This window comes from Rattus norvegicus, chromosome 17 (assembly GCF_036323735.1).
Source record: "Rattus norvegicus strain BN/NHsdMcwi chromosome 17, GRCr8, whole genome shotgun sequence".
NCBI lineage: Eukaryota > Metazoa > Chordata > Mammalia > Rodentia > Muridae > Rattus > Rattus norvegicus.
This window is the reverse complement of record NC_086035.1, coordinates 9,797,938-9,919,833: the sequence shown is the minus strand read 5'-3', so window position 1 is coordinate 9,919,833 and position 121,896 is coordinate 9,797,938. Positions and strand designations below refer to the sequence as shown.

Sequence of the window (121,896 nt, the reverse complement as noted above, 5' to 3'; positions counted from 1 at the left end):
TATAAGCACGGGCCAACATGGCTGGCTTCTCATTCTTTTTTTTTTTTTTTTTTTTTTTTTATTAACTTGAGTATTTCTTATATACATTTCGAGTGTTATTCCCTTTCCCGGTATCCGGGCAAACATCCCCCCTGGCTTCTCATTCTTACAACCAAACCTGTCCATTTTCTGTGACTCTAACTCTGACAGGCTAGGCCTCAGCCACATGTCCAGCATGGAGTGGAGGAGCCGCGTTTCTGGGTTTCCTAGAAGAAACTAGAGGACCGTTCCCTGGGTAAGGGCTCCTAGGCTATTTGGACACTGGTACCCATGATGGGGGTCAGGGTCGGGGAATGCTTTGTGGGCAGGGAGAGCATAGAGAATACCCCCAGGGGAAGTAATGGGGAGGAACAGGGCACCCTTTTCTGTCTGAGAGTGGGCTCCTCTCAGCCAGTGACTGAGAAACAAACATGAATTTAAGCTCCGTTCCTGGTGGGGGGATTGACCCCACAAGCATAGTCCTTAATTCTGGTGGTATCCAGCATCCATGAGACACAATGTAAAGCACACAGTAGGTTGAAGTGGAAACTTCCGGTTTCTTTGGAAAGTCGGTGATCTCAGGTGATGTTTTGCTGGGGCACACAGGCAAAAGGATGCTCTGCTAAAGCGGACACGTGAAAGGACGTGTGGTGTTTAGAAAGATTTTAAATATGACCCCACAGACAGTGGGAGCCCCAGCGTTGATTGGTTCCATTCACTCCACCTCACTCACTAGTCTTCGCTGTCGACCTCCATGTATTGGTTGGCATTACATTGTGTACTCACTCCGGCCAGTTGGCGAGACTCAAGGTTTCTTCTGATTCCCGTGCGGTGTCTGCTGAGAAGACTGGGCTGCTGGTGTTGATTCGTGTTTGGTGTTTGCTTGTGGATTGAACTAAGGAGATTAGAAGATTCCCAAAGAACTGTCTCTAAACAGGTCCACTTCCCTAGTATCCTAATAACCTTTCTTTTCTACTACCCCTGGAGGGTGGCGGGCTCGAGGGGAGGTTGAACCCTTATTAAAGCAGGTTGAGAAAAATTTATGCCTACACTAGGTGCTCAATAAATACGGATTCTAGCCCCTCCCCCAGCGACTTGAGGCCAGTCTTCGCCAGGACCTTGAAGAACCATGAGTTCTTTTGGTGGATTTGGTGCTCCCTGAGAACTTGTGTCAGCACACCAAAACCTCAAAGGGATGCCTCAGTATCAAGAGGGAGCAGCAGCTTCCTCAGGCCACTCAGGTAGGAAGAGGCACACGGCTGTGCTATGCGGTTGGATGAAATGAACTTGGGAATTGTTCCCCCATGGGAGGCAACCACTGGGAGTGTGTGACCCTGCCCTTATGAGTGTGAGGAGACCCTGGGGCAGTGTGTGAACCTGCCCTTTGATTTTGATTTTGATTTTGTTGGTTTTTATTTTTGGTTTGTTTCTCTGCATAACTCTGGTTGCCCTGGAACTCGCTGGCCTCAAACTCTGAGATCTATGGGCATCTGCTTCCCAAATCCCGGGATCGAAGGCGCCACTTCCCCAGCTCACCTTTGTTTCTGAGAGATAACATCTCGCTGTGTCTGGTCTAAAACTTGTTCTATAGACCAGCTGGTCCTGGAACTCATAGGGATCCACTTGCCTCAGTCTTCTGAGGGCTGGGATTAAGGGCATGTGCCACTATGCCCTGCATTGACCCTGACCTTTGATGTCCTGCTTGGAGGGGACAGATATGGGGCTGAAAAGGCTTCAGGGTGCCCTTTCACACCAGCCTCAGGCCTTGGCTTGAAGGCTCAGTGCTTGATAACTGTCAAGTCTCCTCACCCCAACAGATCTCCCCACCCCACTTTCTCCACAGGTCCCCTCTCCAGAAGATGAACCAGGAGAGGAGAGATGGCCCTGACATGTCCCCTGACTGTCACCATCTCCAGTTTGCAGCAGAACCCTGGGCTGGACATCTGCCCCTTCTCTGGCAGTGGGACTGCCTACTCCTCTAGTACCTCAGCCCTAGGGCCTTGCCCGCCCTAGCTGCAGCCAGTGCCTTCTGAGGAGGTGTGGTCTCTGTATGGTTAATGATTGCTCCGGGGAGGTGGAGATGGTGCCAAAGTCTGCAGCTGTGTTCTGCCGGGCCCAGACAGTGCTCACCTGTGACTGGGTGCACATCACCACCTCTGGGCCCCTTCCAGGGGTTGTCCAGCTCAGCTGCTTCGGGGGCTCTTAGCCCAGGGGTAAGCCGGGGTCCTTGGGATTGAGGCAAACTTTGAGGTCTTTCCGACTTGGCATCTGGAGCGTGGCGGGGACACCAGGGGGAAGAGCTAGCTGTGTCATTAGCCACTGGGATGGGCAGAGCCAGGCTTGAGTTGGTGAGGCCACCAGTGAAGCCTGTTTCTTCTGGAATGCAGGGCTAAGACCTCCTTCCTCTCCAGGCAGTGACCACCTCCTGCTGTCCCTGGGGTATTTCTAGCCTGAGGAGAAGGGTTCCCCTAGGAAACTAATCGACAACCTCATCTGTTATCTGAAAGGGGAAGATGAGGAAGATGGCTGAATCTGGCCATGGGCCCGAGGGGGAAAGGCTGGCTCCACTCCGCCTGGCTCAGATCTTCATTCAGCTCCTTGCAGACTCTGAGTGAGCTGCTGACTGCTTTTGGTCCTTGGTCTCTGCATCGGTGGGGTGGCATGATACTAGTAACCTGGGGAGGGCTTGTGAAGTAGACATGGCAGGGGTTGGAGGCTGTCCCTCACAGACTCAGAGATCAAATGCTAGGTCACCTCAGGGAGGACTAACTATGCTGGTCCCAACCCTAACTTAATCCTCATCCTGGTCACAGGGTAAAGACTCAGCTGGGCCAGCTCGTCTTTAGACAGGACTTACTTGCTGGTTGCTCCCAGGCAGCATTTCAGAGCATAATGCCGATCTCCTGATCGGCACAGGACGTAGCCTGCCCTCACCTTACTCCTCAGAGGAAAACTGTAGCTGAGGGTAGGGCAGGCTTGTATGTGAAATGCTGAAATCCAAACCTGGGGCCTGATCCATATCTGTCCCCTCAGAAGAAGCAGCCAAGAGGGCGGGCACCATCTCTGGCTATAAGAAGCCTAGTATACCTGGGGCATGGACACTTAAAGGTCCCTGGGTCCCTATCTTTGCAGCTGCATCACTTGGCTGGGCTGGTGGGATCAGAAGAGACCCCTGTAGGGTCAGCAGAGTGGTACCTGGGTCCAGCCTTGCCCGCTGCTGGTGTTTAACCCTTTGTGGTTGGCCGTCCGAAAAGGTTGATGAACAGTAACGGTAGGATAGCTGCTCCCAGAGATCAGCTGTGCGAAGGAGTAAAAGAAAGCAGAAGTGAAAGGAAGGGCTCAGGGAACTTCTGAGGCTGCGGCAGGGCGGGGTGGCTGTGGGGTGAGGAAGCCTGTAGCTGGGTCATTAGTGGAGGAGGGCTCCCTTCCTCTGTGGCCTTCCAAGAGGTCTGGGATCCTCACATCCAGTGGACTGAACTGTAGAGCCTTTGGTTTCCTGGAGTCTTGTGAGCTGCGGCCAGCGTGTCCTCTGAGATAAGAGGGAGGAGCCCCCTTGCTGTGGATGGCCTGGGTCTGGGAGCCTGGGGGTCCATCGAGTGATCTGGAGCCCCTGGTGTTCCCGACTTTTCCTCAGACACGTTATAGCATGAGTAGCTGAGTATTTTTGCTTTTAGGGGACACTAAATAATTGAACACACTGATGGAACACACCAGAACATCTCCTCATTCCATGGCTTGCCCGGCACAGCTAGCCTGCTTCAGTAGAGAGCCTCCTGCCCAGCCTCAAATAAGGCGGCAGGAGCTTGGGAGCAAGCACCTTGGATTTCTAGGGTCTAGATCTGTTCTTTCTTCCTCTCCTCTTCTTCATCTTCCCCATCTTCTTCTTCCTCCCTCCCTGCTTCTCTCTCCTTTTACAGGTCTCTCCATACAGCTGAGGCTAGTCTAGAACTAGAGAGCCTCCTCTCTCCTGAGTAATAGGATACTGGTGGCACTCCAGGCCCAGCTTCCGATCTCTTAAAGATACAAACTATATCAGGCGCAAAGTGGACGGGGGCTGGCATCAGTGGTGTCTCACGTGAGCCTACGTTTGACTTTTGGTCCCTCCGAGGAGGAAAGGGCACCTGGGGGAAGTTTCCCCAGCTCCAGTACCTGGGCACATCCCCTCTCTTCTCCTGTATGTCCTGTAGCATATGACCCCTGACTGGAGCTCAGAGACTCTAGCTGTGACCTGAGCCTTGAAGGACAGAGAGAATTTGCACAAGGGCAAGGGACACAAGAGGGCCTTTGGCGCAGAAGAGACACATGCAAATCAAGGGGAAAGATGATGCAGTGTGTGTGTGTGTGTGTGTGTGTGTGTGTGTGTGTGTGTGTGGGTGCGGACTGTGGACAGGATACGGCAAGAGGGAAAGGGAACCACTCTTGGAAGGTGAGACCCAGGTCCCCTAAGGATTTGGCTTGCCAAAGGTGGGAAGTGTGTCCAACAGCTGGTCTGAGCCTTTGCACAGGTCAGGTCTTGGGAGTGCCTGTGCCATCGAGGTGAGGCAGGTCACCAGGTGCTTCCAATCTCACAACACATTTTTCTTAAGTGATGGAGTCTGGGAGATGCTGCTGTCAAGTGCAGAACTTTGGCCTTATTATTGTTAGTGAGTATGCTTGTGAAAAGTCACTGTGACAAAGGGGACAAGGCTGAGAAACTTAGGGTCAACTCATCCAGTATAGGAAGGAGAATCCAAAGGAGTTCTAGGAGTGAGTCAGACATGACTCTGTGACTGCTGGACAGGAAACCTAGCTTCCTGGAGACTTGAGAATCCCCATAGGCAAAACAGAGTATCTAAGCCATCTCTCCAGGAGTGACTCAACAGGGATGGCGCGTGAGCTTTCAGGTGTGGGGCACTATCACCTGAGTTACACCATGAGGACAGGAGGGAAAGTAGGAGGAAACAGAGAAGGGGGCTTGAGTGGAGCCTGCAAGGGGCCATGGGGAACAAAGGTCCCAGTTTGGTTTCTTTGTCCTCAGCTGCACCTTTCTAGGGGTTCTGAGTAACCTGGGAGAGAGAAATGTGTATATGAGTGTGTGTGTGTGTGTGTGTGTGTGTGTGTGTGTGTCTGTGTGTGTATGTGTGTGTCAGTGTGTGTCAGTATGTGCATGTGAGTGTGTGTGTGTATGTGTGTGTCAGTGTGTGCATGTGAGTGTGTGTGTGTGTGTTTGTGTATGGATGTGTGAGCAAGTATGTGAGCCTGTGTGTGTGTGTATGTGTGTGTGTGTATGTGTTTTGTGTGTGTTTGTGTGTGTATGTGGTATGTGTGTGTATGTCTGAGAGAGAGAGACAGAGAGAGAGAGAGAGAGAGAGAGAGAGAAAGAGAAAGAAAGGGAGAGAGGGAGGGAGAGAGAAAGAAAGGGAGAGAGGGAGGGAGAGGAAGAAGAGGGGGAGGGAGAAGAGGGGAAGGAAGAACAAGGAAGGGAAGGAGGAAGAGAGAAGGCCCTGAAAAGGGAGAACAAGGTTTGTCCATCGATGAGTATGGAACCCAGGGCCCTGAATACATCGGGCCAGTGTTCTAGCACTGACACATATCTCTAAGCCTTTAAAGGTTTACTTTCAGTTGGGTACTGGTGGTACACATCTTTAATACCATCCCTCACTCAGGAGCCAGAGGCAGGTGGCTTGGTCTCTGAGTTCAAGGTCAGGCTGGTTCATAGAGTGAGTTCCAGGACAGTCAGGACTACACAGAGAAACCCCATCTCAAAAAACATTTTTTTTTCTTGAGATACAATCTTTCCAAGTTCTCAGGCTAGCTTTGAACTCTCAGCCTTCCTCCCTCCCTTCCCAAATAGCTGGGATTACAGGCATACCCAGCTGCCTGCCTTCGGATTGGTGTCCTGCTATCGGCTGTGGTGGGTTCCTTCCAAGCTTCTTTGCTAACAACTGATAACAGGTGCAAAGGGTCAGCCCAGCACTGCCCAGCATCATTAACTCCCTCCCCGGGGTGAACTGGGTAGAGAGACTTCCTTCCTGGAGATGGGCTGAGGTGAACTTTGTGACATGACTGGATGAATTGTGCATGCATCAGCGATTGATCAGCCTGTGGCTGTTGCTTTACACCCAATAGAAGGAAGGCGATCAAAAGAAAGAGATAAAGGAGTCAGGCTCAAAGCCAGAGTCCCGAGAAGGAGACGTCAGGTGTTCATGTGACAGCCCAGCTGGCAAGGAAGCCCCAGGACCTTCTGCACACACGTGGCATATACATCAGCACTCCGCTCCCCCCCTGATTCTCACCTTGCCACCCCCACCCCCACCAGCTCCCCCTAGACCCCAGTCTCATTCACTCACCACCATCCCCACCCTGAACTCTTTCCCCAGACGCACACCTTGGCTTCATTTGTGGCAAGCCTTGCCCTCCCTGGTTGGTATCCTATGACCTCTCTCTACATTCAATCTCAGAGCATGGGGGATGGAGTCTCGGGAAAGAGCAGGCTCCATTGTGACTCCAGTGAGATCGCAGAGGCAAGGTGAGGTGTAAGCTCTTGCACAAAAGGGAGGGGTTCAAGTCCATGGAGCCCCTGAGAGCTATAGGTATATGGGTACGCAGCACACCACCCACAGAACAGGGCAGGGCAGGGCAGGGAGAGGAGAGCCCAAGCTCACTGAGAGTCGCCCCCGGACTGACTTCCACTGGCTGTCACTGGTGTTGTTCGCTCTGTTTTTCTGCTTATTTTATCACAAGTCTATCCGTTTACTCTGCCAGAGACGCAAACCTCCCATGGGATGTGGGAGCCCCTAGGCTTCAGGGTCCTCTACCTCCCTTCTGTGCCAGTATACAGTCTTGTGTCTTGGGCTTTTTCCTATACTGGCTTCCTGAGGAAAGACTCTTAAGAGCTAACAATGTAGGCTCGGTCTGTCTAAGACTGTGTGACCAATAGCTTTAGTGGTTATGGACAGAATCCGAGGCTGGAAAAACAGTTATTTTCAGCATTTTGCAGAAAGTCTCCTGGCCACTCGCTGCCTGCTGCACAGAGCATCAGATACATCCCAGAGCACGGTGGCTTGACCGGCCATCTGTTACTAATATTCCTGTAGGAGTTTAGATTAGGTATAGCAAGAGTTGCTCAGCTCTGTTCACGGTATTTGGGGCTTCAGCTAGGATTGAGTAGTGGATGGAGTGGGCATCTCACAGCTTAGCAGCCACAGGGGTTCAACGTCCCCCGCCCCAGCACCGCTGAATCTCTGTGGGAGCAGGCATGTACGGCAGTCTCTAGTGTGTACCTACTGTTTGCTGGCAGCCACCCGCACATTTTGAGACATTTCTGCTCTTGAATGTTGGCATTCGTAGAAGCCTCTTGTCCTGCTCTGGGGGTATCTGTGATTATAACAGATACACAAGTCTCTTGTGTTTTGTGTTTCTCCAGAGTTGGTCAGCTTGAGTTTAAATGTCCTGCTTAGTTTGTCCACTTCCCTACCATGGCTGCATCTCGATGACTCTGGTTGGTGGCCCCCAGGCGGTGGATAGCACCTGGAGGCCACACGACAGGGTGACCCTATGGAGAGCCTCCCTCACACATTTCAGAGTTTTCCCCTTTAGGCGGGTCATTTACATTTTTTTACATTATTATTTTGTTTGCTATGTTGGAGATGAAACCCAGCTCCTCACACAAGCTAGGCGAGGAGCTGTCACTGGGCTGGAGCTCCCCCCTCCACTTCCCCCATGTTGTCAGCTGTCTGTCTCTGGTCATTGGTGGGGGTGTCATTTCATCACCGTTAAGGGTTCAGCCTTTCACATCACTCCATCCCATGGATCTTTCTCCTCTGTGGTGTCCCCAGATTCAGCTGTGTCTGATCCAGACTCTCTGGAAGTGACCCACATTCCTTGGGGCAGAAAGAAGGTGGGACAGTGCTTGCCCATATGGCTCGGGCAATGGAGTCTAGAAGTGCAGTCGCTTCTCTCAGAAGTTTCTCTTCTTTCGGCCCACCCCATGCCGCTGCTTTCAGGGAATTATAGAACTTTCAGCCTTGGTGGGATTTAAGTCTTCTTCCTGGGGTGTATCCCCCATCACCCCTACTCTGTTTTAAGTGTCATCTGCTTGATGAGGTGGCAGACACCAAGACAACAAGTCACTAGCTTCCAGCGTTCCTACTGCCATTCTGGTGGGGTTCTAAGAGGGGGGCAGAGGAGTAGCAGCCAATGCAGGGCCACCCCACGAAGCTCTCCTGCTCCCCACAGAGGCCCCCTCACCCTTCAGATCTTCACCTGCTTGGAGATCTCCCCTTCCAGTTCTTGATATTCATGACTGTAAGACATCGCCACAGGGGTTGGGGATTTAGCTCAGTGGTAGAGCGCTTGCCTAGGAAGCGCAAGGCCCTGGGTCGGTCCCCAGCTCCGAAAAAAAGAACCAAAAAAAAAAAAAAAAAAAAAAAAAGACATCGCCACAAAGGCTACTGCCAAAGGACAATAGCAAGGCCACGCACTACTACACGCGCTTGGAAGACTGGGGGACCAAAGCTTAGGAGTATAGTGAGACATTAAACACACGCACACGTGCGCGCACACACACACACACACACACACACACACACACACACACAGACACGCACATGCACACAGGAGCCAGCTAGGCATCATGGCACACACTTTTAAATCCCAGAATTTGGCATGTAGACAAATCTCTGTGAGCTTGAGGCTACCCTGGACTACCTAGAGAGTTCTGGAACAGCCAAAACTACACAGAGAGCCCCTGTGTGAAAACAGCAACAACCAAAACAAACAAACAAACAAACAAACAAACAATCCCTGTCTTCCCCCCCCCCCCCCCCCAGAAAAACAACCTTCAGTTCCAGCACTTGGTCAAAGGAAAGTAGATCTAAATTTGAGGCTAGCCTGGTCTACATAGACATCCAGAGCTAGAGACAAATACACAAATACACACAAACAACAAAACCCCATCCACCACCATCCTGTCTGGAAAGGGCAGGGCTCTGCGTGGACAGGCATCTCCCCGCATAGGCTTAGGTTCAATATGGTTTCCTCAGGCCTGTGGCCACTGCGTGTTGGTTATCAAGCAGGAGCCCCCCTCTTCTCCACAGGAGCTCCACAGAGGTTCCCCGCTATAGACGACAACCCATTTAAGGGCAGCTCAGGCTTCCTTTCAGCCCTGAGTTCCTGGCTCGAAAGACAAGAAGTCTTGGAGCCTTGACAGAGGGCATCTCTGATGCCACCACTCCTGTCCGATGTCGTCATTGTCCTTAATGGGATGTGTCCCGGTCAGGGTTGCCGTGATGAAACATCATGACCAAAATCAAATTGGGAAGGAAAGGGTTTGTTTATTTATTTATTTTTTCGGAGCTGGGGACCGAACCCAGGGCCTTGCGCTTGCTAGGCAAGCGCTCTACCACTGAGCTAAATCCCCAGCCCAGGAAAGGGTTTATTATTGGGCTGTGACATTTCCTCATCACTGTTCATCACTGAAGGAAGTCAGGACAGGAATCAAAAAGGGCAGGAGGTCCTGGAGCGGTGCTGCTTACTGGCCTGCTCCCCGTGCCTCACTCAGCCTGCTTTCTTATAGAACCCAGGGCCACCAGCCCAGGAGTGGCCCCACCCACAGTGGGTTGGGCCCTTCCCTATCAATTTCTAATTAAGAAAATGCCCTACAGGCTTGCCCACAGCCCGATCTTAAACGGAAGCATTTTCTCAGTTGAGGCTCCCTCCTCTCAGATGGCTTTAGTCTGTGTCAAGTTGACATAAAACTATGCAGCACTGGATGTTACTGGCTCAGTAAAGAGGTGACCAAATGGTGACAAAGACACTAGGAGCATTGGAAGCAAGGATGACTGTTCACTGCTTCAAGAGGAAGGAGCCTGCCACCTAAGGAAGCCCAGATGGGTCAGAAAAGGGAAGGGAGAAGCCAAAGGCCCGGGGCTTTCAAGGGAAGAAAGGTGGACAAGAAGCCAGAGCAGAACCGGTCAGGACTGGGTGTGCGGATAATCTCTGGGTGTTGTGGGCAGCAGTGGTAATCATTCACGCATTTAGTATTTGTCCCAGGATTTGGAGTGAGAGACACTGAAGGGTGGTAGGCGTCTGGCTCTGAATTGTCCTTTTGTCCAAGAGAGGCGTTGTCCGCAGGCTTTGTTTACTGTCTCTGGAATTAGCTCCATTAACTCTCCAGCTGGCCACACCCAAAACAGAGCATCATAAAACACGGGAAATAAAAAGCCACAACTAGCACGCCTGGTTCAGCCAGGCAGAGGCAGGAGGATCGCTTCAAGTTCACAGCCAGCCTGCTCTACAGGTCAAGTTCCAGGCCTGCTAGGGCGATAGGGAAACACGAACAGTTTGCATTGATTGCAGAGAGAAATGTCAAACAATGGAAGTACTTATCTGCCATGATGCCTAAAATAATTTCTGTCCTTATGTTCTTTAAAAAAAAAAAAGAGAGTTGGGGATTTAGCTCAGTGGTAGAGCGCTTGCCTAGCAAGCATAAAGCCCTGGGTTCGGTCCTCAGCTCTGGAAAAAAAAAAAAGATTTATTTATTTTATTTATATGAGTACACTGTCACTGTCTTCAGACACACCAGAAGAGGGCACCAGATTCCATTACAGAGGGTTGTGAGCCACCATTTGGTTGCCAGGGATTTGAACTCAGGACCTCTGGAAGAGCAGTCAGTGCTCTTAACCGCTGAGCCAACTCTCTAGCCCCTCTCCTTATGTTCTACACACACACACACACACACACACACACACACACGTTCTGTTTCTTCATGATGGATGGTTTGGGCTGAGCAAGGTCAGTCTGTTGCTTGTCTGCTCACTGTGTATTGCCAGGGCAGGAATAGGTCTGGCAGATGGTTGATGGTAGGTGGCAGCCAGTATCTATTGAAGGCATAAGTCGGGACACTCATCATGCACCAGGCACTCAGAACATGTCAGCAGACATTTAAAATGACCATTCCCCCAACCCCTGACACCCCAGTGTCCTCTATCAGGTTGGGGAAAACTGAATGTCTTCATCAGTGTTCTGTAGCTATGAAGAGACACCATGACTGCCCTGAATCTTATAAAGAAGAATTTAATTGGGGTTGGCTTACAGTTTCAGAGGTCTAGTCCATTATCATCATGGTGGGGAGCATGGGGACACACAGGGAGACATAGAGCTGCTGGAGAAGCAGCTAAGAAGTTCTACATTCTGATCTGAAGTCAGCAGAAGAAGACACTGGGCCTGGCTTGGGCTTTTGAAACCACAAAGCCCACTCCCAAAGACACACTTCCTCCCACAAGGCCACACCTCCCAATCCTTCTAATCCTTTCAAATAGTTCCACTCCCATTCAAGTATTTGAGCCTATGGCGGCCATTCTCACTCAAACTGCCATACTGAGGCAAGATGGATCTGATCTGTATCAAAACTGGAGGGTTATTCTGGGGCCTCAGAGCTGTTGAACAACAAAGGGGTAGGGGCCAGACTTGATTGGTTGAAGGGATGTTGGGTGCAAGGGAGCCAGCCTTGGCAGGGATTGGGGTCGAGAGGGACCAGGAGTGGGGATACCCATAGTGAAGGGGCAAGAGAGGAATTCCTTTTCACGGTAGCAATCATTAACCTTTGTTGTATGCTCACTGGGAACTGGCACTGCAGTGTAGAGGCCAGAGTGCCTTCCTCACAGGGAAGCCAGGTCCAGAGGGGTTGTCCACAGGTTCTGGGCTGCACAGACCACCCTGCTGAGTCTCTAGGTGTCCCACGTTAGCCTTGGGCAGCTTGGGATGCGTGGTATCACTCACTTCAGTAAGAGTGGGGGAGGAGTCTGTTCCTTCTGGAAAACTGAGGTGCATGGACAAGAAGTGGCCCTGGAGGTAAACCAGGAGAGCAGGAGGGACAGAGATCTTGCTGGAAAGGGACGGTAGACTGGAGTGACACGTGGGAGTGTTAGCGACTGAGGAGGTCACTGGTGGCAATCTTGGGAAGCTCTGTTTAGGAGCTGTCCCAGGACTTTAAGCAGGGGACAAGGAGTTATGATGAGATTTCCTGAGAGCAGGGAGTGGGCTTGAGTTGGAGAAGAGTCCTTGAGGCGACCAGTGATATTAAGCATGGGGGCACGGGGAAGGTGGCTGATATGGCACAGTGGAGTGGAACGGAGGGGGAACAAATTGGATGTGATACTTTTAGAGAGGAACAAATTGGATACGACACTTCTAGAGCAGAGATGTGAAGGGGTGAGCCTCTGAGTGTGTGACAGAGACCATGAACTGCCTGCTTCCCAGTTTCTCTCTCCCCCTTCCCCGCCTCCCCTCTACCCTCTCACCCCTTATCCTCCCACCCTCACTCCCATATCCCCCCACTCCCCCTCCCACTCTCCTTCCTGCCTCCCCACCCCTGCCCCCCCCATTTCCCTCTCTTCCCATTCACCTGGTCCTCTGAACCCTTGATTCTGAATGGTGTAGCCTGGTTGTGTGTGAGTGGGACAGGGGAGGTGGAGTGGCCGAGTGGCAGCTGAGGGTGTGAATGCTGGAGCCAAAAGACCTGCTCTCAAAACCAGTCCTGTCACTGTTTTCTGTGTGGCCTGAGGCACAGCACTGGCTCAGCCCCAGCACTGCTCTGCCACACCCCCAAGGTACTTAGAACAGCACCCAGGGCTCGCTCAGTGGGTGCTGCCTTCTGGAGTTCAGTGTAGATCCTTCCTACCCTCTGACTTTGCCGTGGAACATAGACAGAGGGTGGCGGAGACCCTGACAAAACTACCAAGTAAAGGACATTGTTAGCTTGGGGCCAGACCTAGGCAAGTGGGCTTTGCCAGGAGGGAGGACTGTGCCCAAGTGCCTTTTGGGAAACACCTTTTCTTCTTCTTCTTTTTTTTTTTTTTTTTTTTTTTTTTTTTTTTGGAGCTGGGAACCGAACCCAGGGCCTTGTGCTTGCTAGGCAAGTGCTCTACCACTGAGCCAAATCCCCAACCCCAACACCTTTTCTTTTAGGTCCCTTCAAGATGGCCTGGCTGTGGCTGCTCTGTGTACTGCTTCCTACCTTCATGGTGTCTGGTGAGAGCCTCCCTCCCCTACAAGAGCAATATTAAACTGGGGACCCCCAGGAAGACATTGTGGGACTTGGGCTTCACTAGCAAATGCCCAGATGGAATGACCCACACTGGGTAGGCCCTGGGAGAACTATAGAAGAGTCTCGGTTTAGTTGGGTGGTCTGGGCTGAAGGTTGGTGGTAAGGGGAAGACATCCAAAGGATCAATGGGTGGTGAGGGGTGCAGGGTGTAACTTCCTCTGCTGTGTTTCCCTATAGTGACAGCCAACTCATTACCAGTGTTCGAGAGCAATATGACACTAGTGCTCCTGCCGGAGGACTTACCAGTGGGTGAGTACTGGTTCTTATGCTGTGACAGAGCCCAGTGTTTATCCTGAGATGCTCACCTACTCCCTGCCCATGTCTGAGGAGCAGCGAATGATCCACACTGAATGATCATGTGTGCATGTACGGTTTTACATCGAAGGTTCAGCTTCCAGGGGCGAAAATACTTGCTGGAGGGGAGTTGTAGTGACTTTTATTCTTGTCCTTACTTCATAAACCAACTATTTCCACCATCTTCAGTGTTAACAGTCATCTAGAGGGGATTTGAAACCAGGGAAGAGAGGCTTGGGTTCTACACAAAAGCTCCATCACTTTCCAGGAGGGTTCCGGGTACCCACTGATTTCAGCATCTCAGGAGTGTCCCGGAACCAGCCCCTCTGGATGCCCAATCTTCTTGCTAATCCACTTGAGATTGGTTGATTCTGATTGGTTGTGTAGGAGAGAGGACCTCAGTCAGGACTCGCTCATCAGCTTGAGGACAGAACCCCTCAGATGAGACGCCCACTCACCAGCTTCCCTCCCGTGTTTCCTGAGGCATCAAAATCATGCCTTCCATGTCTTCCTAGTCAGAAAGGGTCTCTCTTGTCATGACATGGTCATTTAACACAGTTCTTTTTTTTTTTCTTTAACCACAGAAAGAAATAAAATTTAAAAAGCAGCCATTAAATGGCCAGTGCACCTTCCAGCCAAGAGTGTTTCTTCCACAGAACCCTGTACAGCCATTTCTAGTCTTAATGAAACACAGTGCCCAGAGGCAGGAAGAGAGGCTGGGTGGTGGTTGGTGGGGATCAGAATCCCAGATCTCACGTCGCATCTGCATGTCTGCCCTGTGGGCAGCTGGATCAGACCACCCTAAAAGAGGTGGCCATGGACCTGGGTCAGCCCTGTTCGTCTGTAGGTGCTGTGGTCTTCTGGTTGGTGGCTACTGATCCCGATGGTGATCAACTGACCTATGGAATTAGTGGCCTACATGCCAACTACTTCTCTGTCACTTCAAACACTGGGGAAGTGAAGCTGGTCAGCTCTTTGGACTTTGAGGTAAAGGATGGTGGGGCGGAGAAAGCCTAGAGAGAGGAAACAGGCAGGGGGTGGCCCTTGGAGTCAGAGTTCTGGGAGCATGGTTGGGATTCCACACTGAACAGGGCTTCTTCTCCCTGCTGTTACAGACACTTCCTTCCTTCAGGATCACCATCTCTGTAAATGACGGTCACAACGTCCAAGTGAGTGAAAGAAGAGAGGGGACGGTGATCAGGAGCGGGACAAACAGGGTGCCAAGTGTCTGCTTCTGATTATGGGTCTGTTTTGGGCAAGCAGGGAGTACCCCAGTTGATAGTGCTTCCACATTGATTATTTTCAAAGTCATGTGTTTGCCTTGTCATACAATATGACCAAGAGCCTGATATTTTTTAACTACTAAGTATTTGGTTTATAAAATTACAGTGTTGGTTTGTACTAATATAAATACTAATTTTAAAAACGATTCACTTTTTACTTATTTATTTATTTTAGGTATATTAAGAACACTATAGCTATCCTCAGACACACCAGAAGAGGGCATCGGATCCCATTACAGATGGTTGTGAGCCACCATGTGGTTGCTGGGAATTGAACTCAGGACCTCTGGAAGAGCAGAGTGCTCTTAACCATTGAGCCATCTCTCCAGCCCATGATTCATTTTTTATCTTATGTGTGTGAATGCTTGGCCTGCATGTATGCCCATGCATCCTGTGCACTGATGCCTACAGAGGCCAGAAGAGGGTGCCGGGTCCTCTGGAACTGGAGCCATGTCAGTCATTAGTCACCATGTGGGTGTTGGGAACTAACCCTTGGTCCTTCAGAAGAGCAACAAAGTGGTCTTAACTGTGTCACAGAGTTACTATATCAATTCCATGACTGACTTAATGTTGTTTCCAAGTCTCCGTATGCACTGCAATTTTCTTTCACTGAGGAGGGCTCCCCCAGCGGTGTGTTTCAGGCCAGCCTAGGATAGGTGAAGCTCTGTCTAAGTAATAGGAGGGCAGATTTACTGTGGCTCACAGTTCTGGGTCAGTGCCAAGGGGCTGCATCTGGTGAAGGACTTCCTGCTGGCAGTCACAAGGTTGCACAGAACATCGTGTGCACAGGACAGGGACCTCTGTTCATTGTTGTAACATCTGTTTCACTGCATGGGAACCCCTCAGAGCTCTTTAGTTGATCCCCTTCGTTGGGTACTCACGTTGATCACAGATTATGCTATGGGGGGAAAGGGGGGCTAAACTGTGTCCCTGTTATAAAGTAAACACACGTTAAATTTTAAGTACTGAATGCTTGCAACACACACACACACACACACACAGACACACAGAGAGAGACAGACAGACACACAGAGAGATAGACAGACAGACACAGAGAGACACACAGACACAGAGAGACACACAGAGACACAGACAGACACACACACACAGACAGAGAGAGACAGACAGACAGACACAGAGAGACAGACAGAGACAGACAGACAGACAGACACACACACACACACACACAGGTGTACATTTATGCATATCCATGAAGGATGGAGAGGGAGAATGGAGGAAGGGGAAGGTGCATACATCTAGAAGAAAGGTACCAGCATTTTGTGTAGTGTCCCTGAAGCTCTTCTGGCATCTTAAGTCACATTTTCTGGCCTCACCTGGGCTTTTTCATCTGCAGGTGACGAAGGAGATGCAGGTGATTGTGGAGGACAGAAATGATAATGCACCTGTTTTCCTGAACACTGAATTCTCCACCAGCATCAAGGAGGTATGCCCAGGTCTTTGTGGGAGCAGGGGATGGGGAGGGGATCTAAGAGCACCACTCAGCAGAGCGTGACCAGGAAGCCTTGGTCTGGGAGGGGCAGGGTCCTAATGACAGGGCCACTTTTACAGGCAAGCGCCTCAGATTAGAAACCTAGCAGTTGTAGGAAGTGTACCCAGAGAAAGGTGATTAGCTCGTGTTTCTGAAGAGAGGAGGGAGGTACGCTGATTTAGACAGAGTCAGTGATGACAAGGCTACCCTGTACCTGTCATCTCTCGTCACTGCCATCTCTGTGTCACTGCCATCTCTGTGTTTCCACCGTCTCTGTGACACTGACATCTCTCTGTGTCACTGCCATCTCTTGGTCACTGTCATCTCTGTGTTACTTGCTGCCTCTGTCCTGAGGTGCGGAGCCCAGGGGTGCTGGTTCTGAGCTGCCTCACTGTCTCTACATCTTCAACAGAAAGACTGGCCGCTTCTCTGTGGTTTCAGCCACACAGGCCTCACTTCCATTTAGTCCCTTTGGCCTGTGCGTCCTGCCTAGAGGTCTGGAGTGGCTGGTTTGGGCCATGGCCCTTTCCTCAGCTGGATGGCACCTCTGCTTTAACTGTGTAGGAAGAGGTTCTTCAGTGCTGTGTAACAAATAGAGAAACATTGTCCCCAAATCTCCAGACCTTATGCTTGTGAACACCTTTGAAGTGGGTCCAGGTGTAAAATCCACCTGACAGGCCCCACCCAGCACCCATGTTTTGGGCATTGTCCTGGTTCCTCATACCATCTGGTGGGCAAGATTCCCTTGGGTATGAAACTCCAGGTCTCACAGTCTGCAGCACAAGTGGTAGCCAGAAAAAGATGCTGTGAGGGATTCCTCAGAGATGTGAAGATGACAAGATAGGGAAGAGAGGAAGAGAGTCCCTGTGGATGGGCTGCTTCTGCCTTCTCGGAGTAGGTGAGATCTGAATAGCAAGGAGCCTGCTAGGGGATCTCCAGGGAAGGGATGGTCCTCCGGCAGTGAAGAGGCTGGCCTCAGAGGCTAGAGCGTGAGGAGGGTAGAGACAGGCAGTAGCCTGACTTCTGAAGGTCATCGAAACTGTTTGGACCATGTTCTGGACAGAACAGGAAACTTTCAGAAGCCTAAAGTGAGGAAGTCCAACTGTGGGCTATAGGGCTACAGGGAGACTTCAGGAATATCTGAGCAGTGGAGAGGCATAGCCAGGCTGGGCTCCAGAATGCCCTCACACTTGTGGTCTTGACTGTACATCTCGGGGAGTAAGTTGTGTGGGGAAAGGAGTTTCCAGAGCTGGTTCACTGGGGTGGACGGGTGGGGTGTCCTGCTGGGAGCCCCCATCTTAAGCATCTGGTGCTTCCCCTGAAGGCCCAGCCAAAGGTTGGGGTGGGAAGAACACACAGGTGATTAGTCCTTTCTTACAGACCCTTCCAGTCGGCTCCGTGGTGTTCTCTGTGCTGGCTGAGGACAAGGACACGGGGTCATCCGGTTTAGTGGAGTATTTCATAGAGAAGGTGAGTGTGAGGCGTCCCTGCCGTGGGAACCGGCTTCACTGTGTCTTAGGTCCACCAGGGGGCAGCATCTTCACAGACAATCACAACCCTGATTCCCCAGCCTTTCACACCGCCCCCGCCCCGCCCCCGGCCCGGCCCGCCCCCGGCCCCGCCCCGCCCCGGCCCCGCCCCAACTACCACCCACCACCTCCAGGCCAACACACGGAAGTCTCACTTTGCCCGGTTACTGAAGGAGGATCTAATCCTTGCTCCCACCCCCTTCACCAGCACTGTTAACACCTCCCATAAGCTAAAACACTCATAGCTCCCAGGAGAACTCAAGGCTCAGAGAGGACCTGGTTCGTGCCCAACTGAGGCATGAGTGTGTGTGTGTGTGTGTGTGTGTGTGTGTGTGTGTGTGTGTGTGTGTGTTTAACTGTTTTGAACCAAGTGAAAACTTAGTTTCAACCCACTGAAGCATTTGTACCAGCCAGGGGGAGAAATGGAGGTTCCAAGAGCTTACACTGCTTGGGGATATTTGCACTTCTGGCCAACGGTAGAGCCAGGATTTGACCCTTGTCTCTCAGAGTGGGGGGAGCAGTGGTGTTGCTGGGACCTCACTCAAGTGTCCTCTGTCTCAGGTCATCCCCAGCACGGACAACAGCAAAGATCTCTTCCGCATCCTGGTAAACGGCTCCATTGTGCTGAATGACACTCTCAGCTACAACAACAAAAGCGCCTTCTACCAGCTGGAGCTGAAGGCCTGTGTGAGTGGGGTGTGGGCAGAGCTGGGGGCGGGGCGGGGGTGGGGCTCGAGTTGTGGCACTGGCTCGCTGAAGGCCTTCTCTCTCCACAGGACTCCGGAGGATTGTTGAATAACACCCTAGTCACCCAGTGCTCCCAGCCCGTCTTTGTTTCCATCTCAGTGATCGATGAGCCAGACCTGGACCCTCAGTTTGTCAGGGAGTTTTACTCAGCCTCTGTGTCTGAGGACGCCACCTTGGTATGTGCTGGGGATGTGAGGGTTGCTGGGCAGTGATGGCTGCCTGAGAAGAAGGTCAGATGCACTCACCCAGCCTCCTCCCAGGGGACATCTGTGCTGGCGGTGGAAGCCGTGGACAGTGACAAAGGCGTCAATTACAATGTGACCTACAATATCACCAGTGAGAACCTGGTTGTCCCCTGGAGAGGGCTCGGGTAAGGCTGGGGTGGGGTGGGGTGGTGAGAGCCCTTGCAAACAGCTGCTGCAAGTGCCCCTCTCTCTCTCTCTCTTTCAGACTCCACAAGGCCTGGGTGGTTCTGCATCGAGAAGGATGGGGTCATCACAGTCTGTGGCCCCCTGGACAGAGAGCAGCTGCTTTTGGATAATGAAGAAGTGCAGATACAGGTCACGGTGAGTGAGAGTCCCCTTCTCTAACCCTTGACTTTAGCTCTCTCACTCTCTCTCTTTCTGAGCACTGCTCTCTGCTTCTGCTCTGTACCTCAGGCCACTGAGGAGAAACCCAACATCTACCAGCAAGAGGCCAAGGTGAGCACCTGGGTCACAATAAAGGTGACCGATGTCAACGACCACAAGCCGGAATTTTACAACTGCAGCCTCCAAAACTGCACCTTCAGCCCCCAGGAGGCCCAGGACAACTTCACAGGCTATGTGGATGAGCATGCCTCTGCCAGAATCTCCATCGATGGTCTGACCATGGTGGCCTACGACCCAGATCAGGCAGGTGCAGGGGAGACGGGATGGGTCCTGATGGAGGAGGGCTGGGGTTAGGGGGGGGTCACAGATATGGGGGGAGCAGCAAAGGGGGAGGGAAAGTGGGGGAAGGGAGTGATGGTGTTGGAGGCTGACATTGGCAGCAGATTACAAAGCACAGGGCAGGACAATGCGTGGTGGGGGTCCGTGGGGAAGGAAGGTGGTGATCTGATGGGATCAACGGTGGCGACAGCACCAATCGGCAAAGAGGAGGTTGTTGCCTGCTGTTTGGTGATGTTCAGGGGGAATACTGGGTGGTGTTGAGCAGAGACCACTGGGAGTCGGGGTTGACATTAGACGCTAGGCAACAGTGAGCAGTTGTGATTCTGGCGCTGTTGGCTCTGGGTAGCCTGTGGTTTGGGGAAGTGAGGAACCTCAGAGAAAGGTGGCCGGTGGTAAAGTGATCTGAGTCAACTGGGGATGACGGTAGGGAAGGAACCGTCATGGCGATGGTAGTAAGCGATGGGTAAGGCCACGGTTTATTGAGGTGATGTGGGGTTGAGTGGAGGCTGCTCGGGGTGACCGTAGGCTGGCAGGCGTGCTGGTAGGGGTTGAAGGGCAGCTTTGAGGAAACAGAATGGGATGGCGTGAGTGCTGAGTGGTGGCGAGGAAGGAGGAATAATGGAAAGGTTGTGTGGGAGTGAGTGTGGCTCTGTCTCTCCAGACCCAGAGACCCACAGGGCGGAGAGCAGTCCTCAACAGACCAGGCTGTGTTGGTAGAGTTGAGTAGTCAGACCAACTTCCTAGGCTTGGACTCTTTTTTTTTTTTTTTTTTCCGGAGCTGGGGACCGAACCCAGGGCCTCGCGCTTGCTAGGCAAGCGCTCTACCACTGAGCTAAATCCCCAACCCCCCCTTTTTTTTTTTAAAGATTTATTTATTATATATAAGTACACTGTTGCTGTCTTCAGACATACCAGAAGAGGACATCGGATCTCTTTATAGATGGTTGTGAGCCACCCTGTGGTTGCTGGGAATTGAACTCAGGACCTCTGGAAGAGCAGTCTATGCTCTTAACCACTGAGCTATCTCTCCAGCCCTAGGCTTGGACTCTTGTCTTCGTCTTTTCAGACTCCCTTCGTGCGTCTCACTGGGCAGGGCTTCTGCAGAAGGCCTGAGCATGGAGGTGGCGGGAAAGACTCAGGGAGGCAGAAATTGCATCGGGTTAACCCCTACAATGTCACCCTCCTTTACAGGGTGCCAATGGCACGTTCCTGCTTTCCCTGAATGGCACAGATGCTGAAGCCTTCAACGTGTCCCCAGAGCGAGCGGCCGTGTCTGTCAGTGTGCAGGTGGTGGTGAAAAATTCAGAGATGGTGGACTACGAAAAGAAGACGGAGATGCAAGTGCAGGTACGGTGTGCCGAGATGCTAAGGGATACAGACGCCATGGGCAGCTGGGCCCCTGTACTGCCCAGTGCTCTTCTGTCCTCAGGTTGTGGCCACTGACTCAGTCAGCGGCAACTACTCAGTTGCCACGGTGACCATCCACCTTCGAAACATCAATGACCACCGGCCCGTGTTCTCTAAGAGTTTGTATGAACTCACTGTGCCAGAGAACAGTCCAACAGGTTTTCTGGTCACCGACAGCATCGAGGTGAGTGATGTTGGCTGGGTCCCTCTGGGAGAAAAGCTGCTGGGCAGGGCGGATCGATCTCAGACCGTCCCAGACCTTGTTTCATTCAGTATCACTGGGTCTCTGCGAGTGTGCATAGAAATGTATCTGGATGTGGTGTGGGGTGTCTGGGTGTGAATGTAGATGGGGCTTCAGAGTCGGGGTGCACAGCAGCTGTGTGACACAGATGGCCCCCATATCCAGTGTTCCGCCACCTTTCCCTCACAGGCTACAGACCTAGATGGGGACGAATGGGGTCCTATCACCTACAGTCTGCTTCCAGGAGCTGGGTAAGATCTTAAGGTGGGGGCGGGGGATACAGCAGAGTACCCTGCAAAGGTACAAAGTGCTCACTCGTGCGTCCGTTCCAGAAAAATAATCTAAACAAAAAAAAAAAAGATTGGTTTTCTGTGACTATAATAAAATACTCGGGGCAGGGTATTCTCTAAAGAGAAAGGTTTATTTAGTCCTGGAGGCTCAGAGACATGGGGTGCCATGCACTGTGCCCTGTGAGGACTTGATAGTATATTAAATCACATGATGGGGCCGTGTATGAGATGAGAGATCACATGGCAAGATAGGAAACCAGAGGAAGAGAAGGGGTGAGGGACAGTTTCCCAAAAGGCCCTACCTCTCAGAGGCTCCTGCAACTCCTGACATCATCATACACTGTGGGCCAAGGGTCCAACACCTGGGGGCTTGAGGGCACTCACAGCTTGACCACTCCACCGTCAGAAGCATGTTGCAAATACTGCACAAGGTTCCTTTAGGTCTGCCTTATTACCATTTGTCTGAAATTCAAACCTAAGTGCACACGCACCCTGTCGTTTTATTGGCTAAATCTGGCCACCCTGAGCAGAGAAGACCTGTTTGAGGTGGAGCCAAAGTCAGGGAATGTGACGGTGAAGAATGGCACGCTGCTGGACCGGGAGAAGCAGGCCATGTACTACCTCACGATGCAGGCCACCGACGGTGGGAACCAGTCTACTACCACCATGCTGCAGATCACTCTGTTGGATGTCAATGACAACCCACCCGTGGTCCGAGGCTCCTACAACATCTTTGTGCCAGAGGAGGATGGCGATGTCTCTGTGACCATCCAGGTGAGACCCGCACTGGACCTGGTCAGGGAGGTTGAGGAGGGGACTGTGCTGCCCCTTCGTGAAGTCTCAGCTCTACATTACGGCTCTGAGGAAATTGCTCAGTTTCTCTGGGCATCTATTTCCTTTTAGAAAACAAAGGGTCCTTATTCACAGGGGCAGCAGGGTATCATGCGATAAAGGATTTGTTTGTACCCTGCACAGGTCTGGTGTGGAACAGACCTTCACAAACAAACCGCTCTTTAATACACACATTCCCAACTCATTCCAAAAAGATTCGATGTGGCTCACTTAAAAAGTGAAGATCCAAGGAAGGCATGGCGGTGCACACCTTTAAATCCAGCACTCTGTGAGGCACAAGCAGAGGGATCTCTGAGGTTAAGGCCAGCCTCTACAGAGCGAGTTCCAAGACTGCCAGGGTTATGCAGAGAAAACCTGTTTTGAGAAAAACAAAGCGGGGGGGGGGGGTGAAGAAAGAAAGAAAAAAAAAGGGCTGGGGATTTAGCTCAGTGGTAGAGCGCTTACCTAGGAAGCGCAAGGCCCTGGGTTCGGTCCCCAGCTCCGGGGGAAAAAAAAGAGAGAGAGAGAGAGAGAGAGAGAGAGAGAGAGAGAGAGAGAGAGAGAGAGAAACAAAGCAAAAGTCAAAATCCAGGGAACGAATAACAAGAAATGGGTGGCAAAGAATACAGTTAGAGAGAGCATGAGGCTGAGAATTTCTCCTTTAGGCTGACCTGGAGGGACAGCTTGTGAGAAGGGGCTGGCAGGTCCTCACAGGCTGTCACCCTATCTCTCAGGGGCTAAGGCTCCTTGCGGATGTTCCAAGGCTTTTCTGAGAGTGGCAGGACTGTAGTCCAGATCTCCCTGGTAGGCAGGTGTGTGTGTGTGTGTGTGTGTCCGTGCACACGTGCACATTGGTGTTTTTGCCTGCATTTGTCTGTGTAAGGGTTCCAGATCCTCTGGAACTAGAGTTATAGACAGTTGTGAGCTGCAGTGTAGGAGCTGGGAATCGAACCCAGGTCCCATGGCAGAGCAGCCGGGGCTCTTAACCTCTGAACCATCTCTCCAGCCCCCTGGGCTTGGACTTTAGGAGCCTGGTGGAAGAAACATTCTGATCTGCCAGAGAAGTGCTCGGTGAACTGGCTTGCCTTTGAGGGGGTGGATTGGTCTCCCCTTTGGAAGAGCCCTCTCTGGTTGCTTATGAAGGGGACGTTTCCTGATCGAGACCCAACAGAACTGAAGAGAAGGCAGTGATGGTGGGGTGAGAAGGGAGGAAAAGCTTCTAGATCAGCACCTGGCAGACCACTGGTTTCCTACCAGGTCCTCTGATGAACCCCGGTGCTCAGAGGTGAAGCCACTCTGACTCCTGTTCCTGGGGCTCCCACTAAAGCAAGACGAAGACCTTTACTGATGGGGTCATCTGTGCTGTCAAAGGTGGCAGGGAGCTGCAGAGATGACAGTGTGGTTGGAAGGCAGGCGGAAGGGCCCAGGCTGAAGCTAGGGGGACAGAAGAACATGTACTCTTTGTGTTGGCTCACTCCAGTACAATCCAGCATGTTTGGGCCCTGACAAGACAAGAATGTATTTGTTTACACGCTCACACCCTTTATGTGAAGAATGAGCAGTTTAAAAAGTGTGGACATCATGACAGCCAGATCTGGTGGTGCATACCTTTGATTTCACCTTTGAAAGGCAGACACAGGCAGATCTCTTGGAGTCCAGGCCAGCCAGGGCTACATAGTGAGACTCTGCTTCAAAGTAAGTTGGGCAGGGAGCTCCAGGGAGTGCAGTTTAGAGCACTGTCTGCTCTTGTAGAGAGGACCCAGATTTGATTCCCAGCTCCCACATAGTGGCTCACAACCCTCTATAACTCCGGTTCCAGGGGATCTGGTGCCCTCTTCTGGCTCCCGTGGGCACTGCACACCGAGGGAATGCTTACATTCATGCAGACAAAACACTTAAACATATAAAATAGAAAATCGTTCACATTTTAAACATGGAAAAACTGGATTAGGGGTGTCATTTGGTTAGTAGAGGGCTTGCCTGGCATGTGAAAAAAGCACCGGGTTCCGTTCCCAACACCATATAGACAGGGTGTGTCTGTGCATGCCTGTGATCTCAGCCCTCTGGAGGTGGAGGATCAGAAGTTTAAAGTCATCACGAGGCTATGTAGTGAGTTTGAGGCCAGCTTGGGCTCCATAAGACTATGTCTCTAAATAAATAAATACATACATAAATAGCTTTCCAGGGTTGGGGATTTAGCTCAGTGGTAGAGCGCTTGCCTAGCAAACGCAAGGCCCTGGGTTCGGTCCCCAGCTCTGAAAAAAAGAAAAAAAAATAGCTTTCCGTGTGTGTGTGTGTGTGTGTGTGTGTGTGTGTGTATAGTAGTAGTAATAGTAGTAGTAGTAGTAGTAGCAGTAGTAGTAGCAGTACTAGTAGTAGTACTACTAGTAGTACTAGTAGCAGCAGCAGCAGCAGTAGTACTAGTACTAGTAGTAGTAGCAGTTGCAGCAGCAGTAGTAGTAGTAGTAGCAGTAATAGTAGTAGTAGTAGTAGCAGCAGCAGCAGCAGTAGTAGTAGTAGTAGCAGCAGTAATAGTAGTAGCAGCAGCAGCAGTAGTAGTAGTAGTAGCAGCAGTAATAGTAGTAGTAGTAGTAGCAGCAGTAATAGTAGTAGTAGTAGTAGTAGCAGCAGTAGCAGCAGCAGTAGTAGTAGTAGCAGCAGTAATAGTAGTAGCAGCAGCAGCAGTAGTAGTAGTAGTAGCAGCAGTAATAGTAGTAGTAGTAGTAGCAGCAGTAATAGTAGTAGTAGTAGTAGCAGCAGCAGCAGCAGCAGTAGTAGTACTAGTAATAACAGAGACAGAGTCAGAGAAACAAAAAACCAACCCTGTTGAGTCTCTGTACATACTCCCCCACTCCCATCTCTGCATCAGCACCATGGGAGCCCCCACTTCAGGTCTCCTCTGAAGAACTAGCTCAGGCTCAGATTTGTACGATCCATTCAGCACTTCTCTGGGAGACCGACAAGCTCAGGGTTGAGACTGAGAGCTTCTGCTGGCTGTGCCTTGAATCTCAACGCAGAGTCATGGCCTGTGTCCTCTGGCTCCAGCCAATGGCCACTTAGGCCAGCGCTGGAGGGAGGGGTTAGGCCTGAAACCCATATACCTGATTGGAGGCCAACTATGTCCGCAGGCCTATGATGATGACCAGCCAGGCACCAACAACAGCCGCCTGCTCTTCAGCCTGCTTCCTGGGTCCTATAGCCAGAACTTCTCCATAGACCCGGACACAGGGCTCCTCAGGAATCTTGAGCCTCTGGACCGAGAGGCCATTGACCCTGCCCTGGAGGGCCGCATCGTGCTAACGGTGCATGTGGCTGACTGTGGCGAGCCTTCCCTCAGCACTGATGTCAATGTCACCATCACTGTGGAGGTAAGCAGGGTACTTTCACACAGCCTGGCTCCCTGGTTCTGGCACAAAGCTATACTTCCTGCCTCGGTACAGCATGGCAGATAAGAGGTTGGGAACTGGGCTGCAGAGCCTTTGGCCATCCTTGTCCTTAAGTCAGGAAGACTGGGTGCGAAATCAGCCTGTGTGAATGGAGATGTTCTTAAGAGGGGGGTCACCCAGGCAGGGCTCTCAGTGCCTTAGCTCTGATTGCCGTGCAGGGAGTCTTGTCCGGGTCCATTTTGGCTGCCAGAAAGCAGAGGCCAGAGTCAGGTGAACCTGGCTCCAATTGTGTTTCCCGAACACCAAGAGGTGGAGATCAGGGCCAAGCTGGTGCACACCTCTAATCTCAATACTTGGGAGATGGTGGTTGAGAGTTCTAGCCCGTCCTGGGCTATACAGCAGAGCTTGTGACCCCGGGGGATGGCAGATTTAGGACTTGTTGGCTTCCTGGGACCAAGGTAGAATACTAAAGGAAAAGGGAAGAATTACGCTTACTGAATTAGAATGGTCCTTCTGCCCTATGAGTTTCACACTCTTGCTTTAAGTATCAGAAGCTGCCCTATTTTTAAATAAGGACACTGAAGCCCTAAGAGGCCAGAGCCATGGGAGAGGCAGAGCGGGTGTCTTAGTCACTGTGGTGTGAGGTAGGATGACCCAGCCTTGTGCAGGGATCCAGGAGTGCCTGTCTAAGGAGTCACTGTCAGGAGCTCAGGAGATGAGTTACACGATGTGACCTCTATCCTCAGAAAAAGACAAAGGAGGAGGGAAGGAGGAGAGAGCGGGGAGAGGAAAGAAAGACAAAGGGAAGGAGGGAGAGGAAGGGAAGGAAGGAGGAGGAGAAGGGAAGGTACTCCCCTAAGGTCTCTGTTCTATGGTCATGTAGACAAAACCGACCACCAAAGCACGAGTGTATGCTCACAGATAAGGAAGGGCTGGGTGCATCCCCCAGGCACATGACCGGACTGAGGAGAACGTGGAAGACAGGGTTCCAGCTGTGCAGGGACAGAGAGCATCAGGGTCTAGCTCAGAGTGGGCACAGAGCTGGTGTCACCGGACCTCAGGCTAAGCCAGATGGGGACAGAGATAGGGACCCAGAACAGTTTTGGAAAGTGGAACTAGGATGGTTCTAGGCCGAGGTCAGACAAACAGAAGGACCACTTCCTGGCTTTCTTTTTTTTCTTTCTTTTTTTCAGAGCTGGTGGGGACCGAACCCAGGGCCTTGCGCTTGCTAGGCAAGCACTCTACCACTGACCTAATCCCCAACCCCCTTCCTGGCTTTCTTTGGAGGGTTTACACCTGGAAACTGGGCGGTGCAGTTGGAGGGATACAGAGTTGATGGCTCTGTCTGTAGAGATATTTCCGGGTTCTTAGATGGCTCTGGAGAGGGTGAACCTGGGGCTGCTAGTGTCTTTAGGACTCAGACGTGCCTCTCCCTTTAGGACATCAATGACAACCTGCCTATATTCAACCAATCCTCTTACGAATTCTTTGTGATGGAGAGAGTTCCGGGTATGTGTCCTCTAGGCTGGTTGGGGGGGGGGGGGCATACCAGGGCTAGCTGTGCTGAGGGAGGGGAATATGTATCCTAGCAACATGGCTACATGCAGGATGCTCCTGTGGGCATCATCCTTTGGTGAGGCCGAACTTAGGGGAAGGGTACTCTGGAGGAGGGTCATGTTTATGTCCCATCTCTGACACCCATCAGTAAGGCCCATGCTAAGGGCTCCGTTATAGGACCAGTCTGGAGTCCCGAGGCCTGCACTGGCACCCCTCCACGCTCTGTCTTTTGTCCACAGGAGCACTGGTGGGCACAGTCAAGGCCTGGGATGCTGACCAGACAGCAGCCAACAACCGGATCAGCTTCAGCCTGTCTGGGACTGGCGCCAACAACTTTATTCTCCAAAGCATTGTGTTGGCACTAGGGTGGGCAGAGGGTCACCTCTGGTTGCTCCCCGATGTGAGCCTGGATTATGAGACGCAGAAGCTCTTCAACCTGACAGTGAGTGCAGAGAACCCAGGCCCCCAGGGCCTAGAATCTACGGCAAACATCACCGTGGTTGTGGTGGATGTGAATGATGAGCCACCTACCCTGGATGCAGTCTCACTCCAGAGCATCTCTGTGGCTGAGAATGGCTCTGAGCATGGCCAGGTGGCTCAGGTGATAGCCCAGGACGTGGACACTAACGCCTTGCTAAGGATAGAGCTAGTGGACGTCCTCTGCACTAAGGCTGGCGTTGATGTGGGCAGCGTCTGCCACGGCTGGTTCTCCGTGGACACCAATGGCTCTGTGTACATCAATCAGAGTGAGGCCATTGACTATGAGGTTTGCCACCTGGTCACGTTGGTTGTGCGGGCACAGGACCTCGCCACAGACCTCGGCTTTGACGCTTACAGCAGCAATGGTGAGTAGGCCTGCAGGGAGGCGGCTCAAGGTCCAATGACCCACATCAGCCCTCGCCAACCATGTCTCTAGCCACGCCCTCCTGAGGCAGCCGCTTCCTCTTGAGGCAGCCACGCCCTCTTGAGGCTTCTGTTCTCCATCTGTCCAGTGTGGGTGGGCCAGGGGGTGGGCTATGGAGAAGGAAAACAGCGAACGGTGGTGTTTAGTGGATTGCCTGGAAGCCCCACTCCCACCCACTCCCGCTGAAGGCTGCCATTTTGTGAGGAGCAGTCTGCATCCTCATTCCAATCCACACAGGCACAAGGGCTACGTTAACAGTGAGCACAGCACAGGACCGTGCCAGGCACCTTAAAGCTCATTTTATTCCTGCACCACTCATGAGCTAGCCATACCCATCCAACCTAGAGATGAGGAGGCCAAGGCACAGACTGGGCACGAGTTTTTTATTTTGTTTTATTGAGACAGGGTCTCGCTCTGTGGCCCAAGCTGGCTTCAGATTTATAATCCTCCTGCCTCGGCCTCCCACGTGGTGCAATTTACAGTTGTGTGTCAGTACTCGTGGCTCAGAGTGAGTGTTCAAATGACCAGCTGACATAAAATGTATACGTCATACTTATACATTAATACAGACAGACATACATATTTATATACATACATACGTACATACGTGCATACATATTCACACACACATACACACTTTTAGGTGTGTTAAGAATGGAGCCCTGGATCTTGCTTGCACCAACCAAGAGTGATGCCCATCTAAGTATAGTAAGCCTGGTCAGCTGGGGCAGAGCCAGGCCCCCTTCTGAACTGCCTCTCTCGCGTGGATCTGACTAGCTGTTTGCCCTTTGCGAGAGTAGGAACAATACTAAGATCCGGAACCTCCAGAGGAGACTGCGAGGACACCTGGGCGAGGAGCAGGGGCCTCTGGGCGAGGAGCAGGGGCGCATGGGGCAGGCAGAGCAGGGGACAGACGGGGGTGGTGGGGGTGGGGTTGGGGGAGCAGATAGCGGGAAGCCTGCTGAGGCTCAGGCTCAGGCTCAGACTTAGGCTCTCCTCGGGAGAACTTTGCTCAGAGCTTTCACCCACGGGACCTTATTTACCCAGGAAGCCTTCTCATCAACATCAAGGACAAGAATGACAATACCCCCTACTTTCTGCCCAACAACCAGACCTTCGGTGAGTGTGACAACCCATCTTCAGCTTGTATCCACACACACCTTGTATCATGGGATTGCCCTCAGACACCTCCCTCCCCACCTCCCACCTCCATAAAGCCTCCCTAGGCCTCAGAAGGATCCAGCCCACCTCTGCCCCTGCGGGGGTTGTAGCTCAAAGGGACATCTGAGTTTTTATTCCAGCTCTGTCTCAACTGATGGCTGGCTCTAAAGCAAGTCTTTCCACTTTGGGCCTTGATTTCCCTATCTGTACAATGAGAGATGGGTGCCTCGCCAACGGCAGTCTCCCACCCCACCTCCCTGGGGAACAGCTGAGATGGAGTTGCTTCTGCAGAGGGATTGGGGATAGGCTTGTGGAGTGGACTTGGATTATAGTCAATGCTGGGCACTGTTCTAGCTGTACTTATAGCCAGGTGGGCACTGCCTCACAGCTGTACTTATAGCCAGGTGGGCACTGTCTCACAGCTGTACTTATAGCCAGGTGGGCACTGCCTCACAGCTGTACTTATAGCCAGGTGGGCACTGCCTCACAGCTGTACTTATAGCCAGGTGGGCACTGTCTCACAGCTGTACTTATAGCCAGGTGGGCACTGCCTCACAGCTGTACTTATAGCCAGGTGGGCACTGCCTCACAGCTGTACTTATAGCCAGGTGGGCACTGCCTCACAGCTGTACTTATAGCCAGGTGGGCACTGTCCCAGCTGTACTGACCTCTCCCTGCTCACATTCCTAGTGATCATCCCAGAGCTTGTGTTGCCCAACCAGCAGGTGGCTTCTGTCCAGGTGAGTCCTCAGCCCTTATCTGTCACAGTAACCCCAGGGGACAGAACTAAAGGCTTTGTGCACCTTTCAACTGTCCTAAAGATGTTTTAACCCTAGGTCCAATGGGCTGAGCGTGGGCTCACACAAGCCTGGGTTGTGGTGGCGCTTGCCCAATCGATGAGTTCCCGTTCTGCTAATTGTTCAATTTAGCATTCATAAAGATTTTATGACCAGAAGTACTACTTGTAGGCTACGTTTTCCTGACCATGCCAGAATTCTTGAGTGTGATGAGGAGCCCATAGCCAATTGTAAATTAATAGGCTTTCTTCCACATAAATAGCTCTCTGAGCACAGTTCTAGCAATGCTTTTGATTTATGGTGATGGATGTGGGTGTGTGCCTAGAAGGTGGCCAGGCCATGGAGGGTGAGCCCCGAGGCTGGAGCTGCCTTGCCTCTGCGGGATTATGCTTCCCTTCCTTTTTGTGTGTGTTTTGAGACAGGTTCTGACTATGTAGCCTTGGCTGTTTTGGAACTCACCATGCAGAACAGTTTTGCCTGGAATCCACCTGCCTCTACTTCTGCTATGCTGAGAGTAAAGGCACGGGTCACTGTGCCCAGCTCAGTCTGCCTCTTTGACAAGAGACTGGTGGCTCCTGTACTAGGCTTGGAAAGGCCTGGCCGACCCCATAAAGAGTTGAGGGTGTCCTTAGGAATTCTCCTGGGGACCTCAATTCTCCCTTTCTAGATTGTTTTAAGAGTTAATCCAGTTAATTGCCAATCCTCAGCCAACCATATGGCAATGTTCCAATTTAATCATGGCTTTGAGTCGTTTTCTTTTCCTTTTTCTATTTTTCGGAGCTGGGGACCGAACCCAGGGCCTTGCGCTTGCTAGGCAAGCGCTCTACCACTGAGCTAAATCCCCAACCCTGTTGCCTTCCTTTTGAAGACACTGGAGTGAGTTCAGATGTTCGTCCCTCCTTCTTATCCATTTCTGGGCCACTAGGGACTGTGGACTCACTTTAGTCAGCCCTGAAGTGAGGGCTTTAAGGAGAGGGTGCACACTGTTGATGCTGTTCAGCTGAGCAAGGCTGTGACTGGGAGTGGGTGTGTATGTGCTTGGCAGTTGAGAAGAGAGCAAGGCAGGTTTTAGTACAGGAGGGCTTTGGGTGTTGACCTGTTATTTTGGGGTACATGAGAAAGGACTGAGGCAAATGTGGATGTATAGTGATCTCGATCTTTAAAAAGTCCGAGCCAGGGGGTTGGGGATTTAGCTCAGTGGTAGAGCGCTTGCCTAGCAAGCGCAAGGCCCTGGGTTCGGTCCCCAGCTCCGAAAAAAAAAAAAAAAAAAAAGCCCGAGCCAGGTCTGGTGTACATTTCTGTAGATTTCTGAGGGAGAGGCAGAAGGATCACAGAAAGTTCAAGGCCATTCTGCTCTAATAGTGAGTTTCAGACCAGCCAGGACTATATAGTGAGACCTATAAGGAAGGTATATTTGCAGTGGCCACTGTAGCTTCTGATCGTGGTGGGAGAGAGAAAAGGCCTCTCTCCAGACATCCTCTCTTGCTCTAGGCCAGAGATGAGGACTCGGAAGACAACGGGATCATCAAGTTCTCCATCCTGAAAGCAGATTTCGTCCCCAAGGACGGGGCTACCAACCCTGTCCAGGTCTTCCGGATTTCCCAATCAGTGGAAGCTGGCCTGTACACTGGCAGCATCGAGTAATGTGACGATGGGTGCCTGGGTGGGGTGGGGTGGGGAGCCCAAGCCTGAGGCAGGGTCTCCGTCCCGGAAGGTGTACAGGTGGTTTCTCAGTAGCACTGTAAGAACCCAGGCTAGCTTACAGAATAAAGCTATGTCATTACTTCTCTCATAGGCTGGTGACCAACCTTGATTCCACTCTCCAAGGTACATACCAGGTGACAGTCCAGGCCCAGGACCAGCCCGCTATGGATCCTGCCCTCGAAACACAGACCACTCTGAATGTGAGTGCCGTTCCCTGCCTCTGGTGCCTGCTGTTCTTGGCTAGCCCGTGTTTCTGGTTTTTGTTTGTTTTTGTATTTTGTAGTTTTAAGACAGGTTCTCACTATGTAGCTTTGGCTAGCCTGGAGCCCCTATGTAGAAAAGGCTGGCCTTGAACTCACAGAGATCCACTTGTCTCTGTCTACCAAGTGCTGGGATTAAAGGCCTGTTCTACTGAAGTTTTATCCAGGATAATTGTTACAGTCAGATGAACCTGTAACCCTGTTGTTTGGGAACAAAAGCAGAAGGAGCTTGAATTTGAGGCCAGCCTTGGCTCTATAGCAAGATCTGGCCTTAAAACAAATCATAAATCACACACACACATGCACACACACAGAGACACATACAGACACACATGTACATACATACAGACACAGACACACACAGAGACACACATGTACCTACACACAGACACATCCAGATGTACAGACACTCAGAGATATACACAAACACAGATACACATACAGACACACACAGAGATACACACATACACAGACACACACACAGATATACAAACACACACAGACACATACAGAGAGACAAACTCAGACATACAGACACACACAGACACACATAGACATATACACAGACACAGGGACACAGACACACACAGACACATACAGACGTACCGGCAGACACACAGATATACACAAACACAGATACACATACAGACGCACACACAGGGATACACAGAGATACACACAGACACACACAGAGATACACACTCAGAGATATACAAACACATACAGACACACACAGAGAAACAAACTCAGACACAGACTCACACACACATACACAGATACACATAAACACACACATAGACACATGCACAGATACACACATACATACACATACACACACTGATACACATAAACACACACATAGACACATACACAGATACACACATACATACACATACACACACAGATACACATAAACACACACATAGACACATACACAGATACACACATACATATACATACACACACATGCTTCTAACGTGTGTGTACAGTGTACATCACATGGTGCGTGTGCTATAACAGTGCCTGCGTGTTCTGGGAAACATGTGCTGTTGGTGATCTTGTGGTTGCCCCATGTTTCTGATGTCTCCTCTGCCCACCCCTTCTGCCCTAGCTCTTCACTGTGGACCAGAGCTACCGAGTGAGGCTGCAGTTCTCCACCAGCAGGGAGGATGTTGGTGCCAATATGGAGGAGATTAAGGCGTAGGTCTGGGGAGTACAAGGCTGGGCCGTTGGAAGAATGGGGTCTAAGGGGCTGGTCTCAAAGAACTAGATGAAATTCCTCTCTACCCTGTCCCTGACCCATACTTGACCTTGTCCCCACCTTTGATCCTGTGCCTGTATCCCAAACCAGGGCCGGGAGAAAGAATGCCATTTCTGATGTGTGTAGAGGTGTCAGCAAGGCACACCCTTCCCATCCACACAACTCCTGATTCCGCTGCACAGCCCTGGCTACAATCCGGGTGATTGTGACCCATGTGATCTGTGATACCTGCATTCTCTCTAGGGCCCTTATCCAGGCGACCAGGACCTCTGTGTACGTTGTGACAATCCAGAACATAGACTCTATGGCTCGGTGAGTGTCCTCAGGCCCAGTGGCCGGGCTGAGGGAAGCAACAGTACTTAGAGAGGCTTGCGGTGTTCATGGGCTGCTGTTTGTCTATTCCAGGGCCCGAGTCAACTCCTACATGGACGCTTACTTTGTCTTCTCCAATGGGTCAGCCCTGACTCTTACCGAGCTGAATGTGTGAGTTGGGGTGGTCTGGGAGGGTGGGCAGGGGAAATCAGGACAAGAGGCTTCCGGGGGAGGTCAGTGACTCTTGGGTCTAAGCAGGGTTCTGTGGCAGGATGATCCGGAAAGACCAGGATGCATTGAGGCAGCTGCTGCAACTGGGACTGGTGGTGGTGGTGAGTGTACCCTCCCCCTGCCCCCAGAGGTCACAGGTGGGGGAGGGGTGCGGCTCCCACAGCGTCCTCTCCTTCCCTCTTCTCCAGAGCTCCCAGGAGACCCAGGAATTTAATCAGACACAACTGCTCACCAACGTCATCATAGGACTGGTGGTGTCTTTGGTGCTGGTCCTTGTGATCATGATCACGGCCCTCGTGTGTTTTCGGAAGAGGTACAGCTTGCATTTCTCCCTGTTCCTCTAGCTCTTTCTTGGCCCCAGTGCCCAGTGTGTGTGGGCTGGATAGAAAGAACTTAGGGTCAAACCTCTAGACCCCTAACCTGCAGAATGGGCTTTGTGCTAGATTCCTCCATGGATTTGGGGTAGAAATGCTGGGCCCCCCAAACTGTTACCATTTCCTCATGCCAGAACACAGTTGGTAGCTTCCCGAGTTTTACTCTGGCTATGACTTCTGGCGGCCCTCGTGTCTTTTGGCAACACATTCCCTTGGCTTTCGGTTTCCACTCCCTACAAAATGCAACTAAAATTATCACCAGCCAGGATCCTTGTGAAGCCACCATTGAGGGGGCCCCCACTAGGCACTGGGCCAGTATGTTGCAAATGTGACTTCCTCCCTGCTCAACAGCTACCACCGGAAGCTTCGAGCTATGAAGGCTGGCAAAGAGGCCCGGAAGACACCAATAGAGACGATGACCCCAGCTGCTGCTATCCCAGGGACTAACGTGTACAACACTGATCGGTGAGCAGGGGTCAAAGGGGAACAAGAAACCTTGTAAGATGGCTGAGGGTCATGGTTGCTTGACCAAACTTTCTCCCTAGGGCCAACCCCATGCTGGACCTCCCCACCAAGGACCTGGGATTGGAGTGCCACTCCTCCAGTGACTTGGACTATCACAGGTGAGTTGTATCTCTCACTACCAGATTAGAGGTTTGTGGAGGAGACAGAGGTGGTGAGGAGGAGGATGGTGGTGATGGTGCTGATGCTGCTGATGGTGATAAGGTTGATGGTGATGGTGGTGATGGTGGTGGCAAGGCCACAGACTGGGAGGGCTGGATCAGCTTGCTAACAATCTAAATCCAACCATTCTTTCTATAGCCTCAATTCCCTAGACGAGAACTCTGTGGACTTGGACACGGACAGTAAGGAATTCAAGGCAAGATGTGGGATGGGTTGGTACCTGGGGCTTCTGAGCTGAGACTCTTCTCAGGAGATGTGGGATTCAGGGTGAGTGAGGCCCAACACTGTCCCACTGTAATGTGTCCCACCTTAGTGGGTTGCTTGCTTTTCGCTCTCAGTTCTCTTCATCTGGAAATGATCATCAAAACACAGGCTCTGGGGTTGGGGATTTAGCTCAGTGGTAGCCTAGCAAGCGCAAGGCCCTGGGTTTGGTCCCCAGCTCCGAAAAAAAGAAAAGAAAAGAAAAAACAAAAACAAAAAAACAAAAAACAAAAACAAAAAAAACAAAACAAAAACCACAGGCTCTGCAAGGCTGGCATGGGGATTAAGCCACAGCGCGCGTGTAGTGTCATGATAGAGCACTTGCTGAGCCTCTGGGGGTCAGGCAGCAGCAACAGAACAAGGGAAGGAAAAGCCCTGGCCCAACACATGTAGCCAGGACCTCTGTACAAACGCTGGTAGATTAGGTGGGAAAGAAGTCTGGACGCAAGCAAAGGTAGCCAAGGAGAGGAAGGAAGCTCGATAAATAACCAAACGACAGCGCCACTATTCATTAACTAGGTTAGTTGGTTAGATGGTTGGTAGATGGGTCACACGCACACAACTTGAGCCCTTTTTTAGAAATGCCTGAGGAGTCGTAAAAGATGGCCTAGGGTAGATCAGGCAAGGGCATGCTCTCAAAGCTCTCCAGGGGACTCCAGCTTCTTGATGGGGCTTTTGCTTTGTTTTGGGGGGTTCTGTTTTGTGATGGGGCCTTACTCTGTAGCCTAGCCCAATCTCAAAGTTTCAAGTCTCCTGTCTCGGCCTCTTGAGGTGTGTTGGCTTGCCTGACTCTCCAGGCAACCTCAATGTATAGGAGGAATGGAGACTCACGGACTCAGTGAGGGTCTCTCTAGAGCGCTCCCCCTCCTCTCACAGGAAGTGATGGCTTTGGGCTCCATCAGCTGCAATAATTCCCTTCTTGGAAAGAAGTGGTGTTTGTACTGTCACAGCACCCTATTCTTTGGGCCCTTCACCCCACAGGACCCGCCAACTCTCAGGTCACCATCTTTATTTTTTCTTGAGGCCTCTCCTTCCTTCCTTCCTTCCTTCCTTCCTTCCTTCCTTCCTTCCTTCCTTCCTTCTTTCTTTCTTTTTTTCTTTTAAATTTTTTTTGAGACAGTTTCTCTGTGTGGCTCTGGCTGTCCTGGAATTCTCTCTGTAGACCAGGCTGGCCTGAAATTCCAAGGTCTGCCTGCCTTTGCCTCCCGAATACTGGGATTAAAGGTGTGCACCACCACTGCCTGCTTAGAGGACTCATCTCTTGGATGGATCAGGCTAATGGAAGCTTCTTTTGGGCTCATACAAGAGCCCAGATGTATCATAATACAAAGACTGACATAGAGACCTCCTCTAGATTGGCTCTCAGGAATGGGGATCATGGGCAGCCAGTCAGGCCCTGTGTGGCTCATCTCCGTGTGAAGATGGTTAGAGGCAAAATAAAACAAAACCCCCCAAACCCTAGTGAATCTCTTTGACACAACTGAGGCAAAAAATGTCAGGGCCCAGAGAAGGGCAATGTGGGCCTCCTATCCCCAAGAGTAGAGTTAGAGGTTCCTGACTGCCCTTTGAGCTGGGAAAGAACAGGGCTTCTGAGAGAGGAGTTAGAGGAGTGTGACAGACTGGCTGGGGGACAGAGAGAGGTTCTTCTAGCAATCCCTGAGTGGCACGACCTATAAGGGCTCTGTTAACGTTGTGAGCAACCCAGAGACCACCCAAGCCCCCTTGCCGACCAAGTAGCATGGGTGCAGATGCTCAGAGGCTGAAGGCTTGAGGCAACCTGCAGGGCAAAAGTGGAGTCAGGTCTCTGGGCTTTGGTAGAGATTACACTATTTAGTGCTATACCAGCTGCTTTGGGTTCAGGGTCTGTACCAACGGAACGACTAACCCCTCAGGGCTTGCGGGTACTCCACTGTTTACCAGGGATAGCGACATTTCCGGGTTGGAAAAAGCCCTTATAGTATCTGGGGAAAGGTAGGGGTGGCTCAGGACTCTGACCCTGTGGAGAAGGGGCACAGTCACTGCTGTGGACTCACCTAGCTCTCTCACAGGAAGGTGCATCTGTGAGGAGGAATGTGGGGATGGTGGGCTGTGTGTCTAATGTCACAAGGGAAGGGCAAGAGGACGGACAGCAGAGATGTGTGAGTGCCGTGATCAGGTGCAGGTGTAACCGTGGGTGACATTTCTAGAATAGATGGAAGATGCCAGATTCAAGCAGGATCCGTATTGTACCATGGACATCCACAAGAACGGCTGAGCAGTCTCCACCTCTCTCAGCAGGGGCTCCACGGCTATGCCAGGGAATGGAGGGACCTTGCCCAACACCTGGCCTACTTTAGGGTACAGGCGGCTGGAACTGTGACAAAGTTGCTTTTTGGCCTATGACTGGGCAGAATGCCAAAACACTGTGTTGTTGGGGTTAGGCAAAGGCCACAGATGACCCCCTAGGGCCACGCCACCTGTATACCACCCTTGGCCACTTCTGCCTCTGGGACACAGCAGAGTGAGCCTCAGAGAAACCCCAGCTGAGGAGCCATCAGCTGTCCTAGGGTCTGGGGCAAGAGCCCCATCTTTACCCTTCCCTCCTTGTCTCTGCAGAGGAAGGATCTTCCACACAACCCTCCTGAGTCTGACTCAGAGCCCCTGACTGCAGCGCTCTCAGGAAGGTCAGCAGGCACAAGTGGACAGCAGCAGAGGGAGCTGTCCTTCACCAACCCTGGCCTGGACACCACAGATCTGTGATGGAGACCCTCATTCTTCAAGCTCAAACCGTACCGTCTGCCCTCCCCTAAATATAATATATGCCTTGCTTTGCTTCCTACTTTCGATCATAGACGAGAGTTGGGGAAAGGTTTTATTACCAATGTATACTGTGACAGTTAGTAGCCAAAAACTGAGGCTAGAGGCTTACGGACCAGGACACTCAGTGGTTACAAGGAATGTGGGTCTCACAGCATTGTGGGTGGTGTGGGGAGAGGGATAAGAGAGGAACCTTTAAAAGACAGCTGTGAATGTCAAATGGGCCCTCCATCTTGTTCCCAATACCCAAGACCAGCTGTCACCCAGGTGATCGATGGCCTGAGACCTTCTATGAGCCTTACAATGACCTTCAGTCCTGTCTAAGACCCTCTGGCCTTTCCATGACTATCCTCTGTTGAGTCCCAGGGCACTCCTAGCCTTTGGCCTCTATGGGAACTGTGCATAGTGACTGGGTAGGGGGAGGAAATAGGGCTAGGGCACTGGGCTAGGTAGGGAGAGACAGGGATGGGGGTAAGATTACCAACAGCATGCAACAGATGCCCTGGCCATGGGGCCAGCACCATGTGGAGACCCCTCACTGCTCAGAGACTCACTGCCCCCCTCCCTCCCCCGAGACTCCTATTCAGAGCCTGCCTTTCTGGTGGCCTTATATCAATTCTGGCACACGTGAAAGAACACTTAAAGATCTGCATGCAGTCTTTCCCCATTCTGGGGACATGGCCCACTGGAAGCCTCAAAGCACCAGTCTGGCCGTCTCAGGAGCCTGCCTCAACTCTAGGGTGGAAGGGTGGGAGCAGGTCCCTGTGCTCTCCCAGTAGTTCCCGCGAGAGTGGAGCGAAAGGCTGTGAGGGCACCAGGGTGGAGTTGTCAGGGCTGGGTGTGTGGGCTCGTGGCCACAAAGGGACTGGATAAGGGTGGTTTTGTCAGTGTTTGGGAAAGAAAGGAGGGATTGGAAAGAAGTCCCTAAAGGCTGCTCACTCCTCGGAGGCGTGACGCACTTAGGGGTGGGACATAGCTTTCAAGGGCCAGACATCAAGAATGGGAGCCTGAGAAGGTTGGAAACCCGGGCCTACAAAAACGGGAACAGATCACTCGGCTGTGGGTCCCGCCCGCGAGCAGCACCGCGGCCGGCGCACACTCTGCAGCAGCGCGCGGAAGAGGCCTGGCGGGCGCTTAGCGGCGCCCTCGGCTGGCGCGGTGCGCACAGAGCCTGCACGGCCTGGGCCCGCACGGACGGCGGGCGGCGGCGCCGGCGCCCCTTGGCGGCCGTGCTCCTCGATCTGACGCTCCAAATGCTTCTGGATGGCCATGCCCAGCACCTCCACCTCCATGGAGGCACCGTACACTTCCCACGTCATGCCCTTCTCGTCCCAGCTCACGTCGCGCACCGGTTCGGCAGCCTCCTGGGGCGCCATGGCGGCGGCCAACACCGAGCCTGGCCGCACCCGCACCTCGGGGAAGACGGGAGGCGCGGCGGGCGGCGCTGCGGCCTGCGGAGTCATGGGCCCCGTGGCCACCGAGCGCGTCTCGGCGGCTCCCAGCGACACTTGCAGGCCCGCGTCCCGGCGCGATGGCGGCCTGGGCGCGGGGCTGGGCGCGCGCGTCGCCGCCTGGAAGCTGAAGGCCGGGCCGACCGCGCCGTCCTGCGGAGACATGGGGCTCACCGCCACCGAGACGCAGGCCTGCGCGCCAGCCTGCGTGCCCGCGTCCTCGCGCGGCGGTGGCGCTCCCGCGTCCCACGACGGCGCCTTGGTGAAGTTGTCGCGAGTCCGTGGCCCTGGCGGGGGCGCTGCACCCTCCGCGCTGGGGCTCTTCTGAGCTGCCACTGCGGCTAGGTCTTTCTGGCTGGTGCTGGCAGAGGGTTCCGGCTCTGGCAGGGCCCCGATGCTCCTGGTATCTCTCCGGGGCTGGGCTGAGCTGTAGGGTGTACCATCTGATTGCCTGAAAGCGGACGTGGCCTTGTCTGGAGCCTGAGGGACAGTCTTTGCTGAAGTCTGAGACTCTGCTTTTCTAGGAGATGGAGATGTAGATGCAGAGTCAGCCTTCCCCAGGGACACAGGCTCCACAGACGCCGTGGGGTCGACTTTTCCGGAGGGATCAGTCTTCTCAGACGGTTGTGGCTGCTCTTTTTGCAAAGACGGAGCTTCCACCTTTCCTGGGGATGTGGCACCTGGAAGCTGGGTCACCACTTTGACCCCAGATTTTGGCTCTGTGGTGTCTACCCGTGTGGAGTTCCCAGGATTCCCTTTCTCTGGGGCTCTCAGCTCTGGAACGCCTTCGGCTCTTTCTGAGGCGGTGAGATCCACCTTCCCTGGGGACACCAAAGCCGTTTTTCCTGAACTCGTTGAGGCCGTTTTCCCTAAAGTCGTGGAGCCCACTTCTCCAGAGGGAACAGTTTCTGCCTTTCCCTGGCTTGCAGAGCTCTCCTTGCATAAAGCCAGGGGATCAGCCTTTTCTGAGGCTGTGGGACTTGCCTTCTCCAAGGACTGTGGGTCTCCTTTTCCCTCAGTCACTGTTTCAGTTTTTGCAGCAGACAGGGACCCCAATGTCCCCAGAGACCCGGCATCTCCTGAACTAAAAGAAGACACAGGATCTGTTTTTCCTGAAGACTCAGGATTGCCCTTTTGAAATGTTTTTATGTTTCCTGTGACAGTCGTTTCCACCCTTCCAGAAGACCTTGGATCTTCTTTTCCTGAGAATAAGGTCTCTGTTTTTACCAAGGACACACGTTCTGCCTGCCCAGAAGACAAGTGTTCTGGTTTCACTGGGGACACAAGTTCCGAATTTCTTAAGGAAACAGAGTCCACTCTGCCTGAAGGTCCTGTGCTGTTAGCAGATGTAGGATCTTTCTTTGCTGGAACCATACCTTCCGGCTGTCCCGCAGACACTGGTTCTGCCATTCTCACAGACACAGGCCCACTCTCTCCTGTGGAGACAGGCTCTTTCTTCCCAAGAAACCGGGGGTCCCCTTTGCCTGAGGACAACGTTTCTGTATCCCCCGAAGCTACAGGATCTGTTATCCCCGAGGATGCAGGGTTCACATTTTCAGAGGTCACGGGAGCAACGGCGACTGAGGATACGTGTTTTGTCTTGCCTGATGATCCTGGGGGTAGCTCTCCAGAGAACCCAGGGTCTGCCTTATCTGGGGGTTTCATGTCGTTTCCCCTCGGAGACACAAGATCTCCCTCTCCTGTGGATTCAGGGTACTCTCTTCTGGAATACATGAGGTTCTCCTTTCTTGGATCCATTTTGCCTGAGGCTATAGTCTCTACCTTTCTTAAAGACCCAGCATTTTCCCCTCCTGGGGGCACTATATCCACTTTGCTGGAACATGCCGTGTCTACTGTTCCCAAGGACCCAGACTCCTCCTTCTTTGGAGCTGAGCATTCCACCCTTACCCCGGTCTCAGATGCCCCTTTTCCACAGATCAGAGGCTCTGTCTTTCCCACCAGCATGGACTCCTCCTTTCTCAAGGACCCAGCCCCTTCTTTTCTTGAGGAAGTAGAATCTTCCTGCTTCAAGGAGTTGGAATCCATTTTCTCCGAGGACGAAGGATTTCTGACCTCTGCGGCTGAGGGAGCTTCTACTGAGGACATGGGCTCCGGTTTCCCAAACAAAGTTGTTTCAGAGGCTTCTGAGGTCAAGGCTCCATGTGCCCTCACTGTCTCTGGGAGAGGGCTGCAGGCTAAGCTCCCAACAGGCTTCTCAGCACAGGAGGCCCCTTCCCCAGCCCCACTCGAGCTGCTGTGTCTGGAGTCCATGCCTAGGCTTTGGTCCAGGATATGCCTTGGGGGTGCAGGAATGGCCTTTGGAGAGGAGCATCGGTCCCTCATGACCGGGCCTCCAGTGCCCAGGCTCCCATCCTGTGGGGAGCAGAGGGATCACAGGGGGCTGGAGTCCCTCTGAAGCAGGTGAGGCCAGGCTGGGTCTTTAGGACTGACCATCTACCCTCACAGCCATGTTTGAGTTCAAGACAGTTGTCTGGTTCTGAAACAGAGAGAACAGACTCAGGCTTAGGAGACACTCCACGGGGGACAACTCAGTCTGTCCAGGTTCCTCACTGGATTCTTTGTCCACATCTGGTCCCCTTGTCGAGAAGGTCTCAGCTAAAAATATAAACCCAATCCTATCCCTCCCCTGCTTCATCACACCTAATAGCTTTCTAAGAAGCCAATACTCGGGGTTGGGGATTTAGCTCAGTGGTAGAGCGCTTGCCTAGGAAGCTCAAGGCCCTGGGTTCGGTCCCCAGCTCCGAAAAAAAGAACCAAAAAAAAAAAAAAAAAAAAAAAAAAGAAGCCAATACTCCCAGCACTTGGAATACAGAGGCAGGAGATATTCTCGTTTGAAGTCAAGCTTCAGTAAGACCAAACCCTGACAGACAGACTGACAGATGGACAGACACACAGTGGCTATGATCTGACTTTTAAACTTCACTGTCATTTCCTTACTCCGTCAGCCTCAGCTCATGCTTCTAAATGTGATGTATTTGTCTTCAAACCCAGTGGCTGAGGGTTGGGGATTTAGCTCAGTGGTAGAGCACTTGCCTAGCAAACGCAAGGCCCTGGGTTCAGTCCCCAGCTCCAAAAAAAAAAACAAAAAACAAAAAACAAAAAACAAAAAACCCAAAAAACAAAACAAAACAAAAAAAAAAACCCCAGTGGCTGAAAACTTTTAGTGTCACTGGGCCAGATGGGTCATTTGTGTGAGGGACACAGAGGGAGTAGTGTGACCATGGCAAATGACAGAGGACACAGCTTTTCCAAGAGGGGCCGAGTGCCGCCCCAGAGAAATGAAACCTGGGAACTGTAGGAGCTTTCCTAGTGTCTTTGGAAGAGTGAGAAAGCTGGACTTTGATGTAAAATATGCTAACTAATTCAAGATTTAAATAAAAACCCCAAACACGATGTGAGCCAAAGAAAACATGTCTGTAGGCCACTGGTTTATGTCTGTGTAGGCCCTGGGGAGCTGTGAATGGTCTGTCAGGGAAAGGACATGGTTGTGTGCTTTCAAAGACTGCTCTGAGATAGTGTGGCAATGGGGCTGAAAGGAGAGAGAAGTTGGCCAAGACCCAGCAGGAGGCCAGTCAGTCAGACTCTCATGAGCGATGCCTCACTCCTTCTCAGAGCCCCTTCTATACAATGGGCCCTGGCCAGCTACCCTGAGTGATCTAGGTGGGATACCACCCTGAAGGCAGAAATGAGAGCTGAAGAACCGTTAACTGGCTGTAGTGATGGTGTGTGTGTGTGTGTGTGTGTGCATGTGCGTGTGTGTGTGTGCATGTTGCATGTTGCATGGTCTGCAGAATACTGGGTAGGTAGGGATTACAGCGTAACAGTGCTGGGCTGGAGATCTGGGAGGGGAGGGAACTCTGTTTAGGGTGAGCTGAATTCGTGATACCTGGGGAGCATTTGAGAAGAGGGTCCTGCAGGCAGCCGGGCCTAGGAAAAACTAATTATTCACGAAGCAGCCAGAATGGGCATAGCTGGCGATTGCCTCTTACCTGTGTCCAGACCATCTCACCCATGCTCAGGCCAGAATCTCTAGAGCAGCGGTGTTCAATCTGTGGGTTGTGACTCTCTTAATGTTACATATCGAGTATCCTGCATTTCAGATATTTACACTGCGATTCATAACGGTAGCAAAATTACAGTTATGAGGTAGCAGTGAAAATAGTTTCATGGTTGGCAGGTCACCCCAGCATGAGGAACTGTATTAAAAGATCAGAGCACCAAGAAGGCTGAGAACTACTGCTCTTGAGTCTCTTTTGGCTTTCACACACCCTGAACCACCCATCAGCAAAATAAAATGAATCTGCCTTCAAAACCTATCTAGGACCTGGCTATAAGACCCCCCATTTGCTGGTTCTCTTGCCTCCTCTCACCCTCCTACTATCCTCCCTTCTCTGTATGTTATTTTAGCTCAGTGGGCTACCTCGTGGCTCCTTGACCATTTCCCTGCAGGTATCCGCATGGTCTACTCTCTGAGATCTTTCCTGGCCTATCCTGTATAAAATAGCCATCTCCAATCCTGGCTGTCCCTCTACATCCACTTTGGGTGTTGCTGCTGTTGTTGTTGTCATTTTGAGATAGGGACTCATGTGTAGACTGTGTGCTTCACTTGGAATTTGATATGTAGACCACGCTGGCCTCAAATTCTCAGAGATCAGCCTGCCTCTCTCTCCTCAGTGCTGGGACTAAGGACACCACACCCAGTTTTGTTTTACTGAATTTAAATCCAGAATGCTGTGGCTGCTAGATTCGTCGTAGATATATATTCGCTGAATGCTAGCTCCACGGTGGGGCACGCCTCTAATCCTAGTGTTTGGCAACAAAAGCAGGAGCTTGAGTTTGAGGCCAGCCTGGGCTCTATAGCAAGACCTGGCCTCAAAACAAATCATAAACCACACACACAGACACACAGATGCACACAGACACACACATTCACATACACTACACAGATGCATACACACAGGCATGCACACAGAGACATATACACACAGACTCACAGACACAAGAGAGATACACACCCACACAGACACACCCACACATACTGACACAGGCACATACGGACACACAGAGGTACTCATAAACACATACATAGACACACACACAGAGACACACCCACACCCACATGCACAGACACACACAGAGATACACACCCACATGCACACACACACACACACACACACACACACACACACACGCTTCTAAAGCAATGGGGACTTTGTTATTTTCATCCACGCATCAGAGTCAAGAAAGACCAGCACACACATGGAAAGTCAATTCCTGGTCCACATCAGCTCTGTGAAGGACTGAACCACCCTTCGAACACCTAGAGATATTACTCCTCGACCCAGACCCTTCTCACTCTTGTTGTTCTTTTTTTTTTTTTTCCCCCGGAGCTGGGGACAGAACCCAGGGCCTTGCGCTTCCTAGGCAAGCGCTCTACCACTGAGCTAAATCCCCAACCCCGACCCTTCTCACTCTTGTTGGGAAATTAAATCAGTTGTGATCTTTTAGGGAGGGCATTTATACATCTCCACACACATCCACAAGACGCATCGTGTTTTAGCCAGCTCGCTCCCTTCCTTCACACACACACTGCTGGCACACAGGGCACAGGAGAGCACCTGGTGGTGGGAAAATCAGGAAGAGGTGAGGGTGTGTGAGACACTCGCATGGACCGCCACGGACGCTGGAACATGTAGAGTGATGAGGAGAGATGCCCACGATCAGGTGAGCAAGCAAAGACACGTAAGGAATAACCAGGGATTCTAAGCGTGTGGCCAAGGAAAACCACGCACGAGTTCGTGGGATTATTTACAGCCAGACAATTCCAAGATAAAAAATCTCATGAAACTGTCATTGTGACGGCCTCTTTAAAGTGAGACCAGGGATCAGAGTGTGGAACAGCCTCCTCTTCACGTGCCCTTGGTGGTGTGTGAATCCGGGTTGCAGGTGAACACGGTACATGTGCTGTAACAATGGCTATGTGTCCTGAGAAGCATGGGCTGTTAGTGGTCTTGTGGTGGCTTGAATATCATGAGGTGTATTTAGTACAGTCCCAAACCATATGGGACAGCAGCTTCCTGTGGTTTTTTGAGGCAATCAGGAGTCTCAGGACACTTGAAATGCTATTGGTAGTATAGCATCCTGTCTGAGTCCATTTTAAAAAAGCTTACTTTAGGGGCTGGAGAGATGGCTCAGCGGTTAAGAACACTGACTGCTCTTCCAGAGGTCTTGAGTTCAATTCCCAGTAGCCACATGGTGGCTCACAACCATCTGTAGTGGGATCTGGAGCCCTCTTGTGGTGTGTCTGAAGACAGTGATAGTGTACTCGTATACATAAAATAAATAAGTCTTTAAAGAATGCTTATTTTAAATTACATGTAGGTGTTTGTCTCCATAAAGGCATGTGCGCATTCATACAGAGGAGGCCAGAGGCGTCAGATCCCCTTGCAGCTGGAATTGCAGGTGTTGTAACAATGGGTGCCGGGAACCGAACAGGGGTCTCTTGCAAGAGCAGTCAGTGTTCTTTTTTTTCGGAGCTGGGGACCGAACCCAGGGCCTTGCGCTTCCTAGGCAAGCGCTCTACCACTGAGCTAAATCCCCAACCCCGCAGTCAGTGTTCTTAACTGATAAGCCATCCCTACAGCACTACATCACCTTTTAAGAAGCAAACAGAAGGTGAGGTGTTCACTCTAAAATAACTGACAAAGAGCCATGCTCTCATGGCTCGGTGGTAGAGTGATTGCCGGCGTGTGCGGGGTCCTGGGTTCCATCTCAGCACTCTAAGAAAGCAGCAAGACAACAGCATCATCCTGTGGATCCCTAGACAAGGAACCCTGCCATTTATGGTCACTGTCAGGGGACATCCGGTGTGTCACACACTTTCAGCACAGCAGATTGCTAAGTACTAGTCTGACAAACGGGTGATGGAGACTTGGACTTTAGGAGGGGGAGGCTGGGGCTCTCACTACGTTTTGCATGGCTGCACTTTTTTGAAAAAATAGGGAAGTGAAATGGTTCTCTGGGAGGGCCAGTCCATCTCCTTAACGTGCTTCTAAGTCCCAAATATCACTTCCTTCCTTTGTAGGTATTTATCTTTTATTATCCCCTTTATACCCAAGTGCATGTGTGTGCACACACGCATGCGCTCACTTGCACACACACCATGTGACTGCTTTGTGCACAGCCATGGCTTGGAGTTCCCTCCCGTCTCGGCCCTCACACAACCTCTGCGGTTGGCATCTTATCAAATTTTAGTGCTCAGTTTATATATTCCTTCCTCCAGGAAGTCTTCCGGGCCTACTAGTTTCCATGCCCCCTTCCTACCACCCCTAGCCAGATTTCTTTTGCCCATGGATGGAACTATTGGAATAGCACAAGGGAAAGACTAAAGACCCAGAAGCAAGAGAGATCCCAGTACCCCCAAGTGCAGGAGACTGGGAGGAGTTGCTGAGGCAAAGGAGGGTGCACCTGCTAACATAGCACGTGCTGGACACCCATGCAAGCTCCTCGTGTTGGGGATAAGTGCTGTAGAATGGGTGGTCCCTGAACTCCGATACAGACAAGAGTGAGGAGAGGGCACTATGCTAGCGGTAAAGAAATGATCTCATTTCTGATATGAGATGCTGTGAGGACAAAGGACTGGGAAGCTGGTCTGGACGTGTGGCCAAGGAAGGCCCCTAACTTCTGAGCCACCCATGAGAAGGCCGGAGTAGAGCTGGAATCAGAGAGAGAAGACATGGGAGGAAGAGGTAGTAGCAGCCAAACATGAAAGGCCTTGGGAAAGGAGAGGTTGGGGGCTCATCCTGAGGTACTGAGTAAACACCACTGTGTTTAAAGCAGGAAGTGTGTGTGGAAGTTCTGCGGCCAGGTCCCTTAATTCACTGAGTAAAGTCACAAATATGGATTTCTTAAAATATATTTTAAGTATTGGCTCTCCCCCCCACCCCCACATACAATGAAGGCCAAACAAAAGAATTGTCCAGGTCGATTTTGTGACCTATCTTGTCCTTGGGACTGTGGAAAAGGATGTTATGAGACAGAGCGACTGGGAGGATGGGGAAGAGAAAGTGCCCAAGATCTGTTTGCCATGTTCCTTGTTTCCTCCTCTGGAACTTGACAACTGCCAGCCGGGAAGGGTCAGCAAACGCTGAAGGAGGGTGCCTTGGGTCGCCACTCCTCCTGCTTTCACACTGGTAACCCAGCCAGCCTTAGCTGTCTCCCCACACCAGCTCCTGCTTCTCGTGTGTGGCCTGGACGGAGGGTGCAAACAGTTCACTGTTCAGGAACTCTGAGGTTTCAAGCAGGGCCCTTCTCACTGACCCCCCCACCCCCACCCCGACTCACTCAACACCTCCTTCCCCACGGGGCCTGTTGTGAGAATTAGAGACGATGAGGGGTGTGCATGGTTCTGCTCACGTTAGGGCCAGGCTGTGTACATGGAAAGCCTGTTTTTATCTACTCAGCCTGTCAGAGCCCAGCTGTGCTCCCAGGAGGGGTTGGGGGTGGGGGGCTGAGTCTGAAATGGCTGCAAGCAGAGACAAAATTCAGCAAAAATCTGCCTTTAGGACGTGCTTGTTGGCCCTACGATGCTAACGAATTATTTTTAAAATCTGGTGTGTGTGTGTGTGTGTGTGTGTGTGTGTGTGTGTGTGTGTGTGTTTGCACAAAGTAAAGGTCAACCTTGGGTGTTGTTCCTCAGTAGCTGTCCACCTTGTTTTTTGGGACAGGATCTCTCACTGGGACCTGGGACTCACTCATTAGGCTAGGCTGGCCCACCAGTGAGGCTCAGGGACCTTCAAGTCTCTAGCTCCATGCAAATCTTTTTTAGGTGGGTGATGGACATCAACTCTCTCTAGTCCTTTTAAGTCAATTTTAAATAAAGGAGCAAACTCATCATCATCTGAACACTCGTAGTGTTCATGTGGAAATCTGATGTCCAGGCTGTTCTGGCAAACTAAGATTTGGGAAGCTGAGCGAGCTCCCTGCAGAGCAGCAGCCAGCTGGAGAGGAATAGAACGGCCTGAGGAGGCAAAGCAGCCACAGTCACCACCCGCCCTCTGGTGTCCTGGACACTGACCCTAACTGCACATCGACACCCGTCTCTGAGGCTGGGTGGGTTTAATCTTATCACCAGCCTGCCATGCAAGTTCCGTAGCCCCCAAGTTCTGACACTTCTCACATGCCAATAAAAGCAGGAAGTGACTTTGCCCAAGAGCTTACTCCATACAGAGCCCATACACCTATCATGCAGGCGACGGGCTCCTATTTCCCAAGAAGAAGGCAGAATGTTTGACGGGCAGGCATGGCCACATGTTAGCATGCCCCGTTTGGCAAAACCTCCCAAGAAGAGCTGGGTGTCCCAGTTCCTATTCCAAGTTCTCAGCTTCCGAGATGAATTGGGTCCCGTACAGGGGACGGACGGCTTGGCTGGATGTGGGTAAAGCTCCAATTTAGTCACTCACTAACCCGCTCTGTGACTTTGTGTGGGCTTTCCACTCTGGGAGCCTCCGTCTGCCACTCCAATAGCCCAGAGACAGATTCCAAAGGGTCTAGTGCTCACAGGTCTGCTGGATCCTTCCTGGTTTGGGAAGAGCTCTCAGTAGCCTCCGGACACTAGGAACCCCACACCCTCTCCCTCCACATTACCTCTGGAACACAGCTCCCTTAGCCCTGTGTGCCTAGCCCCGGATCTGGCACACCCAGACTCATCTTATCTTCTGGACTCTATGCACAGCACTTTCACAACGGGAACCCTCGCCATCTTCTACCACAGATGAGGACACAGAAGTAAGGGGGAAAGACCACCGAGGGCGTGAAGACAAAGGGAAGAAGACTGGGGTTCAAAATTAATTGAGTCTGAGCTCAAAGCCTGGATGCTTCCCAGTCTATGAATCAATGTCCACGCTCTGACGCTGACTCTTTTCTTTCGTCTCCGTGCGTGTGCGTGAATGTGGGCATCCTCACGCACACGTGGAAGCCAGCAAACAACCTCAGGTGTCAGCCCTCATCTCCCAAGGTCTTCTTGCTGTACACACAGTCCCTGGCCCTTCGGTTCCTAAGGATTCTCCTCTCTCCCCTCTCACAGTTGGAGAGCGTGATCCAGTATAGGTGGCAGGCTGAAATAACCCTGTAGGTGAATGGGCCAGCTTACCTGGTATGCAAATGAGTGAGTAGACTGTTGGTGGGAAGACACCAGCTGAGACCAGTCTGGGCCCAGGACCTGTGTCCTAATCAAGAAGACCTTGGTGTGCTCTGGTATACCCCATGTGTATAGAATGGCCTGTGCCTTGTCGGGGGTCACTGGGTCCCTGTGTGCCTCTGTCACCACATGCCTTACAGTCTCACCTTGGGGGAGCTAGCCTGTGTGTATAAGTCCTTGTGTTTGGCTCACACGTAGGGCAACCCTGTGAATGGAGAGATATAAGGCTAGCCTGGCTTTGCCTTTCCCTCTAGGATTTCTTCCCAGTCTACACCCCCAGCCAGGGCCAGAGCTGCCAGGCACCTGCAAACATCTCCTGCTATGGTAACAAGACTGACAAAAGCTTGTGCATGCTTGTGAGTGTGACTGAAAAATCCCAGTCTTCTGCCACCTGTCCCCTCATCTCCCAGTGCCCCCACAGCAACAATCCCCCTGGCAGCTGCCGCAGGTGAAGGAGTCTATAACAAAAGGCCTTCCTTGAGAAACATTCCCCAGGCCATCGGTCTGTCCATCCACCAATCCACCAAAGGGCAAGGATGGGTCTTCAAGGGTGTGCAGACTTGTGCTAGTGTGGGTTGAAGAAGAGCAGCAAGCTAAGAGACAAAGCAAGGGTGTGCACAGGGTCACAGCCTGCTCCAGGGTGTAGGGTACAGGAGGGCATAAGCACAAGTCAGAACAGGATGGTGATTAGATGTCGATTAGAGTATTGCTGACTTGGATCCAGATTGATGCTATGAGTTCGTAGCCCCAACTGGGTGCACTAGGTGGGTTGCACAGGTGGCCGGATGTGTGAATCTGATGGAATGACCAAAGCCCATGGTTGTGTGTGTGTGTGTGTGTGTGTGTGTGTGTGTGTGTGTACCTGTGGCCTCATCCAAAAATAAGATTCCCAGGCATGAATGCCGTGTGTGGCCACGTCCAGGACTGTGTGCCACACTGGGTGTGTGACGGGTGGGATGAATCAATGAAAACGGCCCCTCCCCCCGGTGGCGGGAATCGCCCCCTCCCGCACCCGCGGTGCGGAACAAAGCGGCGGGCAGCGGGGCTGGACGCGGGGCGGCCTGCCCACACCACAGGCCGGGACCGTTCACCGGGGCCCCGCCCCACCGCGCCCCGCCCCGCCGCCCCCGCCCCGCAACCCGAGCCCCGCGCGGCCCAGGACCCTGGACAGCGGCCCCGGTCCGCGCGCCCTGCGGCCCCACGCGCGCCCGCCGCTTACCCGCGCCGGCTCCTCGTAGCTCCGGCTCGCGCCGCGCAGACCACCCCGGTGCTCCCGGCCGCGCTGGCGGGCGGACCCGACTCCGCGCCGTCCCTGGTCCGCTGGGCGCCCCGCCCCGGGCATGCGCGCTGGGCGCACTCGGGGAGCCGGGAGGGGGCGCCGCGGGGGCGCGCGAGGGACGGCAGACGCCGCCCGGCCCCGGGGGCCGCGCGCCCGCCTGGTGCTCGGCTCGGAGCACCGGGGCTCACGGGCGGCAGCCTCACCGGAACCCGGGTCGTCCGGATCTGCTCGCTGCCTCGGCGAGGAAAGTTCCCGCGTCCCTCTCGGCCGCACTTCCGGCCTCTGCCCCCTCCGCCCCGCCCCCAGCCCTTTGTCTCGCTGCTGCCCACGCTCCTGCGAGTGGCGGCCCTGGGCTGGGAGGCGCTCTGTGTCCTCCCTGCAGCAGCCTCCCCGACGGGGAGTCCGCCCACCCTCTGGATCAGGGTATGCCCGGTCCTCCTCCTTCTAGATACTCTCCAACAAGTTCTCTTGCCGCTTTGAGCCTCAGTTTTTAGGTCTGTGACTAGTATTAAATCGCCTCATAGCCGTCTTAAAAAAGTAGGAGCTTGAAGCAGATGTTCAGGGAGTCCACTCGAGTGAACTGCTGAAGGCATGAGGACTCACTGCCCATTTCTCTCTACATTTGAGCAGAGGAGTGGGATCCCTCCCTTTGGACTTCTCAGATGACTTGTGATGTCTTGGGAGTGATAAAAGATCCTTGTGCCTGAACTGTGAAGTCCTATGCTAGATTACTAAGGCAAATGAGTCTTAGGCAGGGACGCAGAGCTGAAATTTGATTTATAGGTGTCATTGGCTCCCATGTCCAATCAGGTCAAGTGAATAGTCTATGCACATTTTTTCAAATATGGGTAAGTTTCTTGTTTGCAGTCACACCGTTCCTTAGCAGGTCGGATTGGGGTTGCAGATTTATACAGGTCACTTCCTGCAGCCAACACCTGGGCTTAGGAACCATTGCTTATCTGATCACCTTACCTTAGTAATAATAAGAAAACCTAGATGGCAAGTGTATATTTAAAATGCACAGGAAAAGCCAGGAGTAGGGATACTGCCTGTAATCCCAACACTCAGGGGTCTAGAGCAGGTAGGTAACCCTGAATTCTGAGCCAGCCTTAGCTACATAGTGAGAACTAGATCAGCCTGGACAAGACTGATACAGTAAAACAAGCAAGACAAAAATCTTAAAACCGTGGAATTTATGACAGAGATCGCGGGCCCGTTTTCAGGACCACGGACAGCGCACAACAAGCGTCGCTCTCTTACATTATTGGTGCTGAAAATGGTTCTTGGACTGCCCAAGAGGGCACTTAGCTAGCTCCAGAGTTTACAAACCCTGGTTCCAAATGCATCATTTCGCCTCTCGCCAGCTGCCCCCTCAAGGTGAGTATTATTGGTTCTCAGACATACAGGAAGCAACCGAGGCTTAGGAGGTCCATGAAACACACGGAAGTGGCAAGAACCAGCTTTGATTTACAGCAATCTCCCCAGAGGCGGAATGGCTCTGGAGCAGAACCAAGGATATCGCAAAGTCTGTGGCAGTCGTTCAGGTGAGGACTAGTTATCAGTGAAGCCGGAAGCCTCTGACAGGATGGAGCGGAGGCATCTCTTGCTTATTGGGGGGAAATCAAGTGGTCTTGGATGTTGAGAGAGGCTCCTGTTGGTCCTCTGAGGTTCTACCTTGTGGATGAAGGACACATTGGATGTTGGGGAAAGGAGGTGCCTGTGGGATGATTACCCTAACATGTGAGTTCACAGTTGAGCTCTATTCTTGGCAGCTGGAGGCACACCAGGAAACCCATCGACTGAGAACTGATGGTGGAGGTCACAGGTGGTAGGGAGGGAGTTGGCACATGGAGGGGAGGTATTAAACCAATAGGCAAGAGAGGGAGGAACCCTAGCACCACCCAAGGACCATGAGGCTGCTGTGAAAACAGGGAGAAGGAAGGACAGTGAGAAAGGAGACACCTTTCTCAAGACGTTTGAACCCTCAGAAAGAAAAAAAGGTGGTGGTGTTAATGCATCTGTAATTCCATCACTCAGGGGAGGTTATGGTCTGACTGGGCTACATAAGACCTTGTCATAAAAAGGGAAAAAAGAGGAGGGAAGGACAAAAATGAATGTGACAGCTTCCACAGAGGCAGAGGAGACTGAGACCGGAGGGGTGGGAGCAGAAGGGAGCGACAGAATGCCGGCAAGGGAGAGCAGCAGTCTGGAGGAAAGAGTGAGCCGCAGACCCTTGGGATGCCTCTGAGAGCCTGAGATGACTATGAAGGGCATACAGATCACTTGTGAGGTGCTAGGACACTGGCTGGGGAGTGAGAGGGGACCTGAGAAGGGAATGCAGCCAATGCAAGGTTACTAAGCCAGCTGCCACAGTGGCTGAATGGAGCTTGGTTCTGCTGGGAAGTCTTAGAAAATGGAATATCTACTCCAGAATCCTTCTGCTTGGAGGTGCTTGTTCATAGGGCTGTGGATTCTTCCCAGGCACCCCAGGCAAAATAATTCCACAGAATGAAGACTTCTCTTTGATAACGTCTTAGGTGGTTGAGAGTCCTCTTGGTGGGTGTGTCTGAATAAGGTCGACTATGAGGTCATGGTCCAGGCCATTTTCTGTCTGTGTTCTCTGCTGGGTCCTCTGACTGCTTCTGTTCCAAAGAGATTTGTTAATATGATCATAATTTGAAATTTCTGGACAACCGGCACTTGCTGGAGCAGGTAAGGAACTGAAAACAGGCAAGAAAGTAGTGGCAGTGCCCTCCTCCCAATCCCTGTGCAAGGTCACTGAATTTCAAGTCACCATTTATAACACTAAGCTTCCAGGGGTCTGCAAATACCCAGCATAGGATAGCTCTCATGGAGAGTACCTCTGTTAATAGCAAGCCTGACATGGATGTCCTTTGTCATGTGACAACCCCATTTTCCTTCAGGGGCTACTTCTGCACCCATCTATGGAGCAGGGAGTGATCCAGATCTGGCCAACAACTATCCAGTAATTCATTCTTGGAATGGGGGAAAAGCAGGGTACCAAACCCAGAACAAGCGACTCTCATAGTTTCTGTAATTTTAGGTGTTGATTGATGACCTGCCTATCTGGAGCTCCCTGGAAAGTTATTTGTGCCCCTTTATGGAGGGTCTACTGAGACCTGGGACTTAGGCTCCTTGTATTAAACCTACATGGCCCCCCACACCCCCTATGGGGTGCATGTGCACTCTTGAATGTGCTTGTATTTCAGGTTGGACTGCCGCTGGGGAGCCATACACATTCGTATGCACCAGAAGATAAACAAGTGCCTGCAGCTCCTTGGCGGGTGCCCAGGCCGGGGGTGGAATAAACAGTCCCAGTGACTTTCTGAGAAGAGAGCGTGTGTGGCAACCGGCGCCATGGAGACAAGCAGACTGTATCCGAGCAGAGGCAGCAGCCGGCCCCCAATGCCATCCTGAGTGCCTGTATGCACAGGCTTACACGCGACTCAGTGTGCATCTCATATTCTCCCTTCCTCTCTGTCATGCCCACATCACGTTCATGTCTACTTCAAACACAGTCATGTTTCACACCCAAAGCCACCCACCCACTCCTGGGCTGTAGCCAGATAACCTCATTCCAGTTTGGTTTGAAGCTAAGGGGTTTGGAAAAGCTTTGAGGTGGGCAGTTAGTAATACCTGTAGTTCCCGTCCCCTTCTTCTGTGCACTGGCTGTCACCCAGGCTGAACTTCATCTTTTAGCATATCAAAACCTCAAGGGATTGTGTGTGTGTGTGTGTATGTGTGTGCATTTGTGTAGTGCGTATATGTGTGGTGTATGTATGTGTTACGTGTGCACGTGTGTGTTGTGTGTGCACGTGTGTATGCACATGTGTGCGTGGTGTGTGTGTACATTTGTGTGGTGTAAATGTGTGTGCACGTGTGTGGTGTGTGTATATGTGTTACATGTGCATGTATATGATGTATGTGCTGTGCATGTGTGTGTTGTGTATGCATGTGTGTATGCACATGTGTGTATGTGGTGTGTATACATTTGTGTGGTGTGTATGTGTGTGCATTATGTCTGTGTTATATGTGCATGTTGTGTGTGCATGTGGGTATGCACATATGTGTGTGATGCGGGTGTACATGTGTGTGTACATGATGTGTGTTATGTGTTGGAGTTAGATTTACGGTTCGTAGTAGCTTGCAGACCCATCTTTGGGCACCATCCTTGCACACAGTTCAGTGCTCCAGGGAGACATGCACAGTTCCTTTCCACAAGCTCATCAAGAGTCGCACAGACCACAGATTCCTTCAGGCTCCATGCCTCTCCTGCTGCACACTGCACTCTGTGCTCCCCACTCTCACAATGGTGGTGCTAAGGGCTCCATAGTTGTCCCCTCATATTTGATTCTTAAGGAAAGCCAACTGAGATGGAGAATTATTACACCCACTAGACAGATGAGAAAAGAAACTCACCAGGGTCACACAGTTAGCAAGGGACAGAGCTGGGAGTTATAGTGTGGCTTTACATATACACATGCAGCACCCCATGTTTGTGCAGCCCCTGACTTAGCCCAGATAACTCACACCTGACAAGACCCCTGACCCCTGACATGGATTGCTCCTGGGCCCTCATTATGTTGTCTCAAGAGTCATGAGTGCTTTGGCCTGAACACGACAAGCTGGGCATGGTGGCACAGGCATGCAATCCCGGCTATTCAGGAGGCAGGAGGATTGAGAGCTCCTGAACTATGGGATTGAGGAGGATTGAGGCCTAGACTAGGATATCGGCAATTGACCACGATCCTGGTTGTCTAAAGTAAACATAAAACTGAGCTGAGGTTGTAATGCAGCTGAAGAACACTTGGCTAGCATTTGCAAGGTCCTGGGTTGGATCTCCAGTACTGGAAAGGAGAGAGATCACCATCTGATGCCCACCCAGACCCCTTCTCTACTTTTCTGCAACTCTCCACCCCCAGCAGCTGAAGGCTGGGGTGGCCCAGGGTTTGGATGGGTGACTCAGGCTGAATCATGGCCCAGCTGCTCCTTGATAACCCCTCCCACTCCTGCCCAGAGAGTCTATTTGGAAGGCAGGGGTGGGCCTTGGTGTTGTGGGGAACAGGGAGCAGGTTGGGGGATGGTAGAGGACTGAGTACTTAAGTAGACACAGTGTGAAAGGGCTTCTCTGGAAGCTACCATACTCCTTATCCAGGAACGTGGCTCCTTTTGCTTGGAGGCCAGGAGCTCACTGGCTAATCCCAGGACTCATTTTGGCTCCCTTCCCCCATCCCATAGCCCTAATAAAATAACACCGACATTAACTATTCTAATTGATCACTTAGCAGTTAACTGCTCTTGCTCTGCAGTTTATAAAACACCTTTTAATCTGGGGGTGGGAATGAACACCCTCTCATTGACACAGAGGAAACCGAAGTTCTGAGAGCTTGTATGGTTGGCCAATGTCACACTGTTGGTGATATGACAGACATAGGCTAGAAGCCCAGGCCTGTGGAAGGTGAGCACTGAGCAGCTGAGCCAAGGGCCTGGTAGAAATGCAGTGGGTGGTGTTAGCTGTGGGGAAGGTGTGGGGCATGGCACTGGATGGCACAATGAGGTATTAAAGGCATAGCATGGTGTGGCATAGTTGGACCAGGGCCAGGGTCCTGAGAGGCAAGGCTGGTGGAGAATGGTGCATGCAAGATTGTTAAATTTTAATTTCCTTGTAATTAATGGATTATAGAATTATCTGTGCCTTCCAATCTTACACTGTCCAAGACCAATATTCTAAGGCAAAATTCCAGGGCGTCGTCGAGTTTCCCTGGAAAACGCTTGGAGGCTTTGCTTCCGGAAACCTCAGGGGTTTTTTTTATATCGAAAAAAGAATGACCTCAGGCCTCTGTAAAAGTGAGCTATGGGGAGGCTTGAGTGAAATCACCATCCTGCCCTTTTAAGCTGTGAGGGACTCGGCAAAGGCTCGCTACTGGTTTTCACACGTTGCTTTGCCATTTAGCAAACATCTATGGGTGCTGGGCAGAGGGCAGAGTGGGCTTCTGGAAGCCCCGGGGGCAGCGCTGAAGAGGGAGTGGGTGACATCGCTTCCTTTCCCCCTGCCTGGGCTGTGTCTGGCCTTCCCCCACCCTCAGCCCAGGAGCCTGTTTCTAGGCAACCAGATGGATGCAGAGATGGTTCGGAGGGGAGAGAGCTAAAAATAGGGAAGGGAGAAAACAAAAATAAAGTTCCAGAGAAATCCCTGAAGCCACATCACTGGGGCTGGGGGATGGGGAGACAGACGAATGGCATGGTAAGGACATGGGGACAGCCCCTAGCCCTTCATGAGGGGAAGGAGGCAGTCTCCCAGTTAGCTGCTCAGCGGGAGTCTGCAGAGTGCTGATGTGGACGAGCTGGGTGAGGCAGTGAGGAGAATGGCTTCAGAGTGATGGGAAATCTCAAAAGAGAGAGAGGGTTTCATTTCCATGCAGTGGAGTTGAGAGCAGGTGCTTAGGGGGAAGAGAATGGAGGTAAACAGAGAGCCAGGGTCAGCAGGGGGGAGGCTGGATATTTCAGGGGAGCTTGAGAGGCCCGGCAGGTCTCAGCCCCGACTGCACAGCCTGCCTGTAATACCCATTCTCTCCAGATAACCTCCCGGCATACCCTTTCATTTGGGTTTCAGCTCTGCCTCAGACACTTGACCTGGTCAACTTTTTTCTTTTTTGATTGTATGACTTTTTTTTTTTTACATTCATTAATTTGTAGATAAGGAGTCACATTCATAGAAGCCAGAAAACAGCTTTCTGAAGTTGGTTTTTCTCTTGCTGTGTGAGTTCCAGGGATCAAACTCAGGTCACCAGTCTTGGCAGTAAGCAACTGTCCTGGTGATGCTCTCATTCCTCGGTGACTACCTTCTAATGTCGCTCATCGCCTGCAGACTACCACCACATCCTTTGGTATTTCTCCATACCACTGGGGTAGTCATCACATGTGGGGCAACAGGCAAGCAGTGTCACTACCGTCTCTGTGACACTGAACAAGTCTGTCATGTCCACAGTTCTGTTCCCACCTTTCCCCGTTATTCATATTTTTCCATTTGTCTCCTTTTGAGAAAACAGGTTTTGGTCATTCCAAAGGTCTTGGCCTTTGGAGTCAGGCATGGGGCTCAAGGTGGCTTTTGACATTTCTCAGCAATCAGGCTTGGCCAGGTAGCACGCCTCTCTAACTCCTATTCTCCCACCGGAGTAGGGGTTGTCGCAATGAAGCATTGAGGGTGGCTTCAGGTGAAATTGGTGAAGTACCACATGCTTGGGCTAACCTGGGAGCATGGTAAATGGCTCAGACCCCATGAACTGGACACAGACACACACACACACACACACTCTTTAGACATCGGCTGGCATCTTCTGCTGACACTTCTGGACGTGTGCCTGGAATGCATTTAAAGTGACTCCGGCAGGTGAGAATGTTGGTCTCTAAGCAGAATCTTTCTCAGTGGGGCCAGGTGTAGGATTTGGCACTTAGGAAGGAGGAAGTAAATCTTTTCACAGGCCAGATGGTAAACCTAGTTTTGACATCTAAAAATGGGGATCAGGGGTTGGAGATAACAGTAGAACCAATAAATAAGGGGTTCAATGTTGGTTTACAGATAACAGCGCTCTCTCTCTCTCTCTCTCTCTCTCTCTCTCACACACACACACACACACACACACACACACACACACACACACACACACACTGGGTGTAATAAAACCAGGACAGACAGGGCTGGTGACCAAATGGGAAAGGTCTGCATAAACCAAGGGTATTCAAACTTAGAAAATTATATCGTGCTGGTAAGTTAACCGTATCTAAGCCAAAATTCAGCCGGAGGGCCATGCACCTGTAATCCAGAAGACAGCGGGTTGTAGGTAGTGTGGTAATTGGGCTTCTATCACTCCCACTCATCTAAGCCCACCGGTTTGTTTCACAGGGTCATCTGTTAGCTACTTTCTGCTTCCAGATATGAAGGCCCAGGTGACCAGAACACACTGGTCTCCCGTTGGGTTAATGGCTTCCCCAGATTTGCCATCTTCCCTCCATCGGTGACTGAATAGAGTGAGCAGATTCAACACGACGTTGAGGGGACTTCTCTGCAGGAAACCAGACTATAGTTCTTGCGCAGCGAACGCAGACCTGACTGGGTTTCTACTGCAATTGGAAACGCCGCACAGACTAGGGCGGAGCCTGTCCGAATAAAAGCGTTTTCCTACTCGCAGAGGCGGAGCCTCCACGCGTTGCAGATTTTATCAAGGTTTCCTTCTTACTCTGAGTCGGCGGGGGCCCCCTAGTGCTGATCGTGGTGTGGTCCCGGCGTCTGGCGCGCTTCCCAGTATTCTGCAGACCCTCTCCTACTCCAGCTGAAATCTCAAACTTTCAGTGAGTGGAGAGTACCGCCTGGCGGGAGCTCTGCCCTCTCCTGGGCCAATGCTTCATTCTGTTTTGTTTGCGTTGGGCGGGTGTGCCTAAATGTGTGTGGACAGGACTGGAGTGGGAGGGGTCTGCCAACGGTTAACGACGTCTTTCCGCCGCTCGTCTACAACCGGGCCAAAGAGCGCGGGTCTGCATGTGAGCTCTGGCCTTGGTGCTGAAACCCGGGCTCGCGCGTAGAGACTGGCGCACGTTCACGCGCGTGCATGCGCATTCACGATGCTGGTGCGGCCCTTGCTTCTTTTGGTCTTGTACTCCTCCCTTTCCTGCCAGGAGGTGGCGCCTGATGCTAACTTCCCGCCTCCCAGTCAACTTCAATCTCAGTGTGAGTGACGGTAGGGGCAATCACCCTCCGGGTCGTGGGCCAGCGTGGAGATGGATAAGCTGAGGTAGCCAGCGATGTACCTGGGTTTAGTGTGTTAAGAGTTCAAGGAGCGAAGGAGCAGTCTGGGGCCCAGAAGCCCAGTCCTGCCTAGGCGGCGCCAGCTACAGACAGATTGGCTTTATTCATGGACACACTGGGGAGCGGCTTGGCCGCCCACCCGGGACACGCTCACACAGTGGGTGGGGGACTCTCCATGCCACAATCACAACGTACGACGCCCGCGCTTGGACTGAGCGGGCTGAGGGAGGGAGCATGGCACGACCTGGCTCCTGGTTTGGGTTAAAAAAAAACAAACATTTTAGGGGTCGAAGTGGGGCTGCCCGGGGGCCCCTTGGAGAACCTCTGTTAGGATGGGGAAGGAGCCATAGTTTTCCCATCTTGGTTTAAAAATACATAGAACATGCTACATCCGAGCAGACACTGGACCAGATGGAGGGTGAGGGGCAACACTGGTAGGGCGGGGCTCCCAGCCGGACCTCTCTGCCCGACTCTAGTCCACGCCTCAGGGATGAACGCGGGCAGGTAGGACAGACGGAAGGGCAGGGCAGACACTAACACAGGCCCTGAGGAAGTGCCTCGGAGCCGAAGGAAGAACTCGTGTTTGGGGGAAAAGGTATAAGGACAGCCCTGGCTCTGGGGAGTGAGGAATGGGGCGGGGACAGGGAAGGAATTGTGCTGCTGGTGCGGGGTCCTCATGGACCCTTACGCCTCTGGCTCGTATTCCTGATATTCCTCCTGCGTCAGAGGGAGGGGTGGAACAGAAAAGAGCACAAAGCAAGGGTTGGAGACTAAGCGGTCAAGTGCAGCCTGCCCATATCCCTCCCCATCAAGGAGAGACAATGTTTGTCCCAAGCTCTGGGCAGGGAGAAACACGGAGTTGGGGCCAGCTGAGACATTCCGAGGCAGTTGTGCCTGGGGAGCCTGGCCTTAGGCACCATCTGCCATCTGTCTTCTTCTGCCTCCTGGACCCAGAGTTATTGAAGCCCCCTCCCCCTCCCCTGCTCCTTCACCCCTCTCCCCGCCCCATCCCACCTAGCTTTATTATGCTAGGGACCACCCACCTAGCTATGGGTGGCTTCAGGGGTGCCCCTCCCCCAGCCCGGCTGCCCCCTCACCTGGGGTGAGTCCTCGTAACTTTCCCCTTCAGGCTCCATCAGAGGCTCAATCAGGGGCTCCTCAGCCGCTTCTTGGGCCACTTCCTCTGGCTGTGAACAGAGAACGGTAGGGTTGTGTGGGCAGCTGGACAGCCCTTAACATCCCATGATGGTGGGCTACTGGATGCTTGGAAGAGTGGGATAGACTGGGGAGGCTGGACAGTGCCAGGACTGGTTAGGTGAGTTATCTATTTGGAGGTCTTAGAAGGTAGGATGGACCTGCGAACGGTGAATTCCCAGCCAATCTTCAGGGGAAGCTGGAGTTGGGGGAGAGAGGGCAGAGCGCTCTGCCTCAGTCTCTACCCCTATCACTGAAATTGAGATGGGGAGACAGCCCACCGCTCTCTGTTTAGGTGCAAACTGCCAGACTGACTATAGGACCCAGGAGAGAACTCTGGAAGCTTCCCTCCAGGGCAGAAGGGAACTGGAGGCTCAGGTATGGGGCTGGAAAGGGGCTCTTCGTGGTTCCCTCCACTGTTTCCACCCATCCCGCCCTCCCCCAGGGCTGAGCTTGGCCTGATTTCTTCACTGTAGCTATTTTAAGATAAGCTGGAAGCAACAGCTCATGGTGTTGCTTGGATGTGTGAGCTAAGACTCTCCCCTCCCCCCTGCATCTGCTGCCCAGATGGGCACAGACCAATGAGCATGCATGTAGAGGTCTGCTAGACACATGGCTGGCCACCTGCAGATCAGCACACATCTATGTAAACCCATGATGACTTTCGGTGTATGCATGCCTGTAGAAGACCACATGCGGGCTGGCATGTGACCAGGAGGACCCTGGAGAAGTGGTCCTGAGAAGTTGACACTTCCCGTTGCCTTAGCCCCTTGGAATATTATCTACTGATGCTGCTTCTGTGTGTACAGAGTTTTTACATCTCCCGCAAATGAGGGTGGTGGCTCATTCCTCTCTTTGTGGAGATGATCAAAACAATGACAAGTGTTACTTTGTCCCAAGTTGCCCAGATGCAAGCAGAACCCAGGAAAGACATAGTGTCAAAGTCTCAGCTGGAGGCCCTGAAGGTATAGCATGTGTGTCTGGCATGCTAAAGGCCTTGGGCTCAATCTGCAGCACCCCTGTCCACAAATAAACCCCAACTCTAGCCCCTTGTTTGGAAATGAACGCAGCAGGACAGTAGAATGCTCTGGGCATGTAGCCTAACTACTGTGGAGTACGACCCAGCGGGAATGGAATTCCCACAGTGGAGCACGGGGGCCCCACAGGAATGGAGAATCACCCTTCTCCATTCTCAAACACTGGCAGTCTTAGATGTCAGGGTGTGGAGTAGGAAAAACAATGCAGAAGAGAACGTGCACGTGAGACCAGAGAGCACCCAACCAGTGTTTGCAGTGACTGGGGTCAGGAAGCAGGTGCCCTCGGGCCGTGGGTGGGGCGGGCAGGGCCTCAGCAGAAGGAAGCTGAGTGGGTACACAGAACGCCAATGCTTGGGAGATACCCCCTCCATGAACCAGGCGTGGTCCACTGACTCACGCAGGCCTGGCTGGGATAAGGGTCTTTAAAGGCAGCATAGTGCAGGAATTCTAGAGGTGTTTTGTGTCTTGAACTGGCCGCTGGCTTCATTGAGAGATCCCTTTCTAAAGTGTCTTTCCTTGGGGGGTGGGCTAAAGCAGCCTTTAAAAAAGATTTATTTTTTGCTCTTGCTCTCTCCTCTTGCTCCTGCTTCTCCCCCCACTCCACAGTGCTCATGGCTGGCTTCTACTCCTCTCCTCTCCTCTCCTCTCCTCTCCTCTCCTCTCCTCTCCTCTCCTCTCCTCTCTTCTCCTCTCCCCTCCCCTCTCTCATATATACATGTATATATATATATATGTATACATACACATATACCTCTCAACTTTCCTTACCATGCCCCAGATAAGCTCTATTCTATACTATTAAAAAAGATTTTTAGGGTTGGGGATTTAGCTCAGTGGTAGAGCACTTGCCTAGCAAGCGCAAGGCGCTGGGTTCGGTCCCCAGCTCCGGAAAAAAAAAAGATTTTTATTTCATATTTATGAATGCTTATCATTCATGTGTGTCTGTGTGTCACACATGTATCTGTGTACCATGTGCATGCCTGGTGCCTACAGAGGAAAGAAGAGGACACTGTATCCTTTGGAACTTGAGTTACAGATGGCTGTGAGATACAATGTGGATGATGGGAACCTTACTTAGGTCCTCTGCAAGAGGAACAAGTGCCTTTGACTGCTAAACCATCTCTCCAGCCCCATAAGACAGAGTCTCTCTCGTACAGCCCTGGCAGTCCCTGTGTTCACTGCTGACCTGATCCTGGAGCATTCACTGTTTGCAGGCCAGACTTCCTATCTCAGGAGCTCTCAAGGTGTGATCTCTGGAACTGCAGCACTAAGGGCCCCTGTGTACTTCATCTTCTTACTTCTGCCCCAGGACCTTTGTGTCTCCTGGTCAAAACTGCTTGGAATACAGTTCTGGAACATCTCAGGACTGTCTCTCCTTCATCCTTTGGAGGTTACCTCAAATGGGACCTCCCAGGAAACTCTCTCCTGGCTCAAGTAGACCTGTCACAGTATTTGTCCCCCTCTCCCACTCCCCCACCACAGTGCTCTCTTCTCCACTGCACACACACACCCTGTTTGACGTCATCATATGCACTGACTGGCTTGGTGCTGTGCTCTCATTGCCTCGGTGGCACGCACGGAGTCCATCGTGGGGCCACTAGAAACAAATCTTCACTAACGTGGGACAAGCATCGTGTGCAGGCGTGGTCAGGAATGTCTGGGGTAGTGCTGCTAAGTGGACTATGCACTGACAGTCCCTTCTGGGTCCCTTCACAGGGAACATGGAGTCTATAGACACCTCCTTACAGCTTCATTCTTAGTCGAGTGCACACAGACTTGAAGGAAGGGAAGCAAGCAAACTTTGTGCCCCGGGCTGGAGGAGTGGAGGTGAGTGGACAGGCATGTGTGCCCGGTGTGTATGACACGTGTGTGGGGTGAGGGGCACTTGCCTTCAGGTCTGTGGGGAACTCCTCCTTCTTCACCAGGCCGGTGGCTGCTGCAATGTTCCCAGCCCCAGAGAACACAGCTCCTCCCAGATGAGATGCCTGCTCCTTGGTTTTCTCAGCCACTGGAGCAGGGAGGAGTTTGGGGAAGGGTTCAGTGCCAGGGGCCCCCACATTGTGTCCCAGAGCCTTCCCTCTCCAGGGACAACCCCACACAGAAGCCTCAGGAGTCCCCACCCAAGCCCCTCACTCCCCATAAAGCACTGGGACTGGTCCGGTACCTGAGGCCACGCCTTGTACCACTCCCTCTTTGGTCTTGCTTCCTATTGGAAGAAGGAGGAGCATAGTTATGGAGTCCGAACACAGGAACAGAGATTCTAACCCAACACTGGGGCCATTCAGTAAGCACAGGACCCAGGAAGCAATGAGTCTCCTGAACACACATCACCCCCGCCATGAACCCCTACATTCCATAACTTTCACCCCCATGCTAACCCCCTCAGTCCCTATACATACTTCCTCAGGCCTCTGGTCTCTGCCCCAGTATCCATATCCTCCCAGTGGAAGCTGGCTGAGTACCAGGGCAAAGTGCTTAGCATCTTCTGGTTTACCACCAGGGCTATGATGATGGTGGTGGGCTGTTGTTCTTTCTTCATAGTTGGAAAACAAAAGCCCAATAAGGGCCCTGCAGTTAGTGGCTGGGCGAGCATTCGAGGCTGACTTGAAACTCTTGTTCCCAGCTACTGTGTAGCCCAGGATGGGATGCTGAGAGGAACAGCCATGCCCTTGCCCCATGACCTGCCCCCTGCTGCCTTTCTTTTTTTTTTTTAATTTATTCATTTATTATATACAAGTACACTGTAGCTGTCTTCAGATACACCAGAAGAGGGCATCAGATCTCTTTACAGATGGTTGTGAGCCACCATGTGGTTGCTGGGAATTGAACTCAGGACCTCTGGAAGAGTAATCGGGTGCTCTTAACCGCTGAGCCATCTCTCCAGCCCCCCCCCCCCCCCCCCGCTGCCTTTCTGCTAGCCTGTCTCCTCCAAACAAGAGTCAGCTCCTCCTCTGGCTAAAGTGGAGAATGTTAGGTGCAGGTGGTGTTCAGATTGTAGAAGGCATGCATGCCACTGTCTGGGCCTTCACCAGGATAGTGGGGTAGCATTGGAAAAGGCAAGAAGAGCTGGCTACAGGGTATGAATCCTCCAGGGCCTGGGGAATCTGTCATGTGAAGACTTAGCAACCAAGGCCACCATGAGGGGTTGAGGCTAAACTAGCTAGAGGCAAGGGTGAGGCCAGAGGGGTGAAGTGTGCATAAAGCTAAGGCTAACAAGAATTTGGAGGCACAAGGGACAGGAGGCTCCGTGCACGCTATTCATTCAGTCACCAGCAAATTGTCTGAACACTTTATGTGCAGGGCCTGGGCCAACGGCTTACTCTCTGTCCTTGATTAGTAGGGAAAAAATATTTAGACTCTAGAAACTGCAAGAGGTGGGGACACTGCCTGGGACTTGAGAAATGGGGACACGTGGTTATTCTAAAAGGAGATTAGGGAGGAGGAATCAAAAGCAGGCAGGTAAGACTCCGCCTGAGCATCAGGGCACCAGGTATGGTGAAAACCATGCTGGGAATGTAGGCTGAGGTAGGCATGGTGGGTACCACATGCCAGGTTACCGGAGCCAAAGCCATAACAGAGGTCCCTGGACAAGGCAGGAAGGTAGGAAGCACCTACTAGGGGGAAAGATACCATGGCTGGGAGAGGCAGAGAGACAATGATTTGGTCCCAGGGGTTTAAGGAAGGCTGGGAAAAGGGGAGGGGTAAGGAAAGGAGGTGGGGGCCTTGGCTAGGCTGATGTGGACTTCAGACACTCTTCCGCTGGCCTTAATTACTACTGCGCTTGTCTCAGGTGGCAATGCCCCCTGGCCTCCCTGCAATTTGCTCTGTCCCTGAAGATTGGAGGGACTATTCTGAACTAGTCAGACCACGTCGATCTCTCACTAGTAGCTTCTAACGGCAATCACAAGGATGCTTCAGCCTGGCCTACAAGGTCTTCTTAGGGATTGGTTGTTGACTGACCATCTGAGCTCTTCTTCCAGCATGACTCCTACTCTCTCTGCTCTTCGGTCCAATCTGTGGTCTTTGCATCCCAACCCTCTGCCTTTCCAGGTTCCTTAGCTGTCAGGGCCGATCCTGCATACCAGCCTGCCAGTAGCTCCCTCTTTTGCTCTCTTCCCCACAATGATCCCCACACTTGCCGCTCCATGTCAGATCCTACCCCTGAAATGCTACACCTCACCATGAGGAGACCACGGCTTTGCGCCCTCTCAGCATCCACATAGCCCTCGGCACCTGGTATGCTTTTATGGATCACGATCCAAGCCTGGAAATGACCTTGGGCAAAATGTTCAAATCGCTTCTATCTTTTCCACAGGAGCAAGCCCTGACCTCTGATCTGAGCTCTGAAACAAGTCAGTGAACTTCCCATTTCCAGCCCTTTTCTCTTTTCTCTCCTTCTGCAAATAACCCTACAAAATCCTTTCACACTTTGGGGTGAGAGAGATTAACCTCTTGGCCTTTGTCCTGATACTGGCTGCCAGTTGCTGGGAGGATGAACTGGAGAGGCTGCCAGGGTAAAACCACAGGCTCTGTGTGTGTGTGTGTGTGTGTGTGTGTACATGCATGTGCGTACATGTGTGTATGTGTGTGTGCCTGTGTGTGTATGTATGTGTGTGTGCATGCACGTGTGTGTGTGTGTGTGTGTGTGTGTGTGTGTGTGTGTGTGTGGTAGCTGGAGAGAGCCCGCCAATAACCAGGGAAGGTGGGGCTTTCCAGCGGGATTCATACCCGGGCTTCAGACTTTAGCAGCTGTGTGACCTTGGGCAGAGTGAACAGAGGGCTCTGATCTGTGGACTAGCCGAGGAATGTTAGGTGCTGTGGCATTTCACAGCAGTTGGCCTCATGTAAAGGTTCCCCACCAGGTCACTATTAATAGTGATGACAGGATAAGAAAAAGGAAACTCTGGCGAGCTCACCACTTTGGTCCCTGTTTTTTCGTGTGAACATCTTATACTCCTACCCTGTCCCCCACCTCCTCTTAGTCAATTCCATGGACTGGCCGTGTCCCCAGTGACCCCTACTGACCTCGCCCATCTGCTGACTCATATTCTCATGCCCAGACCCCCCAGTCACTCTGAGGACCCTTCCTGGTACCCTTAGAAGACACCCAGCCCTGCAGCCCCTTGCCCACCGACGTAGAGGACGCCTTCCTTGGTCTTCTCTGCCGCCTCGGTGACCCCCTGCTTGGTTTTCTCAGCTGCAGCCACAACGCCCTCCTTGGCCATGGACAGGCCCTTCATGAACACGTCCATCCTGGCGGCCTGGGGAGGGTGAACACACAAGTGCCGGGGCGCTGGCTCTGCACCCTCACTCGGGCCTTCCCTGGGGACCTGGTGCCCCCTCCATCCCTTCCTCAGACTTGGCGCGCTTCTGGGCCGGGAGCCCCCTCCTACCCTCTCCACTCCCCAGCTCTAGGCCTCAGAGCTATGCTGCGGTGAGTCCTAGCGTCCTTGAAACCCCAGGACGCGGGAGGGGCCAGCACCTCAGTTATCCGGAGATCTGCAACCTGCAGGCCCGCAGAACCGGAAGCTAGGCTCGGCGCGAACACGGACCGGGGCCTGTCTGTACACACAGCAGTCACACGGTCTGCATACAAACACACACCACGGACATGCTCACGTGCACACACAGAATACGGGGCGTTCAGAAGCGCATGGACACTCGGACACACGAGCATGGACGCACGTCCGCACGTCCACCCAGACTGTAGCAATCAGAGGGGACAGACACGCATCCTGCAGTGCACCTGCCGGCACCCGCTCAGCGCTTTCCATCTCTGTGCCCATGTTTCTCCCTAGGGCAATCTCCATCCCGCTTCTCACCCTACCCCAGATCCCTAGGGATCCCCAGTTCTGCCCCCTTTCCGGAACCTCACCTGGGTTTCGGGGCCGGGCTGGGGGATGGAGCTGTGGTGGCGGCAGCGGCGGCTACTGCCAGCAGACGCGCGGGGCTGGGCTACGCCGGGTAGGGGTGGGCTCGGGGCCAGTGGGGTCCTGCCGTGGTCAGGCTCTTGAGTCACCCTCCCTGAGCTGGAGCGCAGCAGTGCTCCGGCCTTGGGTGATCTGCCACCAAGGATGCTACTCGCGCGCTCCGGCTCAGCTCCGGCTCCTGCTCCGGCTCTGCGGCAGCTCTGAGCTCAGCACCCCCCTCTTGTGGCCGCGCCGCCCCCTCCGCCTGACTGACAGGGGGCGGGGAGGGTGACATCTCCCCAGAGCAGGCGAGCCTCCAAGGGAGGGCCTATGACGTGCAGCTGGGGACCCTAGTGCTGGAGATCTGTAATCTTTGAGAAGAGTGGGAGGGGGCAATGCGGCGAGTGAGGACTGGGGAAGAAATGATGCGGTTGGCCTGGGAGTTCAGATAGATTCGAATCTTAGCTGCGTTTGTTAGTAACTGTGGGATCTTGAACTGCCTCCCTCACCTCTTCTTGTAGAAACAAGGAGGGAGTCAGAGCCTGTCTAGGCAGCGCTTGGATGGGTGGTGCAGGTTCGAGGATGGAAACAGAGCTAAAGAAAAGCAGGGTTCACATCTCAGGGTGATGCTGCGTGATGCTCTCACGGCCGTGCAGAGATAAGAGGCAGGAAACAAAATAAATGTCTCCACACTGGAACCACACAGAGTTACTTCAGCCTTTGAGAGGAGTTAGGAAGACAGAGAAATGCAGATGTAAGAAACAGGCTTGAGGCAGGGTAGGTAGGCAGCAAAGGCCTCTTCCAAGAAATCACTTGTACTAGAGAGATCGGGGAGAAGCAACAAGGTAGACCTAGACAGCTGAGGGTGAGATCCACAGGACCCTCAAGGGACCCTCAAGGGCAAAGGCCCCGAGGCACCACCCACGCAGGCCGGCAGTCAGGAGGCAGGGCAACCTAGAACCAGTGTTGAGGAGGACCTAGACAAGGACACTATGGCTTTATGGCTATGAGAGAGGATTCCAGATGGACCCCAGTCAGTTCTATAAAAGAATTATGCCCACGCAGGTGTGGAATCCCAGATGAAAGGGGCCCTGACAGCTCAGGGAGTCAGGGAAAGGAGTAAAAAGGAGGTGGCACCTAATTTGGGGCTGACGGGATGGGTACGGTTCGCTCCCCTCCCCCTAACAAGATCAGAAGAGAACTTTAAACTAAGGATATAACACAGGCGAAGGCAGTGGCCATGGAAGAGCTGGGTGTTTGAGAGACAAGATGTGCCACCCTCAGACCGTAGGACACGGGCAGGGAAAATGCTCATGGCGGTGGTAGGGCTGTAAATTGGCAGAGGCTTTAAGAAGGCCAGTTTGGCAGTGTTTCCTAGGACTATAAATGCACACTCCTTTTGGATCAGCTGCGCCCCTTCCAGGAACTCTCCCCGTGGTGGATCTCTCTTCTCCTGTGTGCACACTGACACGTGTGTGCAGGGATGGACACAGTAGAAAACACTGACAATGTTCTCAACGTCCCCTCAGAGGTCTGGGTGCTTCCTTATGGCATTTCTAGCCAGTGACACAGTGTGATGTGGTTAGGAGGCGTGAGCCAGAATCCCCATGCACCAACACACCAGTGAATCAAGATGGCGTTAGTGAGAAGCGGGTGCAAAGATTGTGGGTGTTGAGCAAGCTAATTGCGATAGAAAGTGATATTACACATTTATATATTTAACAAGTAGTGTGTAAGAATATGGTTTTATGTATATCAACGTGTATTTATTATATATAAGTATTAGCATATGTTAAATATGCAAGTATATATGTGCACACTATATGTATTTATCACAGACTACATGCATTATGTACAGAAACGTTCCATACATATATACACATATTGTTGACCTTTCCTACCAAAGGGCTCTGCGACCTTAGATTCAACCACCAAGTAATCCAGAAGACCAGCTGGAGAGATGGCCCAGTGACTGTTCTTCCAGAAGACCAGGGTTCAATTCCCAGCACCCCCATGAGGCTGCTCACCATTGGCTGTAATTCCAGATCACGGGGGGAATGCCTGTGGAGTATGCTCACCTGTGCAGACCCATACATAGATACATAATTAAAAAAAATTTAAAACAAATTTTAAATAAGAAGGAAAACTGTGTAAACAGGTACTATGCTGAACACAATTTTTTTCCCGTCATTATCTTTTAAGTAATAGTTACCTAGCACTGTGTTGTATTAGGTCTTAGAGGTTCTCTGAGGTGATCAGAGTCTGCAGAAGGTGGGGTGCAGCCTATATGTATTGTCACACCATTGTCACATGTGAGGACCTTGAGCGTCCACTGATTTTGGTGCCGGCCGTGGGTCCTGGAATCAATCTCTGAGGATACCCAGGGATGTTTGTACACATCCATCACCAGAGAAAGACATCACCAGAGAATGACAGCCACAAAACTACTCACTGAATTGTTCTGGAAGTGGGCAGAAAGTGGGAGGCCCAGAATGGATGAAATTCATCGGGCAAAGTTCTGCTTCTTCACTTTCTTTGTGCTGTTTAGTCATTTTCCCAAGCTTGGAAGGGACATGGCTTCATGACATTGCAACTGTCTCTTCCTGTGTTTAGGGACTCACTGCCTTCTGAGTCAGAGCCTACCCAGACAATTCCAACCTCTGCTACCCCAGCTTCCTCACATGAAGGACACACGACTGGCACACGTAGCCGGAGACTGGTCTCAGCAGGGAATGCAGGGGTCTGTTCTGATGAGGAGGGGTAGTGGTGGTGGTGACAGTGACCATGGGCAGCAATGCTACTCTTGCTGGAGTGTCCAGCACCAACAGAGTAAGCAACTGACCACAGCCCTTGTTGCCCACTAGGCAGTGGGCTCAGCATCACTTCAGGCTGCACGGTCTCTCAGATGATCAGATGAACTGGTCAGAATTCCTGTGGCCTGCATGCAGAGTTCTGAATGCCGGTATTGGTAAGGTAAGATGAACACAGGAGAGCAGGTATCTTAGGGTTTTACTATTGGGAGCAGACACTATGACAATGCAAGTCTTATAAAGGACAACATTTAATTGGGGCTGGCTTACAGGTTCAGAGGTTTAGTCCATTATCAAGGTGGGAACATGGTAGCATCCAGGCAGACATAGTGCAGGAGGAGCTGAGAGTTCTACATCTTCATCTGAAAGTTGCTAGTGGAAAACTCACTTCCAGGCAGCTAGGAAGAGGGTCTTAAAGCTCACACCCACAGTGGCACACCTACTGCAAGGCCACACCTACTCCAAGGCCACACCCACTCTAAGGCCACACCTCCAAATAGTGCTACTCTCTGGGCCAAACTCATGCAAACTACTACAGCAGGTTTGTACCTCACAGCAGGATACAGGAAAACATGGGATGATTTGGGAGGGGGGTGTTGCAGTTTTGTTTGTTTGAGGTAAGGTCTCGTTATAAAGCCCAGGTTGGATCCAACTTACAGAGATTCACCTGCCTCTGCCTTCTGAGTGCTGGGATTAAAGGGCTGCACTGTCTGACTAAATTCCTATTGTGTAAGTTGGTTTAAGGGTACAGCCCTTCGTGGCGTGGGCAGGCATGGCAATGAGAGCTGGAGGTCGCTGGTCACAGTGTCCACCTCAAAGAGTGTGTAGCCAGAGAGGATGCAGTAGAAGAGGACGACCAGAAACGTGGGAGCACTGCGTGACCACCTCTCTCTTCCTTTCTTCTGTTCTTCTCTCCTCTGCGATGGGATCTTGCTTTAGTCCAGGTTTTGAGTCGAGCCATCTTCCTGCTCCAGTGCTGGGATCGCAGGTCTGGACCACCAGGGCTGACCTTCACCTTCACTTTGCAACTGCTGCCGGCTTGGGGAGAAAAGGACTCTTGGGTATGGGTGGCATGGCTGGAGAGATCATTTGTATGACAGTGATGCTCAGGTCGGGACGGTATGAGGCAATAAGTGGGGACAGTAGGAAGCACCTGTTTTAGACCGTTTGTCTAGCTGCCTGGAAGACAGTCTTCTCCTGGCTACCTTATGCTCAAGATGTAGAACTCTCAGCTCCTCCTGCACCATGCCTGACTGGATGCTGCCATGTTCCTGCCTTGATGACAAAGGACTGAACCTCTGAACCTGTAACCCAGCCCCGGTGAAATGTTGTCCTTATAAGAGTTGCCTTGGTCATGGTGTCTGTTCACAGCAGTGAAAGCCAACTAAGACAGTGCTTAAGGAAACCCCCCCCCCAGAGCAAAGAGGGGGCTGTGCTCTCCAGAGAGCCTATACAGCAGAGCTGACCGGTTATGGTGTGGGGCACAGCTTTCTCAGCAAGACCTGGCCACTGACTTCTCAAAATCAGAGCAGTACTCACAAGACCTTCCCAAGCTTGGTCCAACTAACATTTTCTCGTGTAAGGGCAGATGGGGAGGTCACCAGACATAGTAACTCTCCTCCTTGCCATGTCCCCAGCTGCACATGTCTTCTTGTAGTCTCTGGAGCCCTATAGTAATAGTAGGTGGAAGGTTGGTTGGGGGACTGTGGCGTCTGCTGTGGTGGGTGTGGTGTGCTCTTCCATAACGTGTCTGTTTGGGGGGATCCCCACCCTCTTGTAGATAAGTCCAATAAACCCATTAGTTCATGAACTGGACACAGTGGAGTTGCCTTTGATCTGTCATTGGTGGTCTATCTGTCAGGCTCAAGTGCGCATCCTATTTGCTGATGGATAGTTCAGTGAGTGGTTCTCAATGCTAAGAAGGCTATAAAACAAGGGGTGGGTTGAAGAGTGCCCGGGCACAGCAAGCCTCTTTAGATAGGGTGGGCAGGAGCTGACGTTTGAGCCAAGCTCTGAAGGACAAAGAGGGGAAATCAGTTGTCTAAAGAGACCTGGGGTTGTAGGTGTAGCTCAGTGGAGAGAGGGCTGGCTTAGCATACGAGGGGCATGGGGTTCATCTCCAGCACCCTATAAACAAGGGGTGGTGGCACACACCTGCAATCCCAGCACACAGGTGGAGGCAGGAAGATCAGAGTTCGGAATCATCCTCAGCTACATAGCAAGTTTAAATTTGTGGCTGGCATGGGCTATGAGACAGGGAAGGAGGGAAGGAATTATGGGGGAGGGAGGGAGGGAAGGGGAGAAAAGTAACTTCAAACGCAGAGGCTGAGGCAGGAATGACCTTGGCCTGCTGGAGGACCATGATCACGGACCCTCTGAGGTGGGATCATGGGATCATGCTGGCCTCCAGCCTGAACTTTGGCTCACATTCCAGCTGTCCAGGAAGAGTTAAACTATCAGATCCATATCAGACGACTTCTCTGAGACACACAAAGAATGTTTTAGAATGGGAAGTGGGGTTCACAGAAGACCTTCTCTCTGTGTGGGATCCAAATGGATAAAAAAATACAGACAACCTGTCTCCAGAAAGACGGCTCCCTAGAACTGGGGTGCTTTTGTGTAAAATAGTAGTGAAAACAGAAAGAAGAAAAGCAAAAGAATAGATGATGGAAATACAGGTGCAGAGACGTCATGCTCCGACCAGGATTAGGCAAGGGATAAAGAAAACGGAGTGGCTTCCGTTTCAAGGAGAGAAACACGGAGAAAGATCCAAGCAGATTGCTTCTTTGATCCCCTGGGAAGGATTAGCTCACTTCAGGATAGAGGTGGCCACTTTCTGAGAGGACCGCTCACAACAAAACCAAGTGTGAAGATAGGCATTGTCCTCTTCATGGAGTAACCAAAGTGGATGTTTAGCCACTGTCCATGAGCCATACTTGCAGTGGGGAGTAGGGCAGTAAACTCCTGCACTGGAAGAATACAGAGGACTCTTTGCTACTTCAGCATGGAGGAGATACAACACCCAAACAGAAGGCCCCTCGACCACTTTGTATTGTGGTGCTGGGAGCAGAGACACTTTGTAACCATCCTGATGGACCTGAGAAGCAGTCTGGAAGAAACCTCATGGGATGCTGCCAGGAGCACAGACATCTCCCACTACCTCTTTGGAACTGTGTAAGGCCTGCAACCTCTTCCCCTGTCTTAGCCGTCCTAGATGGACCTGAGAAGCAGTCTGGAAGAAACCTCATGGGATGCTGCCAGGAGCACAGACATCTCCCACTACCTCTTTGGAACTGTGTAAGGCCTGCAACCTCTTCCCCTGTCTTAGCCGTCCTAGAGGCTTTCTTAAATTTCTAAGCACCAGGCCCTCCTCTGTGTGAGAGGTAATACAGTCCCACAAGGCAGCGTCAGTTCCACCACTACAGAAATTCCATTGGTGTTCATCATAAAACTCTTCCAAATGACTATCTGACCTTGATGTCAAAATATACTTGAGAGCGTGTTCAGAATAATTTTTCTTATTTTTGTGGAGTTTGTGAATTTTACCAGATATTCTGAACTTGCTTATACTTCAAAACTTTGACAGAGGGACCATGAATGGTTCACCAGGTAAAGGGGCTTGCTGCCAAGCCTGATGGCCTGAGTTTGATCCCTAGAACCTACATGGTGGAAAGAGATAGCTGTTGTTGTCCTCTGATCCCTGCATACGCACTCTGGTATGCTTACCCATTTACACTAATCTCCACTTCAAATAAATTAATAAGCAAATGTAGGGTCAGTGAGATGTCTCAGTGGATAAAGGTGCTTTTGTGCCTGACAACTTGAGTTCAATCCGTGACATCCATATGATAGGGAAAAAATAGAACTAATTTCGCTAAGTTGTCTTCTCTCTCTCTCTCTCTCTCTCTCTCTCTCTCTCTCTCACACACACACACACACACACACACACACACACACACACACTGGTGGTTTGAATGAAAATGGCCTCCATATGTTTATATAGCTGAATGTTTAGTCCCCAGTTGGTGGAATTGTTTGGGAAGGATTAGGAGGTGTGGCCTGTTGGGGAGAGTGTGGCCTTGTTGAAAGAAGTGTGGCAGTGAGGTGAGCTTTGAGGTTTAAAAGTGCAGCCTATTGCAGTTAGCTCCCTCACACTTCACACTTGTGGATCAGCACCACACCTGCCGACCTGCTCCATGCTCTCTCCTGTGGTTATCATGGACTCACCCTCTGAAACAATACATCTCCCTTAACTTCTTTATAGAAGTTGCCTTGGTCACGGCGTCTCTTTGTAATAATATAAAAGTAACTAAAACACACATACAGACACACAAAACCAATTAATAATAAATTATAAAAAATTGAAAGTAAATGTAATGTAATTTAAAATAATAATAATAATAATAATAATAATAATAAGCAACTTGAGTCTGGAGAGATAGTTCAGTAGTTAAGTGCACTTGCTATCTATAATTCTAGATCCAGGGCTCCTGATGCCTCCCTTTTCTGGCCTCCTTGGGTACCCACATACATGTGCACAGATACAGACACAGAAGCAAATTTAAAAAATAAAAAAAATCTTAAGTAGATTTAAAACCTTAGATCCTTGACTTTTTTCTGAAGATGTGGGCTATTTGAAGAAAGCACCTAGGTGGGTTGCTTTCAATTCATCAATGTGTACGCTTAAAATATACTTGACTTTTTTGGGAGGGAGGGCGTTTCAAGACAGGGTTTCTTTGCGTATCCCTGGCTGTCCTGCAACCCATTCTGTCGACCGGGTTGGCCTTGAACTTGGGGATCTGCCTCTGGAGTCTGCACCACCACCGACTGTTCAGCTACTCGATGTCTTTATACAAAGATTTACTTATTTATATCTTATGAGAGTGTTTTGCCTGCTTGTGTGTATGTATGTGGTACATACATGTACACACTCCACAAGTACCACATGCATGCAGTGGGGCCTGTGGAGACCACAAGAGGATATTGGATCCCTTGGTACTAGAGTTACAGATGGCTGTTAGCTACATGGGTACTGGGAATCAAACCTTGACTCTCTGCAGCAAGTGCATTTAACCACCGAGCCATCTTTCTCGTCCCCTAATCCATGAATGTCTCCTACCGCCTCCCTTACCACATTGCTCACAACCCTGCATACTCTTCCTCTCTCACCATCAACGAGGCTCGTGATTCTCCTTATAACGGTGGGTCAGTGTCCTCCATCTGACACGGGACTTTAGTTCAGGTTTGCCTGCCTCTTCCTGCTGGCTTCTGCACGCCATATACACCCTCGGTTCTGGGGCACCCCTCCCTGCCCCTTCCCCCACAGACTCGGTCCTCATTTATAAACCACGACAGAGGCAAAGTACAAAGGATAAGGAACTCTGAGAGGGACGGCTGTCAGAGAGGGACTAGGATACTAAATGACTCAGGCTTCCTAAACAAAAGGCTCATGGTCTGATACTGACTGACCAAAAGCACAAATAGAAACAAAGTAAACGTTTTAAAAAAAAGGAAGAAATTTCGGAGCAGGGCTGGGCTTCAAGAGCCTCGGCTTATCAGCCTCACTGAGCTACTCCAGGAAGATAGGCCTGGCTGACCTTGGCTAAAAGCCAGATTCCCAGCAGGCCCAGGGACTTGCTTTTAGTGCCTCTCCTTAGTCACCGCTGTCCAGGCTGGACAATGTAGATGGTGGCGTTATGCCTGGAAGCCACCCTGTGCCAGAAGAGGGTCACAGCTCTGACGCAGCTGAGACCGTGCCCAGCCTTGGAGAGAGCTGCTCCCTTACTCTACCAAACACAGACCCACAGCATCACCCTGCCTGGCTTCCTCCAGGGCTGTCTGTGCCAAGGCAGTCCACGGCGCCATTGAAGGGCTTTATCCCTGCCTTGAATTTGGGCCCTGGTAGTTGAGGGGAACACAGCAGGCCTGGGGTTGAGCCAGGTTTCAGACCTGAGCCTTAAGGGTCTGGCAGCATCTTCTTCCTGTCTCTGGGGATGTCTGCCCTGGGAACCCAGCCACCACACTGTGAGAAATGAGCAGTCACCATGCACAGCTGAGGCAGAAAGCCTACAGCTGCACTAGTGAGTGACAGATGCTCTTCAGCCCAGAGCTGTGAGACAGCCTAGCCTATTTTGCTTTGGAGTAGAGAGGAGCTGACCCCACAGGTACTGCCCAAACTGCAGATCTGCAAGCACAATAAATGATTCTTACTGTAGCAGGTCACTAAGACATGGCTGTGCCACGGGGCACTAGGGAAGTGGATTGCTGTCCTCTTCCCTTTCAATACTTCCAGACTTAAAATTTTGCCCGCTGTCACACATTAACATCCTGGTGGGCATCCTCAATTATTTTCCTGGATACAGTCTCCTGAAGTAGCACGAGAACCTGACTGCAGTGGTTAATCTCAACCCCCACCCCCACCCCACCCTACCCCAACCCAAGGGATTCTCCATATAGCTCTGGTTGTCTCGCAGACACGCAGTAGACTAGCCTGGTCTCGAACTTACAGAGATCCTCCTCTTCCTCTGCCTCCCAAGTGCTGGGGTTACAGGCGTGTGTCATCATGCCCAGCTTTGTGGTGGTTAACGTGGGTTGTTTATTTAGTTGGTATAAAAGCACTATGCCCAGGGCTTTAGTGAGGTACGACCTTTGGGTGTGTTTGCGAATTCATCTCCAGAGAGGACTGGCTGAGGGGGAAAGGCTGCCTGCCCATGGGAAGCACCATTCTGTGGACTAGGCTATGGTAGTCACAGGTGACAAAAGGGGGTGGGGTGGGGGAGAAAGCCAGTTGTGTATGTTTCCCTTTCTCCGCTTTCCGGTCCATGAAAATGTGGGCAGTGCCTTCCCAGACACAAAAGACTGATTCCCGTGAAGCGTGAGCCAGATGAACTATTCAGAAACACAAGTCTTCAGGCTGAGGCCAGGCCCCAGAAACCAGAAACCTGGGAGCTAGCTCTGTGTGGGGGTGGGGCTATCATCGAAAGGTCAGAGGGCAACTTAAGGAAGCTGATTTTTCTCTACCATGTAGGTTGTGGGGACTGAACTCAGATCCTGGGGATTGGTGGCAAGTGCCTTTACTGGCTGAGCCACAGTATCAGCCCCCAGCAGCCCATTTTACAAGCCCTGTGGCCCACTATGATCCGTAGGGAAAAGACCCACCCCACTCTTAAGGCTCATTCGGATCCTAGACTTGATCTCTTCCCAGCCTGTTTCTCTTTCTCCTAGAAGCTTGTGCTGACTGAGGTCTGTGCAGGTCACAGAGAAGTCCCCACCAGAACCCGGCACAGAGGGTATGGCTTTTAAAAAACAAAATGGCACCAGGGTTGGAACCCAGGGCTGCTCAGCTCCACCCATTTTTGGTGCCCATTACTGCAGAGCCTCGTGTCCCAGAGATCATGGTGTGGTTTGAGATGTGGGCTGACAACCACGGATTGTCAGCTTCTAGTTGAGCATTCTACCTGCCCCTCTGGAGAGGAGGTTGAATAGCATTTGAGATCATGGGAGATCATGGGAGACCCAAAGCTTAGCTTCTTGTCCCTCTCTGTTCATAGTTGGTTTTTTCCGCCCTGGCAGGGAGAGCTCTCTCACCTGATATCCATTGAGCAGTGAGCCAGGCCTTACTCCCTGGACCTCACTTCTGAGTCCTTTATCCACCTCCTGACCTTCCAGCTGAGGGAAACGAGGCTCCTCAGGTTCTGTATCATGGATCAGCCTAGGGAAGGATTTAACATGATGGGTACCAGTCACTCTGCCTGACCAGTGACATCCAGGTGAAGAAAACTCCGGTGAGTGTTTTCTGGCAAGAGGCAAGGAGGGTGTCTTAGTCAGGGTCTCTATTCCTGCACAAAACACCATGACCAAGAAGCAAGTTGTTGGGGAAAAGGTTTATTCAGCTTACACTTCCGCATCGCTGTTCATCACCAAAGGAAGTCAGGACTGGAACTCAAGCAGGTCAGGAAGCAGGAGCTGGTGCAGAGGCCATGGAGGGATGTTACTTACTGGCTTGCTCCCCCTGGCTTGCTCAGCTTGCTGTCTTATAGAACCCAGGACCACCAGCCCAGGGAGGGCACCACCCACAATGGGCTGGGTCCTCCCCACCTTGATCACTAATTGAGAAAACGCCTTACAGCTGGAGTTTACGGAGGCATTTCCTCAACTGAGGCTCCTTTCTCTGTGCTGACTACAGCTTGTGTCAAGTTGACACACAAAACCAGCCAGTACAGAAGGCAACCACATAATGGACGGGGTGGGGAGGGAGGGGGCGGGGGGGGGGGGTTGCTCTACAGGATGGAGAGCCTCATGTTACCAAACCCTCTAAATTCTCAGAAAAAGCAGGAATGGGTCTTTTAATGCAAATGGGTCTTTTAATGCAAATGTCTCCCAGTCCCTAAACATTAGCAAATGATTAGCCTTTTGTTCTCTGGAGATTAACTCTCTCAGAGCTCAAGCTGACTTCCTCGGGTTAACTCCCTCAGTACTTGATACTGGCCTTGAACTCCTTATGCCTGGCTTCCCAGGGGCACTTACCGGCCTGTTCACTAGTTGCTACTTTACAAATTCAACTGCTTCTAGAGTCAGATAAATACCATTGGATAATATTGAGGGCACAAATGGAGGGTGTAAACAGGACAGGGCCCGTGTGTGTGTGTGTGTGTGTGTGTGTGTGTGTGTGTGTACACGCGTGCACTGTGTAAATGTTGCTACCTCTGTCATCCTAGTCTGCTTCAAAGTCAGGCTCTCCTCAGGCCCCCAGATAGATACCCTAAGAGCAGACCCCAAACACTGACCCTGACATCTGAGTCTTACCCTCTGCCTGAGGGCAGGTTTTTCTTGGCACAGCTATGCCGGGTGATGAGCGATTACCTTCCAACTGGTAGCTCCCCGTCCCACCCCATCCCATTCGCACAGATTCCTCCACTCACCTGTCTGCCCAGGTGGGACTGGGTTTTCTGGTTAAAAGCAGGGAGCTGTGGGTCTCTTAGCTGCTGGTGGAGTCCTGAGCCTTGTCATGGCTGCTTCTGAAATTGTGAGTCTACCCACCTGCCTTTCCCAGAGCAAATGCCTAGCTGGGGTGCAGAAAGTGGGGGTCAGGGGTCAGCCAGAATTAGAGTTTACAAGTTGTTATTATTATTATTATTATTATTATTATTATTATTATTATTATTTTGAGTCAAGGTTTCTGTAGCCCTGGCTGTCTTGGGACTCACCCTCTAGAGCAAGCTGGTCTGGAACTCAGAGATCCATTGCCTGCCTGCCTCTGCCTCCTGAGTGCTGGGATCAAAGGTATGCACCACCGCGGTCTGGCTACAGCTCACTCTTTCTTTCTCTGGTCAGATGAGCAAAGCTGAGGGTGAAGGGCAGGAGGAGGAAGAGGAGGAAGAAGAGGAAGAGGAGAAGGAAGAGGAGGAGGAAGAAGAGGAAGAGGAGAAGGAAGAGGAAGAGGAGGAGGAGGTGAAAGAAAAGCCATCAGAAGCAACAGCGGAGGGACTCCAAGGAGAAGCCAGAGACCTACCTGGATCCCTTAAGACCGTGAAGCAGAAGGCCCAGAGAGAACATCCAACCAAGCTCCCGAGGGAGCTGCACCCCCTGCAGTTCAGGTAGGGAGGCCACGGGGACACTGTCCTGCTGAGAGGGCAGCCTTTGTGCCTCTTGAGCTTCCACTCAGTGGACTTACCCCAGAGGGTAGCTTGTAGGGGTAACCGACTTCCAACACCTTGTGGGGACTGTGTATCCCAGATCTCCCCTCCTGCTTTACAAACTTGGCTGCCCAGACACTTCGGGGCTTGGACATTGCAGAGCCTTGACCCTCCGTCTCCTACTCCCCAGGTGGGTTCTGTGGTTCTTCAAGAATGATCGAAGCCGGGCCTGGCAGGACAATCTGCAGTTAGTCACCAAGTTTGACACTGTGGAGGACTTCTGGGCGTGAGTGTCTGCCTCCAGGAGCTCTGACTTTGGGGGTCAAAGGCATCATAGCCTGTCACCTTCTCAGGGCCTTGTCAACATTTGCTGGGAGCTAAGGGTTGGTAGGTCCTCACCAGGCCATGGCCACCCCCTTGAAAGTTTCTCCGGGTTTAAGGAGAACCTGAGGTCTGGAGGAAGCAGGAATGAGCCCTGCTACTCTGAGTGACTTTGTGGCTCTAACCAGGGTTCTTCCGCTCTAGAAAATTGGCTTGGCTATCGTAAGGGTTAGGCCGCTGCCTTAGTGTGTGCGCCAAGAGAGCTGAGAAAGGCCACGAAAACCCAGGAAGGAGGCCCAGCTGGGATGCCCTAATGATGCAGACTTCACCAGGCTTTTTTAGTTCAGACAGGTTCCCAGCGAAGGGATTCCAGGTGGCAGGTCCCCCATGTGTGGGGAGGCCCTGGGAGGGAGGAAGGAAGTGGTTGGAAGGTAGGTGTAGGGAGGAGTTGGAAAGACAGGGTCAGGGGAACCATGAGCTACAAAGCCTTGAAACCTCTGGGTGGGGTGGGGTCTTTCCAGGACGTACCGCCACGTCAAGCTGGCCAGTAAGCTCTCTTGTGGCTGTGACTACGCTCTGTTCAAGGTAGGCTCTGCTCCAGGGACTGATTCCAGGGCTCTTTCCCTCAAGGATAGCTGGGGTGTAGGGTGTGGGCAGCTACAGGTATGTGAGTCTAGAGAGGAGAGAGCCTCAAGGATGGAGCCCAGGTTTTTTTGACCTGACTTCTAAACTAGCATGGACTTCAAAACTGCGCATGCAAGGTGGGCTGGGGGGACGTATTCCTTAATGTCCCATCTCACCTTGGAGGCGCTGCCCTCAGCATTCAGAGACTGCTTCAGGTGTCTTCTGCCTAACAAAGTTTGCAGACTGCACAGCCAAGCTGGGATATCTTCCCTAGCCCTCAGAAATTCTGACTCGGAGGTAGCTTAATCCTGTTCAGTAAAGGTGACAAGCACACGTATGAGGTTACCAAAGGTGTCAACAGTGGGGCTCAGGGGGCTGTAGGGCTCAGTGGGCTATGGGGTCAGGGTCTTGGAAGGGGTTTGTGTGGAAGGCTGAGTGGTTGGAGGTGGTGCCTGATCGGCAAAGGGGAGGTAGGTAAGGGAAGCCTGTCTAATTAGGCCCTGGGTATAGAGCAGACTAGGCTCTGTGCAGAGGGAGCTTGGTGTCCACTTCCCTTTAAACAGGGAGGCAGTTGATCTGCCCCTCCCCACAGGAAGGCATCCAACCCATGTGGGAAGACAGCAGAAACAAGCGGGGTGGCCGCTGGCTGCTCAGTCTTGCCAAACAGCAGCGCCACATGGAACTGGACCGTCTGTGGCTGGAGACAGTGAGTGGGGGAAGGGAAAGAGATGCGGTGTGAGCCTTAGGAAGTGGCGGTGTCCTCAAAGCTGGGCTGGCGGGGTGGACCCTGTATCCAAGCTGGGGCGCTCACCACTCCTCTTTCCGGCCCAGTTGCTGTGTCTACTCGGGGAGAGTTTTGAGGAGTACAGCGGGGAAGTGTGTGGCGCCGTCGTCAACATCCGCACCAAGGGGGACAAGATTGCCCTGTGGACAAGTGAAGCAGAGAACAAGGCCGGTGTGATGCACATCGGGTGAGGGTCCTCTCCTCATGTAACTGGGGGCTGCAAGGGAAACCTCTGGAACCCTTCAGACGGGCTCTCCTTTCTTCCTCATCCACTTGTACAAAAGAAGTAGGAATTTAGACCTAAACTATGTTTAATTAAAGTCTTCAGTTTCACGGAGGGGTTCTACTGGGGATGCTGGTCTAGCTATGAGTAAGACGTGCAAAAAACAGGTGAGGCTGGGTTGTGCCCACCATCTTGCTCTGTCTCCCCCACTAGGCATATATACAAAGAGCGCCTGGGCCTCTCCACGAAGACCATCATTGGGTACCAGGCCCATGCAGACACTGCGGCTAAGAGCAACTCTTTAGCCAAGAACAAGTTTGTGGTGTGAGGCAGGCTTCCGGCCGCTACTCACCTGGGCACCCTCCTTCTCCTGTTGGTGGACCGGAAGACTGCACTGTGGATTCTGGGGCAGGGCTTGGGGGATGGACGGCCTGGTTCCTTACCTCTCTTGGAAGGCGTGTAGTGTAAACGACACTCCTTGGATGTTGCTGACGTTGGCCTCATATTTACCGGTTTAAGCCATTCTCCCGCTTCAGCCTACATAACTGGGATTGTAAGAGTTCACAATTGTACCCGTGTTTATAATAATTTCTTCAGCTTTTGCGGGTGGGGTGGGGCGGGGCTCGGGCCTTGTGGCAGCTGGCCACTACTTATAAACTAGTCTCAATTCGCCATTTGCCAAAAGCAGGGTGAAGTGATGTCCTGGCTTTGGAGTTCAGTTCTCCGTGGGCACTGCTTAAAGGCTTTTTATAGGTTGCCTTCATTAGATCCGTAGCTTGGGTACCCATCCTAAAACCTGCCCCTTCCCTAGACCAGCTGTGATTGGCTCCTACCCTCTCTCCCTCCCTCCCCTCAAGTACTGGAGTAGGTTAGAGGAAAAACAATTTGTGTAAAGACAGGTGGGCCCTGGGAACTGAGAAATGCCCTGCATACTTCTCCTCTGAAGACGGTCCTGTAGGTCCTGTGTGTCTCCTGCTGAAGTGATGGAATGGAAGAACCTTAATGCCTGAAGAGATTGCAGTGGTAGTTGGGTGTTGTTGTAAAATATAAAAAAAATAAAAAAAAGTATTGTCTAACTCGTTTAGGTCCGCACCACAGTGCCCTAAGATATCTGCTAGATATCTCTGTGGAAACACATCCCAACTCCGCGGTGGCCCCAGTGTCTCCAGCTGCCACACCTTTTCCTACACTCAAACCATCACATAAATGAACACGTAACACAATAATCTTTGACCCAATTGATAAGCTATAATTGCCCACCTAAACCTACAAACCCGGTACCATCCATCCCTTAAGAACGTTGATAACGGGGCTGGGGATTTAGCTCAGTGGTAGAGCGCTTACCTAGGAAGCGTAAGGCCCTGGGTTCGGTCCCCAGCTCCGGAAAAAAAAAAACTAAAAAAAAAAAAAAAAAAAAAAAAAAAAGAACGTTGATAACAACCTGTAAATACACAGAGCGAGATCTGTATGTCAACTTCCATTGTCCTGCCACGGCTTCTCTCTCTCCCTCTCCTCTCCCTCTCTCTGTCCCAGTCTCCTCCTCTTCCTTCAAACTTTTCTCCCACCCATCCTTCCTTAATTTCCTGATATCACAGAGTACAAAAGCCTATCAGGGGGCTGGTGAGATGGCTCAGCGGTTAAGAGCACTGACTGCTCTTCCAGAGGTCCTGAGTTCAATTCCCAGCAACCACATGGTGGCTCACAACCATCTGTAATGAGATCTGATGCCCTCTTCTGGTGTGTCTGAAGACAGCAACAGTGTACTGTACTCATGTACATAAAATAAATAATGCTTTAAAAAAAAAAAAGCCTATCAGGCTCATTGTTTAGCTTACTTCTTTTTAAAACATTGTTTAATCTTCATAATGGGTGTGACTTTGAGTTTTATGGTTATATTACTACTCTGGGAGAGAGTACAAGATACAAGCTTTTCTGGTTACAGACTAAGGAACACAGTATTTTGGGAGAAGGATTTTGTCTTTGTGTTTTTAAAAAGTGTGATTAAGCGCTGGAAACCTGACAGAGTCATGCTGATCAGATTTGATAGAGGTAGACTGCCTAAAAATAATTGATTCAGGAGAATCAAACAAGATATCTCGATTCTAAACTTTTGTCTTGAGAGTTGTATTTTACAGAGTGTGACTACTTAGATTCCTGGTCTCAAGGACTTTCAGCTGGGTCTAGTTAGGACACAGCGGCTACAGCATTTGATTCATTCTTCTTACCCTCTTACCACCAAGGATATCTTAACGTCCACGTACAGCTTGAAGTTATGGAGGAGTCGTCGCCCCAACTCCCTGGACCTTTGCGGGGCTGAAAGCAGTTATTCTAAAATTGTTTTTTTTTTTTTTTCCGGAGCTGGGGACCGAACCCAGGGCCTTGCGCTTCCTAGGTAAGCGCTCTACCGCTGAGCTAAATCCCCAGCCCCTTCTAAAATTGTTTTTATGAGGAATTTTTTTTTCCTTTTTTTTTTTTTTTTTTTTTTTTTTCGGAGCTGGGGACCGAACCCAGGGCCTTGCGCTCGCTCGGCAAGCGCTCTACCGCTGAGCTAAATCCCCAACCCCCTTATGAGGAATTTAAAATTGGTTGTAATTTTTTTTTTTTTTTTTGGTTCTTTTTTTCGGAGCTGGGGACCGAACCCAGGGCCTTGCGCTTCCTAGGTAAGTGCTCTACCACTGAGCTAAATCCCCAGCCCCAAAATTGGTTGTAATTTAACAGGGAGGAACTAGCTAGATTGAGTTGTACAGTCATAATCTCATTTGGTAACTAAGCAAAAATATCTTTGCTTTGATATAGAATTTATTTGTTAAAAGTTTAAAAGTAGGGGACTGGAGAGATGGCTCAGTGGTTAAGAGCACCGACTGCTCTTCCTGAGGTCCTGAGTTCAAATCCCAGCAACCACATGGTGGCTCACAACCATCTGTAATGAGATCTGATGCCCTCTTCTGGTGTGTCTGAAGGCAGCTACAGTGTACTCATACAATAAAATAAAATCTTAAAAAAATAAATTTATAAAAGTTTAAAAGTACAAGGTATAGAGTCAGTCCTTCTAATGATGTCATTACAAACTTCTGAGTTGATTACACCTGTGAGTTAAGGGCCAACTAGCAAATTCACGGCTCTGACTTTGTGAGAGAACTTTCAAGACAAGATATAAAGACAACAGTCCAGATTGTCTTATATAGATAGATGGTTTTCAAAAATGTCAGAAATCCACAAAATTTGAGATTTAAAGTTATTTATCTTTTGTTGAGACATATCTGCTCCTAACAGTTCCCCTTTGGCGGATTTTATGAAGAATTTGAGCATCTCTACCTCCAGATGAGGCAATACTTTGTGACTAGGCAGCCACTGGACAAAACTGCCTGTTTCATCTGCAGACTAATACTGTCCAGAGAAGGACAAATTATGCAGAAGAGTTGACTGATAAACTCTGCCAAGACAGGGTGATCTGCCCTTCAAAATCTGCATTTCAAGAGTCTGTCAGTTGATTTTGGGCCAGAAGACTGAAGACTTGCGCTCACATGTTGCTAACAGAGGACTGTGCTAGTGGAGATTTGTCTCTATAACCTCTCAGTTCTGAAAGTCATGTTAGGCTTCCTATGTGTATAGATATTTGGTCATTCTCAGATTTCTGACGGGATTGAAGACTGATTATAGTCTCATAGCCTATCAGGCTGTTTAACTCTGGAAATACATATTTTGTTAGATAGTTATCAGATAGTATACAAGCTAGCCAAGATATAGATTTTAAGACTTTTTTTCTTTCTTTCTTTCTTTCTTTCTTTCTTTCTTTCTTTCTTTCTTCCTTTCTTTCTCTCTTTTTTTCTTTTTTCTCTTTTTCGGAGCTGGGGACCGAACCCAGGGCCTTGTGCTTGCTAGGCAAGAGCTCTACCACTGAGCTAAATCCCCAACACCCCCCTTAAGCCTTTCTTAGGCTGGAATGGATAACTAAATGTTCTGTTTAACTGATATAATGTTGGACTGGGTGTTAGATATATTTTATGCTTTTAATTACAAAATGATAATAGTTGTGCTCAGCTTATATCTGAGAAAAAAGTTTTGTTTTTTTTTTAATTAGACAAAAGGGGTGAAATGTGGGATGATGTCACAGGTGAGGTAGGTACAAGATAGAAGAAGGCCTGTCATTGGATGAGAAGGAAGGATGGGCCGGAGAAAAGTTTGAAGGAAGAGGAGGAGAGGCTGAGAAGCTGTGACAAGACAATGGAGGCTGATGTAAAGATCTCACTCTGTGTATTTATAGGTTGTTATCAATGTTCTTAAGGGATGCATGGTACCGGGCTTTGTATGTTTAAGAGGGCAATTATATCTTATCAATTGGATCAAAGATTACTGTGTTGTGTGTTCTTTTATGTGACGATTTGAATATAGCAAAGCGTGCAGCAGCAGGAGACACTGGGCCACCGCAAAATTGGGATGTGTTTCCACCAAGATATCTAGCAGATATCTTGGGACACCTCGGTGCAGGACCTGGGGGGGGGGGGTAAAAGACAACCGTACTTTTTTATTTTTATATTTTTACAACAGTTGGACTTCACCATGGTTTTTTTTAAGGGGTCCACTTGACGCTAATGATTCCTGAGGCCCTTTTTGTATCTAGTCTTTTTCCTTTTTTCTTTTTCTTTTTTCTTTTTTTTTTTTTTTTTTCGGAGCTGGGGACCGAACCCTGGGCCTTGAGCTTGCTAGGCAAGCGCTCTACTACTGAGCTAAATTCCCAACCCCTTGTATCTGGTCTTAAATAAACATTTTGTAACAAACTTGGAATCTAAATATTTAAGATCAGGTGTACCTAAACCTGGATCTGCCCCATCCTGTTTTGTTTCAAAAGGAGTCTGGTGAGTCCCGGGTACCAAGGAAACCAGAGAAAGCCTGAGTTGGTATGGGACAGGGGCTACTGTAGAGATAGGCAAAAACGGAACAGGCGTGGCACTCCTGTTTGTATTCAACTCCACTGTGTGTGGGTGCATGGCACTGTTCACTAGTCCCACTATGCCCAACGGCTTATCCCTGGGGAATGGACTCCTTGGTTCTTGAGCCTTAGACTGGAGATCCACGGGCTTCAGTCACACTTGGCTCACCAGCTTTGCCAAGTTAGCTCATCTGGGGCCTCTGAAGGACTTGGGGAGCTTATGTAGAGAAGAGATGGGGATTCCTCAGAGGTGGTGGTTGAAAGAGGTTGAGTGTGTCTGGGGTGTATCCAAAGCCTTGCCCAGAGGCAGGGTCTTGGGGGAGGAGTGAGGCCTGCTGGACCAGAAGAAAAAAAAAACGGTGTCTGGGGCGTGGCTCCAAGGGTGCGGACCGAGGCTCAGAGCAGAGGCTGAGTAGGGCGGAGCTCTGGGAGGACTGAGGCCAGTTGGAGGAGGGGTCTGGGGCGGATCAGAGGCGAAACCCGGTTTAGAGGCGGGTCTTAAAAACAGAGGTTGGCTGGGGCAGAGTCTTGGGCGGGACGTGGGCAGGGCTGCGGGGAGGACAGCAGCTTGGCCTGGGCGGAGCCTGGGAGGATTAAGACTGGCTGGGGGTGGAGTCATGCTATGAGCCGGTCTCCGTGAGGACTGAACCTGGCTGGGACTGGGGGGCGTGGGCGGAGCTCCAAGAAGACCGAGCAGTCCTGGGGCGGGGTGTGGACTGACACTGTGGGCGGGGCCGGAGCGCTGTTGGAGGGCGGGGTCGGATGAGGGCACCGCACTCCGGGCGTGGTAGTCCGAGCGCCAGGGGCGGTGCTACAGCGGGAGGGGCAGCCAGTGAGCTGTGTGGCTCTGGCCATGAAGCCGCAGCCGCCGGGCTAGGCCCGGGGCGGCTCCACGCCTGGGCAGCCCGCAGAGGGCTGGGCCGGTTCCCGGCTCGGGTTCCCAGGGCGGCAGGTGGCCGCTCACCATGCCCGGCAAGCATCAGCAATTCCAGGACCCTGAGGTTGGCTGCTGCGGGAAATACTTTCTGTTTGGCTTCAACATTGTCTTCTGGGTGAGCGTGGGTCGCTTCTCGCTCTGAGCTGAGGATGGGGGCTAGGGGGTCTCAGTTGCTGGTGGGGGAGACCCTTTCCGAAGCTTGTGACCGGGGACTGTTCCTCACCCCCTCTACCCTGATGCCCTGTCCCCAACTACTCTGGGGAGCTATTGGGATAGCTGGGGGGGGGGTGGGACCCAGTCCCAGCAGAGGGGTGATGGTAGTCTCTCATTGCAGCCCCAAGTTTGGGCAGAAAAAGGTGGCAGTGTTTGCAGGAAGACTGCAAGGGCGCGGTATTTGCGGACGAGCCCTGCCCCGCCTCCTTGCCACTCCAACTCCCGGCGTGGTGCGGTGAGGGTTGCGAGGTTGGGTCCTAGCGAGTCTACCCTACAGACGCTCAGAAGCATGTGAGCCAGGAGGGTAGGAGTGACAAAAGCCAAGCCCTGTGCCTCTGCAGGAAGAGGAGCTCCAGTTGAGAACAGGGAGCTGTCCCTTGGGAACAGAATTCAGCATTCCATAGCTGACCAAACAAACAGAGGCTTCCCTCTGTGTGGCATCCGTGTCCCGGTCCTGCCAAGTCATCTTTCTCTTCTCCCTCCCCCCATCCTATAACCAAAGCGGGCTGTGCATGCTTTCCTTTATGCAAGGCCTTTTTTCCAACTTGTATTCAGCAGAATTCAGTGGCTCTGTTCCCCACCCACCACCATCCGTTGGCTCTGCCCTGGGGTGGTGTCCTTGAATTTCAGCAGTCTTCTGTTCTGAAGGGTGTGGGCAGCTACAGGGAGCGCTGGCCTGGAAGTCAAAGGGCCTGAGTGTAGCAGGCCTAGTCCAGAGGTTTTTGGGCAAGCCACTTTACTCTCTGGGTCTTAGCTTTCTAGCCTAGGAGGGGCTGGTATTAGAGTTTGTCTTCTGGGCTGTTAGATTAAATGAGGGTTTTTTTTGTGCTTAAGACAGGGTCTCACTCTGTAGCCCATCCTGGCTTGGAGTTTGCTACAGTTTTCCTGTCTGAGCTTTCTGAGTGCTGGATTATACCAGCTTCATAGTAAATGGGTCATGATGAGGCATGTTCTCCCAACTACCTTATTATTACCTGTAGTTTACAGATAGGGGACTGAATGAATAGACGGTGAGAGGTTAAGTCATTTGTCTAGAGAAACAGGTGATTATCAGTGGGTGGAGGGAAGGCAGAGCTGAAGTAACTCTGGGTGGGGGGGAGCGGAGATGAAAGTCCCGGCTTGGGTGGGGAAGTGAAAGTGGACAGAACATTAAGGTCCTACCTATGCTTGGGCTGCATGGGACAGTCAGGGTCTTAGAGTAGAGTTGGACCAGATCTAGTTGGCTGCAGGTGTACATAGGGAAAGGTGACAGAAGACCTGAGATGGGAAGGGATCTGGGACCTTGAATTCCTGGTGTCCCACCTCCTGAGTGTGGGGATCATAGGTCTGCGCCTCTCTACCTGTCTCTACCTATGCTGTCTGGACACTGGCTAGGTGTTGTCTGGGCAGTCTGTGCTTCTTTCTCATTGTCTAGCCTCAGATCCTTGCTTGGGGAGCCCTGATGGTAAAGGCCAGCCACCCTCTCACCTCTGATCCCTGACACACCATCAGAGGAGAGAGAGAGAGAGAGAGAGAGAGAGAGAGAGAGAGAGAGAGAGAGAGACTACCAACACCCCACCTCCACCCACCCACCCTTTCCTTCCCTGGTGCCTTGGAAATGCCTTCTCTGTGCTGGTTATGGGGCCAGGGGCAGCTAAGCATCGTGTCCCCTGCCTCATCCTGTCTGATTTACCTCATCTTTGAACTCGCTAATGTTTTGTTTTCCCCAAACCCCTCCTAAATGGCACAGCCTCCTGTTCAGCCTTCCTCTGCTTCCTCTTAGCCTCTTCCCTTGCTCCTCCTCCCCACAGTCATTTCAGGATCCTGACATCTCCCTGGCTCCCGACACACACATCCACAGCCCACCCTCACCTTCCGTTTCAGACGCCTCTGCCCCGAGCGAGCACTGTTGTTAGTCCTTTGAGCACACCAGAGAACAGGCTAGCCCTGTTCTCTGACCTCTCTACCCCTGCACAAAGGAAGTACCAAGCGGATAAACAGACACCTAAGTGTCTGGAGAGGGCGGTGGGCAGCTGGGGTTTGAGTAGCAAGGAGGACTGAGAAGGAGAGGAGTTCTAGGTAGAGATCCAGAAAAGGCAAAGATCCCGTGGTCATCAGTTGCTACGTAGAGAGTTGGAGGCCAGCCTCGACTACTGCCATGAGACCCTGTCTCAAAAAGCCAAAACGGGCTGGAGAGATGGCTCTCAGGGGTGAAGAGCACTGACTGCTCTTCCAGAGGTCCTGAGTTCAATTCTTGGCAACCACATGGTGGCTCACAACCATCTGTGATGGGATCTGGCGCCCTCTTCTGGTCTTTCTCAAGATAGCAACAGTGCATATAAATAAATGAATCTCGAAGAAGCCAAAACAAAGGCACGAGTGCGCCTGAGGCCAGATGTTTTCTGAGCCAGGCTGGGGCCTCTAGGGATTCTGCTCCATTTTGAGAGAGTCCAGGAAGGGGGTGACGTCCAGCCCAAGGTTAGAGGTAGCCTCCGACCCTCTAGTCTGTGGGAAAGATTCCCTGCCTGGTGTCCTTGGAAGATGAACTGCCAAGTCCCACTCACAGCTTTGGGGTGGGGGCGGGCCTGTCTCTCAGCTTCCTGACGGTCAAGGACCGGTCAAGGACGTTTAAGAGCCTGGGTGCTGGGACCCAGCCCTGAACTCTCCCTCCCTGCTGTTGTAGGTGCTGGGAGCCCTGTTCCTGGCCATCGGCCTCTGGGCCTGGGGTGAGAAGGTAAGAGAGCCCTTGGGGCTGCCCAGGGGGTGAGGGGGAAGGGGAGTCACTCCCTCACACTTGTCTACTCCCTGGTGCAGGGCGTTCTTTCCAACATCTCAGGGCTGACAGATCTAGGCGGTCTTGACCCCGTGTGGCTGTTTGTGGTGATTGGGGGAATCATGTCAGTGCTGGGCTTTGCCGGCTGCATTGGGGCCCTCCGGGAAAACACCTTCCTGCTCAAATTTGTAAGTCTCTCTCTACCCTAGACCCGCCAGACTTCTAACCTCTTTCATCCAGTTCTTGCCTAGTCAGGGTGCCCAGACCAGGAACAGGTAAAACCACGCTGTCTTTTATCAACATAACACGGTACTGAGGGGAGCAAGCTCAGTGGTAGAGCATTTGCCTAGCACACACACACACACACACACACACACACACACACACACACACACACACACACGGCAGGGCTGGGAGGGGGTAGCACTTCAATAGAGGGTGGCACCTGGGGACTGTGGCTCCCTGGCAGAGGTAGTAGGAGCTTGTCACAGATGCCACACCTCTCCAACGCCCTCCATCTCTATGCCCCCAACCCAGTTCTCTGTGTTCCTCGGCCTCATCTTCTTCCTGGAGCTGGCGGCCGGGATCCTGGCCTTCGTGTTCAAGGATTGGATCCGAGACCAACTTAACCTCTTCATCAACAACAATGTCAAAGCCTACCGGGACGATATTGACCTTCAGAACCTTATCGACTTTGCTCAGGAATACGTGAGTGTGGTGTCCGTCGTGGGCCCCCATGCGAGTGACCCCAGATGGGCACACGAAAGAGGGAGCAAGTTCTGTGTGTGCGTGGACCATTTCCTAACCCACCCAGGCCAGCAGACTCCAGGGAAGGAACCTTTAAGGGCCCCTGGTCCAGGAGAAGTCAGCTGCTCATTCCCCAGGCTGCCTGAGCCTGGCCCTGTAGAGACACAGGCTTGTGAAACTGTGGCCAGAGGAGGAAATGGAGTGCAGGGGCTGTGTTGCTGATGCCCCTTGACTGTGCCCCAGATTTTGTACAATCTTAACTCCCCGCCAGCTCTCTTCTGTCACTTTGACACTTAGGTTTGGTGATGGGCAAGAAGTGCATTGTGGGATTATGTTCCTATGCAGGCATCAGAGCAAAAGCAATACAGTTGCTTCATTTCTTTTTTCAACTTTGTCTGTATGGGTGTTTTGCCTGAGTGCACACGCACGTGTGTGTGTATGCGCGTGTGTATGTATATGTGTGTGTCTGGTGTGTGTGTGTCTGTGTGTGTGTACATAGTGGGTGTGTGTGTGTCTGGTGTGTGTGTGTCTGTGTGTGTGTGTGCGTGCATAGTGGGTATGTGTGTATGTGTGTGTGTGTGTGTGTGTGTGCGCGCACGCGCGCACACGTGCTTGACAACTGTTTGCCTTGTTCTTGAAGAAGCCAGAAGAGGGGCCGTAGGATCCCTGGAACTGGAGTTACAGACAGTTGTGACCTGCTGTGTCGGTGCTGGGAATTGAACCTGGGTCTTCAGGAGGAGTAGCCAGAGCTCTTAACCACTAAGCCATCTCTCCAGCCCCAGCCTAGCTTGTTTCCATCAAGCATCCTGCCCCATCTACAACTGCACTCTACTTAGAGCCCTGGAAGCCATCCTCACCTGCGCATTCCAGGCCTTATACTCTCTCAGGGCCACACCCTGTCACAGCCAGTCACCTTCAGCAGTGAGTGGCCTGAAGCTGTGCAGGGCAGAGGCAATCCTGTAGCCTGCAGTTCCCCTGTGTGCTTCCTTTCTCTATTCAGTATGGAATTGGGACAGGCCTGGCATACGCCAGGCCCCGAGCCAGGTGCGGGGAGATTCAGTGTTTTTTAAAATGTGCAGCCTGTTCCCTTCGTGATGGCAGTGTGTTGTGGAGAGGACGCTGAACATATGAAATAGGGCTGGGGGAGGGGCAGAGGGGAGGCGGGAGGAGAGAACACACGAAGGAGGGATGAAATGGAGCCTCTGTCTGGTGACCTTGCTGTGGGGTGGGGAAGGAATGGTGGTGTGTGTGTATGTGTAAAGAACAGGAGTGGTCCCCAGCAGGGACAGCAGTCACTTAGCAGGTGACAGGCAGGTGCTGGCTCAGCTGTGTCTGAGACCCGTGCGTACACACACACACACACACACACACACACACACACACACACACACACACGCATGCACGCCGCATGGCCACATGGTCAAGCCCCTGGCTGTGCCCACAGGCTCTGGGTCTGTGACTAGAGCTGTCTCATCCCGAAATTCCGCAACCTCGAGGCCAGCTTTTCAGCAGCCGGTGCAGCTCACTCAGGGCTCTGCCCTGTCCCAGGCTAGTCCTCGTGCACTGCTGCAGACGTGGGCTTGCCGTGGCCACATCTGGCAAGAGCATATTCTAGGGAGGGGAACCGAGACTCCAGCATGATGACAGCAGGCATTTGGGGAGTGGACTGGGATGGAAAAGGGGCAGGGAGGGAAATCTGGCCGTTCCTCTCCTGTCTATGCAGTGAGTCTGAAGCGCCTCTGTCCCCTAAGGGAAGTCAATGAGGAAGCCACGCCTGCTGCTTAGTGTCTCATCTGTCTCCCTACCCACTCTGATTCCTATGACCCAGGCCTGTTTGCTGGGGGGTGGGGGGGGTGGAAATTGTCTCTCCCTCCCTACTTTGGGTGAGGCTCTAGGGTTGGGCCTGGTAGCCAGCTGTGTCCCCTTCACTCTGGGCTCTTCCTCCCCCCAGTGGTCTTGCTGTGGAGCCCGAGGGCCCAATGACTGGAACCTCAACATCTACTTCAACTGCACTGACTTGAACCCAAGCCGCGAGCGCTGTGGGGTGCCCTTCTCCTGCTGTGTTAGGGACCCTGCGGTGAGTGGGGCCCTGGGAGGAGGCAGGGTCCCCGTGGTAGGAGCTGCACGCGAGTGTGCTCCAGTGTCCGTGAGAGAACTGAGAAGTCTGGAGTTTCACTGCAGATGAGTGGGCCTGGGAAAACCTGAGCCTCCATTTGCTTCCCTGTGAAGGAGGGCATTACAGCTGAGGGGGAACCCACGGGTGTTCCCTTAGCATATTGCTAATGGCCTGTCTCCCCTCAGGAAGACGTCCTCAATACCCAGTGTGGCTATGACATCCGACTCAAACTGGTGAGGGGCGTGGGGACAGGGTTAAGGGTAGCCTGGAATATAGGGGACGGCAAGGGGCCTCTCATGAGCTCCCGTGGAAGGTCTAAGGGCTTCTGTGGGGTGGGACCAGCCCTGGGTGGGTTTGAGGTATTGGATTCCTTATTCCACCTCTGTGAACACCTGCTGTGGTTGGCTTCGCTCTAGACCTTGGTCGATCCAGAGCTAACACAGCGCTTCCACACCCAGGGAGTAGAAGGAGAAAAACACGAAATCGTAGGCACATTAAATGGACAGTCCTGGGACAGCTCAGATGAGAACTTAGAGGGTTGATGGGTAGGGTCTGAGTCAGGGAAAGCCTCTTCCGAGCAGCCAGGCTAAGACCCAGGGAAGGAGCCAGCCCCTGTACAAAGGCCCTGTGGCAGAAGACACTGTTGGGGAGGACAGTGGGCTTGGCAAGGTGGAAGAGGGGCGGGCGGGCAGTCTGAGCTGAGGCAGGCAGGCTGAGCCTGGTCCTGTGTCCCCTCAGGAGCTGGAGCAGCAAGGCTCCATCTACACCAAAGGCTGCGTGGGCCAGTTTGAGAAGTGGCTCCAAGATAACCTGATTGTGGTGGCCGGGGTCTTGGTGGCCATTGCCCTCCTCCAGGTACAGCCTTGGCTCTCCCCCCACCCCACTCCTGCCTGAAGCTCTCTGCTCCTCCTCACCTACTCTCTGTCTTACAGATATGTGGCATCTGCTTGGCCCAGAACCTCGTGAGTGACATCGAGGCAGTAAAGGCCAACTGGTGAGGCTGCCGGGGGTGATGGCCACATGCCTGGCCCACAGGGCTGTAGTGGGGGCCTCCTAGGACGCTCTGCCTCACTCACAATGGCAAGGCCTGTGGGACGTCTGTTATGACCTGAGCCCGAGGCTCTGTGAGCATGGTACTCAGGAAGCCACTGAGGCTGGACTGGGGCTGAACTGGGGCTGTACTGGGGCTGGACTGGGGCTGTTTACCACAGAGCTGTGTGTGTGGGGTGTACACATGTGTGTGTGTGTGTGTGTGTGTGTGTGTGTGCGTGTGCCTGTGCCTGTGTGTGCGTGTGCGTGGCATGCACGTGTGCGCACTCGTGAGTACACCTGGAGTCTCCACCCCGCTGCTGTGAGGTGGTGGCCCTTCCAGAGCTCTAAGGGAGATGGAGCCAGGAGGGTAGGGCATGTACCTGCGTCCCCTAGTCTACTGTGGGATGTATCCCTGTGTGGCTTAGGAGCCTGCTGTCTCAGACCACTCCATATTCACCATGACCTTGAACCTGCCTGGAGCTCACCTTGGCCTCAGTGTCACAGCCTCTGAAATGGGTCCAAGAATCCTCTCTGTCTCTCTCTCTCGCTTGCCTCTCAGGACCACACATGGTGATGGCTACGAGCGACTCAATAAACACTTTGAAAAACAGTGGCTTAAGTTCACCGTCTTTGAAGGTTCTGTTGGCGGCACGGCCTCTACAGAGTTCTCCAGGGGGGACCCTGGCCTGGATTCAACCAAGGCCTCGTAGGTCAGGGTAGACTATTCCCTTGAGACAGCCTTCCAAGTGGGCGTCTTATTGCCTTCAAGGTCACATCTCCTGCTTCTCCTGGGGAATGGCTGTGGCCACACCAGCTTTTGAGTGTCAGGGTCATCTGTATCGGGACACAGAGGCACCTCACCTGGTCTGTTCTATGTACCTGACCGCTAGTATCTGAGAGTAGGCCTTTCCAACCTCCGAGGGCTATTTCTGGCATACTTCTCATGGCTGCTGTGCCTCAGCCTCAAGAAGGGCATAAAGGGGAGTTGGGGATTTAGCTCAGTGTTGAGCTCTTGCCTAGCAAGTGCAAGGCCCTGGGTTCGGTCCCCAGCTCCGAAAAAAAAAAAGAAAAAAAAAAGAAAGGCATAAAGATCCGAAGAACGGGGTTCTGTTGATCACCCCTAAGAGGGCACAATGGGGAGATCCCATAGGTGCTGGGGCCAGAGGTGGGTGTCAGAATGCCCAGAGAGTGGCTGAATGCTGGGAAGAGGGCAAGAGGATTGTACTCAGGGAATGCCTGGTATTGGTGAGGGTGAACTGACTGCTCAAGGGTTGGTTCAAAAACCTCCATGCCTGCAGTTTTGCATTATGGCCACCAGAGGGCACATGAGTACCACATTCTCTGCTGCTGGTTTTCTTACAACCTCGCCTCAGTACCTTCCCGGCTTACCTGCAGTGGTTTGCAAACTTCTAAGGATGCAAAGCAGTTCAGGCTTGGACAATCTAGCTGCCCAAAGGGGTGGTAGGTGTCACATGACCCTTGCGCTGGGCAAATGGAGGGGTGGGCTGGTTCAAAGGTTCACCACCCTGATGTGTCTGTTCTCTCAGTGGGTTATAAGAGTGGAGTGGAGTGGTGAGACCTGTTTTGCTTTGGTCTCCACTGGTACTGCAGACCAGACGGAGGAAGACATGGGTTCTGTGATGAGATATCTGTGCAATCTGGATGAGGTTAATGACCTGCTTGGGAGCGGGAGCACGGTAGGAACTGTGTTGAGACAGGTCCTCATCCGCAGGTACTGCCTGCTGTTCAGTTGTAGCTGATTGCAGTGGTGCAGGGATGCAGGGCTGACACCAGAAACCATAGAGAAGCTGGGAGTCTGCAGGCTGTTGGAAGACAGCCAGGTTTGAACTCCAACCTGCAGGCAGCACGTAGAGCCCAGGACTCCAGCTCCTGTGTCAGCACCGCCCACAGAGGCCCTGACTACTCAGCTGTGTGGGGTGCTGGGAGCTGCTGCCAGGTGGGCTGGCTGGGCACCTGATATCCTTGCCCCCCGGCACAGGCTGGCAGAGCTCTTGATGGCCCAGCCACGGCGGTTTGTACACTGCAATAAATACAGCTCAGAAAGAGTTGCCTTTCTCATTTCCAATGGCTTCATTTCTCCCCCCAAAGCTCACAGCACCCTTGTGAGTTACAGTTTCTTTTTCTGATGGGGAAACAGATTCAGAGAAGGGAGGGAGGCTGCCTGAAGCATACAGGGCGCATGGATCCTACCACCCCCTTGTGCTGGAGTTTGGCGCACTACACACAGTCTTCTTGATAGGTTCTGGTAAAACCTGTAGACTGAACTAGCAACCCATGGGGGGTGTCAAGCCCCTGCCATTCCCTAAAGTGAGATCAGAATCTTCTTAGGTGCTAGTGACACAGGAGAGAGACTGAAGTCCCAATCCTCTGCTGCCTCCTCAGCCTGCGCTGCCGCCTCATGGTGAGACAGATGGTGAGGGGGCAAGCATTTCTGTTGGTAATATGCACCCTGGCGAGGATGAATGACAGCTGGAGAGCCTGGGAGGAGGGTTGGGAAGGGCGCCATCTCTGAGGGACCCGGATCTAGGTTCTGGCATCAGCTTCGGTATGGCCTCCAAAGCCGCGGTGGGCTTGGTGTGGGGGAGCTGGGATGAGCGCCCAGGTGGGAGTGAGGATCGGGGAGCGCGGGCATAGGACGTGAAGGTGCTGCGATATTGAGGCTAAGGTGTAGGAGTGGGGACCTGGGCCAGACGCAGGGTTCTCCAGAGCTCAACTTGCTACAAGATCTCCAGTTTCCCACCCACTCCTCCATGTCATCCGTCCGCTCATCTGCCTTCCACGCACCCCCACCCCCACCTGCCCGCTGCTTGTGGCAAACAAACCACCACCCACAGAGAGGCCTGAGCCAGAGACTGGGTGGGGTTCCTAAGGCAGAGGCAGGCAGGGAGCAGTCGCTAGTACTGTGAGGATGTGCTGAGAAGCACGTGATTACCACTCTGTCAACTTCTTGTTCCGACAAGACGCCTCAGACAAATCAAGGGAAGAAAGGTTTCTTTTGGCTCACGGTTTCACAGGATCTGGTTCACTGATGCGTAGCTCCATCCTGTGGGCCTGTACTGAGGTGAAACTCAGTGCTAGGGAGTGTGCGGTAGAACCGAGCGGCTCGCGCGCGCATGCGCAGCAGACAGACATAGGGAGAGACCTAGGATAAGGCTGCCAGAGGCATGCTCAAGCTACCCCCTCTAGCTACCCCCTCCCTTACCATCACCTCTCATCGAGTTAGGAAGCCATCAATGGGTTAATTCATCACCGAGGCCATAGTCCTCATGAGCCTGTCATTTCCCAGAAGTCTCGCCTCCGTACACTGCTCCGCAAGAACGAAGCCTTCGAATGCGGGAGCCTTCGGGAGGCTAGTTCAGATCTAAGCCATAAACCACTTCTCTGTTACCCTGGGGTTGATAAGAGATCCACTTCCCGTGACAGTGCATGGAGCGGCTCCCTCTGTTCCAAGCGGTCCTCACCCACAGAGGTACCTTCCCAAATGTGCAGTAAACCCGGGAACAGGAGTGCATCGTGCATCCCTCTAGGTGGGTCCCTGACTCACAGCGAGCAAGACCACCTTCCTACTCCGTCAGGATGGAGTACACATGAATAGTGTGCCAAGCTGGAAGTCCTGCAGAGACCTGGAGCGGGTAGCTAGTATCTCCCCATCAGAGAAGTTGCTGTTACCCCCAATTACCCCAGGGGAGGATGTGAGCGGGGACTCGGGAGGGGCCTTGCCCAAGCTGATAAACTCCTGCCGTTCTGGTAAGTTCATTGAATAAAATTGAACGAAGGTATCCTAGGCGGCTAAGTCTTATGTTCCTTGGTGGCAGTTTCTCGAAATAACCACCAGAGGGCAGCAAAGTGCAACGCATGCAGCACAGCCCATCAGCCGGGAGCAGGTGCTGAAAGAGATCCCTTCCAAGAAGCCAGGTATGTCAATATTTCAGAGACGTAAAGGCTCACCCTCCTGGTGCCAAGTTCAGGTTTTGACACCCACTTCATTATTTCCTTCAGGGACGTCTCTGCCGGTGCTCACGAAGACTATATAGTGATATCTGCCAGACAGCTGGAAAATGTGACAGTCTGTGTGTGTGTGCGTGTGTGCGTGTGTGTGTGTGTGTGTGTGTGTGTGTGTGTTTCACATTCTTTAGTAGGTTGAAGCAACAGGCCCTACACACACCTCCATCTGTTCAGGTAGGTTTGCTAAGCACTACCGTGTGCTGGCTGTGTTCTCAACACTTGGAATACAAAAGGGAAGAGATACCCTACATTCCCATGGAGACGTCCAGACCAGAGGTCCGCTGACTTTGTCCACAAAGAGCCAAATATCCTGAGCCAGAGTCACAGAGCCACACGGGTGATTGGTTCTGCCTTCGTGGCAGAAAGCAGCTTGAGAAAGGAGGTAAACAAGTCTCTGTGGCCAGGCTCCAGGGACATGAGCTGCCGATGGAATTTGATCTAAGTTTCAGCTGTCATAAATCTTTGGCTTTCTTTTGATTTTTTTTTCACCATTAAAACAGAAAATCATCTTTAGAGCTGGAGCTTGGTCAAAACAGGCTGCAGATTGTATGTGCCACACAGGCTGGGATTTTCCTGTCCCTTGGTCTGAGGATGCAGACAAAGCATCGCCACCGGGGTCCAAACTGTGGGAGCCACAGATGCAACTGGTGGGCAGAAGGGCAGGGGCTGGCCTAGGTACCAGCATAGCGTGCATGAATCCTTGGACTTCCTCCCAAGCACCGATAAAGACACGGAGTGCTCAGAGTGGGCCTCAGTGTGAAGGCAAGATGTAGCAAAGACTTTTTAAATTTTAAGATATTTTCCATAGCGCCGGTAAAATGGGGGTTCATTTTAGCTAAAACTACAGCAATAAACAAATAGATGAAACTAAAGTCACCACACCCCCCCACACCCCCGCTTCTCCTGCAGCCCTACATCCTGAGGCTGTGCCTTCATCCCTCAGCCATCACACCGTATCCCTGGTGCTCAAGCCCCTGAGTAAAATGGTGGCACCTGCATAGACCCTACGGCTGTTCTCTTTGATTCTTTCTTTCCTTTTTAAATGTGTCTGTCTGGGTGTTTTGCCCAGTGTATACATGCGCCAGGTACCTGCAGAGGCCAGAAGAGGGAGTCCGATTCCTCTGGAGTTATAGCCAGTTATGAGCCACCACGCGGGTGCTGAGAATTGAACCCAGGTCCCTACAAGAGCAGCCAGCGCTCTTAGTTTAACTGATACACAAAGGCATAAAATCGCACACATTAGTGGAGTACTATGTACTGTTTAAATTTTTTTTATTAAAATTTCAATGTTTTGAACGTGTGAGTATTTTGCCTGTGCGTGTCTGTGCTTGCTGTCCGTGGTAGTCAGAGGAGAGCATTGGATCTCCTGGAACTGCAGTTGCCGAGAGTCGTGAACCACCGTGTGGGAGCTGGGTCCTCTGCAAGACCAACAAGTGCTCTTGGCGCACTCAGCCATCTCTCGTCCCTCGAACTAAGAGCTGTGCCTGCCTCTGCCTCCCAAGTGCTGGGATTGAAGGGTTGCACCACCACGTCTGATAGCTTCTTTTCTCACACAGTCCAGGGGAGGCAACACTGACAGTAGGCGGGCCCTCCCGTGTCAATCATGAATCAGGAAAATGCCTAGCAGATAAGCCCACGGCCAATGTAACGGAGACGTTCTCACAGTTGAGGTTCCCTCCTCTTGTATTCAAACGGACAAAAACCAACCCGCATAAGCAGCGTGCAGTCTCTCCGGCCCCTCCCAAGGCTTCTGAAACAGGCGTCCTCATTGGCTCTCCTGGCCTTTGCTGTGGGCGACTCTGCTTCCTTCAGTACAATGACTCTCCCAGGCGGCAAGCATCACCAATCTACTCTCTCTCTCTCTCTCTCTCTCTCTTTCTTTTTTTTATTACCAATCTACTCTCAACACCCGGGGCATGCGCTTTTTAAACTTCTACACAGGGGTGAGATCCGGTGGTGCTTGTCTCTCTGCTTCCGGCTTTCTTTACTTAACATAGCAAGAGCCGGCCGTTTCATAAGGGTTGTGTACAGTCATGTGGGTGCTGGGAATTGAACCTGGGTACCCTGGAAGAGCAGTCATTGGTGAGCCAGGAGGCTACCTCTCCAGCCCCCTAAATTTCATTCTTTGAAAAGATGTGTTTACTTTGGTCTGTATTGGTGTTTTGCCTGTAGGTAGGTCTGTATGAGAGCTGTGTGCTTGCAGTACCCATGGAGGCCAGAAGAGGGCGCTGGGTTTCCTGGAACTGTGAGCCACCATGTGGGTGATGGGTATTAAGCCTGTGTCTTCTGCAAAAGCAGCCAGTGCTCTTAACCATTGAACCCTCTCTCCAGATCCTCCCTTCTATTTTAAATCACCGTCTCTAGATTACTTAGGAAATGGCAGCTTTGCTTCAGGAAGAATGAGGAGGGAAAAGGTCTACACGCGGCTAGCATATGGCTCAGAGGGTAAGGTGTTTGCCATGGAGCCTGATGACCCGAGTTCGACTCCTGGAGCCCACAGGGTGACAGGGGCCAATTGATTCCTGCAAATTGTACTCTGACCTCTGAACAAATAAACGTTTTTAAGAGAGAAAAAAGTGCTTAGGGCAGATGCGGTCCCCATGGGCCCGACTTTCGAGCATATGTTGGCCGCGGAGTAATAATAGTCTGACCTGTGATTGGCTGAATCCTTAAATGGAACCTACGGACACAAGTGCATGGGGCCAGCTGTAGATCTTGTCGGGCCTTTTACATGCTTTAGATTTTTCATTAATTTTCCGCACCCATAGACAATGTTTGCTATTATGTCCACATGTTATAAATGCCAGAACAGCGTCCCCAACTCACTGCCACCTGCTTTCTGCCCCCACCCCCACATGGGGTGAGGCAGGCAGTTGGTGACCTGTCTGCAGACTTGGTCAGCCAATAACAGTGTTGGGCTCTTCCAGCCGGGGCCTCCTTCACTAAGTTAGTCTGCAGAGAGCTGTGGTTGACACTTCTCATTTGGGGTCCCAGCCCGGAGCAGCCACTGCTTCACTGGGTAGGGGAATGAGGGACAGGTAACCCCAAGTCTTTGCTAATGCCAGAGGTGATTCCAGCAAAGACCAGCTAGGGTCTAATTTCTGCTTCTCACTCTGATGTCTGCCCAGCATTGTTAGATCTGAGTCCTGAGGGATGCTCGAAAGTCACCATATTAACCCAAAGGTCACAGTAATGTCTCCTGTCCTCTTTGTAGATACACAGGGGTGGGGACATCACGACCCTGCATGCAGAGGGACCTATGCTGTAGCCCAGGTGTCCCTGGAGGCTTCCTTCGGTGCCCAGTGTCGTGGTACATCTGTATACCCAGGTCCTGCTTGCAGGGCTTGTGTTGTGTGGGAAGTCAGGTTCACATCGTCCCGGAGGAAGGCTGCTCACAATGAGACCAGCCCTTACCAGGCTATGGCGCATCTATCTTCCTCTGAGGGAAATGCACTGGAATCACGATGGACCCGGAACTCAGGGGTGGTTGTCCCCCTGTCCTCGGGGGACCTATTCAAATGGGGCATAGACTTGTCACTGGTCCTTAGGAGTGATTTATGATTGACGTGTCCAAATAAGTGGTGGTCAGGTGGCCCAAACCCGAAAGCTGCACGTAAAGCACGACCTCTGCCGGCTGTCCTCTAGTCTTCCTGTGGGCGGGGCTACCGTCACCGGCTGGGCGTGGCTCCCCACGCGCCCTGGGTGGGCGTATTTACTAGAAAGGAAATCTTAAGAAAGGAATCGAGCCAGACTGAAACTGGGCCTGCTGATTTTGCACTGCCCAGCAGCCCTGGGAAATGAATGGCCATCAGAACGTGGGAAAGCCCAATAAGGCGGTGGTGCTTCTGTCTGGCAGAGGGTTTAGGAGTTTCCTTGTATCTGTGAATAGATGCAGGGGACTACTGCAGGCAGAGGGGGAGCCTGAACAAAGGCGCACAGTGACGGAAGGTGGGGATGCCTGGATGTCCTCTTTCCAGTGTTTGTTTGAGTCCCTGCCATCCGTCCCCAGCCAGGCTGTTTCCTCTCTGCTTCCTCACAGCTGAAGTTACAACACAATGCCAGGCAGAAAAGGCATTCTCCACACCCCAAAGAAGGCATCTTGTAGAGGGATCCTACCCCAAAGCCTCCAGTGAGGAAGCCTGGGGCTCCTCTCTGCCTCCCCGTGACCTTCCTCGCTCCTCCCACCTTCTCCACCAGCCAGGAGCGTACATCCTCATTAACTCGGTTCAGTGGCCAGCTTGGTAATTGATCTCCCTCTGGCCCAGTGTGGACATCGGCTAATGGGGATGAATGGTGCGGGAGGCGCCGTGAGGGATGTTCACTTGGAGGCCCACACAGGGTGGGGAGGCAGGCAGGAGGTGGAGATGCTGAGCTGGTTTGAAAGTGCCCAGGGCTGGCTCTGCCCACTCTGCCATCACCCTGGCCCTGCAGCAGGACAACCTACAGGTGGTCAGGGTGATTGTGGAACTCAGCTGCCGCTAGCCCCAGAGACAGAAGCCAGTGTGGAAGTTAGACTCCAGTTCAGGAAAAGCAGTGAGCGTGGAGCCTCAAGGTTAGACAGGCCGTGTCTTAGTCAGGGTTTGATTTCCTGCACAAAACATCATGACCAAGAAGCAAGTTGGGGAGGAAAGGGTTTATTCAGCATACACTTCCACATTGCTGTTCATCACCAAAGGAAGTCAGGACTGGAACTCAAGCAGGTCAGGAAGCAGGAGCTGAGGCAGAGGCCATGGAGGGATGTTTCTTACTGGCTTGCTTCCCCTGGCTTGCTCAGCTTGCTTTCTTATAGAACCCAGGACCACCAGCCCAGGGATGGCACCTCCCACAATGGGCTGGGTCCTCCCCCCTTGATCACTAATTGAGAAAATGCCTTACAGCTGGAGCTCATGGAGGCATTTCCTCAAGAGAGGCTCCTTTCTCTGTGATAACTCCAACTTGTGTCAAGTTGACACACAAAACCAGCGTGTACAGGCAGTGTCTCCAGTTACTCCCAGTGGGGATCCCCCAGAATAGGACAGCTATGGGCAGACCTGAAACAAGGATTCACTGTAAGATTCTTTTGTTTAGTCATTCAACAAGCACATGTTTGTTTGTCTATTTAGATTTCTCAAGACAGGGTTTCTCTGTGTAACAGCCCTGGCTGCCCTGCGTCATTCTTTGTAGACCAGGCTGGTCTCAAACTCACAGAGAACTGTCTGCCTCTGCCTCCTGAGTGCTGGGATTAAAGGCGTGCGCCATCACTCCCAGGTCTCAACAAGCTATGTATTCGGTGCTTACAGTGAGCCAGGCGCTGGTAGACATGAGGTGGCCAAGATCATTCCCTGTGGGAGAGGAGAAATATAGGACTGAATACTCAGAAGAACTTTTGGGTTGATGACAGACACTACGACACTACTGAAAAAGGAACTTGGGAGGTGTATGCGTGCTGAGACCTGAATAATGACCAAGAGAACATTTCAAAGAAGACAGACAGGAGGTAGCGATGGGCTGGGTTCATTCGAGAGAACAGAAAGTGTGTGTGTGTGTGTGTGTGTGTCTCTGTGTGTGTGTGTGTGTCTGTGTGTGTGTGTCTGTACATGCCCATGCAGGCTACAACTGCACAATGATCAATAAGGAAGAGATAAGACCAGAAATTGGTTGAAATAAAGCAAGGACATTCATAGTGAAGGTCAAAAGCCCTGTTGACAGGCCTAAGGGGTCACATCCTTCTCCTGATGTGATGCTGGCCAATCACAAAGGCAGAAAACGTCATCAGGCTCAGCTGGGCCTGAAAAACCCCAGGGAAGTCAGGCTCAGGAGAATGAGTGCCCTCCCCAGCATCTATTCTCCCCTACAACAAGGATCTCAGCACCCCTAAACTGTCAGTGTCTTTAGTGGTTAGAGAAAGACATGCGGGGACATTTGGGCTAGCCTTAGCCAAATTTAGAGGGCTAGCCTCAGCCAGCTTTAGAGGTCAAAAGGAGTCCTTTCTGACGCCTCACAGAAGAAGTCAGCTTGCAGGCATGCACACACAGCACAGAATCTCTTCCTTGTCCAGCCCCTCGCTGACTTGTGAGCCCAACTCAGGCAACACTCCTGACAGCCAGAATGCCTATAACGTGTGTTAAAGAGGCGTGATAAAGCCTCGCATTGGAGCCGGCTGCAGTCAGCCTGGCAGACAAGCAGGAGCATTCTAGAACTCTTTCAGGATCTCAGACATAAAACCCACGTATGTTTTTTATGGGCAATTTAAGTGATTTTAAGGGTAATGTTGACTGTTCTCTTGATTTCTGCCATATGCACTGATTTGGCTGTTGAATACCCAAGCTGAGTGCTGTTCTTTGTGGGGCTAAGGATGCCTCAGACCCATTGTGAGCTAGTGTGGGAAACCCAGGGAGAAGCCCTCACGTGGAGGGATCGAAGCAACTCATCCTCCGCTGCTCTCACAGAATGCTGACACGCCAGGGTCTGGCCCAGTGTGCCCTCGGTGCTACACCCCCACTGATGCTGGTCTGCTCCTCCTTTTCTTCCTTCCCCCCCTCTTCCTCTCTTCCTCCCTGCCCCCCGTTCTTCCCTCTCTGTCTCCCTTTCCCTCCCCCATCTCTCTCTCTGTCCCTCCCTTCCCTCACCCAGACAGTCTTACTATATAGCCCAGGCTGGCCCGAAGCTTTCGATCCACTTGCTACAATCACAGGTGTGTGCTGCCATGCCCAGCTTCCTCTGGAAGGTTCTGCTTTTTTGATTTTTTTTGTTGTTGTTTTTGTTTTGTTTTGTTTTGTTTTTGCAGGGCTCTGGACTACCAGGGAATCCACCTAAAGCTTGTTTGGCTCATGGTTTCAGAGATTTTCCGCTACAGTCTCCTGGTTCTGGTGTTGCCGGCCTGAGATGGGGTGGCCAGTGGGGACAAGTAATGAAGGCAGCTGCTCACTTTATGACACCCAAGGAGTAGAGAGAGAGGAGGGGTCCAGAGACAAGACAGACACTTCAAAGGCACAGCCCAGTGACCTGCTTCCCCCAGCGGATTAACCCACGGACCAGCCACCACCCTCCTGGTCCTAAGTCATGCCACCAGCTGGTGTCACCTGTGGGGGACATTGTACAACTACGTTGTAACCATCCTACTCAACTATTCCTTCCTGTCCCCCACTGCGTCCGACCCCCCTTTAGACTTCTCCCCAGCCTCGTCTAGAGAAAACTGCAGCCCAGCTCGCCCTCTGTATCACTGGGCTCTGCATCTGTTAACTCGATCAGCCATGGCTCAAAACATTTTGAAAATTATACCTGCACCGAGCATGGTCTGTCATTATTCTCCAAACAATATGTTGTAATAACTACCTACACGGCGTTTGTTAAGTATAATAGCTAATCTGGAGATGATTTAATATGTCTATGGGTGTTACGGTTTGGATGCGAAATGCGTGCCCCAGGCTCGTGTGTGGGAACACTTGGCCCCCAGCTGACGGGGCTGAATTGAATGTTGAGCGCCTACCTGACCGACGGCTGCTGGGGTGGCCTTGAAAGTGACACTGACTTCTGGTCCCTCCTGACCTGTGAGTTGTACCCAGTCTCTGCCCCGTCACCCGCCCCTGCAGCCACGCCTCTCACGTCCTTGTAGACGGATGGTTGCTGAAATGATGAGCCAGAGTCCATCGCTGTCAATGCAGGGCACAGAGACAGAGCTCTACCCGTCAGTCTGAGCACTCGGGGAGCAGAGCAGCAGGGTCAGAGGTGCAGGCCAGAAATGGCTACATAGGGAATGCAAGGCCAGCCTGAGCCACACGAAACCCCGTTTCAAAGAACAAAAACAGCGACAGCAAAAACTCTTCTTCAGATGCTTTTTGTCACAGTGATGAGAAAAGCCATAGAACGGACCAACTCCCAAAAGACGCTCAGGGATAACCCTGTTACTTTTGGATTACAGATCTTAGTGGATTTTGATCTAGAGAAAGCATTCATTAAAGTTTGAGTTATGGGGGGTTGGGGATTTAGCTCAGTGGTAGAGCGCTTGCCTAGGAAGCGCAAGGCCCTGGGTTCGGTCCCCAGCTCAAAAAAAAAAAAAAAAAAGAACCAAAAAAAAAAGTTTGAGTTATGGTTTTTTTCTTTTTTTTCTTTTTTTAAGATTATTTATTATGTACACAGCGTTCTTCTTGCATGTGCACCTGCAGGCCAGAAGAGGGCGCCAGATCCCATTACAGAGGGTTGTGAGCCACCATGTGGTTGCTGGGACTTGACCTTAGGACCTCTGGAAGAGCAGCCAGTGCTCTGAACCGCTGAGCTCTCCCTCCAACCTCCGAGTTACTATTTTTAGAGATAATCCTTTCTTATCATCCAAAAATAAAAAAGAATACCTTTAACCTGATAAAAACCATCTAAAAGACACGTCGTGGAAGACAAACCTGGTAAAAGGCCACTGAAAGACGTCTAGAACAAAACTTTGTTGTTGTTCTCACTGTGTAGCTCTGGCTGTCCCGAAACTCACTCTGTAGACCAGGCTAGTTGCAAACTCACAGAGATCCACCTGCCTCCGCCTCTCAAATGTTAGGATTAAAGGTGTGCACCACTAGGTCTGTCTAACCTTTATTCTCAACACTGGGACGTTAGGATGCGGTGCGGTGCGGTGCGGTGCGGCGCGGTGCGGTTGCGGTTGCGGTGCGGATGTGGGTGTGGTGCGGATGTGGGCGTGGTGTGGTGCGGTTGTGGGCGTGGTGCGGGTGCGGTGCGGATGTGGGTGTGGTGAGGTACGGAGCTGTGAGGTGAGGTGCGGTGCGGTGAGGTGCGGATGCTCACTCTCAGTGCTTCATTGCCAACACAATAACGCAAGAAAATAGATAAGGAGTACGGAGGTTGGAAGGGACAAGGTGAGGGCAGGAGCTATCTTTCCTCTCCTTTCCAACTGAGCCGATACTGAATGCTTATTAAACTGAGTGAAAATTCAGAGGGTCCATAAAGAATGTTCCAAACAGCTTAAGGAGAACCTTTAGGACCAAGAGCCTGAGAAAGTTCACGTATTTGGCAAGTTCAAATGGCTTTGCCAGAATGGTGGGTGACCAGAAGAGAATGGGATGTCAGGAAAGACTTAGGTAGGTTTCAAAGGAATTGGTGTTGGTCTAGAAGGCAGACGAGATGTTCGGGTCGGTGTAATCTCTGTGCTGAGGGGAAGGAGACAGCTGGCTTCCAGATGGAGAACATGGGGCTGGGGCAGAGCCTGTTCTAGCCAGGAGAAGCTGCAGTAATTAGAATTCCGGAGACTTTCCACTCTTTTGCCTGAGTCATATGGACTCAGAGCATCCTACTGTTTTCTACGGGGCTCAAAAATAGAGTCAATTTCCTGTCTCATCCACTTCCTGCCAAGTTTGGATTCGTGGGGTATCTGTGATGTGTTCAGGAAAGTACCAGTGGCTCGTGGGTCGCTGAGTGTCAGGCATCTGCTGCTTCTGCCTGGTCCTAGTGGGTCGCTGAGTGTCAGGCATCTGCTGCTTCTGCCTGGTCTTATCTTTCTCACTGTCTGACTATTCCTTTGTGGATCCCACCCATGTTCTATCACGGCAGGTGCACAGAGCCCACGCTTGCAACAGCATGCTTCAGCTTCCTGGCTGTGGAGAGTGTACGCATGGCCCTTGCTCCACAGTCTTTGCTCAGAAAGACATGCTCCTCCTTGAAGCTCCAGATCTGCCCACAACTGCTTTCCTGCCCATGGTCCTCTGCAAGAATGACATACAGAAAACACAAGATCAGTAAATCATGGCTCAGTGACCACACGTGAGCCTGTAGATCTAACCATATCTGATGGCAGAGCTGTCCCCTCCACACCCCATTTTGTGTTTTGGTTTCTGTCACCTTCAATCAAGAGTCTTGACGAGGGGCCAGAGAGATGGCTCAGCTGTGAGGAGCACTGACTGCTCTTCCAGCACTGACTGGGTTCGATTCCCACCACCTACATGGCAGCTCACAACTGTCCAGAACTTCAGTTACAGGAGATCTGACACCCTCACACCAGTACATATAAAATAAATAATAAAAAAAAAAAGTTTTGACTAAGGTCCGAGAAGATGACTCAAAGCCTGAAGACCTGAGTTTGACTCCCAGAACCCACATGATGGAAGGAGATAGATAACCAACTCTTTTCTTTTCTTTTTTCTTTTCTTTTCTCTTCTTTTCTTTTCTTTGGAGCTGGGGATCGAACCCAGGGACTTGCGCTTGCTAGGCAAGCGCTCTACCACTGAGCTAAATCCCCAACCCCAATAACCAACTATTGAAAGTTGTCCTCTGACCTCTACACACGCTGTAGCACACCCTCCCCTACCCAATAAATACATGCATAAATGTAAAAAACAACAATTAAAAGAGAGTCGGGGCTGGAGAGATGGCTTAGTGGTTAAGAGCACCGACTGCTCTTCCAGAGGTCCTGAGTTCAATTCCCAGCAACCACATGGTGGCTCACAACCATCTGTAATGGGATCTGATGCCCTCTTCTGGTGTGTCTGAAAACAGCTACAGTGTACTCATATATAATAAATAAATAAAATATTTTTTTTAAAAAAGAGAGTCTTGACTGGCGAAATGGGAAAGTGGGAGACCTTGAGGGCTAGGCTGGACGCGCCCTCTCATAAGAAGACGGGTGCGAGCAGAGCTTCCGAGTGGAATTCTCTGTACCTGAGGAGCGAAGGCAGGCCTAAGGTGTGGACTAGGTGCTAGCTTTTGTAAAGTCAAAATTTTGAGGAAGAGTAAAATGCACCCACGTTAAGTACATACTCCAATGCGTTTTATAAATGCTTCCCTCCCCCCCCCCTGACTCCCACCACAATCAGGATGGAGAATATGCGGTCACCCTAAGGTGCCCTGAGGCTCCTCAGCAGAACCTCTGCTCTCCCTCACTTGCCATGTATCACCAGGCTGCTTTCTGCCACCGTGGGTTGACTCTGTTTTCTTTAGAATTAAACATCCAATGGAATCTCTATCTGCCAGTCTCTGGAGCTCAGATTCTGCTAGGCTGTCATCAAAGGCGTTTTAAAAGTTGCACTACTCTTAAGGAGTACATATTTTTTCTCCTGGCCACTATTGTCTAAAAGATCCAACGACTTACATAACATGTACATGAACTATTTACATAATGTATACATTGTATCAGGAATTATGAGTCATCCAGAGGTGACTGGAGCACAGGGGGAGGATGTGAGTCAGCTCTGTGCAAATTCAGACCACTGTCTGCTGGAGCATCCTCCACCTTTTGTGTCTGTTGGGCGGCAGAGACAGTACCCAACCTGCCCTTGTCCGGGGTTAACTTCACAGTTAATCTTCAGAATTTGGATTCCATGTTTTTAAATTTGCCCACCAGCAACAACGTATTTGTAATTCCAAGTCAGTGTCTGCGGTGCTTCTGTGTCCTCTGTGGGCATTTGTTGAATGACGATGTCAGTTGTCTTCGTGTGTGTGTGTGTGTGTGTGTGTGTGTGTGTGTGTGTGTGTGTGTATGTTTCCAGCTGTGGTTGAACCAAACAACTTCTACCTCTAAAGGACAATGCTATAGGCTGGAGGGATGGCTCAGTGGTTAAGAGCACTTAAAGCTCTTGTGAGGACCCAGGTTCAGTTCCCTGCACCCCCATCAGATGGCCCATAATACTCTGTCACTCCAGTTCCAAGGGAAACAGGTTCTGGCCTCTGAGGCACCTTGCATACATGTGAAACACTTGCATGCATGCAAGCAGACCGACACATAAAAACGAACAAACAGGGGGGCTGGAGAGATGGCTCAGTGGTTAAGAGCACTGACTACTCTTCCAGAGGCCCTGAGTTCAATTCCCAGCAACCACATGGTGGCTCACAACCATCTGTAAAGGGTATCTGATGCCCTTTTCTGGGGTATCTGAAGACAGCAACAGTGTACTAATATAAATAAAATCAATAAATCTTTAACCCCTCCCCCCAACAAACGAACAAACGATCTTTAAAAGTTACACAAAAAGTAACTTTCAAGGGAACAGTAACTTTGTAATGAGATGAATACTTTTTTTTTTTTTTTTTTTTTTTTTTTGGTTCTTTTTTTTCGGAGCTGGGGACTGAACCCAGGGCCTTGCGCTTCCTAGGCAAGCGCTCTACCACTGAGCTAAATCCCCAACCCCATGAGATGAATACTTAATAACTCCAAACAGAGTCGCCCTTTGTTTTAACAATTTACTTAGCTACCTTTTTAGCTTTTTGGTGCTTTTTCTTGGCAATTTCCCTGGTTTAAATAGCCTACCGCATAAGGCAGAAATGCTGGCAAGTGTTCCTATTCAGAGAAAGAAGCTTGCTTTGTGTCTCATAGAGAACTATGCATGTTAAATAAACGGGTGTGACCCATGATGCTTTGGGACAGGAGTTCAATGCCAAGTCCCTCCCTCCCCCTCTGTCTCTCTCTGTCTCTCTCATTCATACACACACACACAAACACACACACACACACACACACACACACACACGAAAGTGTTGTGCCTTTCAACAGAAAACGCACACCTCTAAGTTATATACGGATCAATTGACAAAATGTAACCAGAGGCCCGCAGCAGCCTAACCCCATTTTCTCTAGCAGTAATGGATCCTTTGTACCTGCAATTTGTGTCTCCAAGACTTCAAAGGTAGTTATTACAAAAAGTGGGACATGACTATTCATGAATTCACCACTTTCAAGTTTCCGTGCTTGCATGGTGCTCCCAGGAGCCCCAGAAGCATGCTCCTTGGCTATTAGCAATGGCTGTGGGGCTTGTCTCTTTATTTATCCACCATTGGTGGAGCACTTGAGTTGTTTGGGCAATTTCAAAATGCTGCTCTTAACTCTTGTGTACAAACCGTTGTGTGGACATATGTTTTCCCTTCTAGTCTGTGTGTTTTCGTATGAGTGAACGGAGTATTTGTTTAATCCTTACTACTGGGTGACATAGCCTCATTTAATGTACCTGGTAGAGCTTAGAGTTTTAGGGGTATGATGGATGTCACACAGTCCTGAGCTTCCTTGTTCAGTCAGTCCTGTAGAGACAAGGGAAGGGCCTTGGTTCCGTCCATGTACCTCTGCTGGTTCTATGGTTTGAATGTGTCAAAGTTAGTGTGTCGGAGCCTGGCTGCTGATGCCGTGGTGATGAGAAATGGGGCCTTTGAGGATTGATCGGGACATGGTGACCACCCTTTTGGATGGATTAGCCCGTCGGAGACTGGTGGTATCTGCCGAGTGGCTGCTTTAATCAAAGTGAACTCTGCCCTGCTGGGTGAAGCCTCCTGTACATTATGACGGAACAAGGCCCTTTCCTGACAGATGTCCTTAGCATTTCAGCTCCCAGCGCAGTGAATAAGCGAACCCTTCTCTACACAAATCCCCTAGTCTACAGTATTCCCTTATGGACATGACAACTATTCACTTATGGACAACTGCATTTAAGTCCAGCCCCAGTCCATCTCAGAGCAGTGCCTCCTGTGCCAATGAGTGCACACAGCCACCACTTGAAGATGCTGCCCTCGGGCCCACCCACATTCCCAAGCCCAGAGCACACGAATAGCCGAAGGAGATTTGGATTGTGGCCCTGAAGGACACAGTTGTTGACACACAGGCTTATGTTCCCTTTCTGTGGGGTTTGTCACACAGACATCGTGACCACGTGTAGAGCCCCGTGCTAAATGGGGTGACACTGGCGGCCATCAGCCAGGCATGAACGCATTTGTGTGGGGTGTGCAAGCACACATGGACGAGGTTACATATGGAGGCCGAGGATTGGGTGGTGTTCTCAGGAGCTGGACGCTTTGGGTTTTGAGATGGGCTGGGGCTTGCAGATTTGACTGAGGAGGCCGGTCAGTGGACCCAGGGACCCTCCTGACTGTAATTTGCTAGTACACGGGTTACAAACCCAAACTGTTACTTCCAGGTCTTTACCTGGGTGCTAGGAGTTCAACTCAGAGTCTCTACTTACGAACGCTTTAGCAGCAGAGACACCTCAGCCCTTGTATCACTACATTGGGCTGTGGTAGGTTGTTTTGAAGTGGAACTGTCCCCCAGGGCTTCATAAGTCCCTCTAAAGGGCCACATGATAATTCTGCTAACTGACACATCTCTGCTGGGGTGGGGCTGGGGGTCTTGAGCACGGAGTGGAAGTCTGACACAGAGAGGGAGAAATGGTTGGAGCCTGCTGTGAATAACTTGCGTGTGCCCCTCTCCCCGAGGCTGTCTTCTCAGTCTTGGAGTCTCAGCAGGCTCTCCAACATACGCTCAACACTTCTGGAATTTCTGTGGTGTGCAGTTAGCTAACTCTCCCAGTACATCTAGAAGTTTCTGCGGCGTGCAGTCAGCTTACCCTGCATACCATGGTTGACATTTCTGTCCCCCGTGGACTGGAGTCTTTAGTGTCAGCTTATCCTGTGGAGATCCCCTCTTGGCTCTTTCTTGACCTCAGGGGACTCCATGAAGGGATTGGGAGCCTGGTGCCTGTGCTCAGGAAGAGCCTGAGGTGGGGGGAGCAAGAGTAAGCACCTAAGTTTTGACTTGCCATTAGTTCTTAGGGACTCACCTTACTCATCTGTAAAATGGGAACAGCCACTGTTTCACTGACGGCCACATATGTGGGCCTGGCACTGACCAGCACTGCAGAGTAGAGGGATTTATTGCAAATGTAAAGAAGAGAGACAAGGAGTGTCCCAGTTCAGCAGGTGACACAGGAGTCCCAGTGCCTTGGAGGGCAGCTTGGGAACAGTCCATACCATTAGTCAGTCTCTGACCAGAAACTTGGCCACCTTAATTAAGCAGAGTACCTGGAAGAAAAGTATGAAATTTAGGCCAGAATGGTGTGAGTGTGAGTGTGTGTGTGTGTGTGTGTGTGTGTGTGTGTGTGTGTGTGTGTGTGTGTGTTCAGGCTTTTAGTCTGATTGTAAGTTGAAACTATTGTTAATTGGAAAACGCACTAACTCCCCCAGCCCCGCACAGCATCATGGTTCACTCAGCCTAGTCAGTCTCCTGTCCTCAGAAGTGTTCATTAGCAACGTTGGGCAAATCATTAACACAAGCCTATTTAAAATAAAGTGTTGAACATCACAGGTAATTTATTGAACATAACGCTGAAAGTGAGAAACAGGACGGTTGTCTGGATAGGCGCTTCCAACATTGGAAAACTGAAACATTCTAGCCTAAACCGTTGAAATAAAGGACCTCTGACATGGACATGCCTCTCTTTAGAGAGCTGCCACCAGGATGAGAAGTTCTGCTAAGAACCAAAAGAGCAAAGAGGGGCCGGCCAGCCTTCCCCCGCTGGCTTAGTACCCTCAGAGTGGACAGCAGGACTGACACCAACCAGGAAGGCCTCGTGGGAAAGGGCCCTGTGGTGATACTTACTTCCTGACCAGGTCGGGGAGTGGAGAGAAGACAAAAGCCATAAGTGTCCCCTTGTTGGGGTTGACCTCAGACAAGCAAACTGCAGGCACCTGAGATTCAGGGGAAGCCGTGTTGTAGCCTCTAAGGCTTAAAGCAATGGAAGGCCTGGTTATGTCAGGCTCAGAGGGGGGTGGTCTCACTCCCTCTGGGACTCACTGAGGGCAGCTTTGCACGGGCTCCTCCTCTGCTCCCCTGTCTGTGGGTAGGAGGGCTCATGCCTGTTCTCAAAACGTACACGGAATGAATGAATGAGACAGCATAGGCACAAGTGTGGCCCCGGCCTGCCGGGAGTTTATAGTTGAGTGGCCCACACATAAGCCCTATCCATCTATGGATGGGGCCTGTGGCACTGCCCAGGGTTGGGGGATAGGCCTAGCCAGGAGCTTTCTGAGGCGGTCACTGGGAAAGCTGGGACCTTAAGTGACAGGCTGTGACCGAGAGAAGGACATTCTGCTGTGACCCCGGCTTTTGATTCAACCTCGTAGACCTCAGAGGGTTGAACAAATATGTGTAAAACGGTCCGGTGCTGTCTAGTTAGGGCAGGAAAGGGGGGGGACGGTTGAGTGGGAGGAGGGGGATTCCTTGGTTGGGGGAGGGGAAGACTAGAGGAGCCGGATGGAGCCGGATGCTGGCCTCTGCGGAGGACACCCCAAGGTTACCTTGGCCGGTGGAGAGCCAAGGAGCTGCTAGCGGTGGTGACAACAGAGAGCGGCAGCCTCTTGGAGTTTTATTATCATTCAAATGAGGATGTGGAGAGGTATTTCATTTGATTGGTAGAATAATAGGAGCCATTTATCTACCTTCCCTCAACCTTTCATATCTGTTTCACCATTTTATGGGATCACATACATCATAGTAAAGGCAAAAATGTATTTTTTTCCCCTGACTTGGGGGCTGAGGAGGGGTGAGGCCGGGATGGGAAGGAGGCGCTTGGCGGTGGCTGGCAGGAGCTGAAGGAAATGAAATCGAAAGAGACTATTACTGCTGACAGACAGCTACATCTGAGAGGGAATAAGAAACTCCCCGTGCAGCAAGCTTGAGGAGTTTTAAATGGAGGACCTAACAGCCTTCAGTCCGGGGTCCACGGAGAGGCAGAGGACAGAGGGAGGGCCTGAGGGTGGTGACAGGGAATGAGGGGGGCAGGGCAGGGCAGCCAGGAGGGTCCTTGAGAGGGGCGGCAGCTGAAATTCTTTTGTTTGGTTGTGATGAATTACACACGCTAGTATTCTCCTCTTGAAAAAGCTCAAGGGGCTGGAGAGATGGCTCAGCGGTTAAGAGCACTGACTGCTCTTCCAGAGGTCCTGAGTTCAAATCCCAGCAACCATATGGTGGCTCACAACCATCTGTAATGGGATCTGATGCCCTCTTCCGGCGTGTCTGAAGATAGCTATAGATAAAAGTAAAATAGATAAATCTTAAAAAAGAAAAGGGTTTAAATATTACAGGCGAAACTCCTGGTGTCCTTTTGCCCTAGTCCTGACCCCTCTGGCCCAACCCACGGACAACAACTTTCTCCTCTTGATTTTATAATTACACAGATACTTAAAAAGTGGCAGTTCTGTTTTTGTGGGTGTTCCGGGCCATTCAACCTACTTTCACTCAACACGTTTCCAAGTTGTGTGTAGGCACAGGTGGTTCTAGGCTGTTCCCAGAATTGTCAGGCAGAGTTCCCGTCTCCTCAATGCGTGATTGGTAGTTTCCAGTTTTCCACAACTACAAGTGTGATTCAAGGAACATCCCTCTTCTTCCTTGTGGGTACAAGAACAGGGTTTTCTCCAGAGCAGACGAGTAGTGGAGCTGCTGATGTTGTGTGTGTGTGTGTTTGTGTGTGGTGTGTTCATATGTGTATGTATGTGTATGAGTGAGTGTGCATGTGTGTGTGCATGTGTGTGTTTACGTGTGCATGTGTGTTTGTGTGTATGTGTGTGCATGTGTGTATGAGTGTGTATGTATGTGTGTATGTGTATATGTGTGTGTTTGTGTATATGTATGTGTGCATGTATATGTATTTGTGTATACTATGTGTCTGTGCATGTGTGTATATATATGTGTGTATTTGTGCATGTGTGTATGTGTATATGAGTGTGTATGTATGTATGTGTGCTTATGTGCATATGTGTGCGTATGTGCATATGTATGTGTGCCTGTGTGTTTGTGTATATGTATGTGTGCATGTATATGTATATGTGTATACATGTGTCTGTGCATGGGTGTATATATATGTGTGTATTTGTGTGTATGTGTATGTGTGTGTGTGTGCATGTATATGTATATGTGTATACATGTGTCTGTGCATGGGTGTATATATGTGTGTATTTGTGTGCGTGTATGTGTGTGTGTGTGTGTGTGTGTGTGTGTGTGTGTGTGTGTGTGCATATGCACTGACCAGAATATCATCTACCAGTGACTGGAAACAGTTATAAAGTACTGTGCTGGGGGAACTGCGGGCAGGAGATAAGTGGCCAGAATAGAGTACCAAGGCATTGTCAGAACTTCAGGGCCTTGGGAACTACCCAGGAGAGGTGAGCTTTTTCCACTCACCTGGGTCACCTTTGTCTGAGGGGCTCTGGCCGTTCCAGCAGCTTGCAGCCACCTGCGGTCTAACCTTAGGACTCAGTGCCTCCTGTAAAGCTCTGAACAGCCAAGGTGCGCCCTCTTGACCTTCAGCTGTGAGTCAGTGTATTTCTACTGAGGAAAGAACATGGTGGCTTTGGTCACTTGGAATTGAAAAATGGTTGCCAATGCCGATGCTATTCCCGAGGCTTCAGAGACCTGAGCCTGTCAGAGGCCAGGGGATAGCATAATGAGTGGGCTGGAGGGTTGGTGGGGGGTGAGGGGTGGGGTTCTGGAATCTGCCAACCCTCGCTCAGAGGTGAGAGCCCTGCAAGGGACTCCTGTTCTCACTGACAACGCAGATGCTGCTCTCTGGAGTGGGGAGGTAGGGGTGGGGGTTCGGGTAGGGGGTAGGAGATGGGATATTTGGGAGGTTCTTCCCTCTGATTCTGTACTTTTGCCCCTCAGAGATACCTTCAGGGACCTGCCCAGAGGAGGCTCTCACCTCTACAGCCCTTCCTTCAGCCTGGGGTTGGTTGCACTATGACTCTACCTTACAACCGTGGCCGGTCCTACCCCACCCCCCACCCCCAAGCAAATAGAGCTGAGGACTGAGGTGTAGGAGAGTGGAGAAACACAGAAAGCAACAGGGCCATGTCCAAAGCCCATGTCTCCCATAGATGGCAGGCTCAAGTGCTATCTGGTCACTTCTAAACTTCTCGTAGAGATTTAAGGAACAGGGCTAAAACTCTGGCGGGAACGAGAAAGCAGCTCTCCCAAGTTACAGGGACAGGATGGGTTTGGTGGTTTGAATAGGTATGGCCTCTGCGGACTCGTGAGTTTGCTTGGCCCCTATGGCTCTGTTAGGAGGTGTGGCCTTGGTGGAGGAAGTACGTCATTGTGGAGGCGGGGCTTTGAGGTCTCATATGCCCAAACTAGGACTAATGGGGCAGCCTCCTTCTGCAGTTTGAGGATCAAGATGTAGAACTCTTGGCTCCTTCTTCAGCTCTGTATTTGCCTACATGTCATGCTGAAATGCTTCTGACATGATAATGGACTGAACCTCTAAAATTGTAAGCCAGCCCCAGTGAAATGTTTTCCTTTGTAAGAGCTGTCGTGGTCATGATGCTTCTTCATAGCTAGAGCAGCCCTAACTAAGACAGTAGGGGAGGGGTATCAGTGTGCACTCAGGCCCAATGTCCAGGGCTGCCCTGGGGAAGGGTAGGCCCCTCATGTGCAGCTGTGACTAGAGGGAATCTCCCCTGGTGGGGTGAGGCCCCACCTGATCCTATGAGCTGATCCTATGCACACTGTGGCAGTAGGTAGGGAGGCAGCCTGCTGAGCGCCCCAGCTCCTGGGTCTTGGAGAGAGCAGCCCAGTTCCTGGGTCTTGGAGAGAGCAGCCCAGTTCCCAGGGAGGGCCTCCAGGGGTCTCTAAACTACCTTGGCCCTCACAGAAACCAGATGGGTCTGCAGATAACTCACCACCTGCCCAGGAGGGAGGGAGACGGCATCCAGGAACCAGATGTCCTAGTGTATGTGTTGGGGGAGCCAGAGAGGGGACAACACTGATGACCCATCTGCCACTCCACCTATACTCTCCAGAATCCAGGGGCAGGGAGATAGGATACAGGGATCCTGATTGACTGAGTGCTGTGTCGACCAAGATTTACTTTCTGATGCAGGCAGACGGCAGGGAGTTAAAATCCAGAAGCACACAGGCAGAGGGAAGGTAAGGTTGCTGTGGGTTCAGACCTGCGTGCTGGCTAGACTCCAGCAGGGACTGGAGCCCTCCTAGGCTAAGTCATCAAAGCTCTTTTGTCCTTCCCTCTCCTAGCACCAAGGTGGATGCTGGACATGCCCTCCTTGGGCTCCAGTCTCAGGGTCCTTCCTTCTGGTAGCATTACTGGTTAGGGGCTTGGTGAGAGAGCAGGCTTATTGATAAACAGATTCATCTTCTTCCTGTGCCCTGGGACCTCCCCCCTTGGTGCTTGGTGAGGGACAGGGACAGGAAGGAGGAGGAAGGGAAGGGAAGGTGATGAGGTGGGAGGGAATCAGCAAGGCTCATTAGTCAGAGATGTAGCCTGAGGGAGGCTGGGTCCTCAGCTAGCTCTGAATGTTGTCCGGACAGGGGGAAGCTGAGGGAAGGGAGGCCCTCTACCATAGTAGCCGGCCCTGGGGTGCAGGGTGGGGAATCTGTTCTCGAGGTCCAGGTCAAACGCCTGGGCCTCTGGTTTTCACATCAGTCAAGGTGGGGTCTGCTGCGTCCTTTGGGTTTCTCAACCAGGAAATGTGAAGAGCAAACTCTATCACCAGTCTTGGGGCTGTGGTTCAGAGAGTCCCCATGTTAAGGTCAGGTTCCTAAGGTGACCCCTTCAGGAAGAGGTGGGAGCTGTGAGAGGAAGTGCCTTCCGACAAGACTATTGGTTAGTGGGAGTGTTCCTCCAAAGGAGACCATGGAGTCCTTGGCCGGTCCTCTATTTGCTTCCTTGCTCATAATGTGTATGACTTGACACCATAGACCCCTGTCCAGATGTGTCCACCGTGCAGGAATGTCAGGTTGGTCTGGCTTGAGCAGGAACTACCAGAATTGGGAGTTACATCAGCCTTTGTAGGTGAATCACCTCAGGTCTTTTGTTACAGCGACATCAAATTGACTAGCACACGTGGCTACGTGAGGAGGCCCAGCCGACAGCACTTCATTCTTCTGTCTTTGTTACAGCCATTGGCTAAGAGAGCTGGCTGTGCACCGGGTGTCTGTGCACTGAGCTGGACGCTCTGGGTCTCCTCTGTGATGCTTAAGCTAAAGCGAGGCCCACCTCAGGCCCTTTGTACCCATGGCTACGTCGTCTGGAATGTTTCTTCTCTGAGCCTCACCGCCATCTCTTCTACATCCTCCTGGAGAGCGTTCCCAAAGGGCTGTCCTGGGCAGTGGTACTTTTTCTCTATGGTTGTTCCCGGGGCCTCGCACATGCTGAGGACGTGACCTCTCACTGAACTACACCCCAGCCCTTTTCTCATTTTTATTTTGAGGCAGAATCTTGCTGAGACTGGTCTTGAACTTGTTCTAGAATTCAAGCAGGCCTTAATCGCTCAAACCGCCCACCTTAGCCTCTGGGATGGCTGGGATTACAGATCTGTACCACCAGCCTTGGCGTTCTTGGCTGTTCTTTGTGTGTGTGTGTGTGTGTGTGTGTGTGTGTGTGTGTGTGTGTGTGTATGTATGTATGTATGCCAGGGCTCCTGCAGAGGGCCTCTGGCAGCCCTGCAATTACAACCAACCTACCACTCCTCCCTAGGTTTTTTTTCAAATTAATTACTTAATTAAAATTTTTTATTAGATATATTCATTTTGTGTGTGTGCCACGCGCATGCCAGGTGCCTATAGGACCAGAAGAGGTTGTCGGATCTCCTAGAACTGCAGTTACAGACGATTGTGAGCTCCTGTGTGGGTCCTGGGAACCAAACCCAGGTCCTCTGCTAGAGCAGCCAGGGCTCTTAACCACTGACCCTCCTCTCCGGTCACCATGCCTAGTCATTGTTTTGGGGAAGTGCTGGGGTTTGAACTCAGATCCTCAAGTTTGGAAAGGGGCTGAGGTCTTTCCCCACTCTCCCTTGCCCCTTCTGAAACAAACAGCATTTTAAACACCTGCTTCAACAGTCTCCTCTCCTCTCCCTCCTCTGTCCATGTCCAAGGGCAGTTGAAGGGGCCAGTCTGCTGACTAGCATCCTCGGTCTCAGGGCCCAGCCAGCACAGACAGTAGAGTCTGAGGTATGTAACAAGGAGCTTTGGGGCTTCACCTCGCTATGCGAAGGATCAGGAAGAAGCTGAAGATGGTGCTTCGCACCTGTAATCCTAGTATCCAGAAAACGAGCCAAGAACTCACCCGTGAGGTAGAGGTGCGTTCCAGATCAGCTTGGGTCCAGAGCTCTCACTTCCCTACCCCGAGATAGAAGTATAGGACCGGCTAGATTCCTGGCTCAGACCTATGGGGGCAGTGTTGTCATGATGCTTCAAACTTGGCAGCTGTGCCCGCGCACCGGGCCTAGCTCTGCCCCGCAGCCTCTCCCTTGGCTGAACCTCTGCTGATCTCCCTCGGCAGCAGGCAGCTCTGCACTCGAGCTTCCTCTCCTGCTCCACACAGCTTGCTCCTGGCTCACCTGCGAGCTATTATTTTAAGACAGTGTCCCTGGGAGACCCATTTGGCCTGACCAGCCTCTGGCAGCCCCACAGGCTGGTGAGCTCACCCGGTCCTGTAGGCCTCAGGCACTCTGATGGCTTTGGAGCCCCAGGCTGGGATGTCTTAGTGAGATGTCTGTGCCAGGCTGGGTCCAGGGACAGACCATCTGGTCAGGGTACCTCCTGCCAACGGTGGCTCTGGCTAGACTTATCAGAAGCAGGGGGCGCCCGGGTTGGAGGTGAGGAAGGGAGGGGGAGGGGATGTGGCCTCCCGGGACTGGTGGGTTTTAACCAAACTGCCAACCAGACAGAAGCGGGGCTGGGGTGGGCGGGGCAGTGGGTGTGGGGACGGCGGTAGGAGCGCGATGATTGCTCGTAGTTTTCAGGGTGATGGGACTTTGTCTTCAGGGGAGCTTGAACTTCAGACAGGCCCAGGAAGCAGAGGCCAGCATTAGGTGCTGGAAGGGAATGGGGTGGGAGGTCACCTAAGGGTGACAGGAAGGCTGGACTGAGGAGCTGGGAGTGGAGCCTGCTTTCTCACTCAATCACCCTAGTATGACAAACCAGTCTGGGGACCCAGTTCCGTTCCTAGAACCAGATTCCAAACAGGGGTCTGGATACCTGAGGCACTGAGAAATGTTCCTCAGGTGATTTGGGAGTCCAGATCTGCACCAGCACAGCCCCCGACTCCCAAGGCTGTGGGACTCTGTAAAACCACTTGTGATGGGCGGTCAGGCTTGTGTTCTAGCTCAGCCGAACAGCATGTGTCAAGCAAGCCAAGAAGGAAGAATGTGAAATGACTGTTGGTTTTGCCCAAGCAGAATCCATTTATTAAGCTCTGCACTTGCTTAAGGAAAAAAAAAAAAAAACAACCCAAAACAGCTATTGACAAAATATAAGAAAA

At 51.7% G+C, this 121,896-nt stretch overlaps 5 protein-coding genes across 12 annotated transcripts; 3 read left to right on the top strand and 2 right to left on the bottom strand.

Moving 5' to 3' along the window:
* Nucleotides 1–2,135: 2,135 nt before the first annotated feature.
* Nucleotides 2,136–37,855, top strand: Cdhr2 (cadherin-related family member 2). Of its 3 annotated transcripts, NM_001427596.1 has the most exons (32): nucleotides 2,136–2,231; nucleotides 12,967–13,029; nucleotides 13,283–13,354; nucleotides 14,247–14,386; nucleotides 14,515–14,568; nucleotides 16,037–16,126; nucleotides 17,552–17,641; nucleotides 18,262–18,387; nucleotides 18,477–18,623; nucleotides 18,708–18,783; nucleotides 18,898–19,013; nucleotides 19,107–19,340; nucleotides 20,568–20,723; nucleotides 20,806–20,967; nucleotides 21,214–21,275; nucleotides 21,845–22,088; nucleotides 25,274–25,513; nucleotides 26,971–27,040; nucleotides 27,328–27,933; nucleotides 29,040–29,111; nucleotides 29,844–29,893; nucleotides 31,442–31,590; nucleotides 31,746–31,854; nucleotides 33,026–33,114; nucleotides 33,419–33,487; nucleotides 33,581–33,658; nucleotides 33,759–33,819; nucleotides 33,907–34,031; nucleotides 34,444–34,557; nucleotides 34,638–34,715; nucleotides 34,915–34,972; nucleotides 37,633–37,855. In NM_001427596.1, the coding sequence occupies exons 2-32, from the start codon at nucleotides 12,978–12,980 to the stop codon at nucleotides 37,774–37,776; spliced, it is 3,933 nt and encodes a 1,310-aa protein (NP_001414525.1). In that variant the 5' UTR covers nucleotides 2,136–2,231; nucleotides 12,967–12,977; the 3' UTR covers nucleotides 37,777–37,855. The 3 variants fall into 3 exon arrangements, with proteins under 3 accessions (NP_001414525.1, XP_038952441.1, XP_038952440.1); XM_039096513.2 differs by lacking the exons at nucleotides 2,136–2,231; nucleotides 12,967–13,029; nucleotides 13,283–13,354; ... (2 more) ...; nucleotides 16,037–16,126; nucleotides 17,552–17,641 and adding an exon at nucleotides 17,826–17,979; XM_039096512.2 differs by lacking the exons at nucleotides 2,136–2,231; nucleotides 12,967–13,029; nucleotides 13,283–13,354; ... (2 more) ...; nucleotides 16,037–16,126; nucleotides 17,552–17,641 and adding an exon at nucleotides 17,843–18,176.
* Nucleotides 37,856–37,875: 20 nt separating this feature from the next.
* Gprin1 (G protein-regulated inducer of neurite outgrowth 1) lies at nucleotides 37,876–50,825 on the bottom strand. Its single transcript, NM_001400700.1, has 2 exons — nucleotides 50,723–50,825; nucleotides 37,876–41,781 (listed from the first exon to the last, which is right to left on the bottom strand). The coding sequence occupies exon 2, from the start codon at nucleotides 41,625–41,627 to the stop codon at nucleotides 38,883–38,885; it is 2,745 nt and encodes a 914-aa protein (NP_001387629.1). The 5' UTR covers nucleotides 41,628–41,781; nucleotides 50,723–50,825; the 3' UTR covers nucleotides 37,876–38,882.
* Nucleotides 50,826–51,052: 227 nt separating this feature from the next.
* On the top strand, nucleotides 51,053–83,951 carry Eif4e1b (eukaryotic translation initiation factor 4E family member 1B). The gene is made up of 10 exons (XM_039096186.2): nucleotides 51,053–52,326; nucleotides 54,013–59,528; nucleotides 61,096–61,178; nucleotides 63,554–63,664; nucleotides 79,890–80,152; nucleotides 80,382–80,477; nucleotides 81,034–81,097; nucleotides 81,729–81,842; nucleotides 81,968–82,107; nucleotides 82,357–83,951. The coding sequence occupies exons 5-10, from the start codon at nucleotides 79,890–79,892 to the stop codon at nucleotides 82,469–82,471; spliced, it is 792 nt and encodes a 263-aa protein (XP_038952114.1). The 5' UTR covers nucleotides 51,053–52,326; nucleotides 54,013–59,528; nucleotides 61,096–61,178; nucleotides 63,554–63,664; the 3' UTR covers nucleotides 82,472–83,951.
* Sncb (synuclein, beta) lies at nucleotides 59,691–68,009 on the bottom strand. 4 transcript variants are annotated; one of them, XM_006253594.4, is made up of 7 exons: nucleotides 67,713–67,999; nucleotides 67,320–67,423; nucleotides 66,969–67,098; nucleotides 64,002–64,043; nucleotides 63,727–63,845; nucleotides 60,704–60,793; nucleotides 59,691–60,323 (listed from the first exon to the last, which is right to left on the bottom strand). In XM_006253594.4, the coding sequence occupies exons 3-7, from the start codon at nucleotides 67,087–67,089 to the stop codon at nucleotides 60,291–60,293; spliced, it is 405 nt and encodes a 134-aa protein (XP_006253656.1). In that variant the 5' UTR covers nucleotides 67,090–67,098; nucleotides 67,320–67,423; nucleotides 67,713–67,999; the 3' UTR covers nucleotides 59,691–60,290. The 4 variants fall into 4 exon arrangements, with proteins under 4 accessions (XP_006253656.1, XP_063132084.1, XP_063132083.1 ...); XM_063276014.1 differs by having other exon boundaries at nucleotides 60,704–60,789; nucleotides 63,723–63,845; nucleotides 67,713–67,989; XM_063276013.1 differs by lacking the exon at nucleotides 67,320–67,423 and having other exon boundaries at nucleotides 60,704–60,789; nucleotides 63,723–63,845; nucleotides 67,713–68,009.
* A 3,897-nt stretch (nucleotides 83,952–87,848) lies between the features above and the next one.
* Tspan17 (tetraspanin 17) lies at nucleotides 87,849–95,481 on the top strand. Of its 3 annotated transcripts, XM_006253630.5 has the most exons (9): nucleotides 87,849–88,125; nucleotides 90,886–90,936; nucleotides 91,017–91,163; nucleotides 91,513–91,683; nucleotides 93,674–93,799; nucleotides 94,024–94,071; nucleotides 94,577–94,693; nucleotides 94,771–94,832; nucleotides 95,296–95,480. In XM_006253630.5, the coding sequence occupies exons 1-9, from the start codon at nucleotides 88,039–88,041 to the stop codon at nucleotides 95,330–95,332; spliced, it is 846 nt and encodes a 281-aa protein (XP_006253692.1). In that variant the 5' UTR covers nucleotides 87,849–88,038; the 3' UTR covers nucleotides 95,333–95,480. The 3 variants fall into 3 exon arrangements, with proteins under 3 accessions (XP_006253692.1, XP_006253693.1, NP_001013156.2); XM_006253631.5 differs by lacking the exon at nucleotides 91,017–91,163; NM_001013138.2 differs by having other exon boundaries at nucleotides 87,899–88,125; nucleotides 94,771–95,481.
* The last annotated feature ends 26,415 nt before the right edge of the window (nucleotides 95,482–121,896 follow it).

Bases quoted from the DNA above. Each gene is read 5' to 3' on its own strand.
- Sncb (XM_063276013.1), bottom strand. From the start codon at position 67,089: ATGGACGTGTTCATGAAGGGCCTGTCCATGGCCAAGGAGGGCGTTGTG. The intron at 64,044-66,968 runs GTGGGCAAGGGG...TTCTTCCAATAG, and splicing joins GGAAGGCGTCCTCTACGTCG to GAAGCAAGACCAAAGAGGGA. The intron at 60,790-63,722 runs GTGCCCCTCACC...GTTCACAGCCAG, and splicing joins CCCCACAGACCTGAAGGCAA to AGGAAGTGGCCCAAGAAGCG.
- Cdhr2 (NM_001427596.1), top strand. From the start codon at position 12,978: ATGGCCTGGCTGTGGCTGCTCTGTGTACTGCTTCCTACCTTCATGGTG. The intron at 14,569-16,036 runs GTGAGTGAAAGA...TTTCATCTGCAG, and splicing joins ATGACGGTCACAACGTCCAA to GTGACGAAGGAGATGCAGGT. The intron at 31,855-33,025 runs GTGAGTGCCGTT...CTTCTGCCCTAG, and splicing joins AAACACAGACCACTCTGAAT to CTCTTCACTGTGGACCAGAG.
- Tspan17 (XM_006253630.5), top strand. From the start codon at position 88,039: ATGCCCGGCAAGCATCAGCAATTCCAGGACCCTGAGGTTGGCTGCTGC. The intron at 93,800-94,023 runs GTGAGTGGGGCC...GTCTCCCCTCAG, and splicing joins GCTGTGTTAGGGACCCTGCG to GAAGACGTCCTCAATACCCA. The intron at 94,694-94,770 runs GTACAGCCTTGG...TCTGTCTTACAG, and splicing joins TGGCCATTGCCCTCCTCCAG to ATATGTGGCATCTGCTTGGC.
- Gprin1 (NM_001400700.1), bottom strand. From the start codon at position 41,627: ATGAGGGACCGATGCTCCTCTCCAAAGGCCATTCCTGCACCCCCAAGG.
- Eif4e1b (XM_039096186.2), top strand. From the start codon at position 79,890: ATGAGCAAAGCTGAGGGTGAAGGGCAGGAGGAGGAAGAGGAGGAAGAA. The intron at 80,478-81,033 runs GTGAGTGTCTGC...GGGTCTTTCCAG, and splicing joins ACTGTGGAGGACTTCTGGGC to GACGTACCGCCACGTCAAGC. The intron at 81,843-81,967 runs GTGAGTGGGGGA...TTTCCGGCCCAG, and splicing joins ACCGTCTGTGGCTGGAGACA to TTGCTGTGTCTACTCGGGGA.